Source organism: Cebidichthys violaceus, unplaced genomic scaffold, assembly GCF_023349555.1.
Source record: "Cebidichthys violaceus isolate CVI_PGR_0920_01 unplaced genomic scaffold, fCebVio1.0.p SCAF_17, whole genome shotgun sequence".
In the NCBI taxonomy this organism is placed as follows: domain Eukaryota; kingdom Metazoa; phylum Chordata; class Actinopteri; order Perciformes; family Stichaeidae; genus Cebidichthys; species Cebidichthys violaceus.
In genome coordinates this window covers 1,207,315-1,339,814 of record NW_027176340.1, presented here as the reverse complement: position 1 = coordinate 1,339,814, position 132,500 = coordinate 1,207,315, and the positions used below count along the sequence as shown (strand labels likewise).

Genomic DNA, 132,500 nt, shown 5'->3' with positions numbered 1-132,500 from the left:
GTCTTTTAATTCTGTGTCAACGTACCCTTCCTGAGGCCGGCGCTGTCCGTCCTGCCTCCTCGGTCCTCGTGTTCTTCTCCCGGGGTCCTCCTTCACCACTTTTTCTTCTCCTTCTTCTCCCTCCTTCTGCCCTCCGCCGTCCCGGGGTATTCCATCAAAGAAGAGTCGGGCTCAAGCTGGATGGATGGAACGCTGCTCCAGCTTTTTCGCGGTCTTCTCCTCTTCTGCTCTTTTTCTTTTCTCCGTTTCCTCCTCTTTCTCTTTCTCTTTCTTTCTCTCTTTCATCGGCCGGGGCATTTGTCTTTTTCTTCCCGGCGGCGGTGACACACAGCATATGGGGGTGGGGGGGATGAGGTGGGGATGAGAACAAGGAGGGGTGGAGAGAAAGATTGAGAGCGAGCAAATAAAAGCAAAAACAAACAAAACCAAAAAAGGAGGGAAGCGAGCGAGCGTAGGTAGATGGAGCGGAGAGCGGGGAATGACGGCGAGAGGCAGGTGGAGCGGGTAGTGACACATAGCGGAGGTGTGTGTGTGTTTCAGCGAGTGTGTGTCAGAGCACGGGGGCCGTCCTTCCAGCCGACACACCACCAACGAGGAAGACGTGGAGGAGGAATGGACGGATGGATGGATGGAGGGAGCGATACAGCGGGAGCGCCACCTCCTCCCTTACGCACACACACACACACACACACACATTTGCATAGTTCATTATCATTCACTGCATCTCGCCACGACACGCATGGCTAACCTACTCACGGAGCCGAACCCTCAACTGAATCCTAATGGAGGAGAGGGAGGGAGAGAGAAGGAGGAGGAGGAAGAGGAGGAGGAGGAGGGTGTATTGGGCGAGCAGGTGTCCCCTCTACGTCTATTGTCCCCAGTCAGTGTGTGTGAGTGTGTGCATGTGGAGTGTGTGCGGGTCCTTCCAGCGCGTGTTCACAAATACAAGCTTTTTTTCTTGTGGTAGAGTAGCTGAATAAACGCTCGCTGCTCCACAAGCTCCACTTCTATTCTCAAACTGCAGCCGGACAACATCTTTCAAAATGAACCCGAAAGATTCAGTGTTTCCCTCAGAGTCAGAATCTAGACCAGCAGACAGCAGAGTCAGACAGTTTTCCGAAATTCAAATGAGGCAAATTCTCATTCCCAACCGACGTTTGGTTAGTCGACAGTCGACACACAGAGACCCTTTAGCAGCCGTCTGAGACGCAGCAGGCGTCAGAGGACGGTGAGAGGACGTGATGTTGTGTGAAGTCTCCAGGACTTCTGTCCAGGAGACTGGTGTTGGGAGCTAGCCTTTGGTCTTTCCAATGTTTAAAAACCCACCTACCAACACCTCTAAAGCTCACTAATTTGTAATACATACTGCTGGTCATTCTGGGTCTCAGTTCCGATCGCCGGTGATCGATTCTGCGCAGGACTGGCTCATCTCCAACGAGCCTAATAACCGCGCGGCCTCTGGGTTTGAGGTGAGTCATCGCCCCCAAGCGAGAGAGTTCAGGTGTTGTCCTCGGGTTTGGGTAAAATGGACAGACGGTTTGGTCAGGTGTAAGCAGCAGTTGTACGAGACTGGCTCTCGATTTACCCGTCCGTCAACTGGTAGGAGGGGTAGAACCAGAGAACGCTGGAGAGATTATTAACGCCTCAGGGGTTCCCCAGGAAGAGCTGCAAAAGCATTGCTGGACTGAGGAACGTCTCGAATACCCTCCTAAGGGATGCTGCCCCCGCGACCTGGCAGACCCGGATAAGCAAAAGACGATGGATGGATGGATGGATGGATGGACGTTATCTCAGTCATGGAATTAAAGTAAAATATGTCAACGATGACCTCTGTTTTCCCATGTGAAAGGAGCAGCAGTCTGCTGGTGGAAGTCCTGCATTTGTTCGACCCCCCCCCCCCCCCCCCCAGAGCCCAGAGCTTCTCCCTATGCGGACTTCCACAGACTATGATTAGAAACACATCTGTGACATGTAATATACAATGCATCTTCGACCGTTGGTACAAACAATCTACGTCTGTAACTACTGTTGACGATGTAGAAAACAATCAAATCAAGTCATTTTGCTCTGTGGGTCCACTTTAATGAGATTACATAGCTGGCAGCCAAGCATCAATTAGGTAGGATTAATCAATTTTGGTGCCAAAATGTGCTCTCTAAGCATACGCTAAGCACCTAAGAGTGGCTAAGCTGTTAATGGTTACCATCACTTTCAGCTGTTCACCTTTTCTTGACAAACAGGCTCACTGAGTACGCAAAAGTTGTCCTCTTCGCGCCGCTGTGTGAAGACGCTCCCAGGGGTTCGCTCAGTCCGGCATCTGTTCGCGCACTTCTGATGCTCCGGGGACAACAAGCAACAACTAAAGGCAACGACAAGTAACTTGCAATTACAGTACGGCTTCAAGATGAACAAGCGTGCCTTTATCTCGTACTGATGAAACCGCTCATGGTGTTTGACGGCTCCACAGCAAAGAGTAATGTAATGAAGAAAAGTTGTTTATTAGCTTGACATTCATTCCATTATTGCTGTACAATGTTCTAAATTGCCAGGGATTTAATTTGTAGATTCATGCAAACTAAGGTGGTGATCTATGTCCATGTTGTTTGCTTCAATATAACAGGGTTCAGTTTCTGTGTTGTTACTTACGGTGACCCCTATTCTGTGCTGCTGCTGCTGCAACAATTAAGTTTGCCCACACAGGCATGTAATCAAGTGAAATGAGTTCCTTTAAAAAGCATTTCAAGTCTCCAAGTGCTCAATCTAATGAGCCCTTAAGGTCATATCCAAGAGAAATAAAGCCAATAAATCATGTTTGATCCATATTCATGTTCCTCTCCACTGGCAGCGTACAGTATACAACTCCAAGATACAATAGGTTACATCAGATACAAAGGCCTTTACACAGCGGGGGGGGGGTTCTTTTGGTGCGATCAATCCGCACGTCAATATATATTTTGTTACCGATCTGTTGTTTTTGTACATGGCAAAAAAGCGACATCTTTTTTTTCCGTACCGCAAATATAAGGCATCATCCAAATCACTGTTTTAGACGTACAGTATTATTATAGAACTAGAGAACCTCCTCACATCCTGCATGGATCCTTGTGGACCCTCAGCCATAACAGGGGAATCTACTGTTTGGTCTTCTTAGAGGCCATCGGTTTCCCGCCATTTGTGTTCAACAAAAATCTCACCCAATAGTGAAAAGAAGAACTTGCGGGACATGAAGTCCTGGTGTTGTATTGCGGTGTCAATAAACAATATCAGGAGCATGTGTAATACCTAATAATGTGAAGTATTCCAGTGCAGTGTTTCATGTTCAGGTCCATGTTGTGTTGCTGCTACATCTCGTAATGGTTCTTGTCCGCGGTTTCGACCAAGATGGAGCTGACGTTCATATTGTGATCGTTCCCTTTTTGCCACTTCTTTGTTTACCCTCTCTCTGCACTTTTACACTTTGTACTGTTCTGGTAGCAGTGTGAAATCCTGCTCTAAAGTTCCTCCTTTTCTTAATGAGGCTTTGGTGGGTGGTTTTCCCTTGTTCTCACTGTGGGTTTAGGGCTGTGGGGTGCCGTTTTCATTTACTGTTTCATTATGTAGGCGTTACAAAGCCCCCTGAGATTCCACCAGTTAGTAAGAGCTGTGTGAATATGCTTCACTTCTTCCAGTGCAAACATGACTAAAAGCCTTCGGTTTCTGGCCACAGATGATGGTGGAGCATCCTAAAAAACATTTTACATTTGTTTGTTATGGTGTTAAGTCAACCCGTCAGTTCCCCTTGGTATCTGATCGAGACGCATTGGGTTTTCAACTAATATAAACCCAACCGAGGATGGTCAGAACCACTGGTGAAGTGTGAAAAGAAAGAAAGTCTGCTTAGGTCAGGGTGGAAGTTTGGGTCAAACAAACACACTTTATTTTTCCTCGGGGAAAACCCCAGGAGACCGGGGTTCTTGTCCCGACTGAAACCAAGTCAATGTTGACTAATTACTTTCGTTATGTAAGTTGCGTACCTAGCTAACATTGTGTATGCAAGTTAACAAACACAATTCTTCATTATGTTAACCAAGTAGTTTTGTTTGTTTATCCGTGGCATCATTAGACAATTTAAAGCAACTGACATTGTGCAAAGAGCCAGAAAATCTGCATTGGACGGGTGATACAAACACGGGACTTTCACCCAGGAGGCCGTCAGTCCTGTCCCGAGTGAAACCAAGTCAACAGTGACTCACTTTACCGTGGTTCTGTTACGTAACGTCCGTCATTTGCAAAACGCCAGTGGTGTAACAAACATCAATAAAAATACTTATTTTTACCCAAACCGTTATTTTTTTGAAGTTTATTTTGAAAAGACGCTGAGCTGACACGTCCAGAACCAACACACTTTCATTATTTCCGTCATCCTCTCCGCTCACCATTAGTCTTGTTCTCATCCTCTCCCGTGTTCTCTGCTGCTGCGTCGAGCCGATAACCCCACAGGGGTCGTTGAAGACTCATCTCGTCTGACTTAACTGAATCTGCAGTCCGGGTCAAGGAAACAAGCCAGCCGCCCACCTTAACCGCTGCCATCTTTCCTCATCTCGTGACACCTTAGTGACACCCGGGGTGGCCATCAGCGTCGCCTTCGCCAACATCTCCCTTTCCATCACGCTTTCAATCGCAGTCGTCTAATTTTGTGCCGGTATGCCACGTCCAGAGTGGAGGTATGAGATCTGTCAAGTGCGACACCGGAGGGAGGAGGGGGGGGGGGGCTGCATCACGTAATGCCCAGGCGCATGCTATTTCCTCAGTGTACGGCCTGCAATTCATTTTATAAATGTCAGACGAAGCTTGGCAAGCCATCTAACCCAGCCACCCCCCCCCCTCCCTCCCACAGCCTGATGGGTAATATTCTTATGAGAGATCATTTTGATTGGCTTCCGCTGCCCTTTTCATTGTCTGAGCGACAGGGAGGGAATGATGATGATGTGTGTGTGTGTGTGTGTGTGTGTGTGTGTGTGTGTGTGTGTCTGTGCACATATATAAATATATATAGGTGTGTGTGTGTGTGTGTGTGTGTGTGTGTGTGTGTGAGTGGCTGGATGTTGAAGGTTTATGTAAACAGAGATTAGAAATGCAATAAACCTGTCACATGGAGAATGCTGCTGTCATGGCGTCAACCCGAGCGCCCTGACACTCTTATCTACCTTTTTTCACACACACACACACACACACACACACACACACACACACACACACACACACACACACACACACACACTTGATAAGGATAGGGAGAGGATTACAGCTGGATATTGAGCATCTTAAGCCATCCTGACTCCCATGTCATGCTGTTGGAGTACCAGCAGCGTCTATATGTGTGTGTGTGTGTGTGTGTGTGTGTGTGTGTGTGTGTGTGTGTGTGTGTGTGTCGGTGTCAGAGTTGCCATTGAACAGACAGCTTGCTTCCCTATTTCTCGTGGTGCCACAGGTTATTTCACGGCCCTCCGTCTGCCGTTTCTACGTGAGTGTGTATGAGAGCCCTCCCTCTAAGAGTCATTTGCCATGCCTTTGGTAAACGATTGTGTGTGTGTGTGTGTGTGTGTGTGTGTGTGTGTGTGTGTGTGTGTGTGTTTGTGTGTACACGCATATGTTTGTGCCATAGTTGAGGCCCTGATGGGTCCCTAGACACTGAGGATGAGTTAGCCTCTGCCCTGGTTTCCATGGCAGCTGCTGGCTTTATTAGACTCTCACTTTAGCCCCCCCCTCCCACAAACACACACACACACACACACACACACACACACACACACACACACACACACACACACGCGCACACACACACAGCTCATTGTACACTGACAGGGCTACATTGCCACCCCACCCCGAGGCGCTCGCATTTCGGAGCAGTTAAGCAACTTGTCAGGAATGAGAGATGGGCGATGTGTGGCTAAATGAAGCGCAATGGAGAAACCGTCGCACGATTTCACACTTGAGTAGCCTCCGGCACTGCTGCCGCCCCAGACACACACACACACACACACACACACACACACACACAGAGGTGGGGTGAGATGAGCTTGAAATGAGAACCATGGCGAACATCAATACAGCCCTCCATATCTACGCTCGGCAAGGACCATTCTAGATCAATATTCCTCAGACCGAACCAATGTCACATTCTGTATGCTACAAGCCAGACAGCATTAGAGCCGCTCCAGCCGGCATCAATCAGCTCGGAGCCAGCCGTCCGGCGGCTTGCGTGGCTCGTAACATGCTTCATAAAGGCTGTTACCACCTTGACACACCCATCTGATGTAGCGGGAAATACTGCCGTTGGGGATGGTCGCGGGGCGTTCACATAGTGTGATGCCCGTTTGGTATCGCATTAGAAAAGCAACGACAAACTTTTGAGAAAAAAAAATCCTCAAAAGTTTTTTTACGCTCGTTTTACGGACACCTTTAGATGCAGGTGAACCTCTGACTCACATGTGAAGCTGGTCAGCCGTTGGTGTCTTCTCGGATACTTTGTTTACGGCATGTGTTCCATGTGGAACCATCGTCAACATGCCTTACTTTTTTTATGGAACGTCCGTACCTAACCAGCGCCAGTTGCGTTACACGCGAAACCTATTTTACAAAAGAAATATACTTAATCTATCCCTAACCACAATCTTTTTCTAAGCCTAACCAAGTGGTTTGGTTGCATGAGTAAACATGGAACCTAAAGAAAAACTACAGTCCAGGTTTAGTAAATGTGCTGGGAGAGAAGGGGTTAACCATCAATCAACAGGCGAGTTCAAACCTGTAGTTTCATTTTAGTCTGGACTGAAGAACAAAAATGAGTACGTTGTAATTGTGGTCAGTTTTGTTTTCACTGACCTTTTACAATGAGTGAAGAGGTAAACATTGACTTAATTCAGTGCACAGCTGTGTCATCCTGAATCACTGTACATGGATCCACGAAGCAAAATCAACTTCCGTGAATGATAAATCATGCTGCACTTGAGTCAGAGATGGTGACGCTGAGGTAAAAGACGTTACAGAGGGATAGTTAGTGCGTTTCATTTTACACATTTCACTCACTTATTAATGAGGGACTGTGAAAACAGTAGGACATGAGCGTAACACCTCGGATTAAACTCGCTTCATGAGCTTCATTGATCGAGGACATTTTCACACTTGCATGAACTGAAAATCCTACTGTGAAAGGGTTTAAGCTGTAAGACGAAAACACAGTGGAAGCGTCCTGTCAATCACAAGGTGGCCACATCCTGAAACAGGTCTACTTTATACTAAATGGAGCATAATGTACTAAATGAACATCATGCTGTATTGAAGAAGACTGTAAACTAGAGATTGAGACCATAAACTCATGTTTACAATGTTTACTGAGGGAATAAATCAAGAGAGAAGTAGAGTCATTTTAGACTAGACTTCTATACAACCAGAGGAGTCGCCCCCTGATGGACACTAGAGAGAATGCAGCTTTAACACACTTCTGCATTGGCTTCACTTTTCAGACCTGGAGGTAGCTGCCTGGTCCCAGCACACATTGAACCAATAACTTTAACCTACACACCGTGTATAATGTCGTATTCACATTGAGTATTTTGATATGTATGAACCATATCTGAGTTCTGTTTTGCCCAACATGCAAGCACATAAATATATTTCTGTTAAGGGGCAAAACAGCAATTGTACGAAAATAATGAATCAAATAAAAATCACCTTTCTGCCGCAGCGATCACACAGCTTAATGCAGCGCTAGACAGAGGCAACCGTCTGCTTCCTCATTCAGTGAAGAGGAGGCATTGATCAAGTCATCAACCGCCAGACGAGTCCACGTTCATAGGTGACGGCATGTTCAGGCGTGTATTGACATGTGAGGAATAATAATTCAGTCTGGTACAGTCTGGCATTGGATGTCCAGGTTAGCAGAGTACGGAGTCTTCCCTCTGATTCTGTCTGGATCTTGCTTCTTCTTCTTCTTTTTTAAATGTTTACTGTTTTCCAGTCCTCTAGACACGGCAATCGAAGTAATTACAAAACACCCATACGAGCATATAATTAATCAAAATGTTGTGCGTGATGGCCCACTCCTGAACAAATGGAGTGATTTTACTCACATTTTGATCCACTTAAACAGTCCTTAAGGCCAAGTGCCCCCCCCCCTGATTGCAGAGACCACTTCAGTCTACGCTGGTAACGACATATCATTTGGTGAGTTCACACAATACTTGCAAGTTTGCAGCTATGAACGCTCGCCTCGTTTGAACTTTGAACTTCTGAATCAAGCTGCAGTGAAAGGTCGTCACATCCCCTGTCGTGTCAACACACTTCTTGTTATCGTGAGTCTTTTTCTAGCCTGTTTCTTCTGGGTGCAATAACAACAACTTTGGTCTACAGTAGAGCTCCTATTGTTACGGACCACCAGTCCCCCAGGTTTACCCTCAACCTGCAGAAAGAACTCCATTTAACGCCAATTTGCCTCTGATCTAGGGCTTTGGTGCAGTTCTTTAAAAGCCATTGCGATCCTGTCGCTCAGATATATTTCAGCAAGACCCATAACCACGACCACGACCCTCAGGGTGCTCCAGGAGATTCAACGGATTTTTCCATTTGTTCAGATCCTTATAGCTTCTACCTAAATCTCAGCAGTCTGTAAATTTAGTTTCACTCCTGTGTTCCTGTTTGTATCTTTAGACATCAGTTACTGCCGATGCAAACTGAAAATCTCATGCTGTCGCCTCTTCCCATTAAAAGCTTCCCACCAGCAAACTAGCGGGTAGAGGTGGGAATGCAGATCCCGACAACTTTGTTCAGTTCGGCTCAAAGATTTGCAGACACTGACTCTGTAGTTCATCCACTTTGTTTTTCTTAAACAAATTGGTCGCATCGCCTTTTAAATGCAGTAAGTAAAAGCTCATGGCCGTGGCGTTCGGCGCTGATGCCGTCTTCGGTTCAGTAGGAGCGCCGTTCTGCTGCGCGTCCGAGCTGTTCACGTTCAGATCAATAAAGACTAGTCTATGCAAGCAATGCACAGAAGGTCGGCAGCTTGGCAGCCTTTTTATTCACAGCCGAGTTGTCGGATTGATTGTTTCTGTGGATTTCGTGGTCTTTTAAAAAAGCTTTTAACAAGCGGCACGCTGCTGAGCTCTTACTCACCAGCGAGGAGCTCCACTGACACAAGCCGCTGATTCAGTCAGGGACACGGCGTTCATTTTGTTAACTAAATGTGACTCCTTTTTCCACGTCTAAGACGAGACGATGACGACAAAAGATCCAGCTCGTTGCTCTGTCGCCACGGGAGCTTGGTGTGTGTGAAGCACTTTATATTCAATATTGTATAAAAGCGCTATCATATGGGATACGTCGTCGACAATCCCATATTCGGAGAGATCGCCATAATGACTTGCAGGTGCTTCAATGTCACCACTCGTGTTCTCCGGCGCTACACTGGAGGCCTCTTCTTCACAAAGGCGACGCTCCTTACAGTCTCCGTTCCATCTGCATTCTCTAACTGGAGTGATGACGCGCACCGCCAAGCCACAATTACGCACAACAGATGCACCGGTTAAATTTTGTTGCGCCCAGCATTGGACAATTAGAACATAAACAGGGAGGTACTGACAGCTGCCTGTTTTTTGAGGACAGACAGGATGAAACATGATGCATCATTAATAAAGTTAATAAAACACCAGAGCAGTAATCGGCCCGTCTGTACGTTTTGAGATCCTTCTTCTTTTAAATGACAGGTTCATGGTTCACGGACGTGTGGAGTGAGACATTACCGCGATACCCGGTTCAAGCGTTAATCCACTTAACCACCATAACACCTGAAAGTGGGGGGACAGTGGTCTATATCGGCTCCAGTATTGTGGGCTGCCTCAGACCCAGCAGCAGACAAAATCCGTGGACATCAACCTTTCATCTGCCTTTTGTCAGTTCTTACCATAGTCTGAATATAAGTTCAGCAATTTGGCCGTCGCCATTTTGACTTTTTGCAACCGGTGAACGGAAGTGACCATATTTGGAATTTGGCTGCCTGGTCCAAGTGTGACCTGGCAGCACCGGCACACGAGTGTGTCGATCAGGCTGATTACGCAGTCACAACACAGTTGTCCCGATCTGAATCGTCACTGATCTGGAAACAACATAGAGGAAGTCATTGACATTGACGCTGCCCAACAATGACACGAGTAAAAAACAAACACGTCCTGCACCTTATTCACATTGTAAATGTCTAACCTCAAAGACTGTTGTTTACTCTCAAGATTGATTATTGTTTGTGATATAAATAATTAGTCAATGGGGGCACGGGTGACTCCGTGGGCGGGCCCGGACCCCCGCAATGATCGTCCACGTCGCTGGGAGTAAAACTCGCTGTCTGTACTTTATGCTTGGAGGACGATGCGAGGCGTGTCTGCTCCCTCCGTGACTTGCAAGCCTCACCATCTGGCGGGGGACCCATTTCGGCAGCAGCCGGAGAACACGCTGAATTAGATTCTGTGTGGATTAAACTGCTGTTCGTGCTGCTAGGAGCTGCCATTTCCCTCCCACTGTCGGGCTAACGCTAATCGCCGGTGATCACGAAGCATGCTGTAGGCTAAAAGCACGAGTACGTGACGGAACTACGTACAGGCATGACTTGTGTCAGCTTACTGTGACATGGACCAGACATCACATTGGTTTGAATGAAGATTAAAAGTTGTTGGAAACCTTCCAGTACATCCCCGCTACATATGTATGTCGTACGGCATTACCGTGTCTCCACACCCATTGGACAACACAACAATGTCGCATTCAGAACTCCAACAACAGCTGCACCCGCTTTAATTGTCGATTAAAGAATGCACACTCTGGCGCCAAGGTTACATCAGTAACGCTGTATAAACTTTATCCACCTGCGTTTTGTTCCCCCACGTCTCCCCCTTCTCTCTCTTTTTTTTCTCACCCCCCTCTTTCTCTCCTCTCCCCGTCAGCCGTTGGTATTCTCGTCTGAAAGAGGAGAACAGAGAGGGAGAGAATAAGCACGGGGATGCAAGGACGCATGGCGGAGAGAATACTAAGCACCGATGGGTGTTAGAACACAAAGCCCCGCACAGACGCTGGTGTGCGCGCACACACTCTCTCTCACACACACACACACACACACACACACACACACACACACACAGAGAGAGAGAGGTGTATGCAAGCACACATTACTAAGTAGACACACATATACACAAAGACACACTCTGCTGGGTATTACCGGACCCCTTGGTACGGCTTGAATAGAATGTATTTGTACCTCAGGCTTAAACAGAGAGGATTATGGGGAATACGAGGAGAATGCTAAAGCCAGGAAGGAGGCCGACGACCTTGGTACGGACTCGGAGGGAGGGGGGGGGGGGGAGTTGGTTGTGGGTGGCGCGCCGCTCAAAAGATTGCCGTAAACACGGGCGCCGACGACAACAATGCCGACCTTGCGCGTCGCCAGAAATCGCTGCGCTTGCGGCGCCGTCGAGTGTGCGGCCGCAGCGAGTTTAGTCAGCCCCGCGATGACGCAACGCGCATGTGAATGATGAGCCCGTGCTCGTTTGAGGTTCTCGCATCAATAATACATTCACGCCTTGTTGTGCGTTTTAGTGTGTGAACACATGCGCAACCGCTTTTCCCATTGTCGCACATGTTGCTGTGTGCCCAATTGTGTGGAAACAGGGGATGTATCATACACTTGTAACGAGTGGCAGGACAGAATGCATAATTCATTTTCATTTGGGCTCCTGTAATAGTGTGCGTGTGTGTGTGAAAAGTGCTTTTTCTTGGTCTAAATGTTTGAGTGTGTGTGTGTGTGTGTGTGTGTGAGAGAAGGGGAGCGAGAGGGAGAGATGGCCCATCTTTGTAACAACCTGAGATTGGATGTGTCAGGTCATTTCTACAAGTGTTAAAGAAAGCAGGGAGGAGAGACAGGCAATCTGATGAGTGGAGCTGCATCTCAGCTCATCAGTTGGAGAAAAATGGGGGATGGAGAGATGGAGGACGAAGGAGGGATGGAGGGTGGATAAGCAGCAGGGGTGTTGGAAGAACAGCAAATGTAGAGGGGTGGGTGTGGGGGGGGGGGGTCGGGCAGAAGAAAATGTTCAGGAAGAAGCAAAGGGAAAAAGAGATATAAGATGGATAAAGAATGGGTGGAGGAAAGGGTGGATGAAGGACAGAACATTCTTGAAGGCGGGAGGTCTGCAGATTGTTCATTTATCTTCGTGTTCAAGTACATCCCTGGTAACTAGGAGACCGGCAATGCCGAGCCACAAAGGTTGTTCGCAAAATCGTAAAAAATCCGTTCTAAAACTCGCACGGAGTCAATGAAAAGAGATTAGAGACCGCGAGTAAAGTGATCTGTTTCCCTTGAGTTGGTTAAAAGCCCAGCGACTTAGCTTGAGGGAAAAGTAAAGAGAAGATCCAATTAACTAAAAGAATGGTCCTCTCCAGATCTGTATCTTGTATTTTTGCTATGGTCCTCAACTGTATACCCTGGATACTGGGTTGACGAATGATATTTTGATCTAAAATACTAACCCGAAGTTGTGAGCAGACCCTCTCATGTTGGGATTGCAGAGAAACTGTCAAGGAATAGGGGCCAAAGGAAGAGAACTTGAGATTTGGATTGCTGTTCAGCTCTTAAGAGCAGACAGAACAGCTGAGGAGTTGAACTACATTTGCAATGTCACCGCGATTAAGGGGAACGGTTGTATATCGTCTGCATAGGCATGAACATGAATGCCATACATGGGAAATGAAGCCCAGTGGCAGCATGTACATTAGATGAGAGTGAGTGCAGAGAGGGGATGTGTGGAAAGAGGTGCTGGGGGTGCACTGAGAGATGAAAAAGGAGGAAGGGATAGGGATTAGGAAGAAACACTTTAGTACAGTGTCAAAGACAGAAAATAACTTCCTGCTGGGGACTGAGGTAGCATTTTGCCTGGCTGGCAACTTTGGTAGACTGGTTTCATAAAAAAATAAACCGTTACAGCCTCAGTAGGGATGTTCGGATAGAAGAAAAGAACATGAAGGGAGGGAAGGAGGTCGACAGGCATGATGAAGGAGACATGAATAAGGATGGAAGCTGAGAAACGGACGAAGGGAAGTTGGCGAGTAGGCAAGAGGAGAAAAAGGAAAAGACAGAATAGGACTGGAGGCAAGGATGGACATTGGACTGACGCAGGTATGGAGGAGTGTGGGTGAAGTTAGGGAGCGAAGACCGAGTGAATATGAGGACTGAAGAGGATTGGAACAAGGACTGGTTGGATAACTAGAAACGGTGACGTGTGACGGACTGAGGGCGGTGTCTCATGGTTAGAAAACCTCACACAGCAACGGTGCACATGTGTGTGTGTGTGTGTGTGTGTGTGTGTGTGTGTGTAGTTTGACGTTAAGGTGAGCTGATCATTTGCCGGAAAGTCCCCCGTATTAACTTTGCTACGGGTTGTTTAAGGTCACTTTGTCCCCGTAGCAACAGGGACGTCAGTTTCGTCCCCACCACCCATCTCTCCCACGAAACCCCCGCATGACTCCGACCAAATGCCACCATCTGTGTGTGTGTGTGTGTGTGTGTGTGTGTGTGTGTATGTGTGTGTGTGTTTCCTGAACTTCGACAAATGCCACTGACCAGTGACACCATCAAAACCGACCAACAGGGTCTTTCAGATCGCGTTAGGAGCGGTGGCTTTACAGCACCGAGCACACACACACACACACACACACACACACACACACAGACACACACACACACACATCTTATACTCCTGTTTCGTTGTTTTTTCTAAAAGTTTGTACCGGTGTGTGTTTTACGCGTGAGCGTGGTCGGGCACACGCTCGTCTGAGCGTTCCTCAGGTATTGGACTAATTGGACTGGGCCGTGCATTTGCTTCACAGGCATAAGTGTGTCAGTGTGTGTGTGTGTGTGTGTGTGTGTGTGTGTGTGTCCCGCGCACATGACAAGTGCCCCTTCTCATTTGCCTGCAGTGACAGGCTCGCCTCCCCTCGCTAATGCTAACGCGCCGCTGCTTAGCTTCTAATTAAGATGTATGAGTCACCGCGCGTGTGTGTGTGTGTGTGTGTGTGTGTGTGTGTGTGTGTGTTGTTATCACAGTCTGCCACACATGAACGGCGCTGTCTGCGTTGGGTTTGGCAGGGTTGAATGGTTTTTGCAGCCAGGAACGTCATCTAAATTTAAGATGTCATACGTGCTCGATAGCTCATGTACGTGTAGTAGCAGGCGACGCACGGCGGTCCAAAGGCCACACACACACACACACACACATATTTAACCACACTATGCCATAGAACATCTTGATGGATAGACAGCTGGGCGAGGGGGTGTTGATGAGAGACACACACACAAATGTCATCTGTTTGCGAACCCACACACACAAGAAAGTACCACTTTTAAAAAAGCAGCAACCACTGTGCTTTCAGTTCCCTGGCAGGGTGATTACTGCTTTCATCACCGTGCTAATTGTCACTCATCATCCCACAAACTCATGGCACGCTGACACGTGGACGTAGACGTAGATGGTCTGTAAGGTCTCCGGTTGTACCGTGATGTCCGGGTACACAGCGGAGCGCGAGGCTCAACGGGAACGTTCCTTTGTCCGGAGCAAGTGGCCGACAGCAGAAACGTACCGATGTTTGAGACGATCGACACCCACGGCCAGACCTGAGGAGGAGGAGAGCCGAGATGGAAGCTAAGCTAGCAGCTAGGACAATAAATGATCCTTGAATTCTTGTGAAATTCATGTTCAAAAAAAAAAGAAAAAGAAATATAGCATTAGGTGCCACGGGGATGTTTGTGACGACTGAACAAGCGTAAAGTCTGTTTTAAAGCCAAGCCACCAAAATGTCTTATGGTACATCAGTTTCTACGCTGTTGATGTGTTATTGAATGCAAAAAGAGAGTGCACTGCAACTTTAGAGACTGTGTTACACAATGACGACGGGGATGTTTCAGCAGGTGTAATAACTGCCAATGTTTCCATCTCAGCAAAAGTATTTTAGCACTAAGCACTGACGCTGACGTGATCGTCAATAGTTTTGCTGGTTTTAACCCTGATCACATCGCAATCCTGCGGGGGACACGATGTGTCAACCACAAAAAAAACTAAAACTAAAAACCGTGGCAATGCTTCCGATGGTTGTCAAGATATTTTATTTCAGATACGGCAGCCTGCAGGTAGCGCTCAATAAAAAAAGTCTGAAAGATATTCCAGGCCGGCCGTCGACCGGCCCCAGAGTGCTCACCAGCCAGACTGTTTATCATCCACTGTTGGCATTTTGTTTCCACTGCTGCTGATTTTTGCCACTGAGGCATGTTGTCAGTAGCGCGTCACCGGCCGACCGGGAGCCTTTAAACCAGCGCACCCACACAAACAAAACAAACACACCTCCTCCCTTTCCTTCCTTCTTCACATCTATCTGCTGCTATGTCGGCCTACGTGTGCTTTCCGACTCCAGACTGCAACATTGGCAGTAATTCTACACTTCAAAAGTCAGTAAAACTCTTGTGTTTTTCTCTCCCCATTGTTCTCCATGAGACGGTTGATTTCGTCTGTCGTGCTACAACGTTTGATCAAAGAACCTGCTGTTGTTCGGTGAGAAGTCAGCGGAGAGTTGAGTTCGTCTGAGGCCAGAACAACTGAAACTTTTCTCTGAGTAGATGCAACGTTTTTAAATGAGCGTGCCGAGGAGGAAGTTGTCGTTTTGTTGAGCCAGTAGAGGCTCACTCGTTGTACTGTGTCCTCCCAACTGTGGGAACGTTTCAAATGTTGGAAATCATTTTTAAGCATCAATCATTAACATTGGATGAGCTGATCTTTGGTTCTGGTTACTTGTAATCATATTTCATGCTGTCTGAGGACTAAACAGACGGATACATATTCATGAAAACATTCTATGGTGCTAACTGGAGAACACACAACCTTGGGACAAACTCTCCCACATGTGTGTAGTTTATAACCGGAGCGATATGAAGACCTTAGTCGGGGTATCTTCTTGTCCGCCCTGGTCTCACCCCCCAGGCCTTCAAATAGCGAAGCTTGGGCAGCGGGCCTCGCTGCCTTGATACCAGCGTCTGTGTGGAGACGCTCAAGGCTTCTGCATAACCCCAGTATAAATATATAAACCCATCCACGACAAGACTAGCATCCGAGGTCCTATTAACCCACTGAACCACAAGCAGTTTCAGGGCGTTTTTCGCTCCTGTCACATGTTTCTCTCTGTAATATATAGAATAAAATGAATTTTAAGAGTCTCCTGAATGATGATACTACGTATATTAATATCCTCACTTGTTTCATTGTTTGTGCACGCCTTTAAAAGCGTCAATATTGTATAACCATGTCAATTTAATCTCATATTCTGTTTTTAGGTTTATTTTGTAACATCTGCCTCTCGGGACTGCAGATGATGAATAGCCTCTTGGCTTTAACTCTGGCGCATTTACAGAAATGTTTTTATTAAAGTGTTCTGTCCCTCATCAAATAAACCAACAAATAAATAAACTACGAGTCTAGCGCTCATTTTCAGCTTGTTTTCCTGTGTTTAAAACATATTAACATAATTAATGTTGGTGACAAATAGTATAATTAACTGACTTCCTCCTATGTGTGAGTGTAGCTGTGTTCCCTCGTGTGTCTCCCCCTCCCCCGCCTCCCTCCCCCCTGATTACAGCTCATTCACCTCACCTGTCCAGTCTGCACAGCTGCCTTCAATCAGCCCCTCAACTCCACGCTACATCTCCTCCGGTTCTCCGGACGCTCGCGGTCAGATCCTTCATCCAGCTCCAGGGGTGACGCTGCACGACTGTGGCAGCAAGTTATGATTGTGATTATTTTGATCAATCTTGAGATCCTGATGACTTAAGGGACAACATGTCTTTATGGCACTTTCACATTTAAATAAGCAGAGACTGAAAACAAACTGAAATGAAGCACTTTTTGGTTTGTCGCAATCTCTGCAGATAGATGTCAGTTTAAGAAGAAATATGTTCACTTTCCTGTACAGCAGCGAATGTCCCCGTCCAGGCCTTCTATTGACATCCTCACTGTGTCGGCAATAAATAAAAAAACAACCTCTAAATAGACGAAGATTAATCCATATGTCTAGAAAAAAGGACGAATGACTTGAACTCTCCATCTGCCGCAGCATATGGGATTCTAGAGACGCGTCTCTACAGTTTTCACTGGAATGAAAATAAGAGTGAAGCGTCTGGACGCCGTTCATACTTCCTGGTTCCCCTACATCTCACAGAAGAACATTGTCATTTAGTGTAGATGCAGCGAGTGCATAAATATCAACGCTGATGTGCGAAATCTTTTTCTTTTGGCGTGATTTTAAGAATGCACGTCGATACTGAATTATTATGTCTAGAAGAAGTTCAAACAGAGAGCGGTGAGAGATGTTCCTCAGCCTGCAGAGGAGCATCTAATCCCTTCACTGAGCGCCGAAATCCCTTTTTTTAAATGGCAGGTTTTTACATGACAGCAACAGTATGTTTAATCTCCCCGACTGGAATGAAGTAGACGGACTCTCTTGGACCCTGTCCATTCATCCAGCCATTATCTAGACATGCTAAACCTTTTGCAGGGTTAGCGGCGGCGGCGGGCGGGGGGGGGGTGAGCCGGTCCCAGTTCACGCTGAGTGAGAGGCTGGGTACATGAAAATACACTTTGTGTACCTGAGTACACTGGTGTGCTGATAAGCTGGTCACTTTACAGGTCCAGTAAAAGAAAACTATACTGTTAATTGTTCATTTTTACTCATGTTTTATGCCAAACAAATACAAAATAGGTGTTTCGTCAAGTCATTGTATTATCTCTTCTGTAAAATGAGCAATCGATGTCGTAGCTAACAGAGCGACACGGATTGAGAGAAGAAGAGCGTGTTGGATAGAACAAAGTGGCGGAGGTCTTTTAAGTTTTCAAGGGGAACCTTTGATTGGGATTCATAAGGAAGCTAATATTATTTCTGTTGATAATTCAACTGTACGCATCGCAGGAACTATAAATTCCTGTCAGGATCCCGTCACCTCGTCACCTCGTCGTGACGTGCTCGGGAGGATAAAAACGGTTTAGGGGTATCGGATTAATTTCCTACCACAAAGTCATGACCAAGAGAGATGTGCGGCAGGAATAGTTTGACAGAAGTGCAATTACCTCTGATTACTTTTCCTAATCATCATCAGACAGGCTCCATGTTGTCCGTGACAGGGTTGAGCTCAAACGGTGTCCTTGTCAGGGAGCGGTGCCTGATAATGATTGCGGTTTTGTGCTTCGGGTGGGAAGACGTGTCGTGTGTTTACTTCCCACGATCAGACGCGGCGATCGGAAAATGAAATTATGAACCTTGTTTTCCTGTCTAAAATGATAACGCCCGAATGGCGCCCATTCGCGTGAAGCAACCCACATGTTAATTGCCTCCAGCTAGTCTAACACACGAGTAAATTTGGTTTTGTAGCTCATTTAAAATGATTCCTGGCTATTTAGCGTCTCGTCCGTCCGCCCGGTATTAGAGAACATCTTTAGCACCGTGGTGTTTGTTTCTGAGTGCTTTTTAGAGGTGTTGTTAAACGGCACAGTGACTCTAATGGATTCTGCCGGAGACCGGTGCATCCGGCCAACTCATCAGCCTCACGAGGTGACTCAAACTATTGCACCCGGCAGATGAGATTTTGGATGCAAACGATTTGGAGAGCAACAGCTAATGGTGCATGACACGCATCCATTCTGCTGAGGAAGATAACGTGGCAACCCTCAGATTACGCTATCCAAACCGGAGTCTCCCCCTCGACACATTTATTTGAGACATCTTGGACTTCTGAGATGAGCTCCGAGTGATGAAATGGCAACGTCATGTCGTGGGAACAAATCACTTACTTAACATTCCAAAAAATGACAAAGATGTAGCTACATTTGACACAAACAATGCTAACATAATTGGGACAATTTTCTTCTGCGCCAGGAGATTATGCGTGGGTGTCTGTCTGTCCGTCCTCCTGTCCTCGGCCAATCTCAGACAAAGCTGAACCCATCAGCCTAATACTTGCGCTTGAGTCCTGAGGTGTGTTTGGCTGACCGAGCTAACGGCACACGGGGCTAACGCGGCTAGCAGAGCTAACGGCAGACGGGGCGAACGCGGCTAACAACTCAACAGAAGTTAACACGCAGCACGGCTGACAGTTGTGTTCAGACGTATGGCGTGAATAGGCAACCTGAGGCATTACGCGGTGAGCTGCAGTTGAGCTGTACGATTGAGAAACGTTAAAATGGAAAGCAGCACCCAGCAGGAATCCCCAGGAAACAGATTAGCTCGGTGCTGCTACTTAAATATGGAGATCGGGGGTCGTTATACCATGATGGCCGACACCAGGATGAAACGGTTGCAATATAAATGGATCATGCACATATACGCCCCCCCCCCCCCCTCTCTCACACCAATTAAATGAAGATAATCCTTGTGTAACATGTGGCTCAGAGGGGACTTATACTTCATATGTGGAAATGTCAGGAAATACATTAAATAGAATATTGTATTGATCTTCAATGGAAAAAGAAAAATCTAAAAATTCAACTGTTAATCAATGGCGTAATATCTGTTGTTTAGACTACTTTAAGCCCAGGACCCATCGGTCCTCCCCTTCCCAACGCCTTGGCTCTACAACACTCGAGAGGTCTTTGTCACTTGAATGCAAACGCGTCACCGCTTGGCATTTGCCGAGATGATTGAATTTGTTGTTGTTTTTTCTTGGAAGGTCAGTGTCATCTCATAGGGTCTTAATTGTACTACTACTTATTGTATGTTAGTACGGAATACCACTAATCTCGCAGATGTGTCCTGGAGATGTATTCCTCGTTCTGCCGCCTCGTCGCGGCGTCACGTCACGCCACAGCCGATAAAACATTCAAAAACCGCGTTAGGTGTCACACACTTGTTATTAAAGTGCAGAAATGAAAATTGAAACTTCTGGCATAGGAGTACACACTGAATATAGCCAATTACTCAGTGCCATGAGAACTAATCATCTCTGTCCCTTCCTCCCCTCGGAGAGACGGCGGGAGCTGGGGAGCCAGCCGAGCTGTCAGATGAGCTGCGAAGAAATAAACATGTTTTTGTTGTTGTGAGCTGTTGATGGAATCTTAACGGCGCACCTCAACTGACATATTCCTCTTCTTACCTCGGTACTGGAGCTCCAGCTCCTTCAGTGGCAAGATAAACGTCTCCTCGCTCAGCCGGCCTGCTAATGTTACACGGCTACCGGCACCATTTATGAAGCACTTAGCGCTGTGCCGTCCCTCGTTGAATGTAATGCGCATCACACCGCCGGTGTTGCCAACTTGACCGCTCTCCTGCTGGACGAAGGCAACCTTTTTTTTAGCTACTTGTTTGTCAGCGCTTCCTCCGGGCAGCAGCGTCTCTCCCCCCCGCCCCCCCCCCCCTCTACCACCGTGAGTGAGTTACTGTGGTTACGGGCGGCGGTGTCGCCGGGGTCATTTTACCGAGGCTTTGCCTTTTTTTTTTTTTGCCTGAAAATGATTTGAAATGTCAGCCAACGTAAAGGTGAGCTAGAATGTGAGATGATCCTCGAGACGTAACAGACTCGGGGAGGGGGTCTGAGAAATGGCAGTGCATAATTAGAAAAATAATAACTCATAATTAATCTGGAGAGTAAACTCACGGGTGGAATCCTGTTCACCTGCGCGTGTGAAAGCCAAGTCCGAACGAGGCCGATGCTCCAAACACTGAGATGTAGAAATGGTTCCTCACGGAGAACTAGAAACAAACTCTTAAGTTCCGTTCAGCATTTTAGAGTCTTCAGCTCGTTCTTTTGGTTTCCTTTAATGGTCCACAACCCCGGTTTTGGTTCCGTCTCACACCTTGATCAGTTCTACCGTGGTTGGTAAGCTGACGAACCCAAAGGGGGGGTGAGGACAGGAATTGTAAGAGGGCTTTTTAAATGAATGACAAACTTTCTTTTGTTAAGAATCAAAACAAAACTGGCGCATAACCACTAGGTCTCGTTTGAAGAACACCGACATGACAATTTCAACCTGGGCCAGTCACACACAGACGGCGTTTCAACGACCGAAACGTACTTATTAATGTCCGCTCTCTTCCTTCAAACCCAATAGTCGTATTTCTATCCAGCTGTTTTGCAATTTACTGTACGGCTTTCCTGCGGTTTCCTTCAGCGGCTGGTTTATATGTTGGAACTTGACATAGAACAGCTTGTAGCATCACAGGAGCATTGACACGCTGGCTGCTGTAACAGGAAGGGGAAACTAAATCACGACGCCGCGCTCTGACAATTAGTGCAGCGTTTTATGCTGTTTTCGTGCGCTGCGTTAGAAATTAAATCCGACGATTTCGCTCACGGAGCTCTGTGAGGTGACACTCGGGCAATTTACCGTCAACGAGACGGCGTGAACACAGCTCTCTGTGAATATTTGACGACTTGACGCCGATTTTAGTGTAAAGAAATAACGAAATTCGCAAACTTTCTGTGGACTGCGGGTGTTTCCTGAAGAGGACGGATGCTGATGACTTTGAGCCGTGCTGTGATGAATTTGACTTTGACTCGGGAACATTTTAAAAACTAAGGACGTAGTGATGTGTGGGTTTTTTTTTTTCCGAAGGATTACCGCCCACTGTAATCGAAGGCGAGGAAATTGAGTTTCGTGGACGGCTATAAATATCTGCTGTTGATAGCAAACTATACGCCTGGAGAAACGCACAGCAGCAATCTGTGCAGACGCTACAGCGGTACTCCCCCCCCCCCCCCCCCCCCCCCCCACACACACACCCACACGCACACACACCCAAGGAAATTATCTCTTTTAATGTGGCTGATAAAAGATGACCTCGCCTCATCAGAAGTTTGCTCAATATGTTTTGACATATTATACGGGCGGCTGAAATGACACGTTGAGTGTCGTATAAATCAGACGGAGCAGGGATGAGCAGCCAGGAAAGGTTAACTGTGAAACGGGGACGAGGTGACGACACGCTGTCATGTCGACGGCTCTCTGTCCGTCTCCTCTTCAGGGGAGCTGAAACAAACATTTGCTGGTATTAGTAGCCTCGTGCCGCGGGAGATGAGCTTGCCCGCGAAGCCTCCGACTCCGAATCTTGTCCGCGGAAGATCGTGTTTTCGTTCTCGCCCTGAAACTTGGAGTTTAACTTGTTGCGATGTCCAGTCACGCCGGTTAGGTGCCGCTGCTGCGGAGAACATCGATGTAACAAACGATTCATCCAGCAACCGACCCCCTTTGTTGTTAGCAGCTGCTACTTTGTCAGAGCTACCACGAAACGAAAAAAGGATGTCAAACTGATTAATCAGGAATACTCGGTTATAAAGGGGGAAGATTAAGGAATAACACTGTTAAAAGCAGCATGTGTACACCTTCAGTACACCTTCAGCAGCTAGCGTGGCATAGCCGTACTAATGCTAGTTAACGGTGCGCTAACATCCTCCGCTAACGTTGGCTCCACAGGTTTTAGAAACGTATGTTTCTCCTTCCAACCTCTCCGGGTAACGAGTATCACTATTACACACAGTTTACCCGGGACTAGCTCCGACTCCACTAAACCAGCCTGAAAATGAAGAAACACTTGAAACGACTGCATGAGAGTCTACGGTGCCGGGCCAGATAGTCGCCGGGCCCTGGTCGCCGCCGGCCGATGCTACGCTCTGTTTGGCCGGTCTGCGTTCGAGAGGCGGGACCGACCGACCGACCGACCGACATTGCCGTCCCGAAACTACTAGCGCGGCAAACAAAGGAAGAACCCAACTGTAATATAGCACTGCAGTCATATCCATACTAATGCACCGTTGCTACGAGCAGCTACAATCTCTAATCTGAAATATTTGGCACTATCTGTTTGGCAAAGTTAATGCCTCTAATGTGTTGTGAAATTTTTAACAAATCTTTTAAAGCTCAGCGATGTTTACCGTCCCCTCTGTCTGCTTAAATGTTGCCAAAACGCTGCCAGCGGCGATAAGGGCTGAACTGAACTGCATTAGGGCAGGTTCCTGTGCAGCAACACCATCTGTCTGTCTCTATCGCTCTCACACACATTTCTTTCTCCTGCACAGAGGTGCTGCTGTCTCTTCCTCCTTTCACTAACTTTCCTCCCTTTCGCCGAAAGGCAGATGCCCAAAATCAATTGCATTCACTCAATTTATATCGGCTCAAGTCGACACGGCGGAATGAAATGGAGGGACGTGCGCGGCTCACGCCGCTTCTTAGCGCCGCCGACGCTCTGCCCATCGATAACGCGACTGATAGACATCAAGTACAATGAAAGGGCACAGAAAATAAACATTACTGTTGAATCGTAGATAACAGGATGCTCCCTGACAGCGCTGAGGCAATTCAAATCAGACCGTTATGTATCGTATCACTTCCACGAGCAGCAGCTGCTGTCCTATGAGTGAACCCCACTGCAGTGACAGCATCATTCCAACACACACCCAGGAGGAGATGCACGTGAAACACTGTGAGGAGGGGGGGGGGGGGGAGAAGTCCCTCTGTGGAGAACTCAGACTTCATTTTCACCCAGAGAATGTTTATGAACCAGACACGTGTTTTCATAAATACTTTTCATTCCAGCGTTGCAGAAACGGACAATGACTCGTGGTTAACATTGTGAAATGATTGCTTGCACCCGGGCCTGTTGAACTCTGATGAGCATGCCTGCATTGTGGAACCCCTGGCTTTTTTATCTTGGCGCTCTTGGTAACAAGTTTAGAGCAGCCCGCAATGCCTGCGGGAGCAGCATGGCTCGGGCGCGGAGGTCTCGTCTATATTTATTCACGTACATAAAGTGAAAAACATTTTTCGACAGCATATAGACATCATGCCAGCAAAATCTCACTTTCAATGTCCACGTCTGTAGAGCATATCTCAGACATCAAAACACTGTTTTCTGTTTCAAAAATCAAAACCCTCTTGAGATTCAGCTAGAATCCCTTCATTTTATTATTTATCATTTATTTAGGCTTTTCTCTGTTTGCATGGCTCCATAAATCAATACTGGCTTTTAATTGCTGATTGATGCTATCATTATTACTAACAACGCACACGCTTGAATAACAAATACTTTTATAATAAATTGAAAGGAAAGATTCTGACCAATATATGGAAGGCAAACTATGTGGAAAGAAGGCAGCAGCAGCAGCAGCAGCAGCAGCAGCAACGTTGTTCATGTCGACACGACTCGCTGGAGAGACGGCAGTCAAACGCTGCTGACACGGCAACAACACTACTGGACTACAGCTGGTAAAAAGATTGGGTCGTAATGAGAACATACCAATGTAACAATGTAACGGAACAACAGAACTTAATGACGTAATGTAACGACGTAATGTAACAGAACTTAACAACGTAATGTAACGATGTAACGCAACGAAAATAAAAAACAACCTGCCGTAGGGAGTTTCTTATGTAACGTAACAGATGTGACAACGTTAAAAGCGTAAACATTACGTTTACACTTGATTTCAACGTCATTCGAATTGCAAAAAAAACTAAAAAACATTCCACATTCAACAAATCTGTGGTTTGCATCACATACATTTCTCTTTCCTGTCCAATGTTGAGGACAGGGATAACGGTATTATTCCTTTAATAAATGATTGTTTTGTCCAAAAAAAATGAGAAAGCGAGAGAGAGAGAGAGTTCTATATCAATAACTCACCTGCTCATATAATACTGAATCATTTGAAAATTGAGTAAAATATGCTGATCACAGCAAGCCTGGTAATAATGCAATGCTAAACGAAGCGGGTTGATATGAAGTCAGAACACCAGTTCCTTCTCAAAGTGACGAGTGTTACAGAAAGCAAACTCTGTGTTTTGCCTTTATAACATTCAGTCATAATGTATTGGCAAACGCAAACAGCTGACGCAAGTGTTTGCTCGGGGATATCGGGCTGGAATGGGAGCAGCAGCTTCCCCTCGCGGGAGGGAGAAATTCAATTCAAGGATTTGGAGAAAATCCTGCCGGGTGAACTGTGTCTGCTCCAGTTGCAAATGCAGTGTTCTCTGGCTTCCTATTGTTTCCCTCTGGGCTCTGTGTGTGTGTGTGTGTGTGTGTGTGTGTGTGTGCGTAGAGACTGGGAGGTGAGGGGGCGGGTTATAAAATCAACTTCCCAAGACCTTCAGAACCGTAAAGAGAACTGAAAGTACCGACTGCTCCATTTTTCATGGAAATAAGGGCTTTGTGTTGTTTTTCTCTATTGCTGAGCAACAATCGATGACCACAAAGCTGCTGTTGTATTCGCATGCACTAGCAAGCCTGAAAAGAACCTTCAATGAGCACCATGTCTTTGCTTGCTCTTGAACACGCCTTAAATGTGCAGCATCTATGAGCTGCACTGAACACGACGGTACAAGTACGCTTGTGACACAACTTACAGGCGTTCATCTGTGTTGTTGTAGATCATAACACTAACAGTTCAAACTGTAATAACAGGCGCTGAGGTCGACACTTGATTATCTGTGAAGATACAGAGTTAAAGCAGCGTTTCAGGCCCAAGAAGGAAACTCAAAGAGAAGGATCGCATCGAGTCACTGGAGCCACAGGACCAGCAGGTAGCCCGGGTGCAACATCCGAACTTCAGCTATCTGAACAACCACCTGAAATAAAACAACCGTTGACGACCAACTGGCTTTAGTGCACAACTGAAAACACCTGTGTGTGTGTGTGTGTGTGTGTGCAGGGCTTTTAACTAGCCTCATGACAGTGACTCTGGACCCACAGTGCGGCCCAGACCAGACCAGTGTGAGCTTCAATGTCAGACCATCAACAATGAAACCCTTTTGTACAACTCTTCTTAAGTACAACCTGGTTTATTCACCGAACTCTGGATAAAAGGATGTTCAACCTTTAAAGGCTTAAATGAGGATTAGTGAAGGTGTTCTGGTGGAATGCATTTGGGCTTTGACATTAGTACGGGTTATTCTCAAATGTCCAATGGTGGAAAAGGGATTTGAGTGTACAGTGTTTGGTACTTTTAGCTTGATTTCAGTTTTTCACAAAGGTTTAGTTTCAGAATGCAGAACCCATTCAAAACGTCCTTCTGTGTTAAACACTGCGAGAAATTCAGCTCAAGGGATGCAGCCGTAATGTTCACGATCCTGCCTGCGTAAACACACACACACCTCCGAATAACTTCACACGAGCAGCAGGAAACAGACTCGGGTCTGTGCCCGTTTCATCCTCGGCTTCTGGGATCAAGATCTCTCGCGCTGCCAGAACCAACATCTAGATGTGACGAGTTATTCCACTCCGCAGACAACCCCAGCTGCTCTGTACCCGGGCCAGGAGCAATGGGTTACTGCTGTTTTGTGAATAAATATATGTTTACGTACGATTGAAGCCCCGCAGCGCGACACGCTGAGTGTGCTGTTGCAGCGCTGTCCGTGGTGCTGAAGCAGACTGCAGGTCGATGGAGACGCTGACGGAACACGCCATGGGTTCCCATTGAAGCAACCCACGGCTGTCTGTGGATTCTGTCCGTCCGCTGTCATCTGGCCGTGCACATCGATCCGGACCTCTTTGTTGGAGCTTCTCAAATGGAAGGACTCTTTGGGACGATTGCTTCATCTGCAATGCTAGAATCCTCAGCAGTAAATGGGTCGGGTGTGTCCCGTTCCTCATCTCAGGACCACTAGCGCTGGGTCACCTTCCTGAGACCCATTAACCCATCACTTGTTTCACTAAATTATAGTATTAATACTGAAAATGTAAATGAACCACAGTCCCTCCCCCATAGACCCAAAAACAGACCGAACGAGACCATTCCAACCCTTAACTTACATCTTCAGCATTTACAGCTTCTCTGACTGTGACGGTAGAAAAAGATCAAAGTCTTCACCAAGAAGCAGACGCACTCTGTTTTCAACGTCGGACCTGGAAATACAAGGAATTCTTTAGATGCTGGAGGTGTGTGTGTGTGTGTGTGTGTGTGTGTGTGTGTGTGTGTGTGTGTGTGTGTGTGTGTGTGTGTGTGTGTGTGTGTGTGTGTGTGTGTGTGTGTGTGTGTGTGTGTGTGTGTGTGCTTTAGCTGCAGAGGTAAGCAGGAGGCACAGTGCATTTCTTTGTTGTTTGTCTTAGATGAAGTTGAAGAGGAAGATGTGAGGGGGCGGTTCAAGGGTTTAGACGAGGACGTGGGGGATTTTGTAGAAATGGATTCCCTCATGTGCGCCGTATAAAAGAGTCAGTATTTGATGTTCCTTATGGAATATTTTATAAGGCATTTAGCTGCTCCACAGTTGCTTTATTCTTTAGAAAACCACATGGCGCTCGGACTGCACGGCTGAAGAGATCACCGGAGACAACAATGTCGGCTCTTTTTACTAGCGCTGGGCAAGTTAACGCGTTATTAATGCATTAATGACCAACAGGTTACATTATATATTTTGATGTAGTATCCCTTCATTTAATATGTAGCAGTTGTACCTGTCTGTGAAGTGCTCCTGAGCCAAACCCTCAAGATTTAAGAAATTGTACTTTTTTTTCATGAAAAAAAAAAAAAAGGTTTGTTTCCTCCCATCGCATCAAAATATCATAATACAGTCCTGCACTGTGAAAAAACAGAATACAAACTCACTGGAACGTATGATCGAATCGAAAAGGCTGCTGACAGTTTGACTTCCGTCGGTGCCTTCGTTCTTTTTCCTGATCTTAACCATACTACAGTTGCCATTTGCAGATAAACCACGAGATACGTTGAATGAATATGATTCATATCACTCTGGTATCAAGCTTACAGTGACGCACGATGCCACGCGCTGAACGTTGTGAAATGGTTGGTTAGGTTTGGACAACACAACTACTTGGTGACGGTCAGTAAACGTTACATTTAGTGTTAAAATGATGAACGTGTTACAACCGCATCGCAACGAGCGTAAATAAGTCATTATTGCTCTCAGCAGACTTTCATACGTAGCGTGATATTACAACACAAACGTCAACATTTGCTCTTGGTTTTACACGCTACACACACACACACACGGTGGTCCTGGGTGAAAGTCCTGTGTTTGTTTGACCTTCATGCTCTTCCTCAGACGTCTTCCTCATACTCGTTATTATACAACGTAGCGCTCGATAACGGTCGCTCAATACACTTCTTCACTTGCTCTGACCGACTGCAACAGCGTCGATATTCAACGTATCCGTGGTTTTGCAGAAATGCACGACGCCAACATTATTTTCCTGGCGACTGGACCGATATTAAAGAACGTGACCATTTTAAAAAAAAACGTGAGCATATGGTGTTATCGGGGAACAAAGGCGTTAATGTGCTGCTGGGACTTGGGACGTGATGGTGGGAACATACCGGGTGTGTCTTTGGAAGATGCTTCCTTGATTTGTGTGACTCAGACTGCTGAATCCTCATATTAGTGTATTTTGAATCTTAAGAGTGTGGTGGATCTTGTCACTGGGTTTCTCTTAATGGTTAGTCTGAACAGGAGGAACGTGTTGTTTAAGACTGACTTAACAAGACTTATGAACCATCCTTTAATCTAACCCGACATACGGACTGCATACCTTATTTATTAAGTAAATGCAAGGTGCTGGTCCGTGGGTTTGAAATCCTCCAACTGTCCAGTCTGCCCAAAGTCCTCTGCTGCTGCCATTGAAGCAGCTTCTTTCCCATTTCTGGCTGTTACGTCTGCTCGACAAACATCGAGTGGCTCTGGAAGAGACGGGGAACGCCAACAAATCGACTCAAACCCCCTCTTCTCGACAAACGGACGGCGCGGTGCCAACGCGAGGCTTCCACAGTCTGCTTTCTTCTCACACTCGTGTGAAAGTAAACTGTTTCACAGGAACTCCGGAAATGCCTGCAGTCGTGCCGAAGCTCCCCGTGAAACCAAACGGAGAGAAGCTGCTGCTGCTGGTCTCGGTCGGCGCAAACGCAGAGACGGGTGGAGGCTGGCTGCCACCCGGTGGCTTCACCACGGCATCACGTTTACATCAGCCATCTTTTCCTATGCATCACACACACACACACACACACACACACACACACACACACACACACACACACACACACACACACACACACACACACACCGACGGGCTTCTAGTGACACATTACGGACACACAACAGGCCGCAGTGATTGTTTGAAAGAAATCTTGATGCTAAACCATTATTTTACTACTCCTCCTCATTACCTGTGATTCATTTATCCTCAGTGAGGTTTAGGTTTGATCACCTGTGGACAGAGACTAGGCAAACTGTTTCCCGAAGCTTCCAGTCTTTACGCGAAGCTAAGCTAAGCTAACCGGCTTCTGGCTCATGTTTGCCCTAAAACCATCAGATCAGTTTGGATTCTCTCATCGCACTCTTGGCGAGAAAACGGTGAAACCTGTTTCCCTAAATGACCGACGACTTCTTTAATGGTAAAGCTGTGATCCCATGGCCTCCTGTTGGTTCTCATACATCATTTTAGAATCAAGTTTTACTATCACTCAACGTCCCGGAGGCGAAGCGACGCAGAATAAATGTACCGGTAAGAGGTGAGAAACCCACGATACACGCAGCCCACCGTGGCGAGCGGCCCGCAGTAAATCCACAGATCAATCACCGGAGTTATTGCCCGTCCCGAGCTCGAATTAGCTCCGTCAACTCCTCTTCCCAGGGAAGCGTGGGGTGTGTAATTTGTGTTGCTAATAAACTCACTGGCCACCGGTTGACCTCCACCGAGGACCCGCCCCGACACTGGAGCGCATCGCTGCTGACCCTGCACCCGCAGATAAACGGCCCTATTTCATTAAAGTGGCCCTGTGGCACCGCCTGTCAGAACTCCGTGAAACCATTACCGGCTCTGTTTGGATTTCGATTTCCACTCCGACAAAAAGACACGTTGCGTGGACACAGCCGGTAGCTACATCATTAATGAGAACATTAGAGTTGTAAATGATTCCCACGGCTGTTGAAGGTCAATTTCAAATTGCCTATGGGGCAACAATCCAATATCTGCATATCGTTCAGGCTCCTTAGATCAGGCAATTGAGATGAACATTCGGCAGGAAGTGTGCGTGTGCTCATTTAGTGTGATGAGCGTTTAGAAGAGTAGAAACCAGCGATAAGCATGAGGAAGGTGCAGCGCTAAGGGACAATGTTAACGTTGTCTTTGAGAACCAACAGAAGAGCTACAGGTGTTGGGCTCTGAACGAGGTGGTTTGTTACTCTGAACCGTCGGAGAAGCCGTCATTGGATGAACCACACGTCAATCAAAGTCAGTCAGGAGGAAAGCCTTCAGTGTCGAGTTCTCTGCTCTTCTACAAATGAAGAAATACTCAAATATGTTGAAATACCCAAAATGTCCTGGGTGTCCTCACTTGTTGGGAGCGCGTGCCACGGACTGATGGACTCAACAAACTTGTATTTATTATTTCCCCAAAGGATGAAACGTGTGTTAGTCGCACACACCGATCACATAAGCTCACCTCACATGAGGTGGATGGCTTCCACAACTAGCGATGAGTGAACCGTTGTGCTTCACGCTCGCCACTTTGTATTCTGTTCTTTAACCAGCTGACGTGTCAAACTGGTTACAGACAAAACAAAGTTCAGCTCCTGATTATAATACGAAGATCGTTTCAATTAACTCAAATCTTGTGGGACATCATGCGGCCAATAATCCCACAGTAGCAGCAGAGCCGTTCCAACAACTTACAGCACCTTGAAGATGTGATGTCCTCTGCGTGTTTCATTAGAGTGTGTGTGTGTGTGTGTGTGTGTGTGTGTGTGTGTGTGTGTGTGTGTGTGTGTGTGTGTGTGTGTGTGTGTGTGTGTGTGTGTGTGTGTGTGTGTGTGTGTGTGTGTGTGTGTGGAGAGTGTCCACGCTGCATGTTAATTATCACCGTTTCACATGCGCCTGACATTAAAAGGCCATCTCTATCGTCCCTTTTAATTGCTAACGTCTGAAGTGTCTCTCACAGCCAGCGCACAATTCTCATTCCCATATTCTGACTATCTAGAGGACTGCTTCTGTTTTATGGTCACTTCAATAATCACTCACTTCATTAATACGCATCACGAAAGCATCAGCTGCTGCTCTGTATTTGAATTGTGTTTCTGGTGAGCAAGACGCCCAGCGTTGGGTTCTAAGTGTGTTTAGTATTAGTGTGGAATGGATTCTAACAGGAGGTCTTAAACTGATGGGGACTCTTGAAACACATTTTCTTTTATTGGCTGTAGAATGCTCCCTTATGTATTACTAGTGGTAGCCACACCAATCACAGTAAATATGAATAATAATCTGCTTTGAATAACTTCTGGAGTCACACCGAGGATTAAAAGTTGTCTCCCCACACGCCGTTAAACACCATCTCTATGGACGAAAACCCAACACAATAAAGGTAGAAAGGTGTCAACATCTTTCTAATTAAGATGATAATAAAGAAGCCATTTAGACTCCCAACATGTCCTCAGTCTAGTTGTAGTGCAGTAAGCTAGTATGCAGTTTGGAACACAGCCTAAGAGTCTTTGGTGTCTTAAGGGAAGAGACCGACCGACTGTCTGAACATAGTTCAACTGTAAAAAGCATCGGGTTTACGATCGACCTCCCTGAACATGTGTACGTCGGGCTGGTTGTCCTCCTCTGTTGTAAAAGTAAACACTGTCCTCTGCTGGACACCTGGGGGACATACATCAGGCCTCCTGTTTCATAAGACACCCTCTGTGGTTTCCTGGGAATAAAAGCCTCCTGCAAAACAGTGATTATCCGCTCTTAAATGGAAGAACATCTACTGCTGCCGCTAAAGAATAATTGGTACGGCGTTAACTCAAAGTCACTCAGAGTCCACGCGTGGACCTCGGTTGGTTGCGGTCCCTTGTTTCCGGTCCTGTCCTCAGGAGAGATATTGATTATAGGTCAGTGCGCCACAGTCGGTGAATCCCTACAGAGGATAATTTCCACTCTACTGGACCTGGTTGTGAAGCACTAAAAGCTCGGATTGCCTTTAATTGATTTCACTTTGACTCGTGGACAAAGAGGAGTCCCTCCATGATCAGCCGGTATTCTTCTCCTCTCTACAGGAGGAGGTCAGCTCTGGTCTGTGAGCGCAGTCAGCAGTCCAGGGGCTAAACAAGGATATCTATATATCTATATAAACATGTAATATCAGATTGTGTACGGTCATGAATAGATACAATTTAATGTTCTTTTTTATTATTAATTACTGATTAATTACTTGTTGGCTGTGAGCACGAATGCTAATAAAACCCTCCCACCCACAACTGCAGCAGGAACATGTCCTCCAACGACCAGAGAGTCCAGAGAGAACCCAGCAGACGTCCAGAGAGTTCTCTTCAGTAATTAGCATCAGGGAGCCTAATTAACGTCACATCTGCTGGACGAGGCAGAGCCCTGAGCAAAACCACAGTCACCACACACACACACACACACACACACACACACACACACACACACACACACACACACACACACACACACTCAGCAGGATATTTATTGACTTCAGCCCATGCAGAGCAGCTCCACACTGTGGCTGCAGGAACACGGCGCCTTTAGAGGCGACTCGAAAGGAGTGAGGCGACTCAAAATATGACATCATAGCACATGTAGCGATGCTTTGGTGAGCTAACCGCTAACACGCTGAGCACATGCTAGTGCGAGCAAGATTGCTCCTTCAAGGTAACTTGTGCAACGCTAGTGACGGAGGTAAACCCGCAAATAAACCCCACAATGTAAATCGGTTGATGTAATGACAACCGCAGCCTGTAGTGGGCGGTAGCAGCAGACACCTCAACAATATATGCTACGTAACGTCTAGCGCTGCAGAGAAGCAGCGAGTGTGTGTGTGTGTGTGTGTGTGTGTGTGTGTGTGTGTGTGTGTGTGTGTGTGTGTGTGTGTGTGTGTGTGTGTGTGTGTGTGTGTGTGTGTGTGTGTGTGTGTGTCTCTAATTATCTGTACTTGATGTGCTGTCTGACAGTGTGAAGGGAACATTTCTATAATAAACTCGCTGTAATTACAGAAGTTGCACTGAGAGAGAAAACTCCTCTGACCGGCGCTGACCCTGTACCACCTCTGTGGACCGTCGACCCGTTCTCACTCCAAACTCACCAGACCCTAGGTCAATGACACCGACTCACCGGACTTTCAACCTCCGATGTAAACCCGTCTGTGGTCATTATTGGACAGTCGGAGCAGCTAACGTAATACAATGAGTGAGACAATGTGTTAAAATGTACGCGTTGCCGCCGCCCAAGCAATGCCAACGGGAAGACATTAAATATCCGTTTTACGTGGTGGACAGACGTATTAAAAGCACCCATGTGATGTAGACAATGAGGAGGAGGAGGGGAGAGGAACGGGTCAAACATTCTTGCCTCCATCTATCCGTCCATCTGTCAGTCCGTCTGGAATTCACTGAGGCAGACATCGCTGCAATCAAACTGTTCCCAAACTCTGATCCCTAACTCCGAGTGCTGGAACTGTTAACATATGAAAACAGCGTGCAGCAGTGAAAACAAGCCACTGGCCGTCGTTCAGCGACTCATGAGCCACTCTGTTTTCTGTCTGAGCCCCGACGCTCCAGTCTTCTTTCATCTCTGTACTCGGGACTGCGTTGAAATCGATGACGTGGGCTTTCACACAAACACACAGGCACAAACGTGTCCAATTAGGGAGCGATTACAAATCCTTTTGTTGAAGGAACGAGAGCAACATCTCAAGGACGGCGACACTTTGACATTTTGTCCGGATTAAACAGAATCTTGTATTGGTCCGACTGTAAGATGACACTGATTACAGCACAGTGAATATCAAGTACGTACGGTAAATTAACAACATAAAAGTCATCATGTTGGTAACATGTTCCCATGTTAAGATGTCGGAGAGAAGCATTAACCACTTGTAGCTAATCACAGCTGGCCTGAAGGACGAACCGATTCCTAAAATCCATCTCGGGGACCGAGGAGACTTACCAGAGGAGACTTACCAGAGGGGCTATAAGCGAGGATGCTCCGGTGGATGTGGAGACGCACAGCTGGAATGATCTCACACCGTGGCTTTGCTGCTCGTTTTCCGTGAGGCTAAATGTCGGTTCACAAGAATTCCGATGTTTGGACTGAGGTTATGTTGCAGAATATCAGTGATCTGTGCTCTGTTGTGAAAAACAATCCAAGTTCCATATGCATGATTTAATAGTTAGTGAGTGTCGTGCAGATGATTCTATTGCAGTAGTAAATACAGGAGATAAATACACAGCGGGTCAAAGAGCAACAAACACATTGATCAGATATCTCAAGCCTAAGCAAACGCTAGAGATGCAGGAGAGAGAGACACAGAGAGAGAGAGAGAGAGAGACAGAGAGAGAGAGAGAGAGAGAGAGAGACGCTGTGACTGAAAGTGTCCCTGCTGGTCTGTGTCGGAGGTGGTGCAGCTGTTGAGAGAGAATAAAGGTCTCAGCGGTGCTGAGAGGCAGGAGGAGGTGAATATATCCTCCGGCTGAGAGCCGAGCTGTTCTGCGGCGCTCCATCCAGAGGGGAAACTCGCAGCGGGGAAAATCTCATTTGGCCTATCGAGACACCCGGTGATCCTGGAAGCCGGTGAGCTCCTGTGTGACGGTGGTGGGTGTATAGAGACGCACTATGCTGACAACTGCTAAACGACTACTACGTGAATTGTGTGTGTGTGTGTGTGTGTGTGTGTGTGTGTGTGTGTGTGTGTGTGTGTGTGTGTGTGTGTGTGTGTGTGTGTGTGTGTGTGTGTGTGTGTGTGTGTGTGTGTGTGTGTGCCGACCTCTAAAGAACAAGGCCGGTAACAATCCATGTTATTATCGTCGACGAATCCCGTTAAGAATCAACAACGAAAGACAATGGATCGACCGAGCATTGTCTCTGTAGCCGAAGCCTGATATAGATTTGTTGAGCTCCATTGTTTTCTAAAAGCTTTTGTTGCACACGGAGCGCCTCGGTAGCCGATCGGTCGCAGCGCAGGACACACAAACCCAACATCCCACGTCGACGCTTTCTTTGGAACAGATCTGTGTTTGTTGGGGGGCTCAGTAGATGAAGCGGCTCCTACTGTCTGCATGTCGAAGTGTCCTTGAACCAGACGCTGAACCCAGGAGTCGCCGCTTCCTTTAAAAGCTTCGGATTGGTTAACATAGTTTAAGGGTGACGACTCACCATAACACAGGTTCTGTATCAAACACCAGCAGCCGTGCTTGTGTTGCACTCTTTAAGACTTATTTGCTCATGTTCAGTTACTTCTTGTGCAGCAGCATCATTGGTTCATAAGCGTCACCTGAAACTAAGAGTTGTCGTGTTTCTGTTAGCTTAGAGTCTTTCATGTCTCGATGAAGACCGGGTCCTCTTCACGGAGTCTACCAGGTTCTTACAGAAGCCCAGAATGGGGGAAAAAAGCAAACACTGGATCTAGAGAGGCCCGTTGGTGTTGGAGGCCAACACCAACGTATCCATACAGTCATTTTTCACCGATCGCATCACACATCACTTCTGCTGCATTGAATAATTAATGTCTGAATATTTGGTGATCAATTATTTAGTGCAGTTTAAGTGATGTTGAGAGAGAGAGAGAGAGAGAGAGAGAGAGAGAGAGAGAGAGAGAGAGAGAGAGAGAGAGAGAGAGAGAGAGAGAGAGAGAGAGAGAGAGAGAGAGAGAGAGAGAGAGAGAGAGAGAGAGAGAGAGAGAGAGAGAGAGAACTGGACGAGGGCAATCTAATCACACTGAAGAATGTTCTTGGCCAGGCTGTACCCTGTTCATTGTTGTGTATTAAGTGGTGTGTGTGGGCTAGTATTACTCATTTTGTGGGGACATTAATCTGTTTAGACAGTCACACTGTGGGGGGGGCTTGCCTTACTTTTTTACCCCCCCACCCCCACCCGGCAATCTTTCATTGGTCACTTCCGTTTATCGGTTGCAAAAAAACACCAACATGGCGACGGTCGTAATCCCAGATGTAGACGTTTCTTTTGGATTTGTTTCCTCGTTTTCATCTTGTTTGGAACACGTAACAATGCAAGGGAACATACTGTACACAAAGCACAACGTGTGAATTTACGGGCAAATGTGCACACTCCCATAAGCAATCCCCGCATCACCATGAAAACTGCATCACCATAACCTCATGCTGACAGAGGTGAAGAGGAGAGAGAAGTGAAACGTGTTGAACGTAGGCCTCAGCAAAGAGCGCCAAAAGGGATTTCTCTTCATTCTGCAACACGCCAACTAATCGCTTTAATCTTTTTTCCTCCTTCCTGCTTTCATTCTTGTGTGTGTGTGTGTGTGTGTGTGTGTGTGTGTGTGTGTGTACGTGTGTCGCACAGAACCACAAGAGGGCCCGTATCACTGTTCCTGCACAATAGGTCATTTTCTCATCTTGGTGCTGCCGTTAATCATCACTTTACTGAGGACCCGTTCAGTGACCTGCCACAACTACTCTTTATGTAACCCAATCTATTTGCTGACTCACATGTTGCAACAGAGGGCCTTGAAGCTGTCTTTGTGACGGAGAAAGAGAGCTTTGAAATAAGAACGATCTTTGAGTGCAGCCTCGTTCAACAAAAACTGCACTATTGGGGTTAAAACTATTGCTATTGTTTTCAACAAAAGTCCTTATGAGAAACGACTGCTGTAAATGTGTAAAACTTTGAAGGTTTTCAAGGTTTTGGGCCCCCTTTAGAGGTACGCGTTATCAAATTGTGAAACGGCCCAAGATACAGGCTAACAAGAAACGAGAAAGACTCGGCCTCATTAGTAAATCAATCATTAATAGTAGCAATAGGTACAACTTATGATCCCGTTATAGAGGCTGACTTATTTGAAAGAGGCACTTTTTTTTCCAAGTAAGAATAAAGAATAAAACCAAACAGAACTTCCTGACAATAAATAACTGATGGGCCCTGCTTCATGGAACACACACACACCTCTTTAATTCCATCTGTTGGTGGAGACCATCCACACAGTACGTCTTAGGCCACGATGCTCAAACTGCAGAGCCCTCGCTGTCACCTCACGCCAATGAAAGCAAAGTGAGAACGCCTCAAATGTGTCAAATTGCGACGCAAAAAGAATTCCTGTTGCTGTGAGGTGTGTCTGTCTGCACGAGGTGGACCTCCCGAGAGTTCTGCTCCGGAGGCGTGACTCTCAAAGACAGGTTCAGCACGTTGTTCTCGCGCCTCGGAGGAGCATGCGGTAAAACAACCCTTCAAGTGCATCTCAACTCCGGGAACCTCTTTGAGGTCGTGAAATCGGCTGCGTGTCTTAATGCTGCAAATGATCTCATTTCATACGTTTTTCATGCTATCAGCGGCTGCTCTCTTCTGCTTGTGTACACGCTTGCACTCGCAGTCACACGTGTGCACGGTTCACACGTTCACACATGTGCATGACTACAAATATACTGTTTGTATGCACATACACAGTACATGGGTTCAGACTCCACACACACACACACACACTAACACTTTTGCATACACGCTTTCACATCCGCAAATGTATACACACGATTTCATAGTTCTGGCTGGTGTGTGACAATCCTGTCAGAGGAGGAGGAGGAGGAGGAGGCGGAGGAGGCTTGTGCCATGCCGAGTGGTGATTGGCCGTTGCCATACCAACGAGGGCGGGCCCGGTGGGGGGGGGGGGGGGAGCCAGGGGCTGATTATAAAACACTTGTGAGCAGCAGTTTCTCCTCTCCGGAGCGGTCCCCACTGCATGTCTCTCTGTGTTCACTCTTCCCCGTCATCTGGCCAGAGAAGCAGCTCGCGGTGCTTCTGCTGCAGAGGACAGAGAGTGAGCCGTCGCAGGGACTCCTGGACTCCTGGACACCCCCCTACCCCTGTCTTGTGGATTTTACCTCAGCGTGAGTGACACCTGCAGGAGAGGGAAACCAGAGTGGAGAGGCCCCCGGAGTCTGCTCCCCGGTGCTGCCCCCCTACCACCACCACCACCACCACCCCACCCCAGTCCCCATCCTCCTGGATGACCTGTGCTCCTCTGTAAGTAGCTGTGCTGCAGCCACATCCACTCACGCGTTGTCATGAAGACCTTACGGCATGGCATCAGGGGAGTCAGAGACAGGGGGTACATGGTGCTGTACTTTATTCAGTATGTGTACCATGTTCATTATTGTCTTTTTCAGGACTCCTCGGGGGCTTCCTGCGCTCCAGCGGTTGCTTTACTCTCTTTTTTTTTTTTTTTGACCTGAAGATCTTTAATGGCGCTCGGCATGTAATGACATTCTGATGTTACGTACAAAATATGAAACGGGTGTAAATCGGATTAATGAAGCCTGATAATGGGAGAAAAAGCAGAAATCGTTCCATACCAAACTATTAGTTCTGTGACTGATAGGAATCACCAAGATGAAGCCGTGCTGTTACTTATAGCGATGTGATACATTGTGAGAATAGATGAGGCCTCGTCTTCGTTTGGAAGTGCACGTTGCTTCTGTGTCCACCGCTGCCAATAGAACGTCTTAAGATATGTGAAAGCACAACACCCAGGAACGCTATCACTCCTCTCTGATGAGCCTCATGCATTAGCGCTCGCATGTAAACTGACACTGGACCAGTAGTAATGCAGGAGGGCCCACTCGAATACACAGAGGTCTGTCCATAGCCACTGTACACACAGCACTGTTTACCTATAAGGGCCTGCGGGTGTGTGTGTGTGTGTGTGTGTGTGTGTGTGTGTGTGTGTGTGTGTGTGTGTGTGTGTGTGTGTGTGTGTGTGTGTGTGTGTGTGTGTGTGTGTGTGTGTGTGTGTGTGTTTTCAAACCTGGTTCCCTTTTCACATCATGCGTTGCTGAATCATGCAGAGTTCAGACTGCAGCGTCGCTGATGCCGTCGCCAAAATAAACCGCCCGTTAGTGAGAAGTTGCTCGTGTTTGCATGTTGAACACACCGACAACTCTGCAGTGATTGAAGTCATTACTGTGACGATGTTCAAGGGTCTTCAAAAGCATCAAAATGCCCCATTAGAGATTCTTCTTTTCCATGTTACAGCATGTATGTTTCTCTTCCAAACAGCAATCGTCCAATGATGGCGTAGCAAAAGCAACGAGGCATGGAACGTTCGTCCAGCTTCAGCTTTTCATCAACAGGCTGAAGCAGTGTGCATGCATGGAGCTGTATAGGAGCCATGTCCAGTACAACCCAAGGGGTTCTTTAAATAGATTCACCTTTTTAAATGATCAAAACACAAGAGCAAAGGTATCAGGAATGGGTCAATCGGTGTGTTGTATCTGCTCTGGCGTTAGCCGCTGGTGTTAGCGTGCCTCGCTAACTAGCTTACCGCCTACATCCTTGTCGTGTCCAGAGCCACAGAGTTGTGTATCATTAGCTAACCATTATTTTGTGTGATCACGAGTGACGTTAGAAAAGCAGAGCAACACATTTACCGCGTGGTTTTGCCAGCGTGTGGCGGCAACCTCATCAACGTCTAGGCTAACGTCAGTAGCTCTGTGCTGCTCTTTATTGGGTTTGGGAACGTTTTGCTCCAACGCCAACCATGAGCAGAACTCGTGACTTGAGATAGCGTTACCCAAACTCCTTGATTTGTCCTTATTCTGAAATTATGGCTGTGTTTTTTTAAAATGGTAAACATAAACCAAACCGGGGTTCTGTTAAAACCGGGTTTATTTGCTCTACTAGCACTGTCTTGAATCATCTGTTGAGGATGCTAACAGCTTTAGCCTCAGTCTTTTGGCTTTGTATCATGAGCGAGTTTCAAAAATAAAAGCGTGACTGGCAGCAGTGAATTTAGACCCCGACTACACTGAATATACAGTGAGTGATGCCAAACATAGCCATCACACTAATGATCTTTCTCAGTACTCTGTCTTTGCCAGCTTTCAGTCTTTAGTTTGCTTTTTAAAGTGGTCCTAATCTTAATTCCAGTTATCCTTTTGGCCACTTGCGGAGCCCATGTATACCTGCCTCACACAATAACAGCACATTTACCTTTTGTGAACAACAAGACTGTCATTTTTGCCTCGAAGCGCTGCCGGCTGAAGCACAATAGCAACGTTTACACAACCGGATTATTATCGAGGAGCTGACTCCTCGCACGGCCCTCGGCCCACTCAGCCGCGATAACGCAAAGATGGACCCTGCCGTATTTAACGAGCCCCCCCCCCTCTCGCAGACGGACAAACGCATGCAAACATTTGGTCGAACAGTTTGGTGGTTTACACAGCGCAGAGTCTGCCGGCTGCCGTGGTGAAACACTGACAGGTTAAATGCTCCAGCGAGCTGAAGCGTCTTTTGTGAAAATAAAACCATCATTTCACAACCTGAGGCTCCATGCGTTCTCACTGTGTGTCTAAATTACACTGTTCTAGTGGTGGAGCCTGTTTCCCCAACAACACAAAGAAAACCAACACAAGATATCTTCAGTGTTTTCGTGTGAAGAGGGAACTGTGTGGGCAGCGTGTTTTTATGCAGGTCAGTGACACTACATAATTACTTGGTAAAGCAGTTTACCTCTTGTTGTTGAGATGCTAGCATGCCATTAGCACTGAGGAACATTGTGTTCCTGTGTCTTCTTGTTACTTTCCATTCTCTTGCTCTTTCTTCTCCACCACATTGTTGCTCTATTTTAATCGCACAGTGCTTCTCCTTCGGTTGGTGTGCGGTTGAATGAACTGGAGTAAAGCCACGATAAAGTGAGAGCCAGTAGAATATAAACTGATGACTGTACACAGCTCGCCCTCACTCCTCAGTCCTACAGGAATGCTCCACTGAGCGTTCCTGTAAATATTCAAAAAATGTGTTTATATTCAGTGCTTCTCTCCAAAACCCAACGTGTGAATGCACTTCCTTTCTCATAAAACAATTGCTAAGCCGATCTATAACGGTGCGTTGTTAATAGTAGTGCAGATCCTGGGTCGCTTGGCTCAAGGTTTCGCTACTTGCAGCTTATCGCTCGTTGACGAAGAGGAGTTAAGTGAACCACGGTCAATGAGCCTGGAAAGGCCCGATGCGGATCACATGCCCGAGTCCCGAAGCCGCCCCCCCCCCCCCCCCCCCGCTGCCGTACTAAGCGCTGGTCACTCGTTTCCTCAACGTGTTGCGTGTCCAAACTGCACCGGCTTCGACGCTGCGCGGCCTCGGGTCCCCGGCAATATATCCACTGAGTGTTAAGCAGATCGGATGAACGGTTCTGGAGATATCTGAAGAACACACAGACAGACGGAGAGTTCTGGCTCTACAGTTGGATCACTAGCTTGGAGTCTTCTTCTCAGCATATATCTGTACTTGTTTGCACATTGTAAAAGCCAACTGTTGATCAAACAGCATGAGGATTAGACGCATAAAGAGAGTATCTTAAGGAACCACCATTGGTACATATTATATTGCTTGTACGTTTCAGCTCCTGCACCACAACATGTGACCGGATGCTGTCTCTGTGTGCATGAGCTGCCAGGGTCGCATCGAATTACTAAAAAAAGACCGAAGGGACCCAAGTGTTGCTGGGCGTGCTTTCCTCGCTCGCGGCTTGAAAAGCTCTTCACAGGTGGGCGGGTGGTGCGTTCGCAGCCGAGACATCCGGCTCATTTAAAAACGTCCACCCTCTCTGTGGCTGCCAGCGCTGTAGGGTGAACTACGTTGCTTTCAGGGACCGCTGGACAAACACACGTTGTGATCGGCACTGTCTGGTGGAGAGGAGCTGATTGACGAGCGGTCGGGCGTCCTGGCGTCCAGGGATCGCTCCTCTGGGCGGGAGAGGGTATAGCCAGTGTGTTCTTTGCATAATTGCAGGCTTCTGTCTCCCAAGTTGCTAGTATAGTGCTGCAGCTGTGATAGCTTATTAGAGGTTGGCTCGCACACCGACGGAGACAGACGCCACCTTGGGAAATCGAAATAATGCTGTTGTGTGCGAGTGGTGCGAGGAAAGCTGTGAGTCATGGAGCCGCTTCTTGTCAGAAGCAGGACCGTGAGCCAGAACCCGAGGGAAAACGTTCCCAACAGCCGACGCATCAGAACAATCACACAGGCATAATGTGACGTATAGCAGCCATCTGACAGATGTAAAGGTCTCACACTCTGATGCACGGTTTTGACATTAAGCTGAAATAGATTTGTATCTAAAGTCATGTGTAACTCATTTAATGGCCATGGTTTATTTAAATCAAAAGTAGTCACAATGTGAGAAAGACCTAATGATCTCCGAATGGGTTCGGCAAATAAAGATACAATGTGTCAATTAATACTTCACCGAGTACATTCAGCTCCGATTCACCACTAAGTCTATATCAATACAGGACCACAGATAGACATCTATGTCTGTAGATGTCTGATTCATGCCACTCTATTATGTGTAGTGCATTTACAATCTGCAAAACAACCACAACACCTTGCTACTAATTTAAGAAGCTGAAGTGAAGTTACCGGCACTAAGTAATGCTAACAGTAGCTGCTAACAACCAGCCTAAAGGCAATAACTGAGGCCTTGAGATGGTTTATTTAGGAGGAAATGCAACCATTTAAAATATCACTTTAACTCGTCATCACTCCCAACTCGTCAAATACTGCTGTTTGGTCAGAGGCATTTTCAAACATAGGTTTAGTTTTGGAAAAGATTGTCATCTGGAACATAAGTACTTTATCAAAATATAAAGGAGTTGGGAGCGAGAGCTGGTTGTTATGGAAGTCACTGTGGGAACGGAGCTAAGTCTGACTGCTAAGCCCTTAAGTTATGTCCACAAACACGGACGCTTAATTCAGTGTTTACAAGACTGAACACCTCTGTAGAAGAAGAAATCATCCGCAGGGACATTTTTTAAATTTGCGTCTGCATTCCGTCCCGCCTCTGATGCCGCCGTGATGTCGGCAGTCTGTGTCCACGTGTTTTGGAAGGGTTGGGTTCAGGTGTTGACGGCCTACAGAGACAGAAGAGACACCGTCAGAAGGAGTGAACCAACGCCTCGTCAAACAGTCAAACACACTGCATGTTCGTTGTCTCTCAAACGATTAGACCGCTCGTCCTCTTAATGTGGGACTGCCTGAACATGTGATCGTCAGAACGGCTCCGTCATCGTGGAGCTTTCACCTTTTTTGCAGGTGCTCTTCTGTAAGACGGCTTCAACTTTGTCCTGCAGTACGTTATCCTAAAAACACACTTTGACTTTTTGTGAAGACTGGACTGCGTTGCGTCTTTTGAGGATTGTCAGTTATCTAGAGAACGTTGTTATCTGGGTTAGGTGTGTCATTTATGTTTAGTGTTTTATTTTGATATTCAACTTCTCTTTCACTTTACTTCCTGCCTTTGTGTGGCAGCCCCGCCCCCTAATTGGCTGCCCCGCCCCCTAATTGTTTTCACGTGTCCTTCTTTGGCTCTGCTGTCACCTGTCCCTCGTTATTCCCCTCCTGTCCTTCCAGCGTTGTTTTTTATTTACTCGCCTGCTCTCGGACCCTGCGAGTCATCTCCTCAATAAATCACTGAACTTTTCCCGCTGCCTCTATCAATCCATCTCCTGACACCGTCGCATACAAATACCTGTGGATGTCCAAACAACAGAAACCACCACGACGCGTATGGCCTGCTGTGCAAACCACGCTGGTGCCCTGTGACACAATAGGCCAGTCTGGTGTTGACCCCCCAGCACTGTTGTTGTCCACTCACAGCCGCTGGACACAGTAGGCCGACTGTTCACATGGGGACAAGGGGGGGGGGAGGTGACATGTAGACAGACACGGAGAGGACAACAGAGGGTTCAACTGTTAACTGTTGTTAACTCTTTTTGTTCTGCTAGCAACAAGCTTCATTTCGAGCACCTCTGTTGTTATTTTCCAACTGTTCTGAGCAGAATCCCGAGAAGTGAGATTGATGAGGAGATAAACAAGATAACTGTGTGGAGCAGAGAAATGGAGAACCTGTTGTACGGCCATACGTACCGGAGCGAAGAAGGCAGCGATTGTTGTCTCGTGAGGCCCGACTCCAAGAAAAGATGGGATGGAAGGAAACAAAAGGTCATCTTTATTACATCTACAGCCCGGACACGAAGAGAACCAGAGGAGAACGTGACGCGTTTGACCATGTGCTTTGCTTAACGTTCATAAAGATGTCGGATAAGAGTATGCTGGATGTTTCATAATAGATAAGAAGAATATGGGCTGAAGGTCTAGGCTGCACAATACTGCGCAGAGGGATGTCTGGCAGGATTGATTATCGCTGTGGGACTATCTATCTCTTAACGGATCGCCCTTTTTCACAGACAGGACTCAAGCCAAGTCTCTCTGACGTGTCCGTTTTAAGAATCGGCCTTCACTGCAGCCTGGAGGAAGTGAAGGGCGGGAGTTAAACAAACTGGCCTTCGTCCATACCAACCTCCTACTTAGTCAGACAGTGTTGTTTAAGGTGACGGTCATGCTGTGCTTGGAGTTGTTTCCAGCAGCAGGCAGCTGTTATCCCAGAAAAAAACGCTCTGATGAACTCACTGTACACCAGCATCTGAGCACTAAAAACAGCAGACGGACGTAGTTAGAGACTAGCTGGTGAACACAGCGGGGCATTCGGCATCTAACGGAGACGGAACATGTTGTTCTCAAGGTTGGTGGAGACCAAAACCGAGCTAAAAGCAGTCTGAACCGACCCGTTCTCACTGCAATAGACCGTATATAAGAGGTGGACGTAGTGATCGCGACGTCACCCGTCGGTTTGTGTGGACTTCGGTTTTGAAGCCTCGAGGTCGGCTTTTTTGGCCGTTGACATCTTGGTTTGTTGGAACCAGAAGTGGCACGAGAGGGCGGAGCTAAGTAGGCCTGAAAGCAACTTCATAAACTGAAAACACACAGTGAAAAGGAAACACTCAAACTGGGCAGCGACCTGTCAATCGCAAGGTATCCCTAATTTCACCAAACACTCCAGCTGTTTAGCAGTGATTCTCTCTCACCACTCTGAGCTTCTGTGAGGCAGCGCTCTCTCACAGCCGTACAAGAAACGCTGTACTTTCAGTCCGTACGAACTACTGGAGCACACAGTGATGTCACCTCAGGCCGAAGGTCAGTTCTAGCGCACATGACCCAACACACACACACACACACACACACACACACACACACACACACACACACACACACACACACACACACACACACACAGATCACACAGACAGATGTGCCTCTCTTGCACACACACACACAATGACTTAACAGCATGGAAAAAGAAGACGGGTATGAGAACAAAAATTAAAAGAACAAAGCAACGTTTGGAAAATTTCCTCCGATTATTTGTTGTTAATTTATCTTGCGGGTGATGTAACTGAAGCGGTGTTTGTGTCGTCAGTCGGGTGTTTGACCTCGGTGATATGAAGCACATCTTCCATTGCCTCCTGGCCGTAGGTACAGTGTAGCCCACACATCTCTCTTGTGACAATGTTGCTTTGTGTTTGCGTTGCTGTGACTCTAAGCGGTCTCCGCTATCAATGTGACTTCGAAAGCAAGATGTCAGACGTTTGGTAACCGCTTCAGACCGACGCGGAGACGGTCTTCGCCGCCCCTCCCCCTCCGACCTCTCGACCCTCCCAGAGATCACGGCTTGTGTTGGCAGCCCCGTCGGAAGCAGGAAGCGGTCCGGCTGATGGTCTGCCCTGACACTGTGCCAGAGGTCCGTCGTTCTTTAACGGCCTCTCATTCATTCATTCATTCATTCAGTTTCGACAAGCTGGACTGAGGAATCAAAGTGAAAGAGAGTCAGAAATATATTTGAGGTCTTCGTCATCACGGTCGTGCATCTCCGTGCGTTACACGTAGATAGGTTGTTGGATGCGTGTCATATTTTGCTGATGACGGTGCTCACTGACCTGTATGCAACAATGAAGCCCACGTAAACAAGCCCTGCATCTCTTCCCATCAGCTGGCCCCATTCTAAATGAGTACACACGAGGGGACTTGTGTATATTCATCTATGGCTCACTGGACCGCTGACATATGGCTTTTTTGCTGAATCAAGCACACTCGTCCTCAAGCCTCCCCCCCCCACCCCAGAGGCAGCAGCGGCCGAGCGGCTCCAGTGGACTTGATCACCGGCCAAAAGGACAATATTTAAATTGCATAATGCAGTGTTGCTCCTACTGCAAATAAGCGTGTTTACTTGAACACAAGTCACTGGCTTACTGTCGTTCCCCAGCTAGATATCTCCCGGAGAGGGTTGACTTCTTGGCCACGTTAAGCAGGTTTATATTCACGGGTCCAAAAGTTGTCAGACTTATGGTAAATGTACTTCTCTCTGTGGCTGCAGTGTGGATATGATGTCTTTAAGTTCTGACAGGATGCACGGAAAAGATCAAGCTAGTAAAAAGTTAACACAGGGATGATTTGAGAAACATCAAAATAAAGCCTTCCAAAAACAACTCGCATGAGCGTTTTCTGGTTTGAGGTCCCAATCATTACAGTCATTTAGCAGATGCTTATATCCAAAGCGACTTACAATTCAGTATCTATCTACACACTGTAGAACCAGCTACAGGAGCAATTTTGGGGTTAAGTGTCTCGCTCAAGGACACATTGACATGAGACTAGTAGAGCAGGAGCCGGGGATCAAACCACCGACCCTCTGATTGAAAGGCGGCCCTGCTCTCCACTTAGCTACGGTCGACAGGTCAACCTTTCTTGCTAGTGCCTTCCAAAAGGTTTTATAGTGCTGATAGCATATATATATTATTTTGCTTCTGCTCCTTGGCCAATAGAAGTCCTTGTCAGGTAAATATAGTTACTGTAGAACTTTGAACAAACAACGATTGGAAAAGTGCTTGTTTTTGCTTTTTTTTTTTTCCAGGATTACATTTTAATTTTGTTTAAGATTTTTTTTGCTGACAATCTGGCAATCTGTTGCACGTGTTCATAATGTCATTGTTCAGTGCTGGGAGTCTGTTCGATTTCATTAAACGCATCGAATGACTTCTCCCATCCATAATGCTTCAGACGCTGGCTTATGAACGGCTTCATCGTGGCCCGTTCTTGATTGGCCCAAGAATGAAAGTTGCATCCAAAACCACGATGCAAACCCTTATGCTGGTGCTCGAGCCGGTGTAGTCAGACGGTGCCACACGATCCAAGTACAACTTCCTCCATTTGACAGAGAAGCTCTGAGAACGATGCCAAACACTCCCGATTGGCTGCGAGCGTCCCGATTCTAAAATGGTACCCTTCTCCAAACAGAGGAGTCTGTTGTCTACGAGGTAAATGAAGCGCAACCGCCAGTTCGACACACGGTGTCCGTCGCAATCAGGAATTTTCTCACTCACGACTCGTGCAATTAAGTTGTTCGGGAGGGCAAACGAGAGAGCAAAGGGAAAGAAGAGGGGCTCCCAATCAGAACGGAGGGGGGGGGGGGCAGTTGCATTCATCCGTTAGATAATAAGAAACCTTTTATAGATTCTGTTTCACACACCAGAGCAACGGATGAGAGGCGAGGATAGAGAGAGGACATGGTCAGTGTGTGAAGAGGGTTCAGGCTCTCTCCTGTGAGAGACTCTGCAGACGGCAAAGACCACTTGTTGTGTTTTTAGTGATGTTCAGCCTGTGAGTACAGTCGGGCTGCTCCATAAAAAAAGAAGGAAATGACTGTAAATGACTGCGTTATCGCACCCATCCAAGGCTGTAAGCAACGCTTTATTATCGTTATTCACCCATATTTATGGCCCGAGCACGAAGGTACCAAGGGCCCAACGGTGTCAGGAACCTGTTGTTTTTGAAGACGTTATTATTCTCATATTTGGCGTTTTTTGTTTATTTCTCATCTTCAGTTCATCTTCAGTCTTCTCTGTGTCATTGCTGCTCTCTCACTGGTTTGGAACGTGAAAATAATTACAGCGCTTCATTAAACCGAGCCCCTAATGTATTTTATTTAAAGCTCTCATTTCTGTGCTTGTTTGGTGGAGGACAGTAAATTGCTTACTGAAATTGCCCGTTTCGCTCATCTCTAAGCTTCATATTTTGTTACTATTTATGGCACAAAATGTTATCACTTTAAACTTTGTTCATGTGTCCACTTAACGTTAGCTATTGATACCAAATAAAGCTAAAACCGTAAAGTGTATAACTATTCAAACTGCTACAGATACAGCTTCTTATTTTGCTGCTTTAATGAGCTTCGTAAAATATCGCGTTTGCCGCTAACGGCGTCATTTTCTCTATCGTCTGTCAGGGTAAATGCACCGTCCGCAATAACAGGTGATCGCTGAGTCCGCATGGTTTCAGGAGTTTGGGAAAATGGTGACCCAACTGGCACACAATCACGTTCATGAGCATCCAAGACTAAATACTCAGACCCAGGTCAGGTTCAGACACATGACTGTGACAATGGAAAACCACAAACGAGGAGGACAGAGGAGAGAACACCCCGAGGTCCAACAGAAGACAAAGCTGGATTACGTGGAATTCGACTCCAGGGAGGTTCTCCCTCAGTTCACTGGAAGAACAAATCAGGTGTGAACTGAAGGACAGTGAGGCTCACCCGAGGTAGATCTGAGGGGGGGGGAAGTCCTCCTAGAAGTCCGAGAGGACTCGCTGGCCAACATTCTTCAATCAGCTCCAAGAATCTGGAGCAGGACAACAGTTGGAGCCGTGAGAAGAATCTGATGCAGAGGAAGATATGTGACCTGCAGCTGGATGAGGTTCAGGCTAAACCCCCTCAGGTATCGTCTCCAGGCTGTCTAGAACCCAAAACTCGATTAAATGATCGTCTCGCTGCAGGGTGGGTTCACTGTACTTCTCAGAGCGTCCTGGACGGGCGGTTACTCTTTAACCGTGGTGCTTTCTCTGCTCTCTGTACATCTTTTGGAATAAAATGATACCATAGCTTTTCTGTTACTATAATAACTACACCGGCTACTATTACTGGAACCAACTTTCTTATTTGTCCCCTACGCTGACAAGGATGCTGTGAATCAACCACCTCAACACACAACTGCACACGGAGAACGAGCCATTAGCTTACTAGTGTTTGCTCAAAGTGAGGTAGTAACCACCGCAGTCGGCCCCTTCTTATGAACACATCCATGGTCTGCCCACCTGTACCGCGCCGTAGCTATAGTTTAGTTCTCTTTCAAACTCAAAGTGAACATACTCGTGTTGAAAGTGTTAGAATGATCAAATCCTGAAATAGATTGAGAGCACGGTGTGGCAATTGAAACATCTACAACTGTCTATGTCCAGATACAATCACACCAGTGAAGAGACGCAGCAGCAGAAGAGCAGAAGGTCTTTTTAATCCACGTCTCATCAATAAACACAGTCCTCCTTCCTCGTCAGAAAGATCACAGCAAACCAACGTAGTATAAAGACCCGCCACTGTTGCTCAGCTCGCGACACAAAGATGTCTTTGTGCTGTTGTTTTTCAACGCAGATGTCAATTTGTTTGAGTGGATGACGCGTCTGTTTTCAGACCACAGTGCCAACTACTGTGTACTTTTGTTCATTTCCTTCAGTATGTAGCTCTAGCATGCTGAGACACGGGGGGGAGAAACATCAGCCACGACCACCAACACGCCAGCACAGTTGTATTGATTCCTGTCGGCGCAGTAAGCCTCTTTCCTCCCCCTTAATCTGATTTATGTGATCTCTTTTTATTATACCAGTTTCCTACACTTATAGCCTGTATGACATTTAACTTATTGTCAGGTTTTTATGTTCATTCTAGCCGATTTCTATCGCGTAGTATCGCCGTCAGAAGATCCACCGTGACTCCTGCCATCCCGCAGTAAATTACTGCCTCTGAGGTCCGTTTGAAATCGATGCTAAGTGCACCTTTACTGTCTTGATGGATGGAATTGTGCGCTACTGGGCCAGAAGTGTTTTTTTCAGCTGTAGAAATATGAAGCTGAGGACTTCTCATTGAGCACGATCGTGTGTGAACGGCATAAAAAGGTCGACAATGCTGCTTTTAGCAACGCCCGCTTTGGCCTTTTGTTCTACCGAGAGCGTGTTCCCCATCCATCTGAGGAGTCGCATCTCATTGATTTCTAAAGGCTTCCCCATTTAAAAAATTAGAAATCCTCCCGTTCTCCACACTGATCTGATTGTTTGCTTCCACCGTCGCCTTTTTGAGCTGCTTCCTTCACACGCTGTTCAATTTATGGCTGCCGCCCACACTTCTCTGGCTCTGACAATGTCTCTGACATTTCCATTGAACTCCCAGGCCTTTGTGCATTTCTTACACCTTTTTTTTTTTTATATTACACAGCTTTCACCTCTGGAAGTCAAACCCAGTCGCCAGAAATAAAATGTCGGCGTTGTGTGTTTCTGCAAACCGTGGAATACGTTGCACGACGTTTCTGATTCACATCGGCCTCCCACCACGCCTTGCAGAAATGTCTCGCGGTTCACGTTGTTTAACGGTTGGTTAGGTTAGAAAAATCACGCTTTGGGTTCAAACGATTATGCAACACGGTAATGTCACAAAAGGCCTGCGTCCGGAGGAGGTGCTGGTGGATGGATGGCTCAAACAAACACAGGACCTTCACCCAGGAGACCTCTGTTCTGCGTCCCATGTGACTACGTCAGTACGGAACCTATGTGCACCATGTCACGTACAGACGTTGCATTACAAACAAAATACTCGTTTCCCCAATTTTAACAGAGACTTTATTCTAGTTTCACCGCCGTGAAAACAGTGATTTAATGAATCACATCAATAAATAAATGTGTTTTTCATCCAGATTTTGTCTCGACTATCTCCTCGACTCCAGCCCGTGTTAATCATTCACTCGTTCTGTGTGACTGGAGGGGAAGACGAATGCTGTAGCGCGCAATGGAGAGATAATGAGGAAGAGTGTGTTTCTACTGGTGTCTGGTCTTCATTTGATGCCTTATAGACGGGCTTCACACACAAACACTACAGTGTGATGCATGAATGAGAACATTCTCAGTTCAGGAGTTAGAAATGAAGCCACTTGGTAGAAACCATTAATATAACTGCTTAGCAGAAGATGTGTTCTACCTCATATATATTTCCAAATCTATTTCACACTTTGACTCCAGGGACCAGTTTGCCAGTTCTTTATTTTGATGCTCGTGGGATTAATTACAAACCACGGCAGCTTGTGGCTGGTGTTGTTTTCACTGTGTGTGTGTGTGTGTGTGTGTGTGTGTGTGTGTGTGTGTGTGTGTGTGTGTGTGTGTGTGTGTGTGTGTGTGTGTGTGTGTGTGTGTGTGTGTGTGTGTGTGTGTGTGTGTGTGTCCTGGAGACACCTACCGTAGCGGGAACTACCACAGAAGCCGTTTTTGAGCGCCAGGTGTTCATATTTGTTTGTCACCGAGACAAAAAAATGTGAAAGATGCAGTCGCAAAACCTTTTTCGGTGTGTAGATGTAGATTAAACAATGAGAGCAGAGTTTGAAGATGGGAGCGGGTCCGAGTCATGGCGCCGGAAGCAGAGGAGGTTTGGATCTTACCGCTCCACGCCCTATGACCCACGGCGGGTGATCAGCAAAAGGATCAATTTTCTTCAACATCTGAAGTTTGACTACTTGTTAAACGTAAGTCAGAATCTTTGTGAAACCTAAATCGATAGTTTCGTACTCCGAGTCAACAGGGAGGTTTTGCAATCTGTGCAGTTCATCACACAGACGGACCTCTTGAACTCTTCTTCATTCTGGTTCGTCTGACTCCTCGTTATCATCCAACGTCGTCACCGCTGTGATGCGTTTTAGCCGTATTGTTTGGCGTGGGTTAGAGGTTCACTGCTGCTGGATGCACCCAGGCACTTAGTGTGTATATCTTATTACGTCTGCTTTGTATTTGTTCGTGTGTGTGTGTGTGTGTGTGTGTGTGTGTGTGTGTGTGTGTGTGTGTCATGCTCCTGATAGGACAGTGCAGGTATTGCAGCAGGCGGGGGTCATCTGTCACGACCCCGGGATACACAGCCGTATCTGGATTGAGGCCAGGAGCGAATGTGGACTCTAGCTGTAATTAGACCACAGCCTCCCAAACACACACACACATACATCTCTCAGCCTTCCACAGTAATGAGCACAAATCCATGTCAGTAAAGGAGTCATGAGGAGCCCATGACACCAATCTCTGCAGCACACAAACGCAGAGGAAGAGAAGAGAACGCAAACACGAGTGGTGGAAAAAAGGAAAAAAGGGGGGATGACTAACCGGTCGGGCTGGCTGTGGTTGTGCAATGCTGGATGGGAGATCATATATTGATCAGCTGCTTTCCTGCTGTTTTCTGCCTCATTATCAGATGACAGTCGAGCTGCACATAAAGATCCTTCACAGCTGCACGACTCGCTCTGTGTCGTGAAGGCGCGGAACCAGGGAGTGCTGACACTTTAGTGTCTTTGATTGATGCTGTTCTGTATGTTCTGTACACAGTAAAAACAAATAGCCTGTTTCTCCTAAATGCTTCTTCTCTGAGGAAAGCTATCCGAGATGGCGTCGTGTCGTATCCACTGATGGATCGGAGTATCACTCTCTCTCTCTCTCTGCGTTTCTATTCCTTCTCCCAGAGTCGGTCCTCTTCGGAACCATGAACAAGATGAAGAACTTTAAGAGGCGTTTCTCCCTTTCTGTTCCTCGCACCGAGACCATTGAGGAGAACGAGTTCACGGAGCAGATAAACCAGCTCAACATACGCCACACTCAAGGTAGGACTTCTGAGAGTTGACGTTGGATTTAAAATGCGCCCCCCCCCCCCCATCCCGCGACATCATCAACGCATCATTGTGGGAATGGTGGGCTACCGCTCTGTACAAGTGTAACTCTAGAGAATCGCTGGTAAACCAGCCAGATCTCTCCCCTCTGTGTGTTGGTTTGTGTGGGTTACCGCACAAAGACGTCTTTTTGTAACTCCACTCTTATCTGAAGGATTTCAGTTTTAGTTTTTTTTTTTTTACACGCTGGCAACAGTTGGCCGACAAATCCATTTTACCGCCAATAAAGCGTGGGTTAATTAAGCGCCTTTAAAGTCCTGAAGCCTGAGCTCCTCTACTTCCTTGTGCCTTTGAACAGCTTGTGTCTAATAATAGAGCGCAAACAATCTCACTCTGGTTTTTAATACTAAACACAAAAGCCTTTCCTTCCTCCCCGTGTCTGTAACGGACCCTCACAGATTAACCTGTCTTTGTTTTTGGTGGGGGGGGGGGGGGGGGGGGCTGGTAACACCACTGAAGCTTTAGCCACGGGAGGATCAGCGGGCTTCAAAGCAGAATGAGGTCTGTGGTGGAGAGTGGGGGGGGGTGATGATGAACAGAATGCATCCAGTACGAGGTCTCTGTACGAGTTTGATTACACAGAGAGATGGAATAGCGATGAGTTCACCGGGCTGCTAGCATGATTAACACGTTCATTCTACACACTGTTGTTCACAGCTGTTTGAGGATGTGACTGAAGGTCGTAGGTTTGATGCTTCATATTTATATTTAATGCAAAATAAAACGTCAATAGACGAAGAGAAGTTGTCACATGAATGTACCCATGATGCACTGTGATCAAGCGGTCTGATTCCGATCCGGCTGCCTGGCAGAGAGGAGCAGCTGGATATGTAGTTAACCCCCCCCCCCCCCCCCCCCCCCCCCCCAGAGAACATCTGTCTGCATCACTGTCTGCTCCTGAAGGTCAGTAAAGAGGTAACCAGACGGAAAGAGAAAGAGACGGGAGAGAGGACAAAGACGTGGAGACGAACAAGTGAGTGGAGGAGAAAGACGTTTAACTCTCCTGTCTTCTATCTGTCCGTCCTCTCTCCTCACGTGAAGGACTTTGCTCTGATAGAGGTGTTCAGCCTCAATGGGCTGTCCTCGTGGTAACTACGTATGGAGGAAACTTTGTACATAATGCATAATTTGCAGCTCATGCAGATCTCGTTAAATATGCAGCTCGTGCTCAAGTGAAGTCCTTCAGTCTTAACGGATTATCGGATTTCTCTCACATCGTCTCTAATATTCAAAAACAAGAGCGGCTGGATCAAACTGACAAAGAAAGTCAATTAGTCTCAGATCAGTGAGCTTGATGCACTGATTAGCATCCCCCTAAGGCTGCGCACACACACACACACACACACACACACACACACACACACATGAACACACGTGAACACACAAATACACACGTACAATTTCACAACGGCCGATCTAGTCAGACGTGATTGTTTCATTCATACAGGTGTGCTCTTCACAGCGTCTGTGTTTGAGTGTGATCACTGGTAGCCAGGAGCAATAATATTTCATCATCATTATCATCAATATCATTTCACCCTCTTGTTCACTTTTCCATCCATTAGTCCGTCAAAAGCTGCGTTGCCGAGCTCCCGCGCTGACGTGAGAGTGATCACATGAGATAGTTAGCATTTTGTTCGACGTGTTTTACACCATGTTTATAGTAATAAAAGAGAGGAATGAAACTTTAACGTTGGAAGATTTCAATCCATGCTCATTTTCAGGACAAATATCAAACCCTCTTGCACACAGTTGCACAAAGTCACAAAGCCTTTATTGCCAAGCAGGAGAGGTTTTCTTATCTCGGCTCTGTTGACTGGCTGTTGTCCAAAACACACTGCCACCGGCTTTTACAGGAAAAAGCACCGTGAGCCACCGTTCCCATCAATCGACCTCATGCAAGTATCATAAACTGTGTTTGCCACTGCTTATTTTCTGCAATAATCCAAAATCCAAATGGAAAAAAAAAATCACTGTAACCGCCGTTTCAGATGGAAACGCTGCAAAGCCATCATGTGGCGACACCACATCTGGGTCGTGTTCCCCCTAAGATGTCTGGCAGGCATCCATCCGTATCCCTCAGCAATCAGGCACAGTGTGTCATGTTGGCGTCACCTTCACTGACTCTAATTATCATCGGGAGATCAAAGGAGCGGTGTAGCTGTGATATTCAAATGACTGGCAAACAGGTTGTTGTTTCATCCCCCCCCCCCCAGCCCATTGAGACTGTCAATCAATCTGACAAAGACGTAGTATTGGCATTGATACAGCAGATGTGTGTGTGTGTGTGTGTGTGTGTGTTTAGAGAGTAGGTCATGCACGTTCTATAAATGTTTGTGTGTGTGTACACATGAATCGGTGTGTATTGAGGGGAAGGTTGTAAGGAGACATGAGACTCTCTCTCCTTCACATCGACACCTGCTTCCCTTGTTCGTCATCATCCCCATGAAAACAAGGGGTTAGAGTGCTTCATGCCTCACAATAACAGGGAACGGCCGTAACACACACACACACACACACACACACACACACACACACACACACACGGCCAGAAGACACCCGATAAAATGGAGACACGTGTCCATTTCACAACCTTGCGATAGCGGCGAGGCCGGCCGGCGCTCGCCATTGAAACGGCAGATCAAACGGCAGCTGAAACCTCTACGGCGGGCAGCATTCAAAAGACGCCGACCGGGCATCAAACGCACGCATCGCACGCACGATATTGTACGGCGAGGATCAAAAAGGCCATTCTTCCCACCACGGTGGCCGGATAGCCGTTAACGCCGCAGTGCCGGTGTGCTCCGAGTGTATCGGTCGCTTCGGCTGCCTTCATCTCCTCGTCTCTGAAAACAAGAGGCTGAGAGTCCATTTCAACCGTCAGCCATCCGATCAGCCCACTGTGGCTAAGTGGAGAGCAGGGCCGTCCTTCAATCAGAGCGCCGGCGGTTCAATCCCTGCTAGTCGCATGTCGATGTGTCCTTGAGCAAGACACTTAACCTAAAATTGCTCCTGTAGCTGTGCTTACGGTGTGTGGATCTGAATTGTAAGTCGCTTTGGATAAAAGCCAGAATTGAATGATCCTTTGTTTCATAAGCAGATTTTCCCTCCACTGCAATGGTTCAACTGTGAGATTGGCAGCTGAAGCGAGCTCCTAAAACCCTAGATTTGAGGTCCCCCCTTAAATAATAAGTAAATCTATTGCTTTCATATGTAACCAGTTCTAAACGCGGCTGAATGACGCGTTTGCTTCCAGAGCCTTGAGGAATGTATGCCATTCTTATTGAAGCTGTTCTGAAAGCTTGCAGTGGCCTGACGCACCATCGTTGTTCTCTCCTCCGTCAGGCCTGACTCCAGACAGGCTGGGTCCTCCATCTTATGACGCCAGTCCTTTGAGTCCGGAACCGACAACACCGGGGGCCGAGTCTCCGTCACACCTCCACTTCCACGACAAGGCCCAGCACAGACGTTTCTCCATGGAGGTAGGTAGCAGAGGCTCACAGGGGCCGCTGTAGGAGGACACAGGTTAATGTGGCGGATGAGGGGTTAACAGGCGAGGTGTCCAGGTTGGTTTCCCCGTCACGCCGTAGTCACATGCCGCCACAGTGATTCTGGATTCATGCGTTGCCCATCGAGCGCTGATTGGAAACTGTCAAGGTTAAAGTGCGCGTTAAACGCATTAAAAATCAGCCCGACATTCATTCTCCCGTTGAAACTCTTCCTCCGGGAGTCGTTTCATTCATTTCCACCTCTGCCGGCTCGATTGGGTTGAGTCACCTCGGAAGATTGTATTCCTCCCCAAAGGACCAGACTCTTTTTCTTTATTGGAAATGTGAGAGAGTTCACAGTTCCACCTTTTCATTAAAAGTCCCCGTGCGAGCGAGTGTGATTCACTTGGAGTCTGTCTCGTGCTCCACAGCAGACAGCAGAGTGAAGCGATGCCAGAGGGGAGCGAGCGCTCAGGAGGGACTCCAGACCGACAGAAATAATGCTAACAATGGCTGGTTAATGGTTAATTAATGCATTATGGATCAGTAAGCCATTACTAAGGGCAATTGTATGGTTGCCAGGTTGGGAAAGAACTCTTTAGCTGGTGTACGACGTTGTCTCTTTAGCTAGCGCCTTCGTTAATTGATCAGGACGACCTTTCCGGTGGACAGTTCAACCGCTTAACCTCTGGAAAAGAGCTACGGAGCAAAAATTGATTTATTAGCGCGTTAACATTTACAAGCCCAGACTTGACTTATTGCTGTAGTGGAAGAGCCCCTCGTTAATTAGTCACTTCTTAACATTTAAAAGCCTTCTGCACACCCACACAGGTGATACCACTTTTGACCGATTCGCCTCTTCTCACGACTTAAGTCGGTGGGAACAGACTGCGACACGCAGTTCTCAGCATTGCGCCGCTCGCCTTCAACCTAAGCAAAGGTCCAATCAATCAAACGATGATCAAGAAACCTGTGTGTGTGTGTGTGTGTGTGTGTGTGTGTGTGGGGGGGGGGGGTGTTCTGGGCCTTTATTAGTGCAGACGTGATGGCTTATCAAATGAGACTGCCGTGGCACTCCATCACTTTCTAGAAAGTCATCGCGTTTGCGGTTCTAGGGAGGGATGAGATAGTCTGTGACCCGTCCACATGACGAGCCAAACCCAAGGACCGCCCACGGGCCGGGGCTGACCATTGGCGTATAAAGAGAACTGGATACGGCGTCAGAGGTGGGGACCGGTTCAGTTCCTATGAAAGTTGCTCAGTGGTGCATGAAGCCAAAAAAGTGAAAAAAATCCCCCTTCAGGCAATCTTCCACATCCATGGAGCCCATAGAGCAAACACACCAGTGATCCGTATTTTACAACCTTGAGGACCTTAAATAAGGGCTACTCAAGTGATGCTACCAGGGAAGTTTTCCAGATTTTCCAATCCCAAACTCTTTCAATATCAGTCTGGGAAGAAGTTTTTTGGGCCCAAATGGCATTAAGTAACTCCACCGTTTGGCCACTTTGTCAAATTGTCTTCAAAGCCCGGCGATCTTCCTGGGCGCTTTGGAGCAAACCCCTCCCCCAATCAGACCGGTTCGGGTTCAGCCACGTCTTTCCGTTTTGTTTTGCCGGACACGACGTATCTCCACCGTTTTGGTTTGTTAGTAGGAGGACCCAAATGTGGGACACATACCAGGATGTAGATGAAGGTTTATTGCAATGATTAGGCCTGTTGTTGATGGAGATGGGTTGAAGAAAGGACACACACACACACACACACACACACACACACACACACACACACACACACACACACACACACATTTCACCAGTACCATCTCCTCTGTAGACAAAATGCCAGTTTGTATGTGTGCAGAAAATCCTCTTCTTCCTTCTCTGCATATAACAATTGCCCTCCTTTGATGTTTGAACGTACGTATCATTAACAAAGCCATGATTTACGGCTTCCACAAGGTACGCCCAGTAGGAATGTGGTACCGTGTACAGAAAGGGTATTCACGATAGCGCAAGGTCAGCTTAAAAGATAGCCGGCAGGCCACATGTCACAAGGTCCAACTGTTTGCACTAAAAGAAAAACCGTGGGCTGAACTCTTCCCCCGCCGACCTACAGGACGTCAGTAAACGCATGTCTCTGCCCATGGACATCCGCCTGCCTCCGGAGTTCCTCAAGAAGCTGCAGCTGGAGAGCGAGGACCCACCGCCCTGCAAACCTCTCAGCCGCATGTCCCGACGCGCCTCCCTGGTGAGTGCTTTACATCGCTACGTGTTTTGTACAGCCATCGTATACGATCACGTTGACAGTGGTTATATTTCATGTCATATTCACCTCTGTCAGGCTGGGTTGTTTATCTAATCTTACTGAATATACATCTTGTTGCAGCAACCGTTCTTGGCTTCTTGTTTGTTTCACAATGATGGATCAGCCTTGAACCAGTGAACGTCTCGGCTCATATTACAGAGCAAATTTCCTCTTCTTATCTTGCCTTCCTGCTATTATTATATGTTTTGTCCTCCTGTATTAATGTGATTATGAGGCATCAATCAGGTTGATTCAGTAAAGGAGGATTTGAGCAATCAACTAATGTTTGCCAGTACGATGCTTTGACTGTTCCGTGATTTAATCGCAGGAGAGAATCGTAACAAATCGATCTGCCTTTTTGTCTCCGTGCCTCTAGTCCGACATCGGCTTTGGGAAACTGGAAACGTACGTGAAGCTCGGCAAACTGGGTGAGGTACGTCTCCACCGATTCCTCACACATTCACCTTTTTGACACGCGGTCGATGCCGATGGTTATTGAAGATAGAGGCCACGGCTGAGGCATCTCTCTGGTGCGTAATGCCGACCCTATAGTGACGACTCGCAGGCAACTTGTGATCAGCAAGTTGCCTGCGAGTCTCCGTTGCTCTCACGAGGCTTTGTCGTGAGTCAAGACGCATTTGGGTTTGTTTACGTGCCAAAACGAGACCGACGACAGCACGCCCACGGGTCTCCAGTTGGGATACAACATGAATAAAAACTCTGCCTTCACACCGTGTGCTTCTGCAACATTTTAGTCTGCACAAAATTATCGGTCCTTCGAGGCCTTTAAAGATTGCGCCTCAAAACCCACAGGTTTTATCTGAGAACAGCTGTTGCCTCAAGGAGCGAGGAAGGATTAGTGACAGAAGCTGTGAGCCTTGTGTTCCGGTCACAAGGCTCACAGCAGATAACGGCGATGGCGAGTGGGGGAAAAAAAAAAAGAGCGAATAGAGCTGCTTTTGTTGTCGATTGCGACGAATGGTTCACAAAGGCGCAGTATGGTTTAAACGCGGAGGCAGACAGTGTTTTACACATGTCGCCGTTACAAAAGCACCTTGTTTGCTTACCGTTCCTTTTTATTAATATCCTCTATTTTCATCATGCAACACCTACAATCAACATAATGACGGAGGAACTGGGATAAATAAAGGATACTTATGAGCTGTGATGAATCGATAATCAGAAAGAGTCCCTGAGGAAGTGAATGAGCATTAAATGAAAGCATTAAATCCAAAGCCTGTTTGAGAAGCTGGCATTATGTAATGCTTTGAGGCTACTCGTGTATCAGAGGTCAACACTTCAAACCTCATTCAGTCAGCTGGAATTAAATTATCTGTTGTGATTTATGATGAGAGGATTTAAATCAAATGAACCTGATTATTCTGTGGCTATTAATAGGAAGAAAAAAAATGGCATACCTGCAGGTATTTGAGTAACAGCTTGTCAGAATATATTATTATCAGAATGTCACCTGTGTGTGTGTGTGTGTGTGTGTGTGTGTGTGTGTGTGTGTGTGTGTGTGTGTGTGTTCATAGGGGACGTATGCCACAGTGTTCAAAGGGCGAAGCAAGCTAACAGAGAACGTTGTGGCGTTAAAGGAGATCCGGCTGGAGCATGAGGAGGGAGCACCTTGCACTGCTATCAGAGAGGGTACACACACACACACACACACACACACACACACACACACACACACACACACACACACACACACACACACACACACACACACACACACACACTGATTGTGGCACCTTTATTCAACGACTATAATATAATGTATACAATATACTTTTTTGAGTTGTAGAAATGTCCCCTTATTCCGATCTGTATTCATTTAAACTTCTGTATCCAAAATGCATACGTCATCGTGGAAAAGTGACAAAATTAAATATACTCCAAACAGCCAGTGTGCAAAAAAAATGTCCCCATTAGTCAACATGGGAAAATAGGGTCCATGATGAAAAATGTATATTATATTATAGTTTTATTTTAAAGTTCGTCATGATTGATTAGTAATCACAGTACAGTACTCTGTATGGAATTGGAACATGTCTGCAGTGGGTTTAAGTTCTACCCCAGATACGATGACTTCTAGAGACACCTACAGGATTTCCCGAGGATGCGGCAGCCGAGTTTAGACGCGGTTTGAAATGCTAAACAACTCATCTCTCTTCCCGTCCACCCAGTGTCCCTACTGAAGAACCTGAAACACGCCAACATCGTCACGCTGCACGATATCATCCACACCGACCGCTGCCTCACTCTGGTGTTCGAGTATCTCGTGAGTACATCGGCAGCTCGGCACGCAGGTGTTTTCGAAAAGGTGTTGACCACACACAAGGTAGATTTTGAGTGTGGACACTGTGTCTTTCAGGACAGCGACCTGAAACAGTACTTGGACAACTGCGGGAGTCTCATGAGCATGCATAATGTCAAGGTGAGCCACTCGCATTATTCCGGTGTCAACCGCTACTGTGTACCAGAGAAATGGACGTGATGTCGGTTTACGTCTCTGCAGTGACGTCGACGCAACACTTCCTGGTAGCTAAAGGACCATGAGGACAGAAAAGGTCGTTTGCCAATGACTCCCAAAACGACGTCTGAGACGCGGTCGCAAGTTTTAAACTTGTGGTTAAAGTTGTTGAACGGAAGTACTAGGTTAAGTTTATGAAAAAGAACGTGGTAGTACGTATACTGCATATGTCATGGCTACATACTAACGATGTTAAGTACATTTTGGTTTCACGCGGGACAGGAACGGCGGTCTGCTGGGTACAAGTCCTGTGTTTCTTTGACCCATCCTACCGCTGCGACCGCTTCCTTCTGGGAACTTTGTCGCTCTTTATACTACGTCGCCTCGCTTCCTCCTTCGCTCCCGTCATAATTACTGCTGCGACCGGAGGTGAGGCAAGTTTTAAGACGCTTTCTGCATTGGCTTCACTTGGCAGAACCGGAGGTTGCCGCCTGGCCCGAAATGCGAACAATTAAGCAGAATTCTTTTCATGACATTCTGCATAGTAACCATGGAGGCCTGGAATTACATTTTTAGAAGGTTTACTTTGGGTTTCAGATTCAGTTTACAGGCTTTCACAGGCAGAAGGAGTTAAACCGGATGAGGGTAGACTTTAAAATCCATATTCCATTGTAATCATAAAGATGTTTAATTTTTGATCCTCGTCATTTTCTTTCCCCTCAACAGATCTTTATGTACCAGCTGCTGCGCGGTCTGTCCTACTGTCACAAGAGGAAAATCCTCCACAGAGACCTGAAGCCTCAGAACCTGCTCATCAACGACAAGGGCGAGCTCAAACTGGCCGACTTCGGTAGGACAAACGGCACATTCACATGAAGCGTACATGAACATCAATAAAGGCACAGGTGGTTGTAAAGACGCGGACGCCTGGTAATAAGATGGCAGGTTTCACGCCACAATCACCTCTCTATTATATGTTGCCGCCACTCTCCGATCTTCTGTCCCCACTACTTTAGCACTTGCTGTATCCTAGCAACTGTGCCCATCTCTCTGAGTTTTCTCAATGTTGTGCAGGAAGCGGGTAGACAAGCCCACCAGCATTCCCTGACTATTAAAGTGTTTAGTTTTGACTAAACAGCATATGAGCTGATAGAGGGAAAAAATTCAAATGAGAAGTATTTTGGTTTGGTCGAGGAGAGCGTGCAGCAGCTTCAGGAGACGGACCTTCAGTTGGTGGTGCTGTGGCAACACTAATAGACAGAGCAATCCCCACGGGACCACCCTGGGATCGGGTTTGACCCGCTGTGACTCCCGGGCCTGGGGTTTCACACTGGCCGAATGCTAGTGGCTACAGCTAACAGCTAACCCTACTGGAGCTGCCACCTGCTCTCCTACCGGGGAAGTGTTATCCTGGTGGCGGGGAGGATGACACAAAAATACGAGTTGTGTTCATGTAGGACCGAGGACGGACAGGACGCTACAGCGACTCGCTACCGTCTCTTAAGGTACAAGTGGTATCGCAAGACGGGACAGGCTGGGATTAGCTTAGCAGGCATAGCTATCTCTGCAACCAAATGCATTAATGTCTTAAACACAACACTGTCTCCACTTCCCATGCAGTTGATAATGTTCATTTTTTAATGTTTTTAATCAAAGTTCTGGCCAGATCTTACACATTGTGCCTTTTTAAATCCTGTTTTTCCAGGTCTAGCGAGGGCCAAGTCCGTCCCCACCAAGACTTACTCCAACGAGGTGGTAACTCTGTGGTATCGACCCCCTGACGTGTTGCTGGGCTCCACAGAATACTCCACACCCATCGACATGTGGTGAGCAGATCAGTGTGGATATTTTGATGTACCTGCCTACCAACAACAGTACAACCAGCACATTACAACCAACGGGCTAAACAGCTTGAGTTTTACTTGGTGAATCAGATGAACGTCTCACAACTTGAGGATCGTCCAGGACGCCCATGAATCATTCATGCTAAATCTCACAGGTTATTAGCAGGGAGGTGAGTCACTAGTCTGTACAATGGAGCCTACCTCATTCGAATCTCTCCCTGTGTATTCGTGCTCATTAGCAGTCCGCCACGGCCAGAAACTCGCACAGCTCTGGACGAACCACCGAGGATTAACTGTGTCTCTCTAGCAGCACGACGGCCCTTTATGAGCTCACCTAGCTACACGACCTCTTATCAGACCACAGGGCGCCTCTTCAACGCGCCGTCCTGCGTGGAACAAAAGGCTGCCCACTCACGCCGCACATGTTTGCACTTATGATCAGTGCTCTTTGAAGTGTGTGTGTGTGTGTGCGTGTGTGCGTGTGCTCCTGTTGTTTTGGTCCTCCTCCCTGCATGTTCACCTCCTCCCTCCTCTTCCAGGGGCGTGGGCTGTATCATGTACGAGATGGCAACGGGTCGCCCCATGTTTCCTGGTGCGACAGTGAAGGAAGAGCTACACTTAGTTTTTAGGCTCATGGGTAAGACGGCAGCACATTATGGTAATATGCTACAGACTAAAATCAAGCAACATATGGAGTGAGAACGAGTGGTATAACGTTTCTTTGTCTTCCAGGCACTCCCACAGAAGAGACCTGGCCTGGGATCAGCAGTAACGAGGAGTTTAGGTCGTATCTCTTTCCTCAATACAGACCTCAAGCTCTCATCAACCACGTGCCCAGGTAACACAACCCGGTTCTACACCATGGATGGTCTGGGTGAATATTTAATGTCTTGAGCTTCGGGCTGATCTCATCCAGCATTCGTAGCAATACCTTAAAACATAATGCACCGTAATCCGTAGAAACATTTCGTGGGTTAATCTTGAAACGGGAAGTAAAAAGACAGTTAAAGCACAAACTGGACGGGCTGGATTGGAGGTGGATGGGTCCAATCAACGATCATGGACCACTGTTAGTCCCCCATGAAACGAGAAGTCAGCGACGACCTTTTCCTCAACCTAACTAAGTCATTTCACAATCTAATCTTAAACCTAACCAAATACTAAACCTAGCTGAGTAGGAAACGCACCAAAAATGAGGAGCAACTTTTCATACGAACCGTATGAGAATACGTTGCATGCTTTGTTTGGTCGTATTTCTTTTGTATTTTTTGTATTTTTGTACTGCTTTTATACTATCTGTGGTGTTTTTTTTACGTCTTGGTGAGCTAAAGACACATTTCTGCTCTGGTGGATAATTAAGTTGTTTTCTAAAGGGCTGAGAAGGGAGAAGCGTCTTCGTTTCTTCATTTAGCTTCATCATGAAATGTTGCTTTTAATAATAAATAAAATCAGCCAGAGCATTTTAGGGGTATTTTCAGCATGTAATCGTACTGAACTTTTGTCTTTGTCTCCGTCAGGTTGGACACAGAGGGAATCGACCTGCTGTCTGCTCTGCTAATGGTATGAGACACGAGCACAGAGACCTCCAGTCCCCCCGGGTACGGGTCAGAACTGAACTGTGATTTCAGAGACGGTTCTACTCAGCCACTTTTGTGTTGTGATTGCAGTATGACACCAGAAGGAGAACCTCCTCTGAAGACTCTCTACGACACTCCTACTTCCTGAGTCTGGGGAATAACATACTTAATTTGGCAGACAGTAAGACATGAACACACACACACACACACACACACACACACACACACACACACACACACACACACACACACACACACACACACAATGTGAACACATCTTTAGAGCCTCTTGGGTGGATTTGAAGTCCAAAAGCTTTTGGCAACTCTGGCTGTGAACAGCGAACTTTCCTTTTACTGAAAATGTGCTACTTTTGCATTTTTCTAAAAGCCGTAGTTGAACCGTGTTTCGTTCGGTGAATTTGCACATTCTGACCAGAAAGTGCACAGAAAGTGCACATTGCTAGCACAGAAAAAAAAAAGAACACACGGTTTGTTTAAAAAGCTCTGGGTTGTAGTCGGTATACAAAGTGTTCGACCTATTTTCTCCTCAGTTCATAAAACAAAATCAATGTTTTTCGACGAGTTTCGCAAAACAGAAGTCTTCGCTAAAATGTCCACCTCTTAATGAGGGAGAGGCTTCAGCTGAATGCTGCAGGAGGTACAGTGAGACACACAGCTGGATGACTCTATGATAGTAACAAATAAGCCAAAACACACGAGGAGAGGGAATGCACACGAGCTGACAGAATATTCCACATACTAACACTGCCCCCCCACCACTCCTCACAATATTCCACTAAATATATACAACAGCAATTACAACTACAATGACCCAAACTAACCAGAATGGAGCAGAGCACAAAAACAGTGACAATAAACTGACAGTGTGATGAGGACAGCTCGCTCAAGCGGCCAGAGACGAGACCAAACTGCAGCGAGAGGCGGACAAATGGCAAAAAAAAATAATAATGAGCAAACTGCAACTAAAGGCAGCGCAACAAAATAGGAAATAACTAAATAACTAGAGGCAGGCTAATAAGGCAACATCTATCGAGGCAGGACAAAAGTCTTGTCTGACACCCCCCCCCTCCCAAAAACCAGTAAAACAGCCAGGAACATCTCCAAGCCTGATACTTTGACATGTCTGACACACAACCCCAAGAACAAACCTGGAGACGTGATGAGATAAACCTGTGAACAACCTTCTCCAGATCAAGGAATGACACAATTGATTTTAGTGATATGACATAAATTGGTACAAACAGGATTGGGAAACCTAATTTACGTGAAGGTACTGTCTTTTTTTTTTTTCTTCTGTCCCCTCTTTGTTTTAGCTGCTTCAGTGTTTTCCCTCAGAGAGCTCCAGCTCCAGAAGGACCCCGGCCACCGCAGCTCAGTGTTTCAGCCTCTAGGTAAGCTTCCTGCCACGACACGGCATGACCTTACTGCAAGCCACCGTTATTGCAACCGTAACTGTAATGTTCTGCGCATACACTGGGTACAGCGTTAGACTGGGTAATGAGAACGTGGTGCACAAAATGCATCACGGGTGCATGCTACGCATTCACATCTGTTTTTCCGTATGTCATCATAGTCGATAGTTTCATACTACACATGATAAGCCTGAGAGAAAAAAGGTTTTGAGATCTTGAATGATAATTACGGGATACAAACGTTGTAAGTGTGCTGAACTGTCTGGGATGTAGCAGATTTAAAAGCAGCTCTGTTTCGTTCCGGACCACAACATCTGAAATGTTGACGAGTCTGCGGATGTTCTTTGCTAATTAGCAACGCTCTGCGAGAAGCTGGCATGCTGACTTTGTTTACTGTGACACGACACCACAGATCAGAGTCTCAGGGGAACGGAAAAGAGTTGTCTCAATGCAAATTACTACCACTCTAATATCCCTTCATACACCTAATAATATAAAGCTATGTCTTTATTTTCACCTGGTTAGGCTCATGTAAAGCTTTAACACCTGACCAATAAAAATGACTTTGGGGGGGGGGGGGGGGGGGGAGGTATTTTAAGATGGAAGCATGAGTCACTGCTTTCCAGGAGAATATATCGTATTATGTGTTTCTATCGGTGCCTGTTAACACTGAGTAATCATCATTTCAGTGTTTGAACTCAAATTTGCCCCTCTGCAGGTCGAGGAAAGAACCGAAGGCAAAGCATCTTCTAGAAGTCACAGGGCAGGATCAGCGCCGGGAAGCCGCCTTCTTCAGACCACAGCACAGAGGCCAACACAGCTCAGCACATTCGCAAGCATGCTCACCTGCATGTCCACACACACTCATGTGCACTCACTCATTTCCAAGGCAGCTGACCATGGAGACACACATGGTTTCTGGAAATCTACTTGTACTGCATTTGACTGAGCTGAGATACACTCTCCCTCCACACACATAGCCTACAGTACATATTTGCACAATCCGCGACGCCGAACACGCTGCCGTTACTTAGTTGCACACACCAGAGATTTATTCGTCCTGCTGACCCACACACATGCATTTCAGCCCCAGATCTCAACGATTAGGGCCCTAAATAAAGCCGCTCTGCGTACACACACACACACATATACGCAAGCTTGTGTAATTCCCATCCAGTGCACACCCAGGGCTCTAGCCATTCAACGTAGCGACCACATCTGGAACCATCGTCCAGTCTCAGTTGTACAGACAGAAGGGTTGTGGTGCAAGTGGAGGTCAGTTCAGTTAAAAGTGAAGACTAATGGGGTCAGTTTGTTTCCAAAATTTGCTAAATGCTTGTCATACTAAACTTTAGGCTTGTTTCTACACAACCCAATTACCGGAGAAATATGTTGGCGCTGCACGTTTCTACAAACTAGAGGATATGTTGAACGTCGACATTTTGAGACCAAAAATACATTTCATAAATTTGTTTCATATCAGCCTCATATCACGCTTGCAGAAACGCATAATGCCACGTTGTGAAATGATTGGTTAGGTGTAGACAACAAAACTACTTGGTTAAGGACAGAAAAAGATCATCGGTTAAAATAACAATGTAGCGACGTAACAACGAAACGTAACAACAAAACGTAACAACGTAACCTAACAATGTAATGACATAATGTAACGACGCAATGTACTGATGTAATGTAACAACGTAACGTAACAACCTATTTACGTAACGTAACAACGTAACGTAACGACGTAACGTAACGACATAACGTAACGACATAACGTAACGGCATAGCGTAGCGGCATAGCGTAACGACATAGCGTAACGACATAACGTAACGACATAGCGTAACGACATAACGTAACGACATAACGTAACGACATAACGTAACGTCATAACGTAACAATGTAACGTAATGACGTAACGTAACGATGTAACGTAACGACGTAACAACATAAGCACCGTAAAGAAATAATGACCGCCCTTAGCAGACTTTGTTACGTAACTTTTCTTAGCAACCGTTACAACGTTACGTAACAAGTGTAAAGTCAACGTTTACTTTTGGTTTCACACAGGACACAGTGTTCTCCTGAATGAAAGTATTGTGATTGTAATGTAGTAATAACATAACAACGTAACGAGGTAATGTAACAATGTAAAATAAAGAAACTTAGCGACGTAACAACATAACTACCGTAAATAAATAACATCCGCCCTCAGCAGATGTTCTTACGTAACTTTGCTTGTTATTCTAGCTCGATATACTGACTGATATTCTTCATTTGCTGCACGTTGCTCGCTGTACTTTGTTGCTTGCTCTGACTGTATGCAAAAACATCCACATTCAACATATCTGTGGTTTGCAAACACATTCACACCAACACATTTTCCTGGCGATTGGGCTGCTACGCCAAAATATAACTTACACTCTCTGATTTGGGTTTAACATCCAGTGACCTTTCCGAATTGTAACATTTCAAAAGCACTCATCCAAATTCAAGACCAGAAACCATTCTACTATTCAATACACCATTAATTGCATTTATGTCAATTTTATTTCCTAACATCAAAATCTGGGGATTCAAAGCCATGTCAGAATTTCCAGCAATTATGGAAGAGAAATGTTGAAGATTTAATTTATTATTTTGCTCCAGAATAAGTCAAATTTAAACATATTAAATCTAGAAATAGCAGTTTGTAAAGGGCCTCAGAGTTACCCCAGGTGGCTGAAATATACTGAAAGAACCTGGCAATAGTAGCTAAGGCCTTCCATGCTAACAAGCACTTGCTTAATAACAAAGAGTGTGTTAGCTATGAATGAGCTAACAGGATAACTAAGCAGCTAAATGTTACCATGAGGCTTCCAGCCCCTGAAACGGTTGAATAATAAAGTGTCAACCTCATACAGTACGTTAGCTAATGCATCATATATGGCGCTAATGACGGCTAGCAACCAGGATATGCCAGCTAGCTAAGATGCTAACGTAATTTAAACAATTCAAAGAATTTATCTGTGATGAACTGATCATTTCCCTGTCAAAGACCAATATGGCAGCTATGGGGGCGTCATGTCACCCGGCAGTCTTGAAGTTGTATATACACAAGCACTACGAACACTGAAGTAGTAGCACACTGTACATTGGACATTGAACCTACCATGACCTTCATCACGGATACAAAGCGTTGTAAAATGACAGACTTGCCTTGCTACAGCGCCCCCATGGTTCAACTCAGTGTGGCGTTGTGTTCCATACAGTGTTAGGAGCTGACATTCACTCCAGTTTTTGAAGTTGCCTTAGTAAACTGTGCATGAATTTTTTGGCTTTGTGAAGACTCTATATTTGACCTAGTGTAGCCAATGAGGCATTTGCTTTGTGTGTGTAAAGTACTCACCATGAGTGTGTGTATTTCTTAGTCTCCTATTTGCACAAACCAGAAGTGTCCTCTGCTCCCTTCCCTTTGTGTCTTACCTCATATGGTTTCAAAATATGATCGAACCAAAACCCCGAAACCCTAGAAACAGTAAACTGGGAAAGTATGTCTTACAAGTACTTTCTAGTAGCACATTCCTCTCAGCAGTACTCACCGCTACCCCTTATATTTTGCACAGCTCCATTGCGAGGGAGCGTCTTTTGGCTGTAGGACCATAATAGGCAGTGATCAACATGTGAAGTTATCGCTCGATGTGTCCAATGCCCCGACAGAAGTCCGATGCCTGGCGCTCCCCAACCAGTCAGTCAGACCTGAGGAAGACTTTCGGAGGAGAGGCGAACTGTCTTGAAGAAATCTGCTGCAAGTCTCCAGTTGCCTTTTGATTTAGCACTTCTAGATTGATTGGATCCACAGATTAGTACATCAAGTACGAGCAAATGAATGATGCTTTGAGACTGTTCGGGGAAGACAGAGGTAGAGATCCTAACTAGTAATCTAAGGTGAAGTCCTCTCTACATTATGTTAGGCTGCTTGGGCAGAAGCCCCGGCAGCCTTTTGCGTTGTGTCTTTGACGCAGACGGTTTGCATGTGGGAAACGTTTTAACACGTGGTCAACGGTCAGGGTTAGGTGTAGGAAATAAAAATATTAACGTTGTGAAACGGACGCGTTGAGGTGAAACGGTCAGGGTTAGGGTTATGCAACAAAACTACTTGGCTAGGGTTAGAAATGTCTGTTACGTAACTTAAGATTCAGACGTAACATCTAGTGAACACAACATTGTTTCACACTGGACACCAACACAAAAAGTCCTGTCCTGTCTCATACAGACGCTAAAGTCCGGCTTAATGATATCAAGACTACGAGGCCTACTGACCAAGTGGCGGTGTTTGATGCCTTGGGATTTAAGACCAGGCAGGCGGAGTAACCAGAGTTGGGTTGACCCTCAAAAGCAGAGTGTGTTTAAATTAAGCTTTGAAGCCCTGAAGCACTCCAGAGCCGTGTTTGTGCAGGTCAGGGGAGGATGTGTTCCTGTACGAGTGAAGAGACGCCATGCCTGAACGATTTTTTTCTACCTCTAAAAGTGACTAAAGCTGATGGAAGAATCACATTGTGACCATCCGAACCTCTGTTCACCTGTCAGTGAGTGGAAGCAGAGGCGAAGGCAACGGGAAGAGACATTTAGGAAGAACCTCAGAGGGACGTTTAGCTGTGGACGTTACATTTCCAACCTCCCCCTTCCTTCCCTCAGTGGCAGAAGTATTACTGTGTGTTTAGTTGTGGTAAATGACGCTATTTTAAATACTGGAATGAAAAAGAAATAATATATATATAGATATATATATATATATGTGTATTTTAACAGATGTTTTTCTCAGTGAGTTTTATGCCGTAAAAAAAGATAAAAGACTGTATTTAAGATTAAATAAAGAAAAAAAACCTGCAGATGTCTAAATGTTTTATAAAAGATAAGTTTAGATTTTGTATAATATGTGATATTTTGTGTGATTTGTCTACACTGTTACGAAATGAGAAATTGAATGTAATGTGACTGATATAACTGATTGAATAATTGATTCATTAATGAATAAATAAACTATTGAAATTCGGGCACACACTTGCCTGGTCGATGCGTTTTCTTTTCAGCTTCTGATGGAGATAATCACGGTGGTAGGATGGAGTTCATGAAGGATACAGTACAACGGCAGATGTACAGTGCCATAGATGGACACAAGATGGTGCTGTCGGTCAACTGCGCGTCAGTACAGGATCATCTCACTTTAGTTTTTAATATCGATGCACAGCTGGTGATTCGAGTCCGCCGTCATTATTAAACTAGAGCCAAGTGGCTTTTAAATACACAGTTTGAATCGGTGGACATCTTTTAAAAAGAAACGTTTACTGAAGACAATACATGATGCGTTCAGGTGCAGTTCAGGCCTTCACGTCGATTAAGAAGCTTTGTGGGTGTAGTCAAACTAAATGTGTTTGGTAAAAATGCTTTTTTTTTTCAAGTTAATATGAAATAAAATGTAGGTTTTTATCGCTTCCATACTTTCGGAAATATATCAAAAGTAAAATTTGAACTCTATGAAACCTTATGAAGCTCAAGATTTCCAAAAGTATCTCCTCTTACAATTTAAACTCTCCAAGCTCCACTATAGCAGAGCTCAGCTAACTTGCTTTAATATCCTAAAATCATCTGTTTCTTCCTGGATGATCCCTCATTTTTGGCTTTTGTATCAAGTTCCATCAGTTACCATAACCATCTATAAATACGGTAATATAAGCACAATTTTGAGCTGCTTGTACTTTACTTGAGTTATTCCATTTCACTTATTTTGCAAACAAAACATGTGATCAATTTATAAAATATGAAAGATACACATTGTTACAGATCGCCCTTTTCATTGAAACGTATGCTTTTTATTTAAATAACTGAAAATATGAATAACTTAAATATAATTTCATGGTTTACAGACAACTTGTCTCTGCATGATGTGTCAATAAAGTTATGTCGATATAAAGACAACCTGTACTTTTAACACATTGTTGGAGTACTTGGACTTCACGCAGCATCCTGATCCTGATCTGAAAACAGTCGGACAGTGGGCGGTACCTTCGGGACGTCAGCCAATCAGCGCCGCGTCCGTCAAAAGAACAGCTGGCCCCGGACTGAGGCGCTCACGAGACTCTCTCTCTCTCTCTCTCTCTCTCTCTCTCTCTCTCTCTCTCTCTCTCTCTCTCTCCGTCGGCAGTTGGTGTCGTTCCGCCTCTGATAAAGGACCGACATGACGCTGCTGGACGCGCGGATCTGGTCGCTGTTCAAGCGCCACTGGCGGCAAACTCTCACCTACTGGAGCGCGTTCTTCAGCTTCGGCCTGTGCATCGCCTTCCTGGGACCCACCGTCCTGGACCTGAGGTGTCAGACCCAGTCCACGCTGCAGCAGATCACCTGGGTCTTCTTCTCGCAGCAGTTCTTCCTGCTGGTGGGCAGCGGCCTGGGAGGACTCTTCAAGAAGACGTGAGTGGGACGTCCTGCGTTCTCCACCGTTTACTGATCTAATGGATTGTAATATTCCCATAGTATTCCTATTCAGACTAAGTGTGTGTGTGTGTGTGTGTGTGTGTGTGTGTGTGTGTGTGTGTGTGTGTGTGTGTGGTACTAAACAGGGACTTTGTAGTTGTGATAGTACGTCTAACAGCTCAACACACATAACATTCTTTAATCACCTTGATGGGCTTCATGACTTATCCTCATTTCATGAGAAATGAAAGAGAGACCCCAGCCGGCTAAATATGAATATTTTCAATATGCTCTTATCTGTGATTGTTGTTAAATAATAATAAGTCCATTTGGATTTCTGCTATTAGAGTTTGATACCAGATGGTTTCCAACGGGGAGTAACAGGAGAGCAGATATATATATATATATATTGTATACGGTATATGTGTCCATACACAGCATAGCATACAAGACATAAACTATCTTCTTATTCTGGTGTAATAACAATTCTCTACGGTCATTTCTTTCAAGCCCAGTTTGTGGCAAAGACACTTCAATAACTTTTTTTAGTTTTAATATATATTTAAAGAGCAAAAATAGGTTGATTTAGCAATTATCTGTGTTATTTGTTGCACACAAAGCGATGGTGTCTGTGGCACACCAAGCAATGAGGAAGTGAAGCCAAAGTCAACAAAGAACGGAGTGAGAGAATAACACAGTTTAACAGCCGTGACCTTCAGGGTGAACCCTGGGTCTGATTGACACGCTGTGTGGGCTTGAAGTATTTCAACGACCACTTTGAGCCTTTTTCACTTTGAGTTAGACTGTATTCTGGATTTGACTGGCAAATCCACAACATTCAAATGATTCGCTGGTTGCTCCAGGTCTGTGCCTCAGGACCCAGTCAAACCGCTAACGTGTGAGGGTGTGTGAAGAGGACAGGGACACGGGTGAGGACAGCTTCTTCTGCCTTCAACATGCTCTGTTAGATAGACTAACTGGACTCTCAGGAGAGAAGAATCATCTCCTTATTCTGGCCCTGAATTTAAAAAAAACATCTTAGTTTAGCATGTTAGCATGCTAACAATTGCTAATAAGCAATAAACACGACTTGGACTCTCACCTGGGGGGCAGTCTAAGGCTGTTGAGACATAATCACTCAAGATGAAATCTAATGGTGGCTCTCGAAGAGAAGCTAGAAACCAGGATGAATCATCTGAGGACCATGAATGTCTGTACCAAACGTTGTGTCAGTCTGCTCTGTCCAGTAGATGTTAAGACATTTCACGGGATAATTCAAAAACACTGAGGTGCCGGAGGTGCTCGAGGAAAGGCCGGACCGAGTCTGTAGGGTTCATTCTCTGGCGATAATGAATGTGTGTACAACATCTCTAGCTGTTGAGATGTTGTGTTGTGGACCAGCAGACCTCTGGTGGTCACTGCCCCTGACTACATCCTCACGCTTCATGTTTTTGCGCCCTCATATCAGCGGGCTCTGGGTGAAATGTCCCGCACAGACTCAAAGTTATCTGGGACAAGGTCAAGAGGAGAAGGGAAAGTTGGCATGAAAGGAGAAGATAGTGTGGAGGTGTGGTAAATATGAGATAATGGGGCAGCAGACCATGAAGGTGACTTAACTGCAGCGACAATAACAAGCTGGAAAGTCCCTGTTGTAGTCAGCCTGGTGTGAGTTACGGTGTTGGAAAACGTAATCACTGACAACAAGCTTCATAAGAATGTGGTTTGTTTCGTCCTCTCCTTTTTGTCTCCTCCAGACTCCCGTCCTCTCTCCTAGCCCTCTTCTCCTGCACCCTCGTCATCTCGCTGGTGTTTGCCTTCATACCGCTGTGCGACCATGTGCTGCTGCTCTCTGTCGCCATGGCGATTGCCGGCTTGGCCATGGGCGTGATTGACACGATCGCCAACCTCCAGCTGGTGAAGCTGTACCAGAAGGACTCCGCCGTCTTCCTGCAGGTCAGCGACGGCTGTGAACGCACAGTGTGTGTGTGTGTGTGTGTGTGTGTGTGTGTGTGGGGGGGGGGGTTCTCAAACCAACATCTGGAGGTCCAGATTATGACCATGGGCTCCAGGCTTAAGTCAGTCATTCACAGCAAAGTATTTTGCAACAAAGTGTTAAATATGAAGACCTTCTTCAATATTATGTTAATTAGTTGTGGTACCCTGAAATGTGGGGTCTATGTATAAAAGTGGTTGTAATTCTATTCCCCTAATGTCTGCACTAAAAGCACACACTAATTGTTTTATTTCAAATCCATGGTGTCACTGTCCAAACACGATAATGAAGCCGTCTCGTTCCCGCAGGCCTTGCATTTCTTCATAGGCCTGGGAGCTCTGGTCAGCCCCCTGGTGGCCGATCCTTTTCTGGCGGAGGACTGCTGCGTCCTGGGCGCCAACTGGACCGCCAACTCGTCCTCGTCCTCGTCCTCAGACCTACAGCACCTCCGCAGCAGCCTGGCCGGCCACGGAGCGGCGCTAGGCAACGTCTCCCAGTATCCTCTGCACACCGAGGGCGTGGTCGTCACCCGCGTGTCGTACGCTTTCTGGATCATGGCTCTCATCAACGTGAGTTCCTGTCAGTACTACATGTGTCATGTGACTGATGACACAGAAATATGCTAGTATAAGTGTACGTTTGACGTGTGACGATGTGAAGCCAGGTGTAGCTGCGTGATTTGACTCAGAGTAAAGATTACTCGAGTTTCTTTCTGCTGAGAATCACCAATGGTTTCTCTGTCCAGTTTTGCAGGTTTTGCATCTAATGAACGATTTCAGTTTGTCAAACTAGGGACACAGCCGATCCTAATGTCTCACACACAGACGGCTTCTTGGAACGTGAAATGTCTTAACAATGCTGCTGCTCTTCAGAGCCGCTCAGCATGTCTTATTTTTCAGTTTTGTTATTCTTTTTGAGCATTTTTTTTTGGGCCTGGATATTGCCGCTCAGATAAAGCGTTAAGCTCTCGCCTCAGTAGAAACAACCTCCTCTGTTTGAACTGGATCTGTTTCAAGCAGAGGACGAGATAAGACGGCGTGGATTCTGCGTTTATGAGGGGGAGGGTCACAATTTGAATCAGCTGACAGGAAGTGTTGACTGTTTTAACTTGGTTAACAATTTGCCTCTTTGTGTGTGTGTGTGTGTGTGTGTGTGTGTGTGTGTGTGTGTGTCCTGGCAGCTCCCAGTACCAGCAGCAGTGCTGGCTTTGATGTACCACGAGAGACTGCTGCCTTGCTTCAACTACAGTCCACATCTGATCGACAGAGACTCTCTGTCCAGCGGCAGCCCCACCGGTGACGGTGGTCAAGGTAATGTGTGTGTGTGTGTGTGTGTGTGTGTGTGTGTGTGTGTGTGTGTGTGTGTGTGTGTGTGTTTGTGATCCACCACATCCCAATGAAAAGACCCACCTCAGCATCCCTCTCTGTCCAGGTCATGGGAGTCTGTTTGGTTGCTGTAACCCTGCCAAACTCCGGGGTCGTCCCGCTTCTTTCTTCGTCCTCCACGCAGTGGGTGGGGCCATCCTCTTCATCACTGATGGCATTATAGTGAGACTTCCAGCCTACACAACACACATAATAAACACACATAACGCCATAGCAGGGCGTGCTGTGGGCGCGTAGATACCGTGTGAGGTCAAAGGGTGCACGGTGGTGTTCTCCAAACAAGAGGTGAGTGGTTTTTTTGGTGGTTCGGCTGCTGATTTGGCACATTTAGTTGGAATAGCGCTCGATTGCTGCAATTTGAAAGCCAACAAACTGCGCTCCTCCGACTCTCTGGCCCACACCGTCAGACTTGAGAACCTCTGCTCTGTGCCAACCTCCTGCTGTGTTCGTTGTGCTGCAGGGCTCCTACGCCGGCTTCGTCTACACCTACGCGGTGTCCCCTCCCCTGCTGATGGGTCACAAGACAGCTGGCTGTCTGGACAGTACATTCTGGGCCTCCATCACAGTAGGACGACTGGCTTTCATCTACCTATCCTACAGATACACATCACCCAGGCTGCTCACCGTCAGTCTGGTATGAACATCTACTTAAAGAACAAATCCACCCTAAAGTCAATACGCCAGTTGATGTCACAGTGCAGAACGAATAGAGCTCAGAAGGTGAGCAGGAGGTGAATGAATTGTGTGTCACATGCAAAAGAGCTGATGCACAGCTGGTGTATGATAGTTCTAACCAAATATTTGAACTGGGTGGGAGTGAACATCCCAGGAAGATTAAGGAGTCTTAACAGGATCTTTAGGCCAAACTACTCTTCTTTGAAATGCTCAACACTTGATCTCGACACTGTAAGAGCAACCGTCCAGCATCCTCTACTGAGTTTTCGGTCTTTGAATACATCGACAGGTAAATGTGGTTGTAGGCTTGCGTCCACTAGATTCCAGCAACAACTGTGACAGAGCTCTGCCCTCTAGTGGTCTGAACGTTGAAGTGTACCTTTGGATGATGGAATGAACAGAGGGAGCTTTACTGCGACTGGTTGCTTTGAGAATGTCAATGTGTCTTTCGTTTGCTGAGAGCAACATTTCAGAACACACAAGTGCATAGAAATCATGACATTTCAGAGGGCGTATTTTAGAAGCCAGACAAGCTACATGAATGCTATCAGTGTTATGTTAATAGAATGTCAGCAGTCTCACTCTGATAGGTTGAGAAAGTAGAAATAAGGACAAAGTGTGCTCTTGTTGCTGCTGTAGCTGCCAATCCTGAGGTTGAGGCCTGTATGGAGACTTCAGTGTTGGATTGCTTTGAATTGTAAGCTGGAGCTAAGCGACAGTGCAAGAGCCTGTTGAAGGTCCATGGAAAGTTGCTTTTCCCTTCATTTTCCGGCAACGTTTTCCAGATGCTTTGTATTTCCTCTTATCACCACTTCTGGCAGCATTTCTGTGCCGAAATAGCTCAGTTGGGAGAGCGTTAGACTGAAGATCTAAATGTCCCTGGTTCGATCCCGGGTTTCGGCAGCTGGTGGTTGTGTTTTGGGGACAAATTGCCTTGAGGTTTGGAATTGCTGACTCTCAGCAATCTGATGTGATTCAGTAGCTTAACATATGTGCTCACACTGAGGTTGAGGCCTGTATTGAGACTTCAGTGTTGGATTGCTTTGAATTGTAAGCTGGAGCTAAGCGACAGTGCAAGAGCCTGTTGAAGGTCCATGGAAAGTTGCTTTTCCCTTCATTTTCCGGCAACGTTTTCCAGATGCTTTGTATTTCCATTTATCACCACTCCAGGTAGCATTTCTGTGCTGAAATAGCTCAGTTGGGAGAGCGTTAGACTGAAGATCTAAATGTCCCTGGTTCGATCCGGGGTTTCGGCAGCTGGTGGTTGTGTTTTGGGGACAAATTGCCTTGAGGTTTGGAATTGCTGACTCTCAGCAATCTGATGTGATTCAGTAGCTTAACATATGTGCTCACACTGAGGTTGAGGCCTGTATTGAGACTTCAGTGTTGAAATGTAAGCTGGAGCTAAGCGACAGTGCAAGAGCCTGTTGGAGGTCCATGGAAAGTTGCTTTTCCCTTCATTTTCCGGCAACGTTTTCCAGATGCTTTTTTTTATTTTCTCTTATCACCACTCCTGGCAACATTTCTGTGCCGAAATAGCTCAGTTGGGAGAGTGTTAGACTGAAAATCTAAATGTCCCTGGTTCGATCCTGGGTTTCGGCAGCTGAAGGTTGTATTTTGGGGACAAATTGCCTTGAGGTTTGGAGTTGCTGACTCTCAGCAATCTGATGTGATTCAGTAGCGTAACATATGTGCTCACACTGAGGTTGAGGCCTGTATGGGGACTTCAGTGATAAATTGTAAGCTGGAGCTAAGCGACAGTGCAAGAGCCTGTTGAAGCTTCATGGAAAGTTGCTTTTTCCTTCATTTTCCGGCAACGTTTTCCAGATGCTTTGTATTTCCTCTTATCACCACTCCTGGCAGCATTTCTGTGCCGAAATAGCTCAGTTGGGAGAGCGTTAGACTGAAGATCTAAATGTCCCTGGTTCGATCCCGGGTTTTGGCAGCTGGTGGTTGTGTTTTGGGGACAAATTGCCTTGAGGTTTGGAATTGCTGACTCTCAACAATCTGATGTGATTCAGTAGCTTAACATATGTGCTCACACTGAGGTTGAGGCCTGTATTGAGACTTCAGTGTTGAAATGTAAGCTGGAGCTAAGCGACAGTGCAAGAGCCTTTTGAAGCTCCATGGAAAGTTGCTTTTCCCTTCATTTTCCGGCAACGTTTTCCAGATGCTTTGTATTTCCTCTTATCACCACTCCTGGCAACATTTCTGTGCCGAAATAGCTCAGTTGGGAGAGCGTTAGACTGAAGATCTAAATGTCCCTGGTTCGATCCCGGGTTTCGGCAGCTGGTGGTTGTGTTTTGGGGACAAATTGCCTTGAGGTTTGGAGCTGCTGACTCTCAGCAATCTGATGTGATTCAGTAGCTTAACATATGTGCTCACACTGAGGTTGAGGCCTGTATGGGGACTTCACTGTTGAATTGTAAGCTGGAGCTAAGCGACAGTGCAAGAGCCTGTTGAAGCTTCATGGAAAGTTGCTTTTCTCTTCATTTTCCGGCAATGTTTTCCAGATGCTTTGTATTTCCTCTTATCACCACTCCTGGCAGCATTTCTGTGCCGAAATAGCTCAGTTGGGAGAGCGTTAGACTGAAGATCTAAATGTCGCTGGTTCGATCCCGGGTTTCGGCAGCTGAAGGTTGTGTTTTGGGGACAAATTGCCTTGAGGTTTGGAGTTGCTGACTCTCAGCAATCTGATGTGATTCAGTAGCGTAACATATGTGCTCACACTGAGGTTGAGGCCTGTATGGGGACTTCAGTGTTGAATTGTAAGCTGGAGCTAAGCGACAGTGCAAGAACCTGTTGAAGCTTCATGGAAAGTTGCTTTTCCCTTCATTTTCCGGCAACGTTTTCCAGATGCTTTGTATTTCCTCTTATCACCACTCCTGGCAGCATTTCTGTGCCGAAATAGCTCAGTTGGGAGAGCGTTAGACTGAAGATCTAAATGTCCCTGGTTCGATCCCGGGTTTCGGCAGCTGGTGGTTGTGTTTTGGGGACAAATTGCCTTGAGGTTTGGAATTGCTGACTCTCAACAATCTGATGTGATTCAGTAGCTTAACATATGTGCTCACACTGAGGTTGAGGCCTGTATTGAGACTTCAGTGTTGAAATGTAAGCTGGAGCTAAGCGACAGTGCAAGAGTCTGTTGAAGCTTCATGGAAAGTTGCTTTTCCCTTCATTTTCCGGCGACGTTTTCCAGATGCTTTGTATTTCCTCTTATCACCACTCCTGGCAGCATTTCTGTGCCGAAATAGCTCAGTTGGGAGAGCGTTAGACTGAAGATCTAAATGTCCCTGGTTCGATCCCGGGTTTCGGCAGATGAAGGTTGTGTTTTGGGGACAAATTGCCTTGAGGTTTGGAATTGCTAACTCTCAGCAATCTGATGTGATTCAGTAGCTTAACATATGTCCTCACACTGAGGTTGAGGCCTGTATTGAGACTTCAGTGTTGAAATGTAAGCTGGAGCCAAGCGACAGTGCAAGAGCCTGTTGAAGCTTCATGGAAAGTTGCTTTTCCCTTCATTTTCCGGCAACGTTTTCCAGATGCTTTGTATTTCGTCTTATCACCACTCCTGGCAGCATTTCTGTGCCGAAATAGCTCAGTTGGGAAAGCGTTAGACTGAAGATCTAAATGTCGCTGGTTCGATCCTGGGTTTCGGCAGATGAAGGTTGTGTTTTGGGGACAAATTGCCTTGAGGTTTGGAATTGCTGACTCTCAGCAATCTGATGTGATTCAGTAGCTTAACATATGTGCTCACACTGAGGTTGAGGCCTGTATTGAGACTTCAGTGTTGAAATGTAAGCTGGAGCCAAGCGACAGTGCAAGAGCCTGTTGAAGCTTCATGGAAAGTTGCTTTTCCCTTCATTTTCCGGCAACGTTTTCCAGATGCTTTGTATTTTCTCTTATCATCACTCCTGGCAGCATTTCTGTGCTGAAATAGCTCAGTTGGGAGAGCGTTAGACTGAAGATCTAAATGTCCCTGGTTCGATCCCGGGTTTCGGCAGCTGGTGGTTGTGTTTTGGGGACAAATTGCCTTGAGGTTTGGAATTGCTGACTCTCAGCAATCTGATGTGATTCAGTAGCGTAACATATGTGCTCACACTGAGGTTGAGGCCTGTATGGGGACTTCAGTGATAAATTGTAAGCTGGAGCTAAGCGACAGTGCAAGAGCCTGTTGAAGCTTCATGGAAAGTTGCTTTTTCCTTCATTTTCCGGCAACGTTTTCCAGATGCTTTGTATTTCCTCTTATCACCACTCCTGGCAGCATTTCTGTGCCGAAATAGCTCAGTTGGGAGAGCGTTAGACTGAAGATCTAAATGTCCCTGGTTCGATCCCGGGTTTCGGCAGCTGGTGGTTGTGTTTTGGGGACAAATTGCCTTGAGGTTTGGAATTGCTGACTCTCAACAATCTGATGTGATTCAGTAGCTTAACATATGTGCTCACACTGAGGTTGAGGCCTGTATGGAGACTTCAGTGTTGAAATGTAAGCTGGAGCTAAGCGACAGTGCAAGAGCCTGTTGAAGCTTTATGGAAAGTTGCTTTTCCCTTCATTTTCCGGCAACGTTTTCCAGATGCTTTGTATTTCCTCTTATCACCACTCCTGGCAGCATTTCTGTGCCGAAATAGCTCAGTTGGGAGAGCGTTAGACTGAAGATCTAAATGTCGCTGGTTCGATCCCGGGTTTCGGCAGCTGAAGGTTGTGTTTTGGGGACAAATTGCCTTGAGGTTTGGAGTTGCTGACTCTCAGCAATCTGATGTGATTCAGTAGCGTAACATATGTGCTCACACTGAGGTTGAGGCCTGTATTGAGACTTCAGTGTTGAAATGTAAGCTGGAGCTAAGCGACAGTGCAAGAGCCTGTTGAAGCTTCATGGAAAGTTGCTTTTCCCTACATTTTCCGGCGACGTTTTCCAGATGCTTTGTATTTCCTCTTATCACCACTCCAGGCGGCATTTCTGTGCCGAAATAGCTCAGTTGGGAGAGCGTTAGACTGAAGATCTAAATGTCCCTGGTTCGATCCTGGGTTTCGGCAGATGAAGGTTGTGTTTTGGGGACAAATTGCCTTGAGGTTTGGAATTGCTGACTCTCAGCAATCTGATGTGATTCAGTAGCTTAACATATGTGCTCACACTGAGGTTGAGGCCTGTATTGAGACTTCAGTGTTGGATTGCTTTGAATTGTAAGCTGGAGCTAAGCGACAGTGCAAGAGCCTGTTGAAGGTCCATGGAAAGTTGCTTTTCCCTTCATTTTCCGGCAACGTTTTCCAGATGCTTTGTATTTCCATTTATCACCACTCCAGGTAGCATTTCTGTGCTGAAATAGCTCAGTTGGGAGAGCATTAGACTGAAGATCTAAATGTCCCTGGTTCGATCCGGGGTTTCGGCAGCTGGTGGTTGTGTTTTGGGGACAAATTGCCTTGAGGTTTGGAGTTGCTGACTCTCAGCAATCTGATGTGATTCAGTAGCTTAACATATGTGCTCACACTGAGGTTGAGGCCTGTATGGGGACTTCAGTGTTGAATTGTAAGCTGGAGCTAAGCGACAGTGCAAGAGCCTGTTGAAGGTCCATGGAAAGTTGCTTTTCCCTTCATTTTCCGGCAACGTTTTCCAGATGCTTTGTATTTCCATTTATCACCACTCCAGGCAGCATTTCTGTGCCGAAATAGCTCAGTTGGGAGAGCGTTAGACTGAAGATCTAAATGTCCCTTGTTCGATCCCGGGTTTCGGCAGACGAAGGTTGTGTTTTGGGGACAAATTGCCTTGAGGTTTGGAATTGCTGACTCTCAGCAATCTGATGTGATTCAGTAGCTTAACATATGTGCTCACACTGAGGTTGAGGCCTGTATGGAGACTTCAGTGTTGAAATGTAAGCTGGAGCTAAGCGACAGTGCAAGAGCCTGTTGAAGCTTTATGGAAAGTTGCTTTTCCCTTCATTTTCCGGCAACGTTTTCCAGATGCTTTGTATTTCCTCTTATCACCACTCCTGGCAGCATTTCTGTGCCGAAATAGCTCAGTTGGGAGAGCGTTAGACTGAAGATCTAAATGTCGCTGGTTCGATCCCGGGTTTCGGCAGCTGAAGGTTGTGTTTTGGGGACAAATTGCCTTGAGGTTTGGAGTTGCTGACTCTCAGCAATCTGATGTGATTCAGTAGCGTAACATATGTGCTCACACTGAGGTTGAGGCCTGTATTGAGACTTCAGTGTTGAAATGTAAGCTGGAGCTAAGCGACAGTGCAAGAGCCTGTTGAAGCTTCATGGAAAGTTGCTTTTCCCTTCATTTTCCGGCGACGTTTTCCAGATGCTTTGTATTTCCTCTTATCACCACTCCAGGCGGCATTTCTGTGCCGAAATAGCTCAGTTGGGAGAGCGTTAGACTGAAGATCTAAATGTCCCTGGTTCGATCCTGGGTTTTGGCAGATGAAGGTTGTGTTTTGGGGACAAATTGCCTTGAGGTTTGGAATTGCTGACTCTCAGCAATCTGATGTGATTCAGTAGCTTAACATATGTGCTCACACTGAGGTTGAGGCCTGTATTGAGACTTCAGTGTTGAAATGTAAGCTGGAGCCAAGCGACAGTGCAAGAGCCTGTTGAAGCTTCATGGAAAGTTGCTTTTCCCTTCATTTTCCGGCAACGTTTTCCAGATGCTTTGTATTTTCTCTTATCATCACTCCTGGCAGCATTTCTGTGCCGAAATAGCTCAGTTGGGAGAGCGTTAGACTGAAGATCTAAATGTCCCTGGTTCGATCCCGGGTTTCGGCAGCTGGTGGTTGTGTTTTGGGGACAAATTGCCTTGAGGTTTGGAATTGCTGACTCTCAACAATCTGATGTGATTCAGTAGCTTAACATATGTGCTCACACTGAGGTTGAGGCCTGTATTGAGACTTCAGTGTTGAAATGTAAGCTGGAGCCAAGCGACAGTGCAAGAGCCTGTTGAAGCTTCATGGAAAGTTGCTTTTCCCTTCATTTTCCGGCAACGTTTTCCAGATGCTTTGTATTTCGTCTTATCACCACTCCTGGCAGCATTTCTGTGCCGAAATAGCTCAGTTGGGAGAGCGTTAGACTGAAGATCTAAATGTCCCTGGTTCGATCCCGGGTTTTGGCAGCTGGTGGTTGTGTTTTGGGGACAAATTGCCTTGAGGTTTGGAATTGCTGACTCTCAACAATCTGATGTGATTCAGTAGCTTAACATATGTGCTCACACTGAGGTTGAGGCCTGTATTGAGACTTCAGTGTTGAAATGTAAGCTGGAGCTAAGCGACAGTGCAAGAGCCTTTTGAAGCTCCATGGAAAGTTGCTTTTCCCTTCATTTTCCGGCAACGTTTTCCAGATGCTTTGTATTTCCTCTTATCACCACTCCTGGCAACATTTCTGTGCCGAAATAGCTCAGTTGGGAGAGCGTTAGACTGAAGATCTAAATGTCCCTGGTTCGATCCCGGGTTTCGGCAGCTGGTGGTTGTGTTTTGGGGACAAATTGCCTTGAGGTTTGGAGCTGCTGACTCTCAGCAATCTGATGTGATTCAGTAGCTTAACATATGTGCTCACACTGAGGTTGAGGCCTGTATGGGGACTTCACTGTTGAATTGTAAGCTGGAGCTAAGCGACAGTGCAAGAGCCTGTTGAAGCTTCATGGAAAGTTGCTTTTCTCTTCATTTTCCGGCAATGTTTTCCAGATGCTTTGTATTTCCTCTTATCACCACTCCTGGCAGCATTTCTGTGCCGAAATAGCTCAGTTGGGAGAGCGTTAGACTGAAGATCTAAATGTCGCTGGTTCGATCCCGGGTTTCGGCAGCTGAAGGTTGTGTTTTGGGGACAAATTGCCTTGAGGTTTGGAGTTGCTGACTCTCAGCAATCTGATGTGATTCAGTAGCGTAACATATGTGCTCACACTGAGGTTGAGGCCTGTATGGGGACTTCAGTGTTGAATTGTAAGCTGGAGCTAAGCGACAGTGCAAGAACCTGTTGAAGCTTCATGGAAAGTTGCTTTTCCCTTCATTTTCCGGCGACGTTTTCCAGATGCTTTGTATTTCCTCTTATCACCACTCCAGGCGGCATTTCTGTGCCGAAATAGCTCAGTTGGGAGAGCGTTAGACTGAAGATCTAAATGTCCCTGGTTCGATCCTGGGTTTCGGCAGATGAAGGTTGTGTTTTGGGGACAAATTGCCTTGAGGTTTGGAATTGCTGACTCTCAGCAATCTGATGTGATTCAGTAGCTTAACATATGTGCTCACACTGAGGTTGAGGCCTGTATTGAGACTTCAGTGTTGAAATGTAAGCTGGAGCCAAGCGACAGTGCAAGAGCCTGTTGAAGCTTCATGGAAAGTTGCTTTTCCCTTCATTTTCCGGCAACGTTTTCCAGATGCTTTGTATTTTCTCTTATCATCACTCCTGGCAGCATTTCTGTGCCGAAATAGCTCAGTTGGGAGAGCGTTAGACTGAAGATCTAAATGTCCCTGGTTCGATCCCGGGTTTCGGCAGCTGGTGGTTGTGTTTTGGGGACAAATTGCCTTGAGGTTTGGAATTGCTGACTCTCAACAATCTGATGTGATTCAGTAGCTTAACATATGTGCTCACACTGAGGTTGAGGCCTGTATTGAGACTTCAGTGTTGAAATGTAAGCTGGAGCCAAGCGACAGTGCAAGAGCCTGTTGAAGCTTCATGGAAAGTTGCTTTTCCCTTCATTTTCCGGCAACGTTTTCCAGATGCTTTGTATTTCGTCTTATCACCACTCCTGGCAGCATTTCTGTGCCGAAATAGCTCAGTTGGGAGAGCGTTAGACTGAAGATCTAAATGTCCCTGGTTCGATCCCGGGTTTTGGCAGCTGGTGGTTGTGTTTTGGGGACAAATTGCCTTGAGGTTTGGAATTGCTGACTCTCAACAATCTGATGTGATTCAGTAGCTTAACATATGTGCTCACACTGAGGTTGAGGCCTGTATTGAGACTTCAGTGTTGAAATGTAAGCTGGAGCTAAGCGACAGTGCAAGAGCCTTTTGAAGCTCCATGGAAAGTTGCTTTTCCCTTCATTTTCCGGCAACGTTTTCCAGATGCTTTGTATTTCCTCTTATCACCACTCCTGGCAACATTTCTGTGCCGAAATAGCTCAGTTGGGAGAGCGTTAGACTGAAGATCTAAATGTCCCTGGTTCGATCCCGGGTTTCGGCAGCTGGTGGTTGTGTTTTGGGGACAAATTGCCTTGAGGTTTGGAGCTGCTGACTCTCAGCAATCTGATGTGATTCAGTAGCTTAACATATGTGCTCACACTGAGGTTGAGGCCTGTATGGGGACTTCACTGTTGAATTGTAAGCTGGAGCTAAGCGACAGTGCAAGAGCCTGTTGAAGCTTCATGGAAAGTTGCTTTTCTCTTCATTTTCCGGCAATGTTTTCCAGATGCTTTGTATTTCCTCTTATCACCACTCCTGGCAGCATTTCTGTGCCGAAATAGCTCAGTTGGGAGAGCGTTAGACTGAAGATCTAAATGTCGCTGGTTCGATCCCGGGTTTCGGCAGCTGAAGGTTGTGTTTTGGGGACAAATTGCCTTGAGGTTTGGAGTTGCTGACTCTCAGCAATCTGATGTGATTCAGTAGCGTAACATATGTGCTCACACTGAGGTTGAGGCCTGTATGGGGACTTCAGTGTTGAATTGTAAGCTGGAGCTAAGCGACAGTGCAAGAACCTGTTGAAGCTTCATGGAAAGTTGCTTTTCCCTTCATTTTCCGGCAACGTTTTCCAGATGCTTTGTATTTCCTCTTATCACCACTCCTGGCAGCATTTCTGTGCCGAAATAGCTCAGTTGGGAGAGCGTTAGACTGAAGATCTAAATGTCCCTGGTTCGATCCCGGGTTTCGGCAGCTGGTGGTTGTGTTTTGGGGACAAATTGCCTTGAGGTTTGGAATTGCTGACTCTCAACAATCTGATGTGATTCAGTAGCTTAACATATGTGCTCACACTGAGGTTGAGGCCTGTATTGAGACTTCAGTGTTGAAATGTAAGCTGGAGCTAAGCGACAGTGCAAGAGTCTGTTGAAGCTTCATGGAAAGTTGCTTTTCCCTTCATTTTCCGGCGACGTTTTCCAGATGCTTTGTATTTCCTCTTATCACCACTCCTGGCAGCATTTCTGTGCCGAAATAGCTCAGTTGGGAGAGCGTTAGACTGAAGATCTAAATGTCCCTGGTTCGATCCCGGGTTTCGGCAGATGAAGGTTGTGTTTTGGGGACAAATTGCCTTGAGGTTTGGAATTGCTAACTCTCAGCAATCTGATGTGATTCAGTAGCTTAACATATGTCCTCACACTGAGGTTGAGGCCTGTATTGAGACTTCAGTGTTGAAATGTAAGCTGGAGCCAAGCGACAGTGCAAGAGCCTGTTGAAGCTTCATGGAAAGTTGCTTTTCCCTTCATTTTCCGGCAACGTTTTCCAGATGCTTTGTATTTCGTCTTATCACCACTCCTGGCAGCATTTCTGTGCCGAAATAGCTCAGTTGGGAAAGCGTTAGACTGAAGATCTAAATGTCGCTGGTTCGATCCTGGGTTTCGGCAGATGAAGGTTGTGTTTTGGGGACAAATTGCCTTGAGGTTTGGAATTGCTGACTCTCAGCAATCTGATGTGATTCAGTAGCTTAACATATGTGCTCACACTGAGGTTGAGGCCTGTATTGAGACTTCAGTGTTGAAATGTAAGCTGGAGCCAAGCGACAGTGCAAGAGCCTGTTGAAGCTTCATGGAAAGTTGCTTTTCCCTTCATTTTCCGGCAACGTTTTCCAGATGCTTTGTATTTTCTCTTATCATCACTCCTGGCAGCATTTCTGTGCTGAAATAGCTCAGTTGGGAGAGCGTTAGACTGAAGATCTAAATGTCCCTGGTTCGATCCCGGGTTTCGGCAGCTGGTGGTTGTGTTTTGGGGACAAATTGCCTTGAGGTTTGGAATTGCTGACTCTCAGCAATCTGATGTGATTCAGTAGCGTAACATATGTGCTCACACTGAGGTTGAGGCCTGTATGGGGACTTCAGTGATAAATTGTAAGCTGGAGCTAAGCGACAGTGCAAGAGCCTGTTGAAGCTTCATGGAAAGTTGCTTTTTCCTTCATTTTCCGGCAACGTTTTCCAGATGCTTTGTATTTCCTCTTATCACCACTCCTGGCAGCATTTCTGTGCCGAAATAGCTCAGTTGGGAGAGCGTTAGACTGAAGATCTAAATGTCCCTGGTTCGATCCCGGGTTTCGGCAGCTGGTGGTTGTGTTTTGGGGACAAATTGCCTTGAGGTTTGGAATTGCTGACTCTCAACAATCTGATGTGATTCAGTAGCTTAACATATGTGCTCACACTGAGGTTGAGGCCTGTATGGAGACTTCAGTGTTGAAATGTAAGCTGGAGCTAAGCGACAGTGCAAGAGCCTGTTGAAGCTTTATGGAAAGTTGCTTTTCCCTTCATTTTCCGGCAACGTTTTCCAGATGCTTTGTATTTCCTCTTATCACCACTCCTGGCAGCATTTCTGTGCCGAAATAGCTCAGTTGGGAGAGCGTTAGACTGAAGATCTAAATGTCGCTGGTTCGATCCCGGGTTTCGGCAGCTGAAGGTTGTGTTTTGGGGACAAATTGCCTTGAGGTTTGGAGTTGCTGACTCTCAGCAATCTGATGTGATTCAGTAGCGTAACATATGTGCTCACACTGAGGTTGAGGCCTGTATTGAGACTTCAGTGTTGAAATGTAAGCTGGAGCTAAGCGACAGTGCAAGAGCCTGTTGAAGCTTCATGGAAAGTTGCTTTTCCCTACATTTTCCGGCGACGTTTTCCAGATGCTTTGTATTTCCTCTTATCACCACTCCAGGCGGCATTTCTGTGCCGAAATAGCTCAGTTGGGAGAGCGTTAGACTGAAGATCTAAATGTCCCTGGTTCGATCCTGGGTTTCGGCAGATGAAGGTTGTGTTTTGGGGACAAATTGCCTTGAGGTTTGGAATTGCTGACTCTCAGCAATCTGATGTGATTCAGTAGCTTAACATATGTGCTCACACTGAGGTTGAGGCCTGTATTGAGACTTCAGTGTTGGATTGCTTTGAATTGTAAGCTGGAGCTAAGCGACAGTGCAAGAGCCTGTTGAAGGTCCATGGAAAGTTGCTTTTCCCTTCATTTTCCGGCAACGTTTTCCAGATGCTTTGTATTTCCATTTATCACCACTCCAGGTAGCATTTCTGTGCTGAAATAGCTCAGTTGGGAGAGCATTAGACTGAAGATCTAAATGTCCCTGGTTCGATCCGGGGTTTCGGCAGCTGGTGGTTGTGTTTTGGGGACAAATTGCCTTGAGGTTTGGAGTTGCTGACTCTCAGCAATCTGATGTGATTCAGTAGCTTAACATATGTGCTCACACTGAGGTTGAGGCCTGTATGGGGACTTCAGTGTTGAATTGTAAGCTGGAGCTAAGCGACAGTGCAAGAGCCTGTTGAAGGTCCATGGAAAGTTGCTTTTCCCTTCATTTTCCGGCAACGTTTTCCAGATGCTTTGTATTTCCATTTATCACCACTCCAGGCAGCATTTCTGTGCCGAAATAGCTCAGTTGGGAGAGCGTTAGACTGAAGATCTAAATGTCCCTTGTTCGATCCCGGGTTTCGGCAGACGAAGGTTGTGTTTTGGGGACAAATTGCCTTGAGGTTTGGAATTGCTGACTCTCAGCAATCTGATGTGATTCAGTAGCTTAACATATGTGCTCACACTGAGGTTGAGGCCTGTATGGAGACTTCAGTGTTGAAATGTAAGCTGGAGCTAAGCGACAGTGCAAGAGCCTGTTGAAGCTTTATGGAAAGTTGCTTTTCCCTTCATTTTCCGGCAACGTTTTCCAGATGCTTTGTATTTCCTCTTATCACCACTCCTGGCAGCATTTCTGTGCCGAAATAGCTCAGTTGGGAGAGCGTTAGACTGAAGATCTAAATGTCGCTGGTTCGATCCCGGGTTTCGGCAGCTGAAGGTTGTGTTTTGGGGACAAATTGCCTTGAGGTTTGGAGTTGCTGACTCTCAGCAATCTGATGTGATTCAGTAGCGTAACATATGTGCTCACACTGAGGTTGAGGCCTGTATTGAGACTTCAGTGTTGAAATGTAAGCTGGAGCTAAGCGACAGTGCAAGAGCCTGTTGAAGCTTCATGGAAAGTTGCTTTTCCCTTCATTTTCCGGCGACGTTTTCCAGATGCTTTGTATTTCCTCTTATCACCACTCCAGGCGGCATTTCTGTGCCGAAATAGCTCAGTTGGGAGAGCGTTAGACTGAAGATCTAAATGTCCCTGGTTCGATCCTGGGTTTCGGCAGATGAAGGTTGTGTTTTGGGGACAAATTGCCTTGAGGTTTGGAATTGCTGACTCTCAGCAATCTGATGTGATTCAGTAGCTTAACATATGTGCTCACACTGAGGTTGAGGCCTGTATTGAGACTTCAGTGTTGAAATGTAAGCTGGAGCCAAGCGACAGTGCAAGAGCCTGTTGAAGCTTCATGGAAAGTTGCTTTTCCCTTCATTTTCGGCGACGTTTTCCAGATGCTTTGTATTTCCTCTTATCACCACTCCAGGCGGCATTTCTGTGCCGAAATAGCTCAGTTGGGAGAGCGTTAGACTGAAGATCTAAATGTCCCTGGTTCGATCCTGGGTTTCGGCAGATGAAGGTTGTGTTTTGGGGACAAATTGCCTTGAGGTTTGGAATTGCTGACTCTCAGCAATCTGATGTGATTCAGTAGCTTAACATATGTGCTCACACTGAGGTTGAGGCCTGTATTGAGACTTCAGTGTTGAAATGTAAGCTGGAGCCAAGCGACAGTGCAAGAGCCTGTTGAAGCTTCATGGAAAGTTGCTTTTCCCTTCATTTTCCGGCAACGTTTTCCAGATGCTTTGTATTTTCTCTTATCATCACACCTGGCAGCATTTCTGTGCCGAAATAGCTCAGTTGGGAGAGCGTTAGACTGAAGATCTAAATGTCCCTGGTTCGATCCCGGGTTTCGGCAGCTGGTGGTTGTGTTTTGGGGACAAATTGCCTTGAGGTTTGGAATTGCTGACTCTCAACAATCTGATGTGATTCAGTAGCTTAACATATGTGCTCACACTGAGGTTGAGGCCTGTATTGAGACTTCAGTGTTGAATTGTAAGCTGGAGCTCAGCGACAGTGCAAGAACCTGTTGAAGCTTCATGGAAAGTTGCTTTTCCCTTCATTTTCCGGCAACGTTTTCCAGATGCTTTGTATTTCCTCTTATCACCACTCCTGGCAGCATTTCTGTGCCGAAATAGCTCAGTTGGGAGAGCGTTAGACTGAAGATCTAAATGTCCCTGGTTCGATCCCGGGTTTCGGCAGATGAAGGTTGTGTTTTGGGGACAAATTGCCTTGAGGTTTGGAATTGCTGACTCTCAGCAATCTGATGTGATTCAGTAGCTTAACATATGTGCTCACACTGAGGTTGAGGCCTGTATTGAGACTTCAGTGTTGAAATGTAAGCTGGAGCCAAGCGACAGTGCAAGAGCCTGTTGAAGCTTCATGGAAAGTTGCTTTTCCCTTCATTTTCCGGCAACGTTTTCCAGATGCTTTGTATTTTCTCTTATCATCACTCCTGGCAGCATTTCTGTGCCGAAATAGCTCAGTTGGGAGAGCGTTAGACTGAAAATCTAAATGTCCCTGGTTCGATCCAGGGTTTCGGCAGCTGAAGGTTGTGTTTTGGGGACAAATTGCCTTGAGCTTTGGAGTTGCTGACTCTCAGCAATCTGATGTGATTCAGTAGCGTAACATATGTGCTCACACTGAGGTTGAGGCCTGTATGGGGACTTCAGTGATGAATTGTAAGCTGGAGCTAAGCGACAGTGCAAGAGCCTGTTGAAGCTCCATGGAAAGTTGCTTTTCCCTTCATTTTCCGGCAACGTTTTCCAGATGCTTTGTATTTCCTCTTATCACCACTCCTGGCAGCATTTCTGTGCCGAAATAGCTCAGTTGGGAAAGCGTTAGACTGAAGATCTAAATGTCGCTGGTTCGATCCTGGGTTTCGGCAGCTGAAGGTTGTGTTTTGGGGACAAATTGCCTTGAGGTTTGGAGTTGCTGACTCTCAGCAATCTGATGTGATTCAGTAGCGTAACATATGTGCTCACACTGAGGTTGAGGCCTGTATTGAGACTTCAGTGTTGAAATGTAAGCTGGAGCTAAGCGACAGTGCAAGAGCCTTTTGAAGCTCCATGGAAAGTTGCTTTTCCCTTCATTTTCCGGCAACGTTTTCCAGATGCTTTGTATTTCCTCTTATCACCACTCCTGGCAGCATTTCTGTGCCGAAATAGCTCAGTTGGGAGAGCGTTAGACTGAAGATCTAAATGTCCCTGGTTCGATCCCGGGTTTCGGCAGCTGAAGGTTGTGTTTTGGGGACAAATTGCCTTGAGGTTTGGAGTTGCTGACTCTCAGCAATCTGATGTGATTCAGTAGCTTAACATATGTGCTCACACTGAGGTTGAGGCCTGTATGGGGACTTCACTGTTGAATTGTAAGCTGGAGCTAAGCGACAGTGCAAGAGCCTGTTGAAGCTTCATGGAAAGTTGCTTTTCTCTTCATTTTCCGGCAATTTTTTCCAGATGCTTTGTATTTCCTCTTATCACCACTCCTGGCGGCATTTCTGTGCCGAAATAGCTCAGTTGGGAGAGCGTTAGACTGAAGATCTAAATGTCCCTGGTTTGATCCCGGGTTTCGGCAGCTGGTGGTTGTGTTTTGGGGACAAATTGCCTTGAGGTTTGGAGCTGCTGACTCTCAGCAATCTGATGTGATTCAGTAGCTTAACATATGTGCTCACACTGAGGTTGAGGCCTGTATGGGGACTTCACTGTTGAATTGTAAGCTGGAGCTAAGCGACAGTGCAAGAGCCTGTTGAAGCTTCATGGAAAGTTGCTTTTCTCTTCATTTTCCGGCAATGTTTTCCAGATGCTTTGTATTTCCTCTTATCACCACTCCTGGCGGCATTTCTGTGCCGAAATAGCTCAGTTGGGAGAGCGTTAGACTGAAGATCTAAATGTCCCTGGTTCGATCCCGGGTTTCGGCAGCTGGTGGTTGTGTTTTGGGGACAAATTGCCTTGAGGTTTGGAATTGCTGACTCTCAACAATCTGATGTGATTCAGTAGCTTAACATATGTGCGCACACTGAGGTTGAGGCCTGTATGGAGACTTCAGTGTTGAAATGTAAGCTGGAGCTAAGCGACAGTGCAAGAGCCTGTTGAAGCTTTATGGAAAGTTGCTTTTCCCTTCATTTTCCGGCAACGTTTTCCAGATGCTTTGTATTTCCTCTTATCACCACTCCTGGCAGCATTTCTGTGCCGAAATAGCTCAGTCGGGAGAGCGTTAGACTGAAGATCTAAATGTCGCTGGTTCGATCCCGGGTTTCGGCAGCTGGTGGTTGTGTTTTGGGGACAAATTGCCTTGAGGTTTGGAGCTGCTGACTCTCAGCAATCTGATGTGATTCAGTAGCTTAACATATGTGCTCACACTGAGGTTGAGGCCTGTATGGGGACTTCAGTGTTGAATTGTAAGCTGGAGCTAAGCGACAGTGCAAGAGCCTGTTGAAGCTTCATGGAAAGTTGCTTTTCTCTTCATTTTCCGGCAATGTTTTCCAGATGCTTTGTATTTCCTCTTATCACCACTCCTGGCAGCATTTCTGTGCCGAAATAGCTCAGTTGGGAAAGCGTTAGACTGAAGATCTAAATGTCGCTGGTTCGATCCTGGGTTTCGGCAGCTGAAGGTTGTGTTTTGGGGACAAATTGCCTTGAGGTTTGGAGTTGCTGACTCTCAGCAATCTGATGTGATTCAGTAGCGTAACATATGTGCTCACACTGAGGTTGAGGCCTGTATTGAGACTTCAGTGTTGAAATGTAAGCTGGAGCTAAGCGACAGTGCAAGAGCCTTTTGAAGCTCCATGGAAAGTTGCTTTTCCCTTCATTTTCCGGCAACGTTTTCCAGATGCTTTGTATTTCCTCTTATCACCACTCCTGGCGGCATTTCTGTGCCGAAATAGCTCAGTTGGGAGAGCGTTAGACTGAAGATCTAAATGTCCCTGGTTCGATCCCGGGTTTCGGCAGCTGGTGGTTGTGTTTTGGGGACAAATTGCCTTGAGGTTTGGAATTGCTGACTCTCAACAATCTGATGTGATTCAGTAGCTTAACATATGTGCGCACACTGAGGTTGAGGCCTGTATGGAGACTTCAGTGTTGAAATGTAAGCTGGAGCTAAGCGACAGTGCAAGAGCCTGTTGAAGCTTTATGGAAAGTTGCTTTTCCCTTCATTTTCCGGCAACGTTTTCCAGATGCTTTGTATTTCCTCTTATCACCACTCCTGGCAGCATTTCTGTGCCGAAATAGCTCAGTCGGGAGAGCGTTAGACTGAAGATCTAAATGTCCCTGGTTCGATCCCGGGTTTCGGCAGATGAAGGTTGTGTTTTGGGGACAAATTGCCTTGAGGTTTGGAGTTGCTGACTCTCAGCAATCTGATGTGATTCAGTAGCGTAACATATGTGCTCACACTGAGGTTGAGGCCTGTATGGGGACTTCAGTGTTGAATTGTAAGCTGGAGCTAAGCGACAGTGCAAGAACCTGTTGAAGCTTCATGGAAAGTTGCTTTTCCCTTCATTTTCCGGCAACGTTTTCCAGATGCTTTGTATTTCCTCTTATCACCACTCCAGGCGGCATTTTATGTGCCGAAATAGCTCAGTTGGGAGAGCGTTAGACTGAAGATCTAAATGTCCCTGGTTCGATCCCAGGTTTCGGCAGATGAAGGTTGTGTTTTGGGGACAAATTGCCTTGAGGTTTGGAATTGCTGACTCTCAGCAATCTGATGTGATTCAGTAGCTTAACATATGTGCTCACACTGAGGTTGAGGCCTGTATTGAGACTTCAGTGTTGAAATGTAAGCTGGAGCCAAGCGACAGTGCAAGAGCCTGTTGAAGCTTCATGGAAAGTTGCTTTTCCCTTCATTTTCCGGCGACGTTTTCCAGATGCTTTGTATTTCCTCTTATCACCACTCCAGGCGGCATTTCTGTGCCGAAATAGCTCAGTTGGGAGAGCGTTAGACTGAAGATCTAAATGTCCCTGGTTCGATCCTGGGTTTCGGCAGATGAAGGTTGTGTTTTGGGGACAAATTGCCTTGAGGTTTGGAATTGCTGACTCTCAGCAATCTGATGTGATTCAGTAGCTTAACATATGTGCTCACACTGAGGTTGAGGCCTGTATTGAGACTTCAGTGTTGAAATGTAAGCTGGAGCCAAGCGACAGTGCAAGAGCCTGTTGAAGCTTCATGGAAAGTTGCTTTTCCCTTCATTTTCCGGCAACGTTTTCCAGATGCTTTGTATTTTCTCTTATCATCACTCCTGGCAGCATTTCTGTGCCGAAATAGCTCAGTTGGGAGAGCGTTAGACTGAAGATCTAAATGTCCCTGGTTCGATCCCGGGTTTCGGCAGCTGGTGGTTGTGTTTTGGGGACAAATTGCCTTGAGGTTTGGAATTGCTGACTCTCAACAATCTGATGTGATTCAGTAGCTTAACATATGTGCTCACACTGAGGTTGAGGCCTGTATTGAGACTTCAGTGTTGAAATGTAAGCTGGAGCTAAGCGACAGTGCAAGAGCCTTTTGAAGCTCCATGGAAAGTTGCTTTTCCCTTCATTTTCCGGCAACGTTTTCCAGATGCTTTGTATTTCCTCTTATCACCACTCCTGGCAGCATTTCTGTGCCGAAATAGCTCAGTTGGGAGAGCGTTAGACTGAAGATCTAAATGTCCCTGGTTCGATCCCGGGTTTCGGCAGCTGAAGGTTGTGTTTTGGGGACAAATTGCCTTGAGGTTTGGAGTTGCTGACTCTCAGCAATCTGATGTGATTCAGTAGCTTAACATATGTGCTCACACTGAGGTTGAGGCCTGTATGGGGACTTCACTGTTGAATTGTAAGCTGGAGCTAAGCGACAGTGCAAGAGCCTGTTGAAGCTTCATGGAAAGTTGCTTTTCTCTTCATTTTCCGGCAATTTTTTCCAGATGCTTTGTATTTCCTCTTATCACCACTCCTGGCGGCATTTCTGTGCCGAAATAGCTCAGTTGGGAGAGCGTTAGACTGAAGATCTAAATGTCCCTGGTTTGATCCCGGGTTTCGGCAGCTGGTGGTTGTGTTTTGGGGACAAATTGCCTTGAGGTTTGGAGCTGCTGACTCTCAGCAATCTGATGTGATTCAGTAGCTTAACATATGTGCTCACACTGAGGTTGAGGCCTGTATGGGGACTTCACTGTTGAATTGTAAGCTGGAGCTAAGCGACAGTGCAAGAGCCTGTTGAAGCTTCATGGAAAGTTGCTTTTCTCTTCATTTTCCGGCAATGTTTTCCAGATGCTTTGTATTTCCTCTTATCACCACTCCTGGCGGCATTTCTGTGCCGAAATAGCTCAGTTGGGAGAGCGTTAGACTGAAGATCTAAATGTCCCTGGTTCGATCCCGGGTTTCGGCAGCTGGTGGTTGTGTTTTGGGGACAAATTGCCTTGAGGTTTGGAATTGCTGACTCTCAACAATCTGATGTGATTCAGTAGCTTAACATATGTGCGCACACTGAGGTTGAGGCCTGTATGGAGACTTCAGTGTTGAAATGTAAGCTGGAGCTAAGCGACAGTGCAAGAGCCTGTTGAAGCTTTATGGAAAGTTGCTTTTCCCTTCATTTTCCGGCAACGTTTTCCAGATGCTTTGTATTTCCTCTTATCACCACTCCTGGCAGCATTTCTGTGCCGAAATAGCTCAGTCGGGAGAGCGTTAGACTGAAGATCTAAATGTCGCTGGTTCGATCCCGGGTTTCGGCAGATGAAGGTTGTGTTTTGGGGACAAATTGCCTTGAGGTTTGGAGTTGCTGACTCTCAGCAATCTGATGTGATTCAGTAGCGTAACATATGTGCTCACACTGAGGTTGAGGCCTGTATGGGGACTTCAGTGTTGAATTGTAAGCTGGAGCTAAGCGACAGTGCAAGAACCTGTTGAAGCTTCATGGAAAGTTGCTTTTCCCTTCATTTTCCGGCAACGTTTTCCAGATGCTTTGTATTTCCTCTTATCACCACTCCAGGCGGCATTTTATGTGCCGAAATAGCTCAGTTGGGAGAGCGTTAGAGTGAAGATCTAAATGTCCCTGGTTCGATCCCGGGTTTCGGCAGATGAAGGTTGTGTTTTGGGGACAAATTGCCTTGAGGTTTGGAATTGCTGACTCTCAGCAATCTGATGTGATTCAGTAGCTTAACATATGTGCTCACACTGAGGTTGAGGCCTGTATTGAGACTTCAGTGTTGAAATGTAAGCTGGAGCCAAGCGACAGTGCAAGAGCCTGTTGAAGCTTCATGGAAAGTTGCTTTTCCCTTCATTTTCCGGCGACGTTTTCCAGATGCTTTGTATTTCCTCTTATCACCACTCCAGGCGGCATTTCTGTGCCGAAATAGCTCAGTTGGGAGAGCGTTAGACTGAAGATCTAAATGTCCCTGGTTCGATCCTGGGTTTCGGCAGATGAAGGTTGTGTTTTGGGGACAAATTGCCTTGAGGTTTGGAATTGCTGACTCTCAGCAATCTGATGTGATTCAGTAGCTTAACATATGTGCTCACACTGAGGTTGAGGCCTGTATTGAGACTTCAGTGTTGAATTGTAAGCTGGAGCTCAGCGACAGTGCAAGAACCTGTTGAAGCTTCATGGAAAGTTGCTTTTCCCTTCATTTTCCGGCAACGTTTTCCAGATGCTTTGTATTTCCTCTTATCACCACTCCTGGCAGCATTTCTGTGCCGAAATAGCTCAGTTGGGAGAGCGTTAGACTGAAGATCTAAATGTCCCTGGTTCGATCCCGGGTTTCGGCAGATGAAGGTTGTGTTTTGGGGACAAATTGCCTTGAGGTTTGGAATTGCTGACTCTCAGCAATCTGATGTGATTCAGTAGCTTAACATATGTGCTCACACTGAGGTTGAGGCCTGTATTGAGACTTCAGTGTTGAAATGTAAGCTGGAGCCAAGCGACAGTGCAAGAGCCTGTTGAAGCTTCATGGAAAGTTGCTTTTCCCTTCATTTTCCGGCAACGTTTTCCAGATGCTTTGTATTTTCTCTTATCATCACTCCTGGCAGCATTTCTGTGCCGAAATAGCTCAGTTGGGAGAGCGTTAGACTGAAAATCTAAATGTCCCTGGTTCGATCCCGGGTTTCGGCAGCTGAAGGTTGTGTTTTGGGGACAAATTGCCTTGAGCTTTGGAGTTGCTGACTCTCAGCAATCTGATGTGATTCAGTAGCGTAACATATGTGCTCACACTGAGGTTGAGGCCTGTATGGGGACTTCAGTGATGAATTGTAAGCTGGAGCTAAGCGACAGTGCAAGAGCCTGTTGAAGCTCCATGGAAAGTTGCTTTTCCCTTCATTTTCCGGCAACGTTTTCCAGATGCTTTGTATTTCCTCTTATCACCACTCCTGGCAGCATTTCTGTGCCGAAATAGCTCAGTTGGGAGAGCGTTAGACTGAAGATCTAAATGTCGCTGGTTTGATCCTGGGTTTCGGCAGCTGAAGGTTGTGTTTTGGGGACAAATTGCCTTGAGGTTTGGAGTTGCTGACTCTCAGCAATCTGATGTGATTCAGTAGCTTAACATATGTGCTCACACTGAGGTTGAGGCCTGTATGGAGACTTCAGTGTTGAATTGTAAGCTGGAGCTAAGCGACAGTGCAAGAGCCTGTTGAAGCTTCATGGAAAGTTGCTTTTTCCTTCATTTTCCGGCAACGTTTTCCAGATGCTTTGTATTTCCTCTTATCACCACTCCTGGCAGCACTTCTGTGCCGAAATAGCTCAGTTGGGAGAGCGTTAGACTGAAGATCTAAATGTCCCTGGTTCGATCCCGGGTTTCGGCAGATGAAGGTTGTGTTTTGGGGACAAATTGCCTTGAGGTTTGGAGTTGCTGACTCTCAGCAATCTGATGTGATTCTGTTGCTTCCCTCATGTGCTCTCATAAACCTGCACTACATTCATACATCCATGTCTGGACATAAACCCTATCATTGCACTCTTGTCCTTTTTACATGAAATCAGGCAGTTTTGCTACGACCATTTGCAGAAAGCAAAACGTCATTTTTCCAGATGTTTAGTTTTCTGCCTGAGGGCCACTCGCAGGTTTTCTGCCAAAATAGCTTATTTGGGAGAGAATGTAGATCTAAAGGTCCTTGGTTCAATCCCGGATTTCAGCAGCGGAGTGGGTTTGATTTAGGGACATATTGCCCTGATGTTTTGAGTTGCTGATGCGATTCCGTCACAGTCTTGAGGCACCAGATTCACTTCTACAAACTATTAAAACACTTTTTTTAGACGTATGTTTTGTTCTATATTGACGTACATTTTAACTTGACGTGCTTAAAACCACATTCCTAAGTCCTAACTGTGTTCTTTTGGCTGTTCCCTGTAGAACACAGACTTCTCTTAAGTTCAAATCGTTCTCTCACTCTCACTGCCTCTCTGTGTGCTTCTTTCAGGCCGGAGTCATACTGGTGCAGTGCCTGCTGTTGATCTTCTACACCAGCAGCGTGTTCCTCTTCATCGGTACCTGCGTTTTGGGACTTTGCATCAGCAGCGTGTTCCCGTCCATGCTGGCCTTTACAGAGGACACGCTAGACTACAAAGGTAGACCGACACACACATTCTGACCATTACGTCGGTGGGTAGTACTCGCCTCAATTTAAATACAATTGGTCACAGGATCAATTCCAATTACTTATTTATATATGGATAAAATAGTCATCTTTAGTCCGTCTATTTCTTTGTGTGTTTAAGGTTGTGCTACAACTGTCCTGGTGACCAGTGCCAGCACAGGAGAGATGATGCTGCAGCTGCTCGTTGGATCAGTAAGAACTTGTTCTGTGTTCTGTAGTGGCTACACTGCATCACTTGAAACAAAATTCCCACTGTTTGTGTTTGTGTTTGTGTGTGTGTGTGTGTGTGTGTGTGTGTGTGTGTGTGTGTTTTCCTGCAGGTGATACACAGTCAGGGCAGTTACTCTTTCCTGTTGTGTTGTACCATATCATCATTCATCGGCTTCTCCCTGTTCCTGCTGCTCCTCTATGTCCAGCACAGCCACAGAAACTGCAGCACGGGTAAACACTGATGACAGGCTGGTAATCTAGAATCATACCTCAAATCATACTTGTTCTAACAGGAGGAGAGGAGCTGATTCATAGTGATGCATCCTTTCACATTTTATTGGGGGGAAACCGTCAAAATGGAGCGAAAAGACGGACAAATAATCACCAAACACTCAATAAATAGTCAAACAGTGTGTGGTCCACCCCATGCAGAACTGACCATGAGAACCTGTAATGCAGTAGCAACTTCAGCTCACTAAATTACACTAGCAGCTAACACTAGCAGCTAACACTAGCAGCTAACACTAGCAGCTAACATTAGCAACTAACATTACCAGCTAACATTACCAGCTAACATTAGCAGCTAGCATTAGCAGCGAACATTAGCAGCTAACATTACCAGCTAACATTAGCAGCTAACATTAGCAGCCAACAATCCCTATAAAAAAACGGACTAATTAGCTAATTAGCAGCTAATTTACACATGATACACTATGGCTCTGGAAATTGCACTAGCAACTGCAAGGGCACAAGTTGACATTAAACTTGACAGATTTGTCGAAATGTAGGCACAAAGCGCAACATTCTTGAGCACATAACCAGCGGTTATGCATTTTAGGCATATAAAATAGAGTTAGAGCGTTCAAATATTGACTTAACTTACCTTTTAGTTTCTTCCAGTAGGAAAATGGCGCGATGGTGCTACGCATGCGCAGAGCAACCTCGAGAGTCTTGTGTAATTTCACTCAATTAAATTGCCTCCCCACTTGGGTTGCATGAATGCCGGTACGAGCAACAAGGCCTGAGGCTGCGCCAGCAGAGCGGAGCCCTACTGTCAGTTCACTTTCTTGCTCTATTCCTTAAATTCTTGTGCACAAATGTGCAATCTTAACATTTATATTTCAATACAGATTTCTAAGCGGTTGTACAGAATATGAATATAAAAAGAACATACTGTGTAAACAAGTCGAGGCTTTCCAAACTCATTTGTCTGTAAATGTGTGAGGGACATTTAATGAGAGGGACATCATAAGAGAGGCGATGACTGCTTTGGCTGTAACATTATTTCCGTCTCACTGTTATGATCCTTTAATAATATCTGCTATCGGTGATGTACAACTCGATGCTCCGAGGAGCTTTCAGCCGCTTTCATTTTGTCAAATTAGCTCTCAGAGGAAAAGCTACAGAATCAATATGAACACAATGTACAGCATCAAGAGTCAATGTGGCTTCAGGGTAGAGGTCTCAATGCAGGTGCTTTACTCTGGGAGCTCAGGATGTTCATGTTGTTGTGTAAATGCCAGCATTCATCAAAACGTCCGTGTTCTTGCATCGATCTCTCTGCGGAGTCAAACTAATCGACGCCGTTTCATTCTCAGATTCATCTCAAGACACCGACATGAAAGAGAAGCCTGAGGCGGGAGGGTCTTGATGTGAGGGGGGGGGGTGTGTCCCCCGAGAGACTGAGGGGGAGACCAGAGGACGCAAACGGCCGAGCGGCTCTGCTGTGGACGATGGAAAAGGGAGCGCGGGAGGATCAGTCTCTGGACGTTCCCGCGTCTCACCCCGGCCTCCTCCAGACGAAACATCGTGTAACATAAAGAAATCTACTTCAAGCCTGACGATCAATGAGCTCAATGGACGGAGCAGCTTTTATATAATTATAGAACAATGCATATGGCATGATTTGGTGAGGGTGAATTACGAAGTGTGGAAGTGTGTCCTCGGCTCCTGTAGTTAGTTTATAATAAAGTGTCCAGACACAGACACTCGGACCCTTAAGGACAGAATTGTCCCGCATTGAAATCAGGACGTTTGATCCCACAGCAGCATAAAAATCATGCGATCTATTTGATCAAGCTTTCAATCTACAGTCGGCTTCAAAATGTTGGTGACCATTTTAACGTGTTTGCCCTGTGAGGCAGAGTGTTGTTACTAATCATTGAAATTCTGAAAATGTGTTATTTGGTAGCGATGATCAAGACTGATGTCGGTTAAACGACTTAACAATATTAATGTATCACATTTTTATGGCACTTTTTGACGCAGACATGTTTCTTCTGGTCCTCTAAAAGCATCAGAGCACCTGAGGCACGAGGGGTAATAATCAATCATGTCTTCATAATCAATCATGTCTTCATCTCACCTCATCTCTGCTGCAGCTCCATTCAAAAGACACTTCAACGATCAAGTATTGCCTCTTTCAGTGTCTCGTATGACGTCTGCTGGTTATGGTTAAACATCTGCAGCACACTTGGTTGCTACTGATGTGTGATGTAATGTGATGTATGTGATGTGATGTTGAGTGACTGCTGCTGTGATGGCAGACATTACTAACAGAACACAGAGACGTAGTTAGTGAAGAGATCTTTTATTGGTCTCACCTCTGTCTCCCACTATGAACGACGTCTCTACACCTCTCAAACATCAATATGCCACTTAAGACAAGTAGCTTGTAAACATCTGAAAAAAAAGCATCAAACGAATAGAAAACTGGACAGAACAAAAGCAAAAACTTTCTTTTTCAAAGGAGATTTTTACATTTGGGGCACGTTGAGAGGAACACATCATCCGGAGGTACAAATGAAGAATTGTGCTGAAACGAGACGTACTGGAGGAGGCTTCACTCGGGCTTTGGATTCGTTAGCTATTATTATTATTAGCTATTTTGTTCTTTATCAAAGTTACTGCAAAAATGCAATATAAGCTGCCAATTCTATTGGGCTTTACTATAAATTCTAAAAAATAAATATTTTGTGGTCGTGCCTAATCACAAATCCTTGTAAATTGTTTGCTATATATTGTAAAAGGTCAGATTTACTGTATAAAATACGAAGTGCATCATTCTGTCGTCCCTTTGGGAAAACATACATGTCAGCAAACGTCAGAGTCGTAGAAAAGCGACAGAATCCAATACTACAGGAACCCCGAAGTCAGAAGTGCAAACGTTCCACCACGACATTTGCGTGTACAATATCGACACTATCAAAACACTATACGTACAAAACATAGATCTAGATTCCCCCCCCCCCCCCCCCCCCCCCCCCCCGTGAGGCTTTCATTCCCAAAATAAAGCCAATGCCGCCGCCGCCCCCCCGAACACACCGAGGAAACACCACGAAGAGAAGCCCGGCGAAGCAGACGTCCAACTATCTTACAAAAATAGAAATCAATCTTATAGTTCTATCGGCGTTACGGGAAAACCAAAAGATTACACACAAAAAAATAATAACAGGTTTTATATTTATATACTTTCTGAGTACATCTGCGATCACAAACACCTACAAGCAGTTTGGAAAGAGACACGGCAGCCGACTCTTAGAAACACGACCCGGTTTAGATCCACACGCTCTGCATATTAAGCCACGTCTCCGTCTCCTACGTACATCTATGCATCCCGGAAACAGCGCAGCACGTCGGAGGTTCCTTCGATGCGACACGCCGCGGTTCTATCACAGCCCCAAAAGCTTCCCGGGACTCTCGTTTGGTCAAAGATGCGGCATGAAGACAAACAGGAAACGCTCCCGCGCACTAAATGATACAACTCCATCCACGCTCAGGAGCTGGACTTGGGCTCGGCTGTGGTAAGGCACCGTATATATCTATGTGACGGACTGCAGGCTGGGGGGGGAGGGGGTTTAGTTGAGACCTACAAGACTGGCTGGTCATCCATCCCTGGGTTAGAAAGGGACACTTGGGTAAAGAAACACTTGCGCATGTTTTTTCCAAGCATCGTGTAAACAAGTGCGGTTTTTGTCCCACATGTCCTGGTAGTAGATATGTGGCGTCTGTGTCTCAGACTTATGGCTTCAAACTTACAAAGCAGGCGTGAACCTTTCACGGCTGATCATCTAGGAGGGGGATTCAGGGCAAAGAAGCCGCTCCGGCGCTCCAGGAGGCGCCGCGCGAACGCTCCTCTGGATTAAAGGCGGACGTGTCTCTGAGGGCTAAGGCGTGGCAAAGGTTAAGGCTAGACTGTCGGGAGTTTAGCCACGTGGATCTGGAGGTTCCGTCTGAGATTTTAAATAACAACAATATTAACTTTACTGACGCTGCAAGCAACATTCAGGGTCTGTGAGCCGTTGCTTGCAGAGTCGATGCACAGACAGGAGTATGGCTTCACGTTCTGTTCTCACCTGAAAGCCTTCAGGGCTATTCTACTGTGTGTGTGTGTATATGTGTATATACATATACACACACACACAGGGGAACAGTTACATAGAGGCATGGTTAAAGGTTTAAGCTCAGATTATGGCCACATGTCACAATAACAAAGTCCTGTTGGACACGGCTAGATCTAGCCAACGCGTCACACTGAGGCAGGCGAGTCGAGGTTCAGTGCCGGGTAAAAGACTGACGAGTCTGCAGGTAAACGAGCACATCACCAGGTTAAAGCGCTACCCTTCAACGAGGGTAAGAGTTCAGGACGGAGCACACAGAGGAACAGAAGCATCGTCGGCCGAGACGAGAAGGAAACCGTAGAAAGGAAAGATTCAGATATGTGGTATGCGTGTGAAGCAGATTGTCGATGCCGAGGGTCCGATCCACGTGGAGGTTCCTCCCTCCTTTTGACGGGTCTGGAGGATCCCAAAATGTCAAACTAAATAAACCCATACGTACGAGGGGCGATGGAGTCAACGTGTGTGCGAGTGCAGGATGGTGTACGTCTGGGTGTAAAAGGTTCTGAAAACACCGTCGCCCGTCAGACCTCTCCAGACCCTCCCTCCACGTCTGACTGTAGTGTGAACTTTAAAAGCACCAGAGCGATGAGGAATGGCAGCGACTCAGCTCCCACGCACGTGTCCTTGACGTGGGGCAGCAGAAGATGACCTCATGTCCTCTGAGGGTCCGGGGTGATGGGGCCGGGCGTGTTGGTCCCGTCCAGGCTGTGCACGGGGATCTGGAACTGAGGGGTGAGGACCGACGGGAACTGGAACAGAGAAGTGTGTGAGTGAGTGTGTGTGTGTGTGTGTGTGTGTGTGTGTGTGTGTGTGTGTGTTAGGACACTTCGGACAAATACAGAGCAATGAAAAGAGACTCCCTGTACTCACCTGGAACAGGTGGGCTCCCTGGCGTCGCGTGGCGGGGCTGAGGGGAGCGACTGGACTGAGCGTGCTCCAGAAGTGGATGTTGGACAGCAGAGGGCTGGGAGTCAGCAGCAGAGTGGGAGTCTGAGGGGGAGATAGGGGGGAGACAAACAAGACAGACTCAGTGCCGTTTGCATCGACAGCAATGCATACTGGACACAAGCCATCGGCAGCTTTCATCCACAAGCATCCATGTTGATCTCAAGCCAATCAGAGAGAAGAGCTCCTTCATCCGTGAGCTGACGGGCGGTGTGACGCTAGAACTTGTGATCAAATCTGATCTGCTGTGTGTGTGTGTGTGGGGCAGAATAAACACTGGATTGTCTGAACCAGCAAATCTAATTAGACTTCTAAACTGTAGTAGCAGCAGGAGCACGCACGCACACACACACGCACACACACACACACACACACACACACACGCACACAGTCACGTGTTGAGCAAATGGCATCACCGGGAACAATTAAAAACGCCACAAAAACAACAGCCAGGCACGACAGCTTGCCGCTGCACTCCTGCCACCTGCTGGTCAGTATCAGCAGCTGCTGGAGGTTCTCTGTGAAATGTCAATTCTGGGTTCTGTCCAGTTAGACAAACAACGGCGGCACAGCAGACACCTGGTACCCGTCGTGTGCAGCCCGTTTCCTATTCCTATTCTTTTATACGTCTATATGAACGTTAGAGGAAGGATCATCAAGTGAACAGTGGTGTTAATTCACCTGCAGCATGGCTGGAGTGAGCGAGGCCGTGGGTAGAGACGGGCTGCACAGGTTCATGGGGGAGAAGTCGGAGGCGGTGACCAGCAGAGTCGGCGGACTGATCTGCAGGATTTTCGGCGGCTTGCGCGACTTCCCCGAGCTCAGGGCGCAGAGCGCGGTGCTGCTGCTGCTCGGCGACGACGAGCCGGTCTCGGCGTCCACGAAACTGGTCTCGTCTCCGGACAGGCCGAGGCCACTGTCCACCTGGTGGACAACGGACGGGAAGCGGAGTTAGTGGAAACCCAACCAGAGCTAAAACGAAAACTGATGTTGGACTAAGAAACGTGTGAAGAGGGTTCACTAGAACAGCAGTTATTACAGTAGCATTGTATCAGACGCGTCTGCATGTATACTAGCCTTCTCATGCGTCTGACTGTCCGGTGCCTGAACGTCTGCGGGTTGAGAAGATCCCGACTCGATGTCGCTGTCGATCACCAGCTCCTGGGTCGAGTCGGGCACGAGGCTCGGGGACGGGCTGTCTGAGATCAGGTCCGGCAGGCTGAACGTCGGCTCCGCCGGGCGGATGTGCTCGAACAAGTAGGACTGCGACGGCAGGGAGGAGTGCGTGCGGATGTCCCCGGCCCTCTGGGGGGGGGCTCGCAGGGAATCCAAGTGGTGGGACATCAGGGTCGGCTCCACGGCAAACTTAGCGGACTGCGCCGGCGCCGGCTTCGGAGGGGCGTTTCCAAATTTGATGACGGACGGCAGAGCCGCCGCCGGCTGCTGCTGCTGCGGCTGAGGCGACTGCTCCCGGCTCTGGGCGGCGGCGGCGGCGACGCCTCTCCTGTCGGCGAACTTCTCCGCCGGGTTCTCCATCTTGATAGACTTGAAGAGTTGGCGTCCATTTTGCAGCGAGTTGAGGGTGAAGGAGGTGTACAGGCCGGAGTGGATGTAGTCGTTGCGGTTGGACTGCTTGTTGCTGGAGCCCAGTGCTGCTGTGCTGCTGCGGTCGGCCGACTCGCCCTCCTGCGGGGTGCTGTCTGCCCTCGTCAACAGGTGAGGGGAGCCCCCGGCGCCCACGTCCCCGCCCTCTGTCCGAGCGGGGACCTCTCCTTTGAGGATGTCGGGATAGGACACGAAGCGGTACACAAACTTCTGCCCGTTCACCTTCTTTATGATGTTCTGGAACACACAGAAAAGCAGACGTGTTAGTTCGTGCTCCTGACATTCCCTCACGCAGCGCGCCGACACCACAGAGTCACCACGGGTCAAAAATAGAAGCGAGAGCGCATAAAGCGGGCCTCGTACACGGGACGGCTCCGTCCTCCCCGTCTGCACCAAAACCAGCAGCCGCTCACGCTGCAGCCAAACATACCAGCGCGGCCGTGCCCACAACGCCCACGAGGTCGGGCGGCGCTGCTGCCAAACCACAAGCAGAGTGGGAGACAGACGCATGTCGCCGAGCTGCGACTTTCACCATCCTGAGACGCATTAACTGCTGCTTTGCCGGTGCAAACAGCAAAGGAAGCGATCAGAGTCTCTAGACGCCGCTTCAAAACACAGGCGGTTATGTCGTTTAGGCGTCGTGTAATTGGTTGAATTATGACTAAAATATGAGTGTGTTATGATCACTTAATTTAATTTATTTATCTTTTAGAAACCGGGAGTGGGGCACAACATTAGGCTGCTGAAGCCCCACAGCTGTCTTTACCGGGACAGTAAGAGTAGAACCGATAAGAGTACCGAGTATCTACAGGATCCTAACGATACTCGTCCCTGGTGTCGACTGATGTGTAGTCGTCTACTCTGGGTAACGAAGACAAACATCTGGTGAGTTGTGCGTCTGACAATTAAATGTGAAGATATCAGATAACCGTGTAGCCGCTGAGCTAACATTAGCATTAACGTTATAAATTCACAGAACGACAGAACGGGCCTCACGCTCGGTGCTGAATGATCCCGACTAAGCTCTTGATGTGATCTTCTTAAGAGTAGAACTGAGGGATCGGGGCTTTTATTTACTATCTGCTGGCAGCTGTTGGTCCGTGTCTGACTGCAACGTACCAGAGGATTAAATCAGTTCACCATCTTTAATTCTTTGCCTGTTTCAGTTAACGGCGAAATGCATTGTGCCGGGGGGGGGTTACCTTGTCGTAGTAGTATCTGAGGGCCCTGCTCAGTTTGTCATAGTTCATGTTGGGCTTGTTCTTGCGGGCTCCCCACAGCCGGGCCACCTCCTCGGCCTGCAGCAGTTTGAACTCCCCTTCCTCATTGGTCCAGCAGATTAGCTGGTCGTTGCTGGAATCCAACAGGAGCTGGAGAAGGAACTGCCACAGGGTGACAGAGTTGTCCATGTCTCTCACTGTGGGTGGGGGGAAAACAACAAGACAAAAAAAAGTTAGAGAGGAGAACAATTATCAGACTGATGGACCCACGGCACAAACGTGGTTCCCAAGTCCTTCCATCGCTCCTCAATGGAAGGACTTGATCGTCGTCATCCTCGTCTGTATCTTCAAAAAGCCGAAGAAACAAAGGCCGCTGAAAACCTAGAAGTACGGGCAGAACTGTGGTGTAATTGCTCTAATTAGATATTCAACCGCCGAGGAACGAGAGGCTGTCTTACGAGCCCAGGTGCACCGTCTGGTACGAACGCTGCTGCGCCCCCATGTGGTGCCCACGTTCCGGGACGATGACGCCACCGTCCACCCTTCTGAACAAAAGAAAGAACGCTTTCATTAACAGCTGCATGAAGTCAAACACCTTCCATGCCGTTCCCTCTAAGGAAGGTTCTGGAGCCCAGAGCGTAAACGTGTCCCTTGATGAGTATTAAAGGCTAGCCCCCCCCCCACACCCACAGACCAGGCTTTCAGCTTACCGAGGACCGAGGCCGATCAGACGGTAACGAGCGGTTCTATTGTCGTTAAGTCGACGGTACTGAAATACTGTCACATCACTCACGATATGCCGGGAAAAAAAAAAGGAAAATGACAGCAATTATGAATCCTTTTCTTTTGAAGGACACCCGTAGTGTGTGGCTTCTGACTCTGAGTGAGTGGAGGCCATACGTCTCGCTCACATCTGGCTTCTGAAGAGCAGTGCCTGTGTTTATAACCTGCGTACTATGACATGCAGCCTTACCTGGACGATGGAAAAGAACAACAGGGATTAGACTACTCTGACCGCTGACCAGCTTTTATTGGGACCGCTGTAAAAGTTAGGGCTGAACTGTAGGTTGCACTCGGCCCGATGAAGAAGAAGAAAGAGCAGCTTTATTACTCATGCTTGTGTTTTACTGTCCAGCCTTAATTGTAACCCTCATCTCAGCTAAGATTCAATCTTCAGTCAATCTCAACCCCTGCATTAATTGCCATCCTTCCAACAGGCTCCTCCTCTTTCCACCAGAGGGAAATCGGGTTGTGTCCACGCTGTCGGCGGCAAGAAGAGTGAACCCAAAAGTGGGGACAGGGTAGGTATTTATGTAGGCTATTAGTGTGGAAGGATATTTTTAGAAGCATCAAGCACTACATAACTATTAAGAGTCTCGTAGAGAACCGGGTCGCCCCGTTTTTCTTCGGTGCTCCTCGTCCCGCCGCCTCTCCGCATCCCGACAGCTTGGTACCAGGAAGCAGAACAACCAGACTTACTTATTTTAAAAGAATTTAAAAAAAATAAATAAAAAAAATCCAGCATCTCCACTTGTTGTGGTGATATTAAAAAAAAAACGTCCCTTCAATAATCTGGTTTAGAGCACATTCTCCTGTTCACGTGCAATGCCAGCATGGAGATGTGCAGCAGCACACGCATTTTTTGACCACTCCACATTACAGGCTGTCAATATCTGTCAACAAGTGCGTGTGTGTGTGTGTGTGTGTGTGTGTGTAAGCTTCTTATGGGGAAGAGTAAATCTGCCCTGACTCATCCAGACCTGCTGGGTTGGAGAGACACCCCCCCCCCCCCCCCTCACACAATCTGTCCCAAACTGTCATGTTAAAACCGCGGATATCGGGACATAAATAGGACAGCGTCAAAACTGCTGCCAGGGAGAAAAGATTACCGATGAACGTTATGCAACGCCTGGTGAACGTTACCCCCGGCGCGCGGATAAATAACGGCAGCTGGGTCGAAGTAGTCACGTTACCGAGGCGCTGGAGCGACCGGTTCCTACTGTCAGATAGCCCCGGCACCCACACAGCGCAACATTAACAACAACAAAAAGACCACTTGTTGATGATAACGTTAGTTTCGTTACCGTCAACACAGACTCCCGGTTATCTTCCCGACACTGTAAAGTCTCCGCCAGGGGCTCAAATGCCACTTTCGTGTTGTTGCGCATGTGTGTAAACAAACGAGGAAGACGAACACAATCAAAGCATTAAACGTGAGTTAGTTAGCTACAAGTGTAAGTTAGCTCTTAGCTAGCTTCGCGTTAGCTCGCCTGCTAACATTACCTCGCTCGTGCCGCCCGCTGAATTCCCGAGGCGCGGAGCCGCGTCGAAATATTCCCAAAACATTGCCGGTAAGCTTTCTATCGTGCCAAAGCTCAGGAAACAAGTTTCAAACTGAGTGTCAAGGAAACACCCCGACATAAAATACATTAAACTGCCTTTGGCTCGTACTGTCGATATATCCTTTAAACAGGAAATAATGCTGCGTTCACTGTCCCTCGTACACCTCATCATCGACAACTGTCGCGCCTCTAAGTGGCTCTGAGGGCGTCCGCTCGAAGACAAAATAGGTATTTTGTGTGTTGTTTTTTTAATGTAGAATATTGAAAGTTGTTTTTTTTATTTGACTTGCAATGCGAAAATGCACGTATGTTGATGCATTTCAGCATTATCATTATTATTATTATTATCAAAAATATCTAAAAAAACAACAACTAACATCTCGAGAAAATGGATTTAAATCGACGTCCTCACGTGCTATTACACGTTATGTCACATAGGTCCACGTAACTGCACTGCTTCACTCTTTGAGGCGGCGTAGGTGTTCTTTCAGAACCCCACGTCAGAGAAAACGACCACCTGTTTGCTTGTTTGTTTATGTCAATCAAAATTCCGACGTTTCCGAGTGTTCGAAATGTGTCGTCGAACTCGCGCTGAGGTCACTTCCTGTCTTGTTTCTCTCGCTTATGATTCTGTTGTTACTGTTTATTTCTCCAGAGTATTCTTGTGGTCTTTGTCGCCAACAGTCTGTTTTTATTTGTTACAGTTTGATAAGAAATCAAAACAACAATTAAAAAAAAAAGAAAAGATTAAAACAAATTCTGAATGAATTTATGTTTCAATTTCAATATAAATCACAGCTACTTCAGCTCATATGGTTTGATTTGGTCAATGAAGTAGGGAGCATCTCATTCCAGTGCTTTTTAGGCTTTTATAAGCAGATCCGTTGTGGGAGAATCTGTTTATAATTGCTTCATGTCACGAACGAGAGCTCAGAGGTGTGTGGGGGAAGCGTTCTAATGCTTGAGCGTCACATTCCCATACTGCATCTCTTCCTTCCTCGCGCTCTTTAGCATGTCGAGTCTATCCCCGCTTGCATTAGGCCAAAAGCAAGGGTCACCAGTCTATCATAGGGCCATCACACACATGAGGCAAAGTCCTTCTACTCTATTTCACTCGAGAACAACTGACCTGGAGGAAAGTGAGGAGTGATGAACATATCAGTGGCTCCGCCTTCAAGCCAAGTACATAAGAGTTTCTGCAATTTTTTAAACTTTGACCACCCACTGACAAATGACCAAACATATTACTACACAAAAACAACTGTCATGTATTGTCATTCTACAACACTGTTTTGCAGCAACACAATGCAAGCGGTTGCAAGCCTTCATGCTGTACGAGAAGAACGCTGGAGCAGGAGGATGAGGTCAGAGGTCGGCATTGTCTTTGAAGCATCCCGTGGACTCTGTGCAGGCGCCCCACCTCACCGACATGCCTGTATGAAATATCACCTTTTGTACGGCGGACGTTGCTTCCATGCTGTCTTTGAGTGGCTGGGCTTTTAAACATGCATTTTAATGCAAAACACTTTGAGTTTACTGTTAAATGAAACTGTTATAAATCAAATCAAAGTATGGCTCAGAACAATCATCATGTTCTTCATGCAATCTCATTGTTGCGGTTGAGGCAATCCGTGTCACGAGCATCTTCTCATTTAGCACCTCCGACGGAAAGTATGTGTTCAGATGAACCACTAAGTGGCAGCATATCACAGCAGTGTCACGCCATGATTAACGCGCCCTCAGCAAACAATAGTCGAATTGTGTGCGCTCATCTGGAGCGAACGCAGAGTAAACACATTGCTAAACTCAACCTCAACCACTGTTTGATACCAGAGATTAAATGACAGACGGAGTCCATACAAGTTCAGTGTGTGTGTGTGGACTAAAAGACCCGAGATCAGGAGGAAACAACTGAGACTGAGACGCATTCAAAGCAGACTGATTCTTCTGCAGCAGCAGGAAACACACCTTTGGCTCTACTTAATGGCAGCCAATCAGAGCACAGCAGCATTCCTAATAGGATTCAGCCCAAAACATTCAAACTATTTAACCCCGAACACGACGGCGTCAAAGACCAAAGGGCCATGATTTATACAATGGTGGTGCTGGATTGACCTGCTGGCTGAGTGACTCAGCACAGCCGGGGGACAAAAGATGCGTTCATGTATAAGGCCCAATGCCAATCTCCACCTTTACAGACTCAGGGACCTTGAGGACCGAGGACTTTAGGACCGAGGACTTTAGGACTGTCCCGCTGTCAAATCCTGCAGACGATTTGAGCTTCTTATGAACACTTTCTATAAGTCCGCATTCCTGCAGACTTCGTGTGAAGGCAACATGAATTTATTTTTATTTGGCCACCCGGGGCTCTCCTCTCTGCTCCTATTCATGCAGAACAACGTTCATCACCGTACGCATGTCCAGTATTCACTCTCCTTTTAGCTCTGTTTGGTCTCCACCTGCTGAACGCTCCACCGTGTTCACCGGTTCACTGTGTCCGTCGGCCATTTGTTGCGTGGGCAGGTAGAAGCTGTAGAACACGAACCACGTGGCTGAAGCGCGTCGTGAGGCTGAGGGGATCTGCAGTCAGGTTGTATTTACTACAAGCAGATTCTTTTAAATTGCACATAGTTTTGGGATCCATTATTCAAATAAGAAGTTTTAATAAGCTTCTCTTGGGCTGCTTTTCGGATCCCTATATGAATTCACTTTAGTTTCCAACCAGGCCAGAGAATAGAAGAGAATTTCATAAATTCCCCCAAATAAGTTTCTGATTAATTGAGGAAGGACAGGCTCTAAAATGAAACATCAAGGTCTCTGTCCTTCAGTCGTGATCCAAGGACAGAGTGTTAGAGGCGGTGCAGCTCTCTGTCCGACAGTAACCTCTGGTCACAACTGTTGTCGGCTACTGTTATTACATTACAGGCTGTGGCCACGTTTCATTTCTAACAGGAAACCCCCTTCTTTCCCCTCCGCCCCCCTGACCCGGCCCACTTTCTCCTCAGCGACGGTTCTGAAACAACAGGCGGCCTTCTCCTGACTGCTCCAAGCCCCGGATCAGCCGCAGTGTGAGGGAGCGTAGCGGGAAAGGAGGCGGCGACGCACATTTCTGTGCTCTGAAGCCGACCCCCAGTCTCCTTTTTTTGGGTGCTGAACCCAACTGGACAGCACCGAACAGCCAGAGATCCACAGCCTGATCCGCGTGCAGATGGAGCTCTAGCTTCCTCTGAGCTGAGAGACACTGCAGCCGTCAGAGCAGTCTTGAAAACTGGTTACAGGAATGAAAGCTGCCTGCAGCATTACATTTGTGTGTGTGTGTGTGTGTGTGTGTGTGTGTGTGTGTGTGTGTGTGTGTGTGTGTGTGTGTGTGTGCGCAAGTTGTAGACCCTTCATGCTACACAAGAAAACATAGAATATAATATATATCTCTCTAGTTCTCATTGTAGGTTTTTAGACCTGCACTGTTCAGTGTTTTATATGAGTGAACATGTGAAAGAGGACTCTTGGTTCTACAGCTCAGCTCTACTCTTTATCCTCTTTTAACTGACGTTAAAAGGCGTTTCCCATCATGCATTGGGTCATGCATGGCCCAATGCATGATGGGAAACGCCTGGCTGTCACCGGATCAAAGAGCTGATTGGCTCTCAGTTTTAAAGTCATATTTTCTCTGTAACTCGATTGTTGGCCGTTAGTCTCATGTTGTGCAACAAAGGTTTCATCTGAACACATCTCGTATGGTTGATGATAATAAAGATTATTTATATAATATTTCAAAACAAGCAGGAAATTGTCCGAATGAGTCCGAACGAGGTCTGTAAACTACAAGTAGCTACAGATCCAACAGGAAGTAGCTGTGTCTTTGACTAAATGAAGGTAAACAAAGAGGACGGCCTTAGTCTCTCAGTGGAGCCCCTCCCACCTACACCTGGTCACGTGACCCAGTGTTGTGTGCAACTTTAAGTAGCGCCTGCACTGAAGCGTGAAGTCTAGCTAGTGTTGACCACACTATCACTGCTAGCTGTCTAATAACATGTCAATAAAGCATCACAGCACCATTTAAATGAGTTGAATATGAAACACCTCCTCTTCGGTGAGCGTCCCTCAAATGACAACAAAGCGAAGCACTTCCATTGTTTTGCTTTTTTTAATTTTTGCAAATAGGAAAATATCAGATCTGGTATTCCAAAAACAAAAACAAACGTAAAAAATCAAAAGCTGCCCCGAGTTCCACCAGATACACAGAGCAGAGAGGGAGAGCTGGAGGATGAGGATGATGAGGATGATGATGATTAGGGGACACAGGTCTGGATGTAGGTCAGTAGAAGCAGCCTGGGGAGGCTCAGACACAGACAGCACCGGTTCAGACGGATCAACGGGACGGCCCGTCTGCCTGCTGTGACCGGGTTTCTACGTCGCTAAGTGTGGTTGTTGTTTTTAGTATTATAATAATAATGATAATAATAATGATACGTATCCATATTGCTGAGAGACAGAGATATGAGGGTGTATGACTACGTGCAGAAGTGCTCTACTTTTGGGTTCCATCAAAAAAAAAAAAAAAAAAAAAGCACCAACGTTGCTCGAGCTAAGTTAAGGTTGACGGTGGCCTAAACAGTTTACGCAACCTCTTAGGGAGGTCAACAACGACTGACCAACCCTCCTTAGAACATCCTGTTTTTGGGGGCTTTTTTTCCCACGGTTCCACGGTTATAGAACTGCCATAAGAGCACGATGACTTGTTTCTCGCCTTCCTCTAACAAGTGCACTTTGAGACCAGCAGACTCAGCTTAACGGGTCGTGAATGGGTAAAGTAGGTGGGTGGTTCAAATCCCAGACCGCAATCAGTCGGACATTCCACAGATTGATCGTGCTACAATCAAAAGAACCTCTCCGGCAACACCAGTGAATAGCTTAATGCACTGATAGAAACGTCACAGAGAACAGTCTGTAGAAAAGCGACACGCTGTACATGTTCTCCTTTATGTCCAGTACACACGATAATGACATATAATGACTATAATGACTGTGATAATACACATGATTGAGTAGATGCTAGCTGCCTTTCCAGCTGTTTGAAACCATTGAGCTTTTCTTGCTGCTGTAGAGACAGAGCCGCGTTTTACAGTTTTTACACTGTAAATGAGAGAGCAGTGTTTTCACATCACTTCTGCACCGCCGAACCAAAGTGTGATTCAGAGAGACTTCATGGAGAGCTTATGAACCGTCACACACACACACACACACACACACACACACACACACACACACACACACACACACACACACACACACACACACACACACACACAGGGCGTTGTTTTACACGCTCTCCAGAGGGACCAGAACCGGGTTTTCCGGTTTGCCGGCCCCCGGGTTCAGGAATCACAGTTAAATAGGAGCAGTCGTGTGATGGCGGCAGGGTCGAGTGAGGTCGGTTTACGGGATACGGACAAAGGCATCGATAGAGATTAGTGCGTACTGGGGCTCTGAGAAAAAAAAAAAAAAGGCATACGGGTCAAAAGACGGGGGTGGATTACGGTTGGCCCGGGTCGGGTGCATAATAACGACAGAACACAACGCCTTCGGCATTCGCTCCGGAACAACAGAGTCGCACCTTCAGAGCGAACCGTTACTCTGAGAAGAAGTATCTTTGCCGCTTCGATCACAGTTTCACACTTTACAACGATTGGCTGTCACGTGACCCACATGACCGCGTCCACGCGATCAGAACTCATCCCATAAACCAGATTCTTTTAGTTTTACTTTCATAACGTACAAAAAAAAACGCTGGGAAGCTCTCTCTCCATGTGGACCCTGAAGTTTGACTTTAGGAAGAAGGGCAATCACAAAAGTAGAAAGGGTGTGTGTGTGTGTGTGTGTGTGTGTGTGTGTGTGTGTGTGTGTGTGTGTGTGTGTGGGGAGGACATCCACTCCCAGCTGACTTGTCCCTGAGGAGGCTGCTCAGGACGAGCTGCTGCTCAGACAGGATCAGAGAAAGACAAACGGCGGGGAGGAGAGAAATGAGTATGGAAACAAAAAACGGACGCCAGCCTTTCGCCATTCTTCTGAAAGTCCTGCTCGTGAAAGCACCAAAAGTCCTGAGGGAGACCCGGACCCCCTCACCCCCTCCAGTCTCTCTAGTCAAACCCGGGTCGGGTGGGGCGTGCAGGACCTACGTGGCTGAAGGCGTCTCACACGGTGGCTCTGATAATCCTGCTGGGCCTGGAGCTGCGGTGGACCTTCGTGTGTTTGGACAGGTGGTCGCTGCGGGCGAACTTCTTCTCGCACAGGGAGCACTCGTAGGGCTTCACGCCGGAGTGGGAGCGCCGGTGGCGGGACAGCTCGTCGGAACGGGAGAACCTGGAAAACACAAGAGTGTGGAGTGAGGAACAACGGGAGCTAATCTGGTCTGCTGACTCTCATTGTAGCGTTAGCATAGTTAAACCTGCTACGGGACACATACCTCCAGCCGCACTCGGGCCAGCTGCACGTGTAGGGTTTCTCGCCCGTGTGCCGGCGGAAGTGAGCTTTCAGGTGGCTGCTCTTGGTGTACATCTTCCCGCAGCCCGGGTGGGAGCACTTGTGGACCCTCTCCGTAGGCGGCAGTCTGGTCACCCGGGGGCCCACGGCCTTCAACAGGCCCTGGCCCTGGCTCCCGATCCCGGTCACGCCCGTGATCTCCAGAGTCCTCATGGTGAGGGGCAGCGGGGCGATCTTCACGTACTTCTGGTCAGCCAGCTTTCCATCTCCGCAGTGGAGCGACAACAGAGCGGCGGGGCCGGAGGGCACCTGCGGGGCCAGCAGGGTGAGGTTTTGTCCGGTCGCGCCCTGGAGCCCCATGATTAGATGAGTGAGCCAAATGCCACTTTGGGCCCCGGGCGGGGAGCCCGCCGGGGTCGGCGCCTGGGCCACAGGTAGGGGCTGGAGCTGGAGGACCAGCGGGCCGCCCAGGAGCACCGGCGGGGTTAAGGTGGAAGACGAGGAATCGGGTCGGGCAGAGGGGGAAATGTCGGCGGGGCTTGTTTGCTCGTTCTGAGGGGTGTTTGAAGCGCAATGAGGGGCACTAGTCCCCGGGTCACTACTAGTGTCTGAGGAAGCAGCTGGGGCCACAGTGGAGGACGGGGAGCCACTGCATGGTAGAGGGGAGGCCTCCTCTTTTGGGACCAGTAGCCCCTCTTTGACCAGTTCCATCTTCTCCCTCAAGAACTCCTCTATGTCCTCCAGGGTCGGGGAGAACGGGGAAGACGGTTGGAAGTGCGGAAGCTTCGGCTCCTGGCTCGCCGGCTCCTCTTCTCCCCCCGCCTCTAGGAAAATATGCAGACTGGCCCCGTCGTCGTCATCTTCGTCCTCCTCGTCATCGTCTTCCTCCTCCTCTCCGGGTCCAAAGCCGCCGCGCGAAGCCCCCAGCTCCAGGGCCTCGGGGCTGTCGCAGGAGGCCGAGCGGCCCCCCCCGCTGCTGCTGTCCCTGAACAGGTCATTCTCCAGGCTCAGCGGTCTGCTGCTGAGAGACACCATTGATCCGGAGGACAGGATGTCGAGGAAACACTATCCAGAGGTGGGATCACGACAAACCTGCAGGGACAACAATGAGACTGGAGTTTATTACCCAGCAGACAGTGAGAGCGCATGAAGAGCCGTTTACCTCCGGTAGCTCAGTAACTCATTCTACAGGCAGCTGCTTCTGGATCTGTTCTGCTTACTTTGATACAACAACACAGTACAACAATAATACATTTTAATGTAGCAAAGGTTGGCAATCGCAAAACAAAATACAATGTATCGTCGTCTCACAATGTAACACAACGCTCTACTATTTGTGTTCAGGTTTGTGGTAATTTGATAAAATGTTATCCTTTATCTGGGAATAAAAATGGTCGATCATTCGTGGTGCACTTCAGTGTACCGGATAACCCAAAACCAAACGCACTTGAACCAGCTCTAGAGTGAGACCCACCTTAGATATCAGTTTTATTGTCAAACATAGGGGCCCCTTGAAGCCTTCTATAATTAACTTTATTAAAAAACGGCCATTTTATCTGTGGGTCACAATAATGTCTAACGTCTTGTATCACTGGTCCGGTTATCTCTAGATACACATGTAGCCGATATGAAGTAGAACTTCAATTAAACTAGTTAAAGACGTGTTGACGAGTCATTTGGTGACGTGTTCATGAGCAGATTTGACGTGAACGTGTAGCTCGCGGGCCAAGCCCCGAGCCCCCCCCCCCCCGGCAGCGTGACCTCAAAAAATTGGGTAAACAGATCGATCGGCCACGCGGAGGAACTCCTCGTCCGCGGATGTGTGTGTTGCTGCTGTCAGACCCTGTCGGGCACGTGTTGCAGCAGGGCCTCGCGCTTCACGCGGTGCGCGAGCATGGCGCAGGGTAAACACGGCCCAGCGCTGACGCGCCCCACGAGCCGCGTTTTTTTTTTTTTTTTTTTTGCCGAATCGGGCTCGAAAGCGGAAACCGAATAACAAAATAAACGGCGAAGGAGAAGAAGGAGCCGTCGGCAACATGGCAACCCGTCTTAAATGCAACTGCGCCCGCATTGGAGACACGAGTCTCAAGTTCGGCTGGGTCAAGAAATGTTCTATTTATACTCCTCCTCCGTCCCTCCGGACGAGCCGAGCAGCAGCGCCCCGGACATTTGGCTCGACCTACCGTGTGCAGGTTCTACGGAGGCTCGGTCGGAGGCTCGGCCGTCGACGGGCTCGTTCTGTGCGCATGTAGTTCCTGTTCTCTTCTCTTTCCTCCCTCCGTCGTGTTATTGTCGTAGCACGCTCACATCCCGTCCTTGCCACGGGTCCATGTTGGCATTCCTCTTTTCTTTTTTCTTTTCTTTTTTTTTCCTCTTCCCAGCGTCACGTGACGGCATTGCTGCACAACTCGGAGGCACGGGTCCCGCTCCGCGCCTCCCATTGGCCGCGCGCGGCGGAGGCTCGCCCTAAATGCGGCGCTGCGATTGGTTGCCGCTCGATAAATTCTGCCTGCCATGTGTGTGATGGAGGAGATCGCGTTACAGCGACTGAACGCGGTACAGTGTGGCCCTGTTCGGTGGGGGTGGGGGGGGGGGGGGCGGGTGGACAAAATAATGTAAACAGCATGTAATGCAACAGCTTACCCCTTTTGTTCCGGTCGGGACCGCTTCAGGGCTCTTTGTCCCGCGTCCTGCAGACCTGCAGTTGTTGTTCCTAAAGAATAAAAAGGGGGAGGAGGGAACTACACCTGAATGTACTACACTATGATCACCTGAGGAGGCGCCTTTCAACTTCTGTTGCACATTTGCACTCTGGGTAGTTATGCTCAGAATGATTGATTCCCACGTCAGGGCTGAGAGCCTCTGCTCCTACAGTCATAAACGAGCTATAAAACCTGCAGAGAGGACTCACCGGACCTATGTGTGTGTGTGTGTGTGTGTGTGTGTGTGTGTGTGTGTGTGTGTGTGTGTGTGTGCACAGTGTGTTTTTCATGCTTGCTTTTTCCATTTTTCTCTGTTCGTCTACTTTGAGCCCACCAGGCTGTGTTTGATGTTTCTGGTACCAGAAGCTCCAACACACATCAACAAGGCGCCCCTTTGAGGTTCCTGTTGCGGTTCCTGTTGGGTGTCACTCTGGAAGGTACAACCAGTCCAACCCGTCCGGTTAAATCGTGCCAGCGGTGGATGGTGCGTCGCCGGTTGATCTGGAGCTCGTTGCCTTGCTTTGCCGTGGATCATCAACAGGAAGAAATCTGTCCTACTAGATGGACTTCTCAGTCCCGTGTTCTAGGTTCTGGCCACTTATCTTCTCGGATGTCGCTCAGGGATTGGCTTCTTTGTGAGATGGTCTGGACTACAGCTGCAGACTGTTTGCCAACGACAACAGGAAACACAGCGTCACGGTGATTCAGGTTGGGACAAATGGTGCGTGGATAAAAGCTTGTGATTGTGAGTCGCCTGGAACAAGTAATGTAATCATCTCCTCCGGGCTCCTGCCAACGAGCTTCCTTCTAGAAACCGAGATTATTATTATTAAAGAGAAATGTTCTGTGATTACTAAAAAAGGACAACTTTGAGTTTTCTATTGCTGGAGCACAGAGCGGATGTAGGAAATAATTAGGTGAATGTGGAAAACTATCAAAAGAATATTTGAATGTGTCTTCAAAAGAATCAAAAGTACCAAAAATGAATTACATCCGACGATCTCCTCAAGACTGTACGACTGACGCACACAAGATCCTCACTAGTCTCCTTCTTTTGGGAGAACCTCTGATATTCATACAAACACAGTGAAGTTTCAAAGTACAAAAGTGCTTTAAGAAACGACGTGCTGCCGGTCCGTTGTACTGAGAGGCCCTCTGGTGGTTCAGCTTGGCTACTGTTAAAATGTGGGGAAGGAACTGCAAGCTTCTGAATCCAGTGGAATAAAATTCTTTATTTTTTTTTTATTTCTTCCACTAAATATATACAAGACGTCCTGGTAAACCAAACAACAACGTCAAATACTGGGGCTCGACGTGGCCTAATCATGGCGGGGGTGAAGGAGGAAGTCAGATGAGGCGATGCTAATATTGAGGACTCTAACCCAGGAGACCGATGTTCATGTGACTTGTTTTAACTCATGTTAAAATCAACAGGACTATGTTTGTTAAATTATATGTAGTGCTGGGCAAGTTAAGGGAGTCTTCATCACTACGTTGATGCAGCGTGTGGAGGAGTCTTCATCACTACGTTGATGCAGCGTGTGGAGGAGTCTTCATCACTACGTTGATGCAGCGTGTGGAGGAGTCTTCATCACTACGTTGATGCAGCGTGTGGAGGAGTCTTCATCGCTACGTTGATGCAGCGTGTGGAGGAGTCTTCATCTCTATGTTGATGCAGCGTGTGGAGGAGTCTTCATCACTACGTTGATGCAGCGTGTGGAGGAGTCTCCATCACTACGTTGATGCGTGTGCCGGAGTCTTCATCACTACGTTGATGCAGCGTGTGGAGGAGTAGAGATAAACTAAAGACAGGTGAGGGAGCAGAGAGCTCAGTTTTAAAAAGGATATCTCAGTCATGCACCTCGATACTCGTGAGTAACAGAATTACCAGTGGATCCAAACCAGTTGGCTTTTCTTCAAAGGTTCCACCGGGGTAATGAGCGTCACAACACGCCGGCTCCAACTGATCCTCCACAGAAGCCAAAGACAGCCTGCGGGTGAGAGGACTATCGGCGTCGTGCGCCGCAGAAGGAGTGTCAAGACTCCAGTGTGGTTTCTTAGCAACAGGACACAGCAGGATATTGCTCCCTATCATACGAGAATATATTAAAAAAGAAACACTCCCTCCATACGTGAGCACAGCTTGATCTTCACCCACGGTGAGTCGCTTGGGATGCGTCGACAGCGGCCTCGATGTCTGTATAGAACACAGAACCTCACAGGTTCTGTGTTCTATACAGACAGACGTCAGCCGGCTGAAGCAGCAGGCGGAGGCCATGTAAGCCTTCAGCTGCACTATGGAGCCGACGCACATTGCCAGCAACGTACAGGCAACGCATTTTAAAATGGATGATCGCGGCAATAATGTACACGAGTCGATCGTCTCTTCTGGTGTTGAAGACGTTCATCCAGTTACAAAGAAGTGTCTCAAATGAGCACAATTGAAACTAGAGACCGTCTCACACCAACACACACACACACACACTTCCGGTGGCCTTGCTCGAAACCACAGCCATTTTTTTTGTGACATTTTTTGGAATACTAAAAATACCATGACTTTTTTGACTAGTATGTTTACAGACATACTATTTTATGAGATTTGTATTTACTTTTTGATATGCATTTCTTTATCTAAATGGAGCATAATGTACTAAATGAACATCATGCTGTATTGAAGAAGACTGTAAACTAGAGATTGAGACCATAAACTCATGTTTACAATGTTTACTGAGGGAATAAATCAAGAGAGAAGTAGAGTCATTTTAGACTAGACTTCTATACAACCAGAGGAGTCGCCCCCTGCTGGACACTAGAGAGAATGCAGCTTTAAGACTCCTCCGTAAATATTGAACCTTTGTGTCATTTGGTCTTTTTGCACTCTTATAAAAAAAATAAAAAAATTGATACAGAACCAGAAGTATCTTTTTTTTGTTTTGTTTTTATTGAGCGCAACTTGTATCCTTGATGAAACCTGGTGCATACATTACCCACAATGCCACCTGAACACTGACTGCGATTCTGGGTGCGCTATGCTAACGGTGGCTAATGGAGCCTGGAGATGAGGAGCGGGCTGCGGAGTTCTAGTGAGTCCACACCTCCAGATGGTTCTCTTCTTCAGGCCCAACGGACGCCGACTCAATGACATCACAACGCTGGAGACTCTACTGACACTCACACACTCTATACAATACTTATAATAATAATAATAATAATAATAATAATGAATACGTGCGCAATATAGCACTCCGCACACTGTGTAAAATCAGAGCTCCCTTAAATTTAGCTTTTCTTTTCCCTCCTATCTGAACTTTTCCATTTGTCTCTTTCAGTCATTGAGTGTGTCAGCTGTACACAGCGCCACTGGGTGGCAGACGCGGGTATTGCATATCACTATAAAAAAAAGCAAAGCCACATGACACAGAGCTCAACGTCACAAAACCAGTAGTTAAATCCGTATAAAAAGTAGGCTGCCTTTATTAGAAGCTGGGAAACCAAAACATTATGAACATTGTTAATACTCGGTTTTTGTAAGACCACAATATTGCCATTATCGGCATCATCATCATCGCGTCGCACTTTTTCCCAAAACATGCAAAAAGATTTGAGTTCAGCGTTCCCTTTCCTCCTCCTCCTCGGATCACAATAACATTGCCAGTACAACTGATGGTAGAAAAACAAACATCAAAACCAGAACAGAAGAAGAAATCTCAGAACGGATGAAGAGGAGAAGTTCCCAGCCTTGTGCCTCGTGTCTCCTGTGGACGATGGACAGAAACAACTTCCTCATTTAGATCCAACCGTCTTAAAATGACATTAAGGATTTGGACCTGGACGTAGAAAAACACACTAAACACACCGAGGACAGCTGTAAAAGAACCCAATGTGCTTCTGAACCACGGACGAGGTTCACGCCTGTCCCCCACAGATCCAGGACCGGTTTGTATTGCAGCCATGGGACCAATCGGAAGGTCTCCTGACCGACGCCTAATAATGCTTTTATTATGCTCCCACACAGCTTCTTCTTTTCTTATTGTTTTTGATATCAAAACAGTATTTAATGTAGAAAGAGACAGTGGTGCAGCTGATCACGGGTCACTAGTTTAGAGATCATGTATGGCTTCGGACGGTCTGTGGATCATAAACACTGCAGACTTGTTTTTAAGCCCAATTTTTGCCGCTTTAAACAGGGATTACATTCTCCAGCCTCCGACGACGACATCAGAGCCGAAAACTCAACTCAATGAAAAGTAAGTGAGTCTCGGTACCGCTGGTGAAACACTAACGAGTGAACAGAAGAAGGACGGACACCAACGGGACCCACGGCGCTGGTGGGTCGGGGCACAACAGACTGGATCGGGTCAGCGGGTTTTTCTTTAAAATCAAGATACATTTTATTTCTTTTCTTAAAAAACAAACATTACAAAAAAAATCTGAATAGAGAATTAAAACAATGAACCGACAGAAGAAAAAACAACATTCATTTCTTTTTTGAACTCTCAAAAAACCCCAAAAGAAAACAAAGAAACATCTCTTCTTGCATTTCTTAAAAATAAAAAAACAAACAAAATAAAATGAAGGGTGCCTGGCACAAGGGGTTGAATGCTGAGAAGATGCTGTAGCCATGCAGGGAGGGGGAGGTCATGTGTTCTGAAAGGGGGGCGGGGTTCGCTTCACGTAGCGATGGCGCGTCGTTAAGAAAGCCCGACACGCGACGACAGAAACCGGTTAACGCCGGCTGCAGGCGGGGCCGACAGAGAGAACGTAATGAAGCCACACCCTCTCTCAAGCGCTCAAATATAAAGTACATGGAAACAACACATGCTGGCTGGAAAACGTGCGACAGTGGCAAACACTCAGCGGTGACCCACCACGCCACACAGCGCACCTTCAAACGGGTTCAACTGATCTACGAAGCAGAAGCAGCAGCAGCAGCACAACAAGAGTTCAGCACCAATACAGTCTGAAACGAGCAGGGCGACCCAAACCGATAACGAGGAGGGAAAGGAAAGAAGCTTCAACCGACAGAACAGGGCGTAACATAAGTAGCTAACGCTGCTAACAGACATGCTCCTGGTTTAAAAAGCACAAGGGACCAAAAAGGGCAAAAGGCTCGCAGCCGGCGCCGCGTCGACTCCGGCGTCGCTTTAGTATCCGGTACCGAGAAAGAACTGGACGATACGCGCAGATCGGTAGAGTAAACTGGACAGCGCGGGGACAGGGGGCGGGGACAAACGAGGGGAAGTGGTTTTGTTCACTCAGGACGGATGCTCACTAGCACGGAGCTCTGGGTAAAGGCAGACGCGTTCACACTTAGGGCGCAGGGGGGTAGATGGAGGTGACAGGAGGGGCCGACTCCTTACGTACGCCGCACGGTAATCAGCACAATGTCTTGGTTGGAGGGGAGGAAAGGAAAAGAAAAGAAGCACACCAAGTCCAAACCATTGAGCCAGGCCACCAGGAGATCAAACAAACAGAATTATTCTAAAACGCAGAGCAACGAAAGAAAACAAGAACTTTTGAGAAGAGACGGAGAGACGCGGGAGGATGGGCTTCAGCGAGTACCATCTCCTAGTCTTCTCCAGAGGGCGCCTCCTCTTCTGAGCCGTCCTCCTCCTCCTCGTCCTCCTCCTCCTCGTCGTTGCCTCCCGCGGCCTCCTTCGTCGTCTTGGGGGCGGGGGAGGTCTCCTTCTTCTCCGCCGCCGCCTCCTCCTCCTCATCTTCCTCCAGGGGGCTCTCGGGGTCCTCCTCTTCCTCTTCTTTGGGTGAGCTCTTCTCGGGGGCCTTGGCGCTCGGGCGCCCCTTCCCCTTTCCTTTCATCGGGCTGGGGGTCACTGGGCAGCAACGACACCAATCAGTTCTCCGTCATCACATTACAGATTCACTTCACCCCCACATTCTGTTTCATAACGTCAGCTTCAGAAGGACTAGTGGCTTTAAACCACGGGATGCAGGAGCTCTCACCTGTGGCCTTTAGTCGGGGCTTGGGGCTCTTCTTCTCCTTCTTCTCCGGCCGTCCCCGTCGGATCACCTTCTTGCCCCTCTTCTTGGAGCGACCGTAGTCACTGTCGTCATCGTCCTCCACCATGAAGTCCTCGTCGCTGCCGGACTCGTCAGCTGAACACAACAACAACAACAACAATTTAAATGTACAGACCAGGCCTCACACCAAAACGCCTCTTCAGTAGAGCGGTACGTACGGTCGTTGTAGGGCTCCTCCTGGTCTTCGTGCTCCTCGTCCTCGCTGCCCCCGTCCCCCAGCAGGATCTCCCTCTGTTTGGACACGGCCTTGGAGGCCGCCTGGCGCACGGTGCGCTTTCGACTCACTTCCTTCTCGTCGTCGCTGTCGTCTAACGCAGTCAAGAAAAAAAAGACTTACAGCGGCGGCGTTAAAGGCGTCGCGCGGCCGTTTGCAGCGGAGCCGACACGATGAATTACTGACGTCATAACGCACCAACGCCAAACGGCGAGCAGATTACGTACAAAGTCTGTGCACCAGACAAGACGGCGTTCAGTTTCCCGGGTTATCTGGGACTTCCACAACAAGCACTAAGCAGAAATAGGTGTTTTTTTTCCATGGTTGATGGCGGAAATAAATGGCGGAAGTTAATAACGGCTTCCACGTCTGGGCAAATGTTTCTGGGGAGCAGTCGTCCTGTGAAGCAGGAGGTGCATTCTGGGTAATAAAGCTACGCAGTAATGGGTTGCGATGCCCGTAAAATGGAACCCAACCCCAGCAGCTTTAAGTTAAAAGCTGACAGTTTAGGCAACAAACCAATCACACTGATGAAAACACAGTTATGACTATAATCCTCCATACGCGGTTATAAAACGATCGTGTTGATATGCAGAGAGAAGAAGCGTGACTCTGTACCTGCAGGCCGTTTTCTCTTCGGCCCTCTCTTGGCGGGCTTCTCCACCTTGGCTTTCTTTCCCTTTTTGCCTTTTTTTTCTTCGTAGTCGCTTCCCCCGTCTTCCTCTTCCTCCTCGCCGAAGTCGTTGTCTTCCTCCTCGCTGCCAAAGTCATCTGCAGCGGCGACACAGAGGGGGAGTCAGCTCACCTGCGTTCGGCCTTCCGCCATTGTTTTCAGAGCCCGGCGCTCTCGTCTAACAAAAAAAAAAAAAATCGGACAATAGATCTCTACTTACCTGCTGACTCATTTTTGGGTTTGGTGAGCTTCTCATCAGACTCCTCACTGGAACAAAGATCAGGAGAGAAACGTCTTAGCAACTAGGACACCCAGGGACATGTTCAACAAAACAGCACAGATTTTAAATCTGCATTTTATTATTCAAAGAAACATTCAACAAACAAGCAAAAAGGATGAAGTAAACGATCACAGAACTCTATGCGCTCTACGAGATCAATTAAGCGGCACCGCTAATAGCAGCTCTAATTGACATTCCTGCCGAATGTCCCTTTTTTGCCGCCATAAACCGCCTCCTTTCATTCATCAACTGGCAGTCAGCAAACCCATTGGCGGGGGTGATTTTGGCCACGTTAACGCCGCTAACCGCTGCCCGCCAAAGTTTCATAATGAAGCAACAAATATGTTGTACGCGTAACAACGGGCGCAGTCCACTTGGGGGTATTGACGGCCGCTCGGTGCGCCCCATGCTCCCGACACGACTTGAAAACACAAACTCTGTCTCGTTTACGATGCACAATTAGCCATTAGTTGGTGTGGCTAAAGAGGCTCGACCCAGACGTCTTTAGAGGTAAAACAGAACACTCTGCATCCATGATGAACCGGAAGCAGCTCTCCCGACACTCTTTCGTCTCACTGCTGCAGCACACCTGGCTTCCTCCCTTCCTCTGCTAACCCGACCCCCCCCCCTTCTGAGAAGCCGTCGTTTTGAAAACGTCTGGCAGGAGATTGGATGAACTCTTAACGAAGCGGGTCGGGAGAAGAAGGAATGAATCTGTTCCGCGTAGAAACGCCGTTCTTTGCTGCTCTTTGAATGAAGAAATACTCCAGTGCTTAAAGATCTGATGCTGTAGCAGCATCTACGCTAACCTCTCCGTGTTTCGGACTAACCGCCGCCGCCACAGCTTTGGGCCGTGATTGGTCCGTGTTCTGGCTTACCAGACACCAACTCATTACTCCGACACCTGACAGAGATGGATTTTCGTGCGAGCGCCACAATCCAGCTGCTGAACAAGGTACACTTCCTCCACTGCCCAGGTGCTGTTTTACATCCTGGTGTCTAAAGCGCCGACTCTGCCCAACTACCTCAGCTGGGTTGCATCAACCCGGCTCACACAGAAGCCGCTGTGTTCTTCGGGGGGGGGGGGCAGAATTCAGCTCCTCTCACCGTGAAGCGTGGTTCAAGATCGTCATCAGCGAAACGCTAAACATGCACCAGGAAGCCGGTAAGCAGCACCGGCGCCTCCCGATGGACCCCGAGGACTCACCTGTCCTCCTGTGAGTTCTTTGAGCGCTTGTGCTTGGGCTCACGGGGGGGTGCGCGCACCTTCTTGGGCTTATTCTCACCATACTCCTCATCTGCAGAGAGGAGACAAGAGCATTTCACTCGCGTGGATCAACATACAAGGACACGGTGCTGTTCGCTGTCGGCCACACAGAATACTAGTTGTACTGTAAGTCTTCTATGTGGAAAACTCCACAGAGGAAATGGAACAATAGTTAATGCGGAGTTGAACGGGTTTCAGATGTTTGTAGCACGCCGTAAATATTGCTGCACTCCCATCGCGAAGAATTAGAAACGTGAACACAGCAACACAGCGCTCCTGGTGGTCGCTTAACCATCCCCTGCTTGTTCAACAGTATTGCGGTTATTGTGACACAGTTGGGACCGAGAACATATTTTACTGATATTTGTATCCACAATATAATATATAATATATATATATTGTGACATCCCTGAATTGTTTAATAAAGAACGAGCTGTTTAATTCTGCATGATGATCAGGTTTCTAGGTCCTGTAGTAACATATTAATATGAGTGTATTCTATATTATTGGGTTGGAAAATACGCAGGATATAAACACACACATATATATATATATATATATATAAATAAAATCTTTAGTCAGAAATTCTGCCATTTTGTTTACACTTAATACCTTCAATATATCTCTGGGTGTATTTGACCGTTCTGGACAATAACTTTACGGTATTATTGGATTTTTGCGGCGCCTCGATCGACCAGGAACTGAAATTTGCCAGATCAGCCAAACGCAGACATTACCGTCTGGCTCCATTAACAACGTCTCAATTCACTCTCCAGTCACTATATTACAATAGACATGGTCGTCACGGTGTGAAACACCTCACAGAGTAGAGCGTTTAACCATAATCACACACTGCCCCACACACACACACACACACACACACACACACACACACACACACACAGGCATCTCTTACCTGCATCATCGGACTCGTTGAATTGCGAGTAGTTCACCACTTTCCTGTTCCTGTGGAGAAGAGTGCACACCGTATCACGTTACGTTCACACAGGACAAAGTTACTTCCCGCCTCGCCTCATATTAGACATGCAAACGGTTTGCAGGCTACATACATGTAAGAGGTCATGTCTACATCTCAACACTCAACAGCAACTAGTGAGCTGTGTATGAATGTCTGCTTTGTGTTTGAGAAACCACAAACAGCCTCCAGCTGGTGGAGGGGGGGGGGGGGGGGGGGCACTGAACGGGACACTAGTCTACCGTCTACAGTTTCCACGGCCAATCTGGAGAAGTGTATGGGGGGGGGGGGGGGGGGGGGGTTTACCTGAACTACAGCTCAGGTAACACACACCTCTAGAAGCCGCTGGGTTAAACCCAGAGACAAATCACCCTTCACTGATGTGAAGACCTTTCAACACACAATCTCAAGTGCTTTACGTGCAAAACACACACACACACACACACACACACACACACACACACACAAAAAGGTAAAAATTAAATAATCTGCAAGCCCTGGTTATGCATCTGTGGATCCTAGCCACGCTGGAGGTGTGTGTGTGTGTGTGTGTGTGGTTGGTTCACGGTGCCATAAACTTTAACACGTCCTTAGATAACCCACACACACACACACACACACACACACACACACACACACACACACACACCCCAACACTCACCACAGCCTCAGCCATGTGTGTATGTGTGTGTGTGTGTGTGTGTGTGTGTGTGTGTGTGTGTGTGTGTGTGTGTGTGTAACAGCAGCAGGTGACACGCCCGCCAAGCTCTCCACACACCACCGTTCACACGTCAGGATGTTCTGCGTGGCGCTAGCTCGTTAGGTCAACGTTCTAGGAAGTCGGCATATCCTTTGCTGTGTCTCTTTTTTTTTTTTGCGTCGGGTTATAGATCAATAGATGATGAAAATGATCGTTAACTGCAACAAGTCAATTCTATTCAAACTGGGGACATCCGACCAGCAGGGGCCCAGTCATAAACCATCACCTCCCGTCTGTTAATCGATCTGATCTGTTGGTATTCAGCACCATCGTGCATCACTGTTCTACCCCAGATATTCAGATTCTGGGGGGAAAGAAGTAAGTTTGCATTATATTACAAAAACAGAAGATGTCATGCCCTACTAGGGTTGTTAATAATTAACCACTGAAGGTGTCGCCAACGTCACAGGCTAACCCACTCCGCTTTAATCAGGAGAATCTGTAGCGTTTACTCACCGACTACACACAAACTAAAACAGCTACGTTACTGAGAACCTCACACTCATAAATCACACTCTCTCTCTCTCTGGAACACTCGCTCACGTTACACACTGGCTGAAACCCTGACAGAGCAGACGCACCACTGAGGTTGCCCGTTTTGGGCTGCAGCTGTCGTTCAGCGATGGATTTGACCCGTTCTGGTCGTCGCTGCGGCAGGGTCGTGTTGGAAAATGTAGTCAATTGAAGCAAGGAATTCCTCATCACCGCCACTTCAAAATGACTGCGCTGGATGCTGGAGAAGAAGCGATTGTGTAGTTGTGGTCGGTCAACGTAGCACAGAGATCGTTGCTTCAGTGGACTACATTTACCGTCAACGGCGTGAGCACAACCACATCAAGTTGGCAGATCTTGGCCTGTTTGTTGCATTGCCTCTAATGACGAATGACTTGGCCATGTTTCTTCTTCTTCTTCTGCCCTGTGTTGTGTCAGACTGAAAGCACGTGTGGAGACCGTCAGTACAGTCACGCCGTTTTCCTTTCATCGATTTGCTCAACGGCCACAAAACACTCTGGATCTCAACGCAAATAAATAAAACGCACTCTTATTCTGCAGCATGGGGGGAGATCGGTTGAGCTTTAATCAAAGTCACCATTGGCCACAATGGCTGTGCATGTTGGGGAAGCATTGTTTTCTTCAAATGTTGGGGCTTCTTTTAATTCACATCTTACAATAAAAACAAAAAATATCATAAAAAACAAACAAAAATGAGAAGATTAATGTCAAGTTAAGTTGTGGTTACATTAGTTTGAGATATCAGGGGGAGGGGCTTCTGATTTTGATGAAGAATGCATTTATAACATTGAGGATTTTTTATTTTTTTTTAATGAACACATTAATCACACCTCATTCCACAACTTTCATACAGCTCCTGAAGGCACCTTTAACCCCCCCCCCCCAATTTTCACTTAAAGCACCAATGAGTCATTACGAATCCGAAATACCGCGAGATTTCAAGGTTCAACTTTTAAAATTAGAGCAAAAGAAAAAAAAAGAAGAAAAAAAAAAAAGACTTCTAATCAAGTTAAAGGGCGTTTTTAATTTGCATTAAAGGGGCCTGGAAATGCCTCACGCGTTACAATCACGCGGAGGGTTTGTAGTTCTCCGCCTTCCTCTGACATCAGCCAGCGGCGCTAATTTACTGCCAGCACCGAGAAAATGTAGATCCGCTCTGCTCAACTCCTGTTGTCCGACAGCGACATTTTTCACTGACCAACGCGCCTGTTTTGTACCGTGTTTAACCGACACAAACGTTCTAAATGCAATAAAAATGCGACATAAGCGTACTACGGTATCGACGTGCCCAGTCCGCGCGGCAACGATATCAAATCCTGAGGCCAGACACCTCCTCCTCCTCCACCGGTCGTTTTTTAATTTTCGGTGGTGGTGAGGGAGGGAGAGTGGGGGGTGTTGGCGTTTTCAGAGCCTCCCCTGGATGAATGGGGTCGCCATATTCTCATTCTCAAGCCAGAGAGGGAAAAATATGATCAGGCCTGACGTAAAGTGAGCCGTGAAACGGTAGCTGGTAAAATCACACCGCCTATTATTATTATTTTTTTCCCGCTTGGCCTACATAGCAGCCAACAATGCACATCATGGATTCGTAATAAAAGAAGAAGAAGAAGCATGATAGACACGACACACAGCGCGTCTCTCAACAAGACATGGCGACCCCGTCCACGCCGCTGGGATCCATGTTAGAAAGGGAAGGGTGAACACACGCGAGCAAGGGAAGCACACGCGCACACATTCCCATTATTTTTTCATGAAATAAACACATTCCCAGCTCCCTTAAAAAAAAGAAAAAAAAAAAACGCAACATGGTCGAGGCGTGCGTGTTATCTGCGAAGCCTCCGCACAGCGCGGTGTCCGTTATTAACGTTACGTAGAGCGGAGGACATATTTAGCACACCTACCTCACTGGTCTTGACATTTTGCAGGAATACTGTAGAGGTTAAGGATGTAAGAAAGAAGGGGGGGGGGGGAGAAGAAGCAGCACAGTGAAAAAAAAATATGTTTGGTTCCCGCTCTGCAAAACACCGAGGGGGCGCGAGCTTGCCGCACAACTCCGCCGTCCGAGCTAGCGCGTGAAAATAAAAGTACGGCGGCGACTCGTCCTCCAAAACGCGAATATTCTTAATTTTTTTTTTTACCCTCAGCTACTCAAAATGGTGAATAAAACAAACTGAAACTGCAGCCCGTGTGCAACCAAACCCTGCGGCCTCGAGGGGTGGGTTCCTCGAGGACAAGCCCCGCCCCCGCGGGCCCGTGAGAGGAGCAGCGCGGCGCTCCGCTCCTCCCATAGGCCGATTTGAAACACGAGCGTCCTTTCTATTGGCCGCTTCGGCTGCACGTTAGAAGCCTTTTTTGCATTTTTGTTTCCCCCCCGCCTCCGTTAGCAGGCTCGGTTGAACCAGTACTGTTAAGAAAACAAAAAGAGGCCCTCAGGTTGGATGCAAACATTTAATTTAGTAGCTCCCAGAAGACCTCAAAGCAGCATTGGTTCATTATAGGTTCGTGCACAATCATCTTATGTATGAAATGATCACATATGCTTCAGGAGTCAGGTTGACTGAGGTATTGCTGCTACTGAGGCTAACCTTCTTCTGCCCACCTGGCATCCCGCTGCAGCACCAGCTGCAGGTAGAACACAGTTGCACAGCATTACAAGCTGTGCAGCACATCACACTCACAGGTTATATCGGTGGTAGATTTCATACAATTATGCTTTTATACATATATATATATATATATAAAGACTGTGATGAGAATCTATTTCATGTATGTTTATTTTAAAGCTCTGGTTTGTTTTGTTGCTTTGCAGATTTATTTCATTGATGCAAAATATAATATATATTATAATAGCATCAGCAAATAAACTATGATACATTATTATAGATTAAGCTGGATAAAT

At 46.9% G+C, this 132,500-nt stretch overlaps 5 protein-coding genes and 62 non-coding genes across 69 annotated transcripts; 64 read left to right on the top strand and 3 right to left on the bottom strand.

The window, feature by feature from the left end:
- The first annotated feature begins 37,736 nt into the window (after window positions 1-37,736).
- cdk18 (cyclin dependent kinase 18) lies at window positions 37,737-70,860 on the top strand. Of its 2 annotated transcripts, none has more exons than XM_068711886.1 (16): window positions 37,737-38,025; window positions 52,488-52,625; window positions 56,037-56,173; window positions 58,298-58,429; window positions 58,863-58,919; window positions 60,022-60,136; window positions 60,676-60,770; window positions 60,864-60,926; window positions 61,689-61,812; window positions 62,668-62,788; window positions 63,346-63,443; window positions 63,539-63,644; window positions 64,324-64,366; window positions 64,474-64,564; window positions 65,718-65,795; window positions 66,535-70,860. In XM_068711886.1, exons 2-16 carry the CDS (start codon window positions 52,508-52,510, stop codon window positions 66,567-66,569), a joined length of 1,413 nt encoding a protein of 470 aa, XP_068567987.1. In that variant the 5' UTR covers window positions 37,737-38,025; window positions 52,488-52,507; the 3' UTR covers window positions 66,570-70,860. The 2 variants fall into 2 exon arrangements, with proteins under 2 accessions (XP_068567987.1, XP_068567986.1); XM_068711885.1 differs by lacking the exon at window positions 37,737-38,025 and adding an exon at window positions 44,465-45,033.
- Window positions 70,861-70,939: 79 nt separating this feature from the next.
- mfsd4aa (major facilitator superfamily domain containing 4Aa) lies at window positions 70,940-102,181 on the top strand. Of its 2 annotated transcripts, XM_068711883.1 has the most exons (10): window positions 70,940-72,267; window positions 74,025-74,223; window positions 74,572-74,832; window positions 75,444-75,573; window positions 75,695-75,810; window positions 76,109-76,282; window positions 98,799-98,946; window positions 99,097-99,167; window positions 99,296-99,416; window positions 100,784-102,181. In XM_068711883.1, exons 1-10 carry the CDS (start codon window positions 72,035-72,037, stop codon window positions 100,834-100,836), a joined length of 1,506 nt encoding a protein of 501 aa, XP_068567984.1. In that variant the 5' UTR covers window positions 70,940-72,034; the 3' UTR covers window positions 100,837-102,181. The 2 variants fall into 2 exon arrangements, with proteins under 2 accessions (XP_068567984.1, XP_068567985.1); XM_068711884.1 differs by lacking the exon at window positions 76,109-76,282.
- Window positions 77,154-77,226, top strand: trnaf-gaa (transfer RNA phenylalanine (anticodon GAA)). The gene has a single exon. It is a non-coding gene; the product is annotated as a tRNA-Phe (tRNA).
- trnaf-gaa (transfer RNA phenylalanine (anticodon GAA)) lies at window positions 77,507-77,579 on the top strand. Its single transcript has one exon. It is a non-coding gene; the product is annotated as a tRNA-Phe (tRNA).
- On the top strand, window positions 77,853-77,925 carry trnaf-gaa (transfer RNA phenylalanine (anticodon GAA)). Its single transcript has one exon. It is a non-coding gene; the product is annotated as a tRNA-Phe (tRNA).
- Window positions 78,196-78,268, top strand: trnaf-gaa (transfer RNA phenylalanine (anticodon GAA)). Its single transcript has one exon. It is a non-coding gene; the product is annotated as a tRNA-Phe (tRNA).
- Window positions 78,539-78,611, top strand: trnaf-gaa (transfer RNA phenylalanine (anticodon GAA)). The gene has a single exon. It is a non-coding gene; the product is annotated as a tRNA-Phe (tRNA).
- On the top strand, window positions 78,882-78,954 carry trnaf-gaa (transfer RNA phenylalanine (anticodon GAA)). The gene has a single exon. It is a non-coding gene; the product is annotated as a tRNA-Phe (tRNA).
- trnaf-gaa (transfer RNA phenylalanine (anticodon GAA)) lies at window positions 79,225-79,297 on the top strand. The gene has a single exon. It is a non-coding gene; the product is annotated as a tRNA-Phe (tRNA).
- On the top strand, window positions 79,568-79,640 carry trnaf-gaa (transfer RNA phenylalanine (anticodon GAA)). Its single transcript has one exon. It is a non-coding gene; the product is annotated as a tRNA-Phe (tRNA).
- Window positions 79,911-79,983, top strand: trnaf-gaa (transfer RNA phenylalanine (anticodon GAA)). Its single transcript has one exon. It is a non-coding gene; the product is annotated as a tRNA-Phe (tRNA).
- On the top strand, window positions 80,254-80,326 carry trnaf-gaa (transfer RNA phenylalanine (anticodon GAA)). Its single transcript has one exon. It is a non-coding gene; the product is annotated as a tRNA-Phe (tRNA).
- Window positions 80,597-80,669, top strand: trnaf-gaa (transfer RNA phenylalanine (anticodon GAA)). Its single transcript has one exon. It is a non-coding gene; the product is annotated as a tRNA-Phe (tRNA).
- Window positions 80,940-81,012, top strand: trnaf-gaa (transfer RNA phenylalanine (anticodon GAA)). The gene has a single exon. It is a non-coding gene; the product is annotated as a tRNA-Phe (tRNA).
- trnaf-gaa (transfer RNA phenylalanine (anticodon GAA)) lies at window positions 81,283-81,355 on the top strand. The gene has a single exon. It is a non-coding gene; the product is annotated as a tRNA-Phe (tRNA).
- trnaf-gaa (transfer RNA phenylalanine (anticodon GAA)) lies at window positions 81,636-81,708 on the top strand. The gene has a single exon. It is a non-coding gene; the product is annotated as a tRNA-Phe (tRNA).
- On the top strand, window positions 81,979-82,051 carry trnaf-gaa (transfer RNA phenylalanine (anticodon GAA)). Its single transcript has one exon. It is a non-coding gene; the product is annotated as a tRNA-Phe (tRNA).
- Window positions 82,322-82,394, top strand: trnaf-gaa (transfer RNA phenylalanine (anticodon GAA)). Its single transcript has one exon. It is a non-coding gene; the product is annotated as a tRNA-Phe (tRNA).
- On the top strand, window positions 82,665-82,737 carry trnaf-gaa (transfer RNA phenylalanine (anticodon GAA)). The gene has a single exon. It is a non-coding gene; the product is annotated as a tRNA-Phe (tRNA).
- On the top strand, window positions 83,008-83,080 carry trnaf-gaa (transfer RNA phenylalanine (anticodon GAA)). The gene has a single exon. It is a non-coding gene; the product is annotated as a tRNA-Phe (tRNA).
- Window positions 83,351-83,423, top strand: trnaf-gaa (transfer RNA phenylalanine (anticodon GAA)). The gene has a single exon. It is a non-coding gene; the product is annotated as a tRNA-Phe (tRNA).
- trnaf-gaa (transfer RNA phenylalanine (anticodon GAA)) lies at window positions 83,694-83,766 on the top strand. The gene has a single exon. It is a non-coding gene; the product is annotated as a tRNA-Phe (tRNA).
- On the top strand, window positions 84,037-84,109 carry trnaf-gaa (transfer RNA phenylalanine (anticodon GAA)). Its single transcript has one exon. It is a non-coding gene; the product is annotated as a tRNA-Phe (tRNA).
- Window positions 84,380-84,452, top strand: trnaf-gaa (transfer RNA phenylalanine (anticodon GAA)). Its single transcript has one exon. It is a non-coding gene; the product is annotated as a tRNA-Phe (tRNA).
- trnaf-gaa (transfer RNA phenylalanine (anticodon GAA)) lies at window positions 84,723-84,795 on the top strand. Its single transcript has one exon. It is a non-coding gene; the product is annotated as a tRNA-Phe (tRNA).
- Window positions 85,066-85,138, top strand: trnaf-gaa (transfer RNA phenylalanine (anticodon GAA)). The gene has a single exon. It is a non-coding gene; the product is annotated as a tRNA-Phe (tRNA).
- On the top strand, window positions 85,409-85,481 carry trnaf-gaa (transfer RNA phenylalanine (anticodon GAA)). Its single transcript has one exon. It is a non-coding gene; the product is annotated as a tRNA-Phe (tRNA).
- trnaf-gaa (transfer RNA phenylalanine (anticodon GAA)) lies at window positions 85,752-85,824 on the top strand. Its single transcript has one exon. It is a non-coding gene; the product is annotated as a tRNA-Phe (tRNA).
- On the top strand, window positions 86,095-86,167 carry trnaf-gaa (transfer RNA phenylalanine (anticodon GAA)). Its single transcript has one exon. It is a non-coding gene; the product is annotated as a tRNA-Phe (tRNA).
- On the top strand, window positions 86,438-86,510 carry trnaf-gaa (transfer RNA phenylalanine (anticodon GAA)). Its single transcript has one exon. It is a non-coding gene; the product is annotated as a tRNA-Phe (tRNA).
- trnaf-gaa (transfer RNA phenylalanine (anticodon GAA)) lies at window positions 86,781-86,853 on the top strand. The gene has a single exon. It is a non-coding gene; the product is annotated as a tRNA-Phe (tRNA).
- Window positions 87,124-87,196, top strand: trnaf-gaa (transfer RNA phenylalanine (anticodon GAA)). Its single transcript has one exon. It is a non-coding gene; the product is annotated as a tRNA-Phe (tRNA).
- On the top strand, window positions 87,467-87,539 carry trnaf-gaa (transfer RNA phenylalanine (anticodon GAA)). Its single transcript has one exon. It is a non-coding gene; the product is annotated as a tRNA-Phe (tRNA).
- Window positions 87,810-87,882, top strand: trnaf-gaa (transfer RNA phenylalanine (anticodon GAA)). The gene has a single exon. It is a non-coding gene; the product is annotated as a tRNA-Phe (tRNA).
- trnaf-gaa (transfer RNA phenylalanine (anticodon GAA)) lies at window positions 88,153-88,225 on the top strand. Its single transcript has one exon. It is a non-coding gene; the product is annotated as a tRNA-Phe (tRNA).
- On the top strand, window positions 88,506-88,578 carry trnaf-gaa (transfer RNA phenylalanine (anticodon GAA)). The gene has a single exon. It is a non-coding gene; the product is annotated as a tRNA-Phe (tRNA).
- Window positions 88,849-88,921, top strand: trnaf-gaa (transfer RNA phenylalanine (anticodon GAA)). The gene has a single exon. It is a non-coding gene; the product is annotated as a tRNA-Phe (tRNA).
- On the top strand, window positions 89,192-89,264 carry trnaf-gaa (transfer RNA phenylalanine (anticodon GAA)). Its single transcript has one exon. It is a non-coding gene; the product is annotated as a tRNA-Phe (tRNA).
- Window positions 89,535-89,607, top strand: trnaf-gaa (transfer RNA phenylalanine (anticodon GAA)). The gene has a single exon. It is a non-coding gene; the product is annotated as a tRNA-Phe (tRNA).
- trnaf-gaa (transfer RNA phenylalanine (anticodon GAA)) lies at window positions 89,877-89,949 on the top strand. The gene has a single exon. It is a non-coding gene; the product is annotated as a tRNA-Phe (tRNA).
- On the top strand, window positions 90,220-90,292 carry trnaf-gaa (transfer RNA phenylalanine (anticodon GAA)). The gene has a single exon. It is a non-coding gene; the product is annotated as a tRNA-Phe (tRNA).
- Window positions 90,563-90,635, top strand: trnaf-gaa (transfer RNA phenylalanine (anticodon GAA)). Its single transcript has one exon. It is a non-coding gene; the product is annotated as a tRNA-Phe (tRNA).
- On the top strand, window positions 90,906-90,978 carry trnaf-gaa (transfer RNA phenylalanine (anticodon GAA)). The gene has a single exon. It is a non-coding gene; the product is annotated as a tRNA-Phe (tRNA).
- Window positions 91,249-91,321, top strand: trnaf-gaa (transfer RNA phenylalanine (anticodon GAA)). Its single transcript has one exon. It is a non-coding gene; the product is annotated as a tRNA-Phe (tRNA).
- Window positions 91,592-91,664, top strand: trnaf-gaa (transfer RNA phenylalanine (anticodon GAA)). Its single transcript has one exon. It is a non-coding gene; the product is annotated as a tRNA-Phe (tRNA).
- On the top strand, window positions 91,935-92,007 carry trnaf-gaa (transfer RNA phenylalanine (anticodon GAA)). The gene has a single exon. It is a non-coding gene; the product is annotated as a tRNA-Phe (tRNA).
- Window positions 92,278-92,350, top strand: trnaf-gaa (transfer RNA phenylalanine (anticodon GAA)). The gene has a single exon. It is a non-coding gene; the product is annotated as a tRNA-Phe (tRNA).
- On the top strand, window positions 92,621-92,693 carry trnaf-gaa (transfer RNA phenylalanine (anticodon GAA)). Its single transcript has one exon. It is a non-coding gene; the product is annotated as a tRNA-Phe (tRNA).
- trnaf-gaa (transfer RNA phenylalanine (anticodon GAA)) lies at window positions 92,964-93,036 on the top strand. Its single transcript has one exon. It is a non-coding gene; the product is annotated as a tRNA-Phe (tRNA).
- trnaf-gaa (transfer RNA phenylalanine (anticodon GAA)) lies at window positions 93,307-93,379 on the top strand. The gene has a single exon. It is a non-coding gene; the product is annotated as a tRNA-Phe (tRNA).
- trnaf-gaa (transfer RNA phenylalanine (anticodon GAA)) lies at window positions 93,650-93,722 on the top strand. The gene has a single exon. It is a non-coding gene; the product is annotated as a tRNA-Phe (tRNA).
- trnaf-gaa (transfer RNA phenylalanine (anticodon GAA)) lies at window positions 93,994-94,066 on the top strand. Its single transcript has one exon. It is a non-coding gene; the product is annotated as a tRNA-Phe (tRNA).
- trnaf-gaa (transfer RNA phenylalanine (anticodon GAA)) lies at window positions 94,337-94,409 on the top strand. The gene has a single exon. It is a non-coding gene; the product is annotated as a tRNA-Phe (tRNA).
- Window positions 94,680-94,752, top strand: trnaf-gaa (transfer RNA phenylalanine (anticodon GAA)). Its single transcript has one exon. It is a non-coding gene; the product is annotated as a tRNA-Phe (tRNA).
- trnaf-gaa (transfer RNA phenylalanine (anticodon GAA)) lies at window positions 95,023-95,095 on the top strand. The gene has a single exon. It is a non-coding gene; the product is annotated as a tRNA-Phe (tRNA).
- On the top strand, window positions 95,366-95,438 carry trnaf-gaa (transfer RNA phenylalanine (anticodon GAA)). The gene has a single exon. It is a non-coding gene; the product is annotated as a tRNA-Phe (tRNA).
- trnaf-gaa (transfer RNA phenylalanine (anticodon GAA)) lies at window positions 95,709-95,781 on the top strand. The gene has a single exon. It is a non-coding gene; the product is annotated as a tRNA-Phe (tRNA).
- On the top strand, window positions 96,052-96,124 carry trnaf-gaa (transfer RNA phenylalanine (anticodon GAA)). The gene has a single exon. It is a non-coding gene; the product is annotated as a tRNA-Phe (tRNA).
- On the top strand, window positions 96,396-96,468 carry trnaf-gaa (transfer RNA phenylalanine (anticodon GAA)). Its single transcript has one exon. It is a non-coding gene; the product is annotated as a tRNA-Phe (tRNA).
- On the top strand, window positions 96,739-96,811 carry trnaf-gaa (transfer RNA phenylalanine (anticodon GAA)). The gene has a single exon. It is a non-coding gene; the product is annotated as a tRNA-Phe (tRNA).
- trnaf-gaa (transfer RNA phenylalanine (anticodon GAA)) lies at window positions 97,082-97,154 on the top strand. The gene has a single exon. It is a non-coding gene; the product is annotated as a tRNA-Phe (tRNA).
- Window positions 97,425-97,497, top strand: trnaf-gaa (transfer RNA phenylalanine (anticodon GAA)). Its single transcript has one exon. It is a non-coding gene; the product is annotated as a tRNA-Phe (tRNA).
- Window positions 97,768-97,840, top strand: trnaf-gaa (transfer RNA phenylalanine (anticodon GAA)). The gene has a single exon. It is a non-coding gene; the product is annotated as a tRNA-Phe (tRNA).
- Window positions 98,111-98,183, top strand: trnaf-gaa (transfer RNA phenylalanine (anticodon GAA)). The gene has a single exon. It is a non-coding gene; the product is annotated as a tRNA-Phe (tRNA).
- A 282-nt stretch (window positions 102,182-102,463) lies between the features above and the next one.
- On the bottom strand, window positions 102,464-109,834 carry elk4 (ETS transcription factor ELK4). Its single transcript, XM_068711882.1, has 6 exons — window positions 109,639-109,834; window positions 107,338-107,552; window positions 105,608-106,372; window positions 105,212-105,454; window positions 104,456-104,575; window positions 102,464-104,334 (listed from the first exon to the last, which is right to left on the bottom strand). The coding sequence occupies exons 2-6, from the start codon at window positions 107,542-107,544 to the stop codon at window positions 104,236-104,238; spliced, it is 1,434 nt and encodes a 477-aa protein (XP_068567983.1). The 5' UTR covers window positions 107,545-107,552; window positions 109,639-109,834; the 3' UTR covers window positions 102,464-104,235.
- A 3,992-nt stretch (window positions 109,835-113,826) lies between these two features.
- si:ch211-117k10.3 (Krueppel-like factor 15) lies at window positions 113,827-118,556 on the bottom strand. Its single transcript, XM_068711881.1, has 3 exons — window positions 118,361-118,556; window positions 116,161-117,269; window positions 113,827-116,057 (listed from the first exon to the last, which is right to left on the bottom strand). The coding sequence occupies exons 2-3, from the start codon at window positions 117,210-117,212 to the stop codon at window positions 115,889-115,891; spliced, it is 1,221 nt and encodes a 406-aa protein (XP_068567982.1). The 5' UTR covers window positions 117,213-117,269; window positions 118,361-118,556; the 3' UTR covers window positions 113,827-115,888.
- A 3,773-nt stretch (window positions 118,557-122,329) lies between these two features.
- Window positions 122,330-131,814, bottom strand: nucks1a (nuclear casein kinase and cyclin-dependent kinase substrate 1a). Its single transcript, XM_068711879.1, has 8 exons — window positions 131,503-131,814; window positions 128,269-128,318; window positions 127,293-127,383; window positions 126,026-126,072; window positions 125,751-125,903; window positions 125,077-125,226; window positions 124,841-124,993; window positions 122,330-124,710 (listed from the first exon to the last, which is right to left on the bottom strand). The coding sequence occupies exons 1-8, from the start codon at window positions 131,517-131,519 to the stop codon at window positions 124,448-124,450; spliced, it is 924 nt and encodes a 307-aa protein (XP_068567980.1). The 5' UTR covers window positions 131,520-131,814; the 3' UTR covers window positions 122,330-124,447.
- Between the last annotated feature and the right edge of the window lie 686 nt (window positions 131,815-132,500).

What these genes read in the sequence shown, in the direction of transcription:
- cdk18 (XM_068711885.1), top strand. An exon ending in TGAGCATGCATAATGTCAAG is followed by an intron (nt 60,927 to 61,688) that starts GTGAGCCACTCG and finishes TCCCCTCAACAG; the next exon opens with ATCTTTATGTACCAGCTGCT. An exon ending in GCTCAAACTGGCCGACTTCG is followed by an intron (nt 61,813 to 62,667) that starts GTAGGACAAACG and finishes CTGTTTTTCCAG; the next exon opens with GTCTAGCGAGGGCCAAGTCC.
- mfsd4aa (XM_068711883.1), top strand. Translation starts at nt 72,035, where the DNA reads ATGACGCTGCTGGACGCGCGGATCTGGTCGCTGTTCAAGCGCCACTGG. An exon ending in GGATCATGGCTCTCATCAAC is followed by an intron (nt 74,833 to 75,443) that starts GTGAGTTCCTGT and finishes GTGTCCTGGCAG; the next exon opens with CTCCCAGTACCAGCAGCAGT. An exon ending in TCATCACTGATGGCATTATA is followed by an intron (nt 75,811 to 76,108) that starts GTGAGACTTCCA and finishes GTTGTGCTGCAG; the next exon opens with GGCTCCTACGCCGGCTTCGT.
- elk4 (XM_068711882.1), bottom strand. Translation starts at nt 107,544, where the DNA reads ATGGACAACTCTGTCACCCTGTGGCAGTTCCTTCTCCAGCTCCTGTTG. An exon ending in TCAGATACTACTACGACAAG is followed by an intron (nt 106,373 to 107,337) that starts GTAACCCCCCCC and finishes TGTGTGTTCCAG; the next exon opens with AACATCATAAAGAAGGTGAA. An exon ending in ACAGTCAGACGCATGAGAAG is followed by an intron (nt 105,455 to 105,607) that starts GCTAGTATACAT and finishes GTTGTCCACCAG; the next exon opens with GTGGACAGTGGCCTCGGCCT.
- si:ch211-117k10.3 (XM_068711881.1), bottom strand. Translation starts at nt 117,212, where the DNA reads ATGGTGTCTCTCAGCAGCAGACCGCTGAGCCTGGAGAATGACCTGTTC. An exon ending in TGGCCCGAGTGCGGCTGGAG is followed by an intron (nt 116,058 to 116,160) that starts GTATGTGTCCCG and finishes TGTGTTTTCCAG; the next exon opens with GTTCTCCCGTTCCGACGAGC.
- nucks1a (XM_068711879.1), bottom strand. An exon ending in AAGAACTCACAGGAGGACAG is followed by an intron (nt 126,073 to 127,292) that starts GTGAGTCCTCGG and finishes TCTTTGTTCCAG; the next exon opens with TGAGGAGTCTGATGAGAAGC. An exon ending in GGAGGAGCCCTACAACGACC is followed by an intron (nt 124,994 to 125,076) that starts GTACGTACCGCT and finishes TGTTGTGTTCAG; the next exon opens with CTGACGAGTCCGGCAGCGAC.